The sequence below is a fragment of the Ixodes scapularis genome, unplaced genomic scaffold (assembly GCF_016920785.2).
Source record: "Ixodes scapularis isolate PalLabHiFi unplaced genomic scaffold, ASM1692078v2 PGA_scaffold8__174_contigs__length_109621045, whole genome shotgun sequence".
NCBI lineage: Eukaryota > Metazoa > Arthropoda > Arachnida > Ixodida > Ixodidae > Ixodes > Ixodes scapularis.
The window spans coordinates 10,196,419-10,340,597 of NW_024609883.1; the positions used below are offsets into that span (position 1 = coordinate 10,196,419).

Here is a 144,179-nt window from a genome sequence, read left to right on the forward strand (position 1 = left end):
ATGCACGCGTGGGATCGCTGAACCGGCTTGTTCTTTTACAAATGCCGGGTTGCTGCGTGCCGCAGTGTTCGAATCACTCGAGGAATGGGTGGAAGGTGTACGGCGTCCCAAGAAACGCCAAATGGAGTCGTCTTTGGCTCGCACAGATAAAGCGCGGCGACTGGGAGCCGAGCCGTTCGTCATCTGTGTGCAGCGTGAATAGCAACTTTGTTTCCTTGCAATCGCCGGGTCTTTTGCCGCACAGTTAAGTGCTAGAAAGTGGTATTTCAGGTCGTGATAAATTATTTCAGATAAAGGCTTCTTCGAGTTGGTTCTGCAGTAAAGCGCCGCAAATAACTTCCGCTGATCGTGGTCGAGGAGTCGCATGTTTCAGTGAGTGTTGCCACTTTTCTTGTGAAAAGTGTATGTCCGATTATTTTTTTTTTTTTAAGTTTATGTGGATTTTATAATTGTGGATTCTTATCCAGGCATCTATGTGTTCCGATTTTTTTATGGCATTGTTGTGCAGTCACAGAAAAAAAAAATTCTATTTTTTTATTACTTATTTTGGTAAGTGGTGTGTTATCACTTTCTTTCTGGAATCTGTGTTTGGTCGTGTGTGACTGATTTTTTTGGATTTAGTGTGTTTTATTTCTGGGTTTTTCTTTACAAGCGTCTGTGAGTCCTGTTTTTTGTATATATCAAGCTGCTGTGTCAAGTAAATCCTAGTGTTGTTTGACATCTCTATGTTCTCTGCCTTTTTTTATTTTCCTTTCCTTGGTCTCGGGCTTTTATCCTCAAATATTATCCATGGCTAAACAATACTCTAAATTTTAATTGCGACCCATCTCTTTGCCCTCAAAACGTCAAGTAAACAAGTGTTGTAATGAATCCTGTACTGAGTGCACCACAATAACGATCTACGTCCTCTCCACTTTAAACTTGCTTTGTAAGCCTTTTGCATGTTGTAAAATGTTCAATACAACCCTGTTGTAGGTTCTCATACACTGTGTTAAAGAATTACTTTCCATTTGAGAACAGCGGAGCATGTATGTTAATTGCAATGATTTTTCTTATTTTAGTTCTCAATACTATAAACGTATCTAATATAACGTGTTACTTACCTGAAGAGATATATGTAAACTAAACGTGCATTTATCGACTTCTGTCGGCATCACTGCATTTTAAGGAAACAGGCTAGCAAAAATAGTGTAATAGTAATAAATAAAATATTCTGATTTCTGATTCCGGAAGCTTTTTTGACAAGAAAGGCCAGCAAACAAAATTTATAGATACCTACTGCGGCCGTCTAGGGGAATGTAGGACAAAACTTGAATCTGTTGGGATTGGTGCGTGTACTTCTGTGTGCTCTGGTGCCTACAGGGCACCAGCGCACACAAAATAGGCAAGCAACTTTCCTTAATTTTTTAAAAGGTAAGTTAATAAGGTTTTTAGAACAGCTGCACCAACAGGTGAGAAATGTTTGTTTGTCAATTTACCTTTATACCCTGCACGGCGGCCGCCTGTTCAGTGCTTTTTCTAGCATCAAACGACCCATTTCAGTTTCGTAGCTCTTGGAAGCACAGCGATCCAAGTATACTCAGAATTCCAGCGATATTGGCATAGTTTCGGTTTCTAAATTTAACACCTTCCGAAAAGAACCTCAAAAGGTTTTGACGCGATGTCTCTTACTATGGAGTTCTTATTTCAGAAGCTCTGAATGCTAATCCAGAACTTATCAAGATAACAATATCGGCGAATAAAAGGCGATAGAGAACAGAACGTGTAGGCTAGCGTATCTGCGCCTCGCTCGCTGATCGCTTTCCTTTTCTTCATTCAACGCAAGGCCAAACACGGGTAGGTATTGGAGCAGATGATAACGAACATAGTCGGTGTCAAATGTACTTGCAGAGTTCAACCATCTCTAAGAACTTGACCAGAATGCCAGCGGCAACCGACGGAACTTTCGCGAGCATTGTTGATTTATATGCGGACTAAATCGTAATTTTAAATGGAAAATTAAACGCAAACTTGACTAAACACGTGACGTTCCGTGTCTTGAAGTGGTCACGCTTCATTTCAAAGGTTAGGATGCTCACTAGCTGCGTAGAGAGCTCATAAACGGCTTCATAAGCCTTGTACCACATCGACTCGACGAGCGAACAAGGCAGCAATATTGCGGCTCCGCTGCCAGACGACAGAGTTGTCTCCACTCTGGGACGGCGGCAGCCAGCAACATTGAGACACTTTAAGAAACACTATTTCCGACTGCTCGATCAAGGTCACGTGGCTTATGGCCGGCGTTTGCAATACGAGCTCCAGGTGACGAACGCATTGTTCGTCCGCGAGCGTCTCCTCCTTACCGCTAGCTTTCCTCGTAGCCACGCGATAACACCGCGCATGAGCAATTACGAGCAATCTCCGATGGAGGCGTGAGCCATTAAACTGTAAACGCTTCCCATGGTTTCAGTATGACCTTTTCTACAATCTAGGCTTTCCACGAACAATAGGTGATAAAGGCGACGCCGTCGGCGTGCTCCTTTCCCATACTGCTGCACGAGGACGTGTGCGTTCTCGCAAGTAGTTTTGACAGTGCTGCCAAAACTACGCTGACCTTGAAAACGTAGCACCAACAATGTTTAAAGGGATACTGAATCGAAACTTGAAATATACAGGAAACACCTAAAGATAAGTCAAATGGAATCAGATAAACCTGTAATTGATAATCGCATGGCCATATTTCAAGCGGATGGCTGTGTTTTTCGTTGTAAATGCCTGGATTTCGGCGAGCGCTTCAAAATCAGCCGTCGAAGAGCGCGATGCATCTCGGGAGATCCGGCGCGGTCTTGACGGCATCAAGCCTCGGAGGGCCAAGCGTACCGTAGTTATGAGTCTTGCCACTTGGTGGCTTCAGCGTGTTACAATCTCGCATAGTCGAAGTACCCGAGGGCTGTAGTAGCATATTGCGGAGCCGGCGGAGCGGCTTCAAGTGAATGGTCGCCGACCAACGCGACGAGAGCGGTGGGTAGATGACATTAATGAGGACGAAGATGCCGCCACGCCGCTACCTCACCAGGCCATGATGGCCGAGAAGCGATTCTGCCTAGAGTCGTATTTGTACGACCCATCTGTCTTGTCTTCTGTCAAGGAAGCCAAGCCAAGCAAAAGACACTGGACTGTCGAGAAAGCCAAGCCGAGCTAAAGCCACAGACGCAGAGATCCAGCCATGGCGTAGCCAGCGTAGCAACATGTAATCCGCTCACTAATCGAATCAATAAACATCGTTTTCTGACATGGTGACAGAAGCGGGATCTACCAAGAACAAGAAAGAAGAACCTCAGCAGAAACGATACAGTCACTGATTTGAGCGACGGAGCGAAGAAGACGCCGTTAAAACAAGACAAACAAGCCGACGCACGTGAGCGCCAATTCCGAAACTATGGAAGGTGGTCTAAAGACGCCGAGGCCTCTTGATCTGTCGTCGCAGTCGCCAGACGTTTGGGACGACTGGCTTCAGAGCTACAAATGGTACGCAACAGCGATCCAGTTACAGAAGAAACCTCCCGAAGTTCAAGTAGCGAACTTCATGACTGTCATCGGCCCAGACGCACAGAACGTGTTCCGAACGCTCCCACTGAGCGAAGACGACAAGAAAAACCTGGACATCGTAAAGCAACGGTTCAAAGAGCACTTCCACCCGAAGGTCAACCATGCCTACGAACGGTACAGGTTCAATCAAATGAAGCAGAAAAAGGGCGAGACTTTCAACGAGTTTCTGACGGCCGCAAGACTACAAGCAATGAAATGCAAGTTCGGTGAGCTGACTGACGAACTACTACGCGATCGCATTATCGTTGGCATCACCAACGACGATGTCAGAGAAAGACTGCTAAGCGACCCGACTGTCGACCTGCAGAAAGCCGTGAATCTCTGCAAAGCGAGCGAACAGGCGTCACAGCAGCTCAAAGAAATCGCAAACAAAGAAACGAAGACCGTCGACGCCGTCACGAAGAAGACAAAGCAGCTACCGAGAAAGAAGACTGTCGCGGAGACAAAAGAGCAAGCGCCGGCGAATTCGGGAATGGCAAGAAAAGCATGCAGCTTCTGTGGAGGATTTCACAGACCAAAAGAATGTCCAGCGTATGGCAAGACGTGTAACAAGTGCCAAAAGAAAGGACACTTTGCTGCAGTGTGCCGATCAAGCAGAAGTATGGTGCAACACAAGGTCCATGCCATCGACAACCACGAAGACCCTGAAGAAGAAATGTATGTGTCGGAGCTGAGAACCAAGACAAGCAAGACAGTGTGTCAAGAAGAAATCCAATTCAAGTGTGGAACTAAAGTTGTCATGAAACTGGACACAGGAGCGCAATGCAACGTCCTTCCAAACAAGAACGTCCAAGCCATGAGACTACAAGTGTTTCCTTCGCCGGTCAAAAGAATCGCAACATACAGCAATCACAAGATGCAAGTGATCGGTGAGGTGAGAGAAGCATGCACTGTCCGTGATCAGCCAGCGAAACTGAAATCCCTCGTCGTGAACTCTGACGTGACACCAGTTCTGGGTCAGAACGCATGCGAGCTCCTAAACCTCGTGAAGAGAGTGCACACAGTCCAAGCAACGCAAGAAGATGACGAAATATTTCAAGGCATCGGTTGCATCAAGAACTTTGTTTATGATGCCGATGTCAAAGAGGAAGCAAGCAAGAAGCTGGAAAACAAGCCACCAAGAAGGGTCCCATATGCACTTATGGATGAAGTCAAGCAAGAGCTCACGAGCATGGAACAGAAAGGAATCGTCGAAAAAATCACAGAACCAACTCCATTCTGCAGTGAAATGGTTGTTGTGAAGCAGCGAGGAAAGATCAGGATCTGCATCGATCCAGTGGAACTGAACAAAACTCTCATAAGACGAAACTATCCTCTCAAGACTTTGGAAGAAATTGTTGCGCATGTCAGAGGATCCAAGCGGTTCACTCTGCTAGACCTCAAGAAAGGATTTTGGCAAATGCAAGTGTCAGAGCGCACCAAAAAGTATCTAGCCTTCAGCACTCCGTGGGGCAGGTACTGCTTTAAGAGAGTTCCATTTGGCATAGCCACAGCACCGGAAGTGTTTCAACAAGTCATCAGCAGAATCCTGGAAGGGATTCCGAACGCCGTCAAGTGCATGGACCCCAGGTAGCACACTTGCTTGGTTTAGCTGGGGCCAGGGTTGGCACTTAGTTGTGATAGCTAGGCCACGACTGCCCAGCAATTTACGTCTGTATGCCTGCCTGGCGTTTCATAGTCTTTCCTTGCTCCAGAAAGCCACGGAACTGCCAGGGAACGCTTTCCCTGGTTGACCAATCAATTTCCTTGGTCATTGATGGCCAGTGTAAACAGGCCGCTGCCCGTATTTGATGTACCCTGGCTGTCTATTGATTTTCCTCGGTCAGAGATGGCCAGGGTAGCAATGCCTCTGCCAAGCTTTGGGGTTCCATGGTAGTTCGCAGGAATTCCCTGGTCCGCGCAACGCAAGCAACAGCCAATATTCGGGCATGTTGCCAGATCAAAAATAGGGTGAGCCAAGGAATGTCAGGGAATTGCCGCTATGCAACGTTCCGTGGCTCAAGCTCATATTTTATCGGACCCAGAATGCCCACTGAAAGCCACTGTTACTCATAGTTCGTTTAACTTTTTCCATTTTTTTTTAAAATTCGTATGAGCGTTCTCTTAACATATTTTTGGTGCTTTGTGGCAAGAGCCCTCGCACTAGAAAGTGACGTTTGAGTGCAAGAAGTCTGTTTTAGCTTAAGAAATAAAGAAGAACACGCTTTCCCCATTGAAAAAAAAAATCTTTTTGGAAACAGTTTGGATATGAACAGGCCAAACCCGAAATTAACTGGTTGTAGTGAAATTGCACCGGAGAAATTGGAAATAAAACTATCGAAATTGGTCCCACTCGAACTTTATCATTTCCCCGCTTTTTACCGCGGCCTTTATCTACCCTGGCTTGCACGGAGAAGCCGCTTCAAGCGCAAGTGCCCGAGGCGGGGTGCCTGGAAAAGCGCGGGAAAGATCCCGCACCCTCCAGATGAATCATGCGCCTGGAATGCGCCAGTCCCCCGGGACCAGGGATGATGCAGTCTCCCTGCGCGCAGCGCGGGAAAGAAGAGCTGCTCACGTGCAAGGACAGGGAGCGCGCGGGCCAATCAGCGCGGCTCTCGCGTCCGCTGGAAGCGCCAGTTTTGAGACGGCGGCCGGCGAAGTTCCGAAAACCAAAAAAAGAAAGAAAAAAAACCGGATCTGGCGTTAGTAACGCGAACTTGGGTCTTTGTTCGCGCTGCTGTTCTGCTCGGGGAGGTTGCAAGATAGTTTGCCGGTGCCTTGAGTGCTGCCTCTGCCGATGGTTCCTGTGGCTGATGACGTCCTCCGCCTGACTTCGCCTGAGTTCCGCTCACTCGCGGGCGAAATGGCTGCATCCCAGAACGGCGTGTTCGGAATTCGCTGCGTCCTCATTGCAGCGCGGGCACTGGCTGTCTCTGTCTCGGCGCCAGCGAGCCAGGTAAGCAGGCTCGACCATTTATATTCATTTTCATAATCAGGGTCAAGTGAATCCGAACGTTTTTGCAACCCCATTTGGAACAGCCATGCTAGTAATACAACCGCCAGTGTATACATGCAGCTTCAGAGATCCTCTACCGGAGTGGTTAACCAATGTGGTAGAGGATCCTGCTGTTGTTGCTCCTTCCTGCCTTCCTAGTCTGTCGTCCGCTATGCAACGTAAAGGCTGAACCGCATGTAAGCGATTAAGCGAGCGACCAGAGTCGGCGACGAGCGGCGGAGATATCCCACGGTCGCTTGTCGCATCGCTCGGTTTTTGGATTTCTAGAAATCGTCGCTCATCGCCTTGGTCGCTTGCTCCCGTCACTTTCATGCGGTTTGCCGCGTCGCGCGAGTGACCGAACGACAGTGAAGCGGATTGTCGTCGCTTGTCTCGTGGCTCGTCAAATCTCTTACATGCGATTTCTACTTAATTGCCGCGAGACTGGCACCACATGTACGATTGGCACAAGCTTCCATATTCCCTCTCATACTGTTTATGATAGTGCATATTTTTTTATTAGTGGCATTAGTTATTAACCATTTTAGAAGAGACGGGTGCAAATAAATCTGCCTTGATTCTAATTACTGATGTTTATTCTTTTTTCAGATGCCTTGCGGTACTATGTTAGCCACCACCGGAACCCCGACACTCCAGAAGGTGTGGAGAATCTCGCCAACCGCCTGGGACACATGAATAATATAATGCCAATCTTTTTGCATTGTACATATGTTTTTATGTTTATTTTTGCAGCCTGTAGTATGTATTTTAGTGGAAATAAATTGAATTTTATTAATTTACGACGTGTGTTGTCAATATGACCAGTTAAACTGGTTTAACTGCATGGTGAATTTCTATTGTCTAGCCAAGCTTGGCTGACCACCCGGCCACTAACCTGGCCCATGCTGTATATACAATAAAGAGCCAAGCTTGGGGTACCACTGAGCTTCCCGCCTGGCCCTGGCCATAATTCCAGTGGTGAGCCAGTCCATGGTTACACAGGGAACTGCCGGTGGTCGCCAGACTGGCATACCAGGATGGGGCTGCCTAGCGCCATGGTGCAAAACAATCTAGGCCCAGTGAAACTTCCCTGGCTACCCAGTCTGGCTCAAGCTTGAGCCGGTCGTAATGTGCTGCTTGGGGACGACATCCTGGTGTATGCCGAAACAAGCGAACAGCTGCAAGAAACTACAAAGAAGGTCATGGATGCTCTGAAAGAAGGTGGCACTAAACTGAACAAAGACAAGTGTGTCTCTGACAAGCCTGCAGTCAAGTTTCTTGGTCACGAAATCACTGCAGAAGGACTCAAGATCGACCAAGAAAAGGTAGCCGCCATCGAACAGTTAAATGAGCCAAAGAACAAGACCGAGCTACAGAGACTGCAAGGGATGATCCAGTATCTCCAGAAGTTTGTTCCCAACCTTGCGGACAAGACTGCACCACTGAGAAAGCTCATCACCAAGGACACTGAGTACCTGTGGACAGAGGAACAGAGCAAGGCACTGACCGAGATCAAGCAAGCGCTGAAGAGTGCACCAACACTCGCATACTACAACGTTAATGGTGCTATGACCCTTTCAGTGGACGCAAGCTCAAAAGCCCTAGGAGCTGTTCTCCTACAAGAAAGAAAGCCTGTTGCCTACGCCTCAGCAGCAATGACGGAAGCACAACAGAACTACCCTCAGATCGAGAAGGAGGCACTAGCGATCCGATACGGCTGCCGGAAATTTCACCAATATATCTATGGAAGACCTCTAACCATCGAGACTGACCACAAGCCGATCGAGAGCATCGCAAAGAAGCCGCTGAGCAAAGCCCCTCCTCGACTACAAAGACTTCTCTTTGACGTACAGCAGTACGCACCAACAATCGTCTACAAGAAAGGAACAGAACTCGTGATCGCAGATCTACTGAGCAGAGACTGCATCAAGAACGAGTCGGCAGGTGCATATACAGATGACATACAAATGATGGCAATTGTACCCATGTTACCTGAAACAATGGAAGAACTAAAGAGGGACATTGCCCAAGACAAAGAAATCCAAGAAGTGATCCAAGCCACGAAAGAAGGATGGCCAAACACCACAAGAGGGCTCAGTGACCCAATGAAGCTGTATTGGTCATTTAGGGATGAACTCGCTGTGTATGAAGACATGTTGTTCAGAAGCGATCGGATAGTCATTCCGAAGACTTGGAGAAACAGACTGCTTGTCCAGATCCACGCGGGACATCTAGGCATAAACAGTTGTCTAAAGAGAGCCCGCGAGACTGTATACTGGCCAGGGCTAACGGCAGACATTAAATGCTACGTGGAAAGATGTGCCACGTGCCAAGCAACTGACAAGAAACCAGCGAGAGAGCCACTTCATCTCAAAGAAATACCAGACCTCCCGTAGGAAAGAGTAGCATCAGATCTCTTCAACTTCAAAGGAAAGTCCTACGTTGTCATTGTCGACAGCTACTCTGGATACCTAGACTTCAAGAAGCTCTCAGGAGAATCGTCAAAAGAAGTTGTAAACGTCATGAAAGTGTGGCTAGCAACTCATGGCGTCCCCAAAGTGATTGAAACAGATAACGGTTCCTGCTACGCAGCTCAAGAATTCGAGAACTTTAGCAGATACTGGAGGTTCCAACACGTGACTTCAAGTCCGAGGTATGCGTAGTCAAACGGTCTTGCTGAACGAGCCGTTCAGACTGCAAAAGGGATTCTCCGAAAATGCTCTCTGGATGGAAGCGACATACAAATGGCCCTCCCTAGTTTCAGAAACACGCCAAGGAGTGAAGAACTGGGTTCACCTGCACAAAGACTGTACAGCAGGAGGACAAGAACTCCAGTTCCCACACACAACAAGCTACTAAAGCCCGAAATAATCCAAAGCGTGCCGGCCAAGCTGCGTCACGAGCGCAACCAGCAGAAGACTTACGCTGACCAGCACTCCAAACGAGCCCCTGCCATGGCCCCAGGCGATAAAGTCAAAGTTTGGGAAGAAAACAGGAGATAGGTTCCTGGAACAGTCGTACGCCTTTCGGAAGAACCTCGGTCTGTGATAGTACAGACGCCAAAGGGACAGTACCGTCGCAATACGTCCTTTGTTCGTCCGAATAAGGCTGAGCTACACCACGCTGCAAAAACTCATACTACCAGCATCGAGCCATATGCGCCACAGCCTGTGACCGACAGCCGAGTGTGTCCCAGCCCCCAGCGAGAGAACCCAGCAGACTCAACCACCGTTACCAAATCAGGTCGCATAATCAAACCAGTCGTCAGGCTTGATCTCTAAAGAAAAAAAGGGGGATGTCAAGGAAGCCAAGCCAAGCAAAAGACACTGAACTGTCGAGAAAGCCAAGCCGAGCTAAAGCCACAGACGCAGAGATCCAGCCATGGCGTAGCCAGCGTAGCAACATGTAATCCGCTCACTAATCGAATCAATAAACATCGTTTTGTGACATCTTCATCGTCCGCAACAGGTAACAGAGCTTATTCACAAAACGATATTACAGCAAAACCTAAGAAAAGTACCGTATTCACGAAGCAAAATTATCGCAACATGGATAAGTACACTTTTGTTTAGAAGTCCATTTTATTTCGACATGATACACCAACACATGTCGAGTTAGAGCAGTTTTTGGAAGCGACTCAATGCCGGTCCAATCTTTCTCTGCCGAGCGTCGCGCCAGCATCGAGTTGCGATTGTCTAGAGGCCTAGCGGTTCATAAAATCGGTTGTAAAAGACCGTTCCCGAAGCGGCTATTAAGAACGCTGACACTCTTTTACTCCAAACGTATCATCTTGGACGTTGGCTCCCTCCCGCATCCCCGAAAAGCGCCGCAGGGATTTGTTTACATGCGCTCCGCTTTGCAGAGCCGTACGGGCCGTCTCCTTTTAGCAACGATGGTAGTTGTGATGACTTCTTAGCGATCGAGTTCGTTATCAGTTGCGGTCGACGAAGGCAGCTATCTCGTAATCAGGAAGGTGGGCATGCGGGCCCGTTTTAAACAGACATTTCGTAGCGTGAATATTAAATCGCACGTACACAATCTCCAAACCAGCCCAAAGAACCGTTGCCGGAAAGACCACCCGATACTAAAACGAACGGAGGCCAACTCTGCTGTTGCTTTCTTCACCAAAGCGCCTCGGTACTACGTTCAGGCCTAAGTAATGCCTATGAGTGACCGTACTTCCCGTTGTGGCGCTGCTCTTACGGGCATGTTGTCGTCACGACATTCCATCGAAGCTTCACAGACATCCACGAGGTGGTTTTTGGTTATCATTTTATTGAGTTTAAAACTTATTTTCTCGCGTTATCCTACGGAATATTGGTATTGTTGAAGTCCTATTTTAACCCTCTTTATGTTCAAGCAAAGAGATGGGCTCTAGAATTTGGTTTCCGTACCCCTTTAAGGTTGTTTGTCTTGACGACATGAAGCGACTGCGATGAAGCAATGACAGAAGACTAGGTCGTGCTGTAGGTTTTAGCTGTACTATTTGACTCAATTTAACTGCAAAAAAAGAATCCAGATCTGGTAGTTCTTGTGTTACGCTTTGCTATTTTTTGTCAAATTTTCGTGGATGTCAACGCAAGCAAAGAGGGACCAAAACAGGTCGCTTAATGTAGGTTAGGTAACAAGTTAACTGCCCAATCCTAAAGTGTCTCGTCCCGATTCTCAGCGCATTTTTCTAAGCTGCTTTCGCTCCGAGTTGTTAATCACTCTGTTCAATGACCCATTCACATGCCTCTCGTACCAAAGAGCGGTTCACGTTCTGCAACTTTCACGAGCAAAGATAGAGCCCCTGAAACGAGGAAAGGGCACATTCGATGTGGAGTTCATAACTTTTTGCGCGGGTGTACCTGAGCTAACGTTGTTTTTGTACGGCCGCCCGACATTTTTTTCCGATCTGGTTTACCAGGTACGGCCACCGAATAACCGAAGACTGGCGGTTAATTGGCCACCTTCCGGGACTCTTTCGCTCGCGCGCTGCAGATACGAAACTGTTCATACTATTGTGATCATCCTGGATTCCCATATGACAGGTGTTGAAATCGGACTTCGGCGCCCAAATCGAACTCCTCATTTATGGCTATCACAAAAGACGAGGTGCGCTCCGGTTGACGTACTCAAGTTACGCTGCGTCGAAACCCTGCTGCCGTGACCGTTGTTAAACTTTGTTGATAAGGAGTTGGAAGGCAGTGTTCGAACGGTGTTTAGGAGTGCAGAAATACGTGTTAGTCAACCTTTAAACCCGTGTCATAATAAGCATGTTTGATGAGGTTCCGTAGAGTTCACGTAGTTTATTTAAACTTCAGCGAGTTATGTGTAAGAACACAACAATTTATGAGGAACGAATGATAAAACAAGTGGGCATCAAACGGCATTAAGTCAGCACGTTTTCATTACGAAGAGAAAACTTGTCTTTTCTCAGTTCTACTTTTGCTACCCACAAGAATGAAAACGTCTGGAACATGTTTTTTAATTTCAAATATGCATCCCTTAATGAACCGAATGAATTGATAGAAGTTATAATAAAAACTGCGTTACTTAACAAAATAGAGTTTATTGAAACGTTTCGCCTCCCAGGTGGCAGGCATGATCCGTACACAAAAAAGCAATGCGAGTGTACGAGCAATAGGAGGTGCAACTCATGGCTCCTTACTGTACTAACGGTGCCTCCCACAAAGGAAGCGAAACGTTTAATTAAACTGTTAATTTTGGTAAGCCAAGCCGTTTTAAATTTTACTTTCACCACATGTTCGCGCGGTTTCTAAAGTATTGTTTGCATCCGCCGAACTAATTACCTATTGATTCGGACATTGTGAACTACGCGTGCATAAAAGAGGGTAAAAGCTGGATTACAAGCATTTAACAAAAAAAAAAAAATCACGATTTCGGAAATAATTCATTCTCAACGTGTTTTGTGTTCAGTATTCCTTTTTATTTGGCAAGTTTTAACCTAAACATTTACTTGTATCTAATGTACTGGCAAATATTGCTGTCGTCTAGGCGGTGCAAGGCCATGAATTATTCAAGGTGTGTTATTCGAGCTGAACAACCTTCGACGTAAAAGAGCGAAGCGTTAATTCCACTCTCCCGCCTTTGAACGGGTGAGGTCATCTCTGAGGGGTGTTGTGTCGAGAGCACGCGCCCTTGAGCGGAACCGGTTGGAGTTGCTATCATCACCAAAACGCTTAACGGCGTTCGTTTCGTGTTGCGCCAAGGCAAAGTGCTACGATGCCGGTCAGGGAAACAGCGGTTGCCGCTGCGGTGTTAGTAACCCTAACTACGCTATTTCATGAGGCGGCTTCCGGACCCTCGTGTCAGGACAGGGATTACCTGTCTGCCTGTAGCGAAGACTGCTACAAATACAAATTCTACACCTGCGTTAACTTCAACAAAGTGGGCGACCTCTACCACTACGTGCAGCGTGCCCTCAAGTATCCCAACCTGTGGTTCATCTTGGAGGACAGCCAGCTGGACTACTACCCAGGCGGCACCTTCGCGGACGGCAGCGTGAGCGTCATTGAGCTGCGAAACGTGCGGGCGCACAGCTTCGCCCAGTTCGAGACCGGGCCCAACCCGTTCCTGGGGATTGAGGACTCGCTCCAGTTCATTGTGTTCAGGGACGGCAGCACGCTGCCGGACTCCTGGACAATGCTCGGCCGGCTCAGGAAGCTTGAAAAGCTCGAATTCTGGAACATGAAGCACCTCGAGCTCACTCGCGATTTCAACGACCTTCCGCAGAGTATGACTCGAGTCTATATCTACAACTCGACCATCGGCTACATCGACGAAAACTGGCTGTCCTCGCTGAAGAATCTCGAACGCGTAATCGTGCAGAAATGCAACCTAAAGAAATTTTTGAGATCGATGCTGCCGTTGCCTGCTCTGAAGCTGCATTTCCTGGACCTTGAGTAAGTACTTCGAGTAAATACTCAGAAGATTTCAAAATTTCTAGTGGGGAGGTGACAATGCGTCCGGTTTTGTTAATGAGAAGACATCTGACATAAGATTACTTGCGGGCGCTTTTTCTTTTGTGCTAAGTCCAGTACGCTAGTAGATAGTTTTAAAAAAATCGCCTTATTTTATAATTAATGCAATCGAGGCTGTGCCCTACCACTGCAAAGCCTGCTCTGATGCACCTGTCAGGAGCAGCGTATGGGTTACAACACGATACTGTAAACACACACAGTTCAGCCTCCTGATGATTTCAGTAGTTAATTTCGATTTTGTGTTAAGAATTGCCGGTCTCCAATTTGGTCCCATAAAAATACTTTTTCTTAATTTCACAGCTATATTTCTTCTGTCAAACTGCCTTGTTGGCTACTTAAACAAAAAAAAAAAAAAAGAAATGACTCCCCAAAACACAGAAAACGTACCCATTGAAAAGCTGGATTACTTTCCCACAACCTTCCTGGGTTGGATTTCCACCCGCTTGTTTTGATCTCGTGTCCAGCATTGGACAGGTGTGCGGTCGTGTAATTACACTACAAAAACGTTTGAGTTCATCTCCCTGCAGAACAAGTCGACAGCCAATCAGGGCGAAGAAATATGTTAATGTAGAAATTCAGCACACGATTGGATATGAAAACTCTGATGCATGCAGGAAGAATCAGCAAGTGAAACGCTGTCCTTGTACACATCGCACCTTTTCATATCGTAGCGACCTTCACCATTGGCTGGGATCCTTCTGTGATTCGCCCTGATTTGCTGTCTACGTGTTCTGCAGGAACGTACTTTCTTGTAGCGCACTTCGTAATGCAGGTGAAAGATCCCAAGTTAGCAATCGGACAACACTGGCCACATTTGCCATCTACAAGCAAAGGCGTCAGACACCATTTTGGGACAAACAGATTTGAGTCGCTGAAAGTTCATTACGGTCGGCCTGAATTTTCGTAACTCTGAAAAATGTTAAGGACAAAAAGACAATGATCTCATTCACCCGGTGTGTCGACCGCGCGAGCCACGATCAGGTGTCGGGATGATACTTAATGTGCAATTCCGTTCGTCGTGTTCGCACGGCTATTATATGTTTAAAAAAGAAGACATTTTCCAAGAAATGTTTACCGCATGCGCTCGCTTTCATTAAACAGCTGCGAAAGTTCTAATTATGTTCGGCTGGCGAAAGTGGCTGTAGCTTTGTGGAAAGATGTGTTACATTTTCTGCCTACCCCGCGTCTTACGTGTTGCCATAATCTTTTTTTTTAAATGAGGTTCTACGTGGTTACGGGTTACGCAGTCTTCTTAGAAAAGAAGGCTGGTCTTTGCTAGGTTTTAGTAGATAACCTTAGGAGCAAATCCGATACAATCACTATACAGTGCGGTGTTATTACCAACCTACGTGCCGACATATCTTTCTCGCTTGCGTCGCTTCGGTCGCAAAAATTGCACTTCTGCATGGATGATATTGTTTTCTTTATAAAATTTAAGGTGAAATAAAGAAGAGACTGCTGGCACGTATAGTTGTTGCCTTGCTCTGGCGGAGCCAGTCGTTGGTGCAAATCGCCGCCGGATTCAAACGGCTGAGTCGTTTGCGTTCATTTATTTATTCAATGTGACCCAACTAAGCGTAAAGTGTGCGCCAGCTGCTAGGTGCAAAAATGCAAACAGTAGGAACAGGCCCATTTTTTTTTTGTCTTGAGATGGCGCCGGGTAAATTACAAAATCTTGAAGTCGGAAGGAACTAAAAAGCTGATGTTCGTTCACAGCTGCTCGGCAGCGTACCGCTCCACACCAGCATGGAGCAGGTTCACGCGACTGTAACATTGAAATATTTCTCTCTAAGGAACTCTGCGTTAGCTAACATGCAGTGTACTAGTCTTTATGCATATTTTATGTTCACGAAATTACTAGAGCGCGTAGCTTTGTGGCACATTAATATAATTTATTGTACAATTTATGGCGTTAAACGATTCTTGTTTATTTTATCCTTATTATTCGGAGGGGCAGGGCAATAAACTAAATTGCATAATAATAACGAAGAGCCAGGGAGCACGGACAAGGGAAGAAGACGACAGCAGTAATCCATGTATCCTCTCGCCTTCTTTTCTGTTGGTGTTTTCATCTCCCTTAACGCACGGTTTTGGGGTCAAAAGTTTAGTTTCTACCAAAAAAATAACAATTATGTTCTGAGAGCATTCTTGAAATGAAAGACGGCGGAGACGGCAAGCTTGGCGTATTTTTCCCGCGTTATTCACCATTGAAATAGCCGAGGCGGACATTGAGGTTTCTCCCGCAGGTCGGGAATTGCTTCCTTGTCCGTTCGCTATTTTCTCATTTTTAAAATAAAAAAAAACTAACACTCTTTTCTGGTATTTTCAAATAGATTTTCTTAGGTTTGAGGAATTAAATAAAATCGTTTATTTTTCAATAATTAAAATAAACAAGTGTCGAACTTTGATGATTTTTTGCAAAGCTTGGCAAGTTTTTACTTGTGACGTATCTCGAATATTTGAAATACCTTGACATCACCAGAAAGCTCAAATCTAGCTATTTACAACGAATACAAATTGAATATTATCTATACGAAATAAAATTGTTACATAAATTTGAATGAGCGAACGTTTCAGAAATCTAGCAAATTGAAACTCGATTTCCCAAAAACATACCTTTATTTTCCTCTTTTTTATTAGTCGCAAGGTATAATAGTGGTTTAGTAAAATGTAAATATAATAAATAGTAATAATTGTTTATATGAGCGCAATTGAAGCTTTCACCTTGTCCGATGTGCGTTGGGAAGTTGCAAGCTTTATTTCGCAGTAAATACTTTCTAATACGCATCCCTTACTGTTTCACTTTTTTAATGTTACGAATTAATTAAAGTGTATTTATTAGGTAATTATCTGTACCACGTCACCATATTGACCAAAATACTACCAGGCGAGGACGCCTTTACAACGAACAAGTGACATGATTCAAGCTTGAATTGCGGACGTACAAACGAAACAGAATATCTTTTTTGCTTTGTTGATATTTGCTAATAAACTTACGATTCTACTTCGTTTTCATTAAAACTCAAAGCAAATTAAAAAAAAGTTTCTTTAATTAGTTCCAAATTTGCTGATTTTTGTTAACCATTCGTTCCTTCAAATGTATGTAACATACTTTTTAAACATATATGACAGATTTGTATTCAATAAAAATAGCTAAAATTGGCATTTCCGAAGATGTCAAAATCATTATAAAATCTTCAATAAATCTCATTAAAAATGACAAACAAGGCCACATCATAATTAAAGGGTCACAACGCGTTTTCTTCCACCTGTCGCAATCGCATGTCTGACCTCTTGCTGCTTCGTAACTTCTCAAAATACTGTGCTAGGAGACACTCTTAAAATGTATTTCTTACGCATTATGAATAAAACAAAATTGTAATCTTTTAAAGTAGTTTCTTTCAGAACGGTCAAACTATGTTCCTTCGATAATTTTCGGTATAGTCTGGAAACTTTTCAAGTTTGAACTATTTAAAATATTTTAATTCCCTTGATATCATCGGTAACCTAAAGATTTCCCTTTTTATTGAATGCAATTTCAATATGAGATGTTAAAAATGAAAGGTTATATACATTTGAATAAAGGAATGTTTCAAAAACCCAACAAATTAAAAGCGATTTCTAAAATTAAAAAGCTTTTATTTCCTTTAGGTCTCATTGGCAGCATTGTATAACTGTGGTTTGTCAACAAAGAAAAACTGAAAACTTAGTATTTTGCTTGTATGCCCTGTTTGACCTTGAATCCTGTCAGTTGTTCCTTGTGACTACGTCCTGAAAAGGTGCTCTTCTAGCCAACATTGAGGCGTAGTACACTTAATTACATATCATTGATAGTTTAATTAAGACGTTACTTCAAACAATAGTGGAGTTGTGCTTAATGCAGAATAAAAAAATGTTTTATTACGCAACAAAGCTTGCCTTTTACAACGTACATCTGACAAGATTCAAGCTTTAATGGCGGTCAAATAAACAAAATACTATATAATATACTTGTAGTTTCCAATAAACCAAAATTGTAACTTGCTACTAATAAATAAATCAAATAAAAAGTTAAGTTTTTGAGCAAATCGAGTTTGAATATGCTCGATTTCCGAAACGCTCGTACATTCAAGTGAATGCTAAAGAGTTTATTATGTAACGAAAAAAATATTAAATCTGTATTAACTGAATAAAAACAGAAAAAATAAACATAGGGATGGACAGAACAGCACCGAAAGAGGTGCTGTTCTTTCCGTCCGTATGTTATTATTTCTGTTTTTATTTAACTTCACCAACGCGCTCCCGTCGAACTATGCATTAATCGAAAAGAGTTGAATTTGAACTTTGCTGCGTTGTCACGATTAATACAATATCCGAAATAGGTGACACGTAAAAGCTCGCCAAACTTTACTGAAAATGATCAGGGGAGCACAGTTAAACATTTCTTTAAAAACTATTTCAAACTTTTTTTTTTATAAAAAAATCTATTTTCAGAGTGTCACAACAAAATTTTTTATTTTGAAAAATGAAACAAAAAAGAAAGAAAAAAGATAACGAGTAGTCAAACTCGCAATTTCCGACCTGTGGGAGAAATATAAGTTTTCGCCTCGACCATTTAAATGGGCAACTACACACACAAAAAAAAAAAAGATTAATCAAGCTTGCCGCTTGCGCCGTCTTTCATATCAAGAGTACCTGCAGCTTTTTTTTTATTCTGCCGAAATGTTTACTTTTCAAGAATGCTCCCAGCAGCGATAATTTTTTTCGTCAAAATTAAGGAGTGAACCTGAAAAGTGTGTTTGAATTGAGATAAAAAGATACGGCCAGCAAGTGTTCCAAAATGCGCCTTTGGCGCTTTAGAACCCAAGGAGGAACACGCCAATCATAGGTCAACACAGAGAAGGGACAGGGAACACGCGATGGCGATGCAGCCAAGCGCGCTCCGTCATTGCTAGAGCTCGGGGGAACAAAACGCACTAGGTGCACATTGAGCAGACAAACTTGGACGCTCTACGGTGTTCGAGTCAAAATCGTTCGGCGGCGTCGTATTGCTTTGCTGTGTTTCACTCTGCCCTGAGAACCTCCTTTCGGAATAACGAGCATAAGGCTCGGGGTTTCTTGAAAATGTCCCTGTTTGTATATTTGCTGTTATATCACGGAAAGAGAACGCCGTCAACGTGCCTCGTGTTTTTGGAAGGCACGCGGAAGCAGCTGACGGCGGCAGAGCGGCAGCCGTGCTACGCGTCCCACAAGCGTGCTCGTGCGGCAGCTGTAGAGGCTGGTCGTTGCCGTCGCGGTGACGCAGGCATGACCAACGCACATCGCGGAAATGTCCGAACAACTAATAACCGAGCAGAACAAGACACGGAACGAGAACCATTACGGCTTGCAAGTTCGTCTGCTTTTTGCGGATTCCAGGTCAAAATGTCCATCGAGTCAAAATGCCATATACTGGACGTTTTGGCTCTATGGACATTTCGGCTGTACGTGCCCAGTGTTTGGAGCTAGATGCCAAAAGGGGGGGGGGGGGGGGGGGGGGGGGCTCAGAAAAGAGTGATAAACGTCTTAAAATGTGTGAGCGATTTCAAAGAACAAAAAATTTAGCTATACAAAGATGATCACGAACATCTGGTCCCACGAATCACTCACCCCACGCTAATGAATTCGCAGTATGCAATTCTAAATTACGAAAATTCGTTGTAGATATGCGGCAAATTTATTGCTCTTAAAGATCTAATTCGGAGTATGCCCATGTCTCTGTTTGTCGCTAGGTTGAGATTGAAGGGACCATGAAATGATTTTTAAACTTCTTCCTCCTTAGCTCGAATCGTCAACTCAAAAGCGAAATGAGAAATCACGTGATCGTGACGAGCTTGGACACCGGAGGCGATGTCTCCAAGCTTCCACCGTGCTTTTTAAGCACACCATCAAACTTGTCATTTTCAAATGAATAACAAATGTAGTCACGGCACTCCTTGGCCACGAACGCGAATTCCAATATTTGTCGACGGGTGGATTGTTGACGAGCGCATTCGTCCGAGTGACGCAAGGCTCGTGTCCAATGCGTGAGCTGGGTTCGGATAACGTTTTTGGGCCTGCCCATGCATCACAGTGAAAAGGCGGAAAGATTTTGAACTAAAGGAAGCACAAAATAGTCCGCTATATTTTAACAGTTTCGTACCGAAAAGCAGGCTTTTGGTTTTATATGCTCGTGTACTAGTTTTATTTTGGCGCACTAAACGATATCCGATTAGTAAAGATCCTAATTTATGCCAACCGAAAATTCATTTCATGGTTCTGTCAAGATAAAGCGCTCTCTTCTGAAAATTTCAACTCCGGTATCGAACTGCTGGAGTTACGTTCTGGCAAATATTAATTATGTTAGCGCTAAAAAAAAAAGGTTTTTATCCACTCCCAATAGCATAGGTATTTGGAGTACCATTGGTTTAATATGACTAAAAAATGCTACACGATAACTACGTTTTGTTAGTTAGTTAAGATAATGTAAAGAAGTGAAGACGAAGATAAAAAAAAATTAAACTCGAGAATAGTTTTTTGGCTCCAAAAGACGAGCAACAAGTTTCTCACCCCTGTACTAATTTTGAAATTTGGAACATTAATGCGCTCGCTCAGGCGAAAAGTGAACGAGCTGCGCATGATGACGTTTGTAGCAGAAACCTTAAAATAGATCGTTATAGCAAATGACACATTGTGGCCTGAAGCAACGCTGCACTTGACGACACCACATGGTCCCCGGACACAACAGAGTACAATAAACTTAAACTTGAACCTCCTGAGTACTGTAGTGGGCGGGTTCGAGCCGAGGCGGCCGAGGTGACGGCCAGAGCCGAGGGCCGCGGAGGAAAGAGTGACACAGCTGACGCTCCGAGCACTCGGACGGAAAAAGCCCCCGTTTATTCATGCACACCCTTTTTACGTACACCCTAGAGGGCGCCCCGAAACTCATTGCGAATACACGCCCTCTACAATACTTGGCGCAGCGGAGGAGGCGGGGCGTTCGTTGACAGACAATTGGTAAAAGCGCAACTTGTAGCAGCACTATTGGTCCCATAGTGGAATTCGTTATTGGGCACTTTGTCACTGGGTCAACGGGTCAAACTGCGAGTGAAGGGTGGCACGGAACCTGTATATTAAGAAAATAAAATTTCAAAGACCACTTTATTTTTCGCACACATTCTGGTTTCAGAGCTCTCAGTCGTTTTTGTTTTCTGGGTCCCGAGGTCAACCCTGTTTCAGAACATATTTTAATGAGTTTTCAGACCTTGAAAATAAAAAAAAAGGACCCGAGGGACATTTTGATTCCGTGGAAACTTCGACCCGATGGACGTTTTGACTCAGTGAGCATTTTGACCCTATTGGATATTTTCATCGACCGTAAATCGACGTTTTGACTCTGTGTATATTTCGACCTGATTGGACATTTCGTCTCGATAGACATTTTGATGCGCGTCTCCCATAACCTGTTGGACATTTTGACCCAATAAACATTTTGCCTCGATGGACGTTTTGACCAGAAGCCCTTTTGGCACACCCTGCGCATTTCTTCACCCTCCAGACGCGCCCACTTGCTTTAGGTTCTCTTCCGATTTCACCCAGTGAGGGGCGTACTTGGCGGGTAAAATACCGGTTGTTCTGGGATTGGTGTGCTCCTTTCTGCGTCTCGATACGCCAGAGATGCTTTTTGGAACAGTTTCTCTCTGTATACTTGGGGATACTCTTCAGTGAAACCAAGAGCGGAATGTTAGTTTCACTCAAGGTGCGTTTCATGTCTCCGCTTTAGGTGAACAATTAGGCAAGTGCAGTACGACCGCTAATCTAGGGCCTCTAATGGGGCAGGGAAGAGAAATTCCAGCACTGATTTTCAAGCTTGAATGTGTTGCTTGTTGCACCCTAACCTCAAAAACACCAGTCTTCCGTTCAAAGGCACGGCAAAACTATTTTTAAAGCTAAATAAACGATCTTTCAATGTGCACCTGATGGATGCATGTGGAGCCTATTTGGGAGGTAATCTAGCAACGTTGGGTAACTTGCTACGTAGTCGTGACGTAGCAGATTCCTTCGGAGCAGCGCCGCCCTTTGAAATTTCAACCATTTTCTTTCTTAGCTTTCCTCCTAGCTCAACTCAAGCGCCTTTCACACTCTTGCGACCGAGCAAGACCGAGAGAGACCAGACCGTTTTTTAAGCCTTTTGCGACTTTTTAGGACCGGATGAGCTGCAGCGGAGCAGGTCCTAAGAGATCGCAAGAGGCTTAAAAACCGGTCTGGTCTCTCTCGGTCTTGCTCGGTCGCAAGAGTGTGAACGGGCCTTCACAAATCGCGCATTGTACCAAACGGTCCAAGAAGACGGAAAGGAAGGACTCCCCACTTTCTCGGATCCCCGTTCGTGAAACAGGAAACAGCCACTCTCCCCGTAGAAGATTAGCCCGTCGCTCAAAACTCGAACAAAAGTTGCTTTCCTCACCCCGTTCATTCCTAAGCTGGCAGTGTTGTCGAAGCTACGTGCTCCTTGGGCCAGCCACAGGCTCGTCACCCCACGGGTACTCGAACGGCTCGGTTGTAATGCGCTGACCATAGAGTAATGTACACAAGGTAAAGAGCGGACACTACTATAGGCCCCATCGGCCCAGATAGACCAGTGACAGGTAGCGCTCCTAGCGGGCGGTATTACGCATAATCTGATTCCGTTTCCGGGCAAGTTAGTTTCGGTTTGGGCGTTTCTGCTCCGGTTCTCCGGTACCCCTCTCTCTTTCCTCCCCGCTCGCTCGGCTCTCGGGACTTCCGAAGCCGCTGTTTTTTTCTTTAATACTGACGCACTTTTGCTTTATTTTTTACGATAGAGTCCGTGCAAAATGTGTTAAACAATAGTTCAACTTACTTCACAAAGCAGAAGTATATATATTTCTTGTTCGTTTTCTATTGTAAAGCATCGAAGTTACGCAATCGCCGTATTGACTCTTGGCTGGTGGAGCATTTTGGGGTCAACAACAGTAAGTGGTTCGAACACATTTTATTGGACCACATCCATGTATACATGATTTTCTTCAGAAGCTCTGTATGTTTTATACGAAAGAGATCGATACTCACAAAAATAAATGAATATGAAGGACGTCAGCATATCGTACACTTCGTAATAGATTCTTAGCGGAACCAATTGGTTCCGCTAAGAAAGTTTGTTAACTTAAGTTAACAAAACCTTTCCACGGAGAACATGCTGTATTATACATTCACTTTCACGCCGACTCGGATACGGGAAGTAAGTGCAAAAATAAATAAGACATCGCTATCATCACTAGTCATAAAAGTATAATAACAGTGCGAAGCACACGTCAGATAGTACGAATTCCCATTTCCTGCAAATATAAAAGAAACACCAATTCGCATAGCCTCAAACTCACTGCGGGCGAGCCATTACCAAACAATGAGAACTCTATTCGAAATCTGACAAGATTCAACGTCCCTAAACATGCCCCGAAATTGTTCAGAAAAGAAATATGGCTTCAGAAAAAAGCGGCTAAAAAACTATGGACAGTGGATACAAAAATGGATACATTTTCTTTCAATATTAAAAAATTCGAACACCAACCAAGCCCTTCTGTAGGGACCCAACGTTTCAAGGCCAATTCGGCCTCTTCTTCAGGGGCGACTACGGCTATGGCCGTTGAGGAGCAGTGTCCTTTTCTTTTTCTTCTACGGCGTGTGTCTGGTCTTCTTCTTCTACGGCTCTGCCTTTTTCAATAATGTGACGAAGCCCATTCACATAGGCGGATGGTAAAGCCCCTAGAGATCTGTTGATGTTCTGTGGCGTTGTTTGAATGTGCCACGATTCTAGGAACAGTCTTTTTCGAGGATTTGTCTCAACGTCAACGATGCATGCGTTGTCGAAGTCAATGCGATGGTCCTTGACGTCGCAGTGCTCAGCAACCGCGCTACGCTCGTGATCGAATTTGCGCACGTCATTTTTATGTTGACGGATTCTCTCTCTAAAGTTCTTCGTTTCTCCGATGTATGAGGCCGCGCAAACCCCGCACGGAATCTTATATACAACGCCTTGGGCCCTTTCTTTACCAGGGCGATCTTTTGGGCGTGGCATAAGTCGTCCAAGGGTAGACACAGGTTTGTGCGCTAGTTGGATACCTTCTTTCGCAAGCACACGTGCCAGTGCCTCGCTTGTTCCGTTGATGTAGGGAACGCTGATGCGGGAGGTTGGGCGGAAATTCGCACTTAACTGTTGCTGCACGTGTCGTTGGTTTCGGCCTACACGGCGGGCAACGCGATGGATGAAGCTGCTCGTGTAGCCGTTTTTCTTAAGGTCAGCAATGACGGTTCGTTCCTCCTTTCTTTTGTCCTCTTCTGATGAGCAGATGGTCTTTGCCCTGGTTAAGAGTGTCCTGACCACCGACGCCTTATGATTGGCTGGGTGGTTGGATTGAAACTGGAGGTAGCGTCCAGTGTGCGTCGGTTTTCGGTATACAGAGAATTTTAGCTGTTCCTTTTGCCGTTTTACTAGCACGTCCAGGAAAGGTAAGGTGCCGTCCTTTTCGCGCTCCACAGTGAACTGGATGGCAGGCTCGATGGTGTTGAGATGCGCCAGGAATTTGTCCACCTCAGATTTTGCCAGGACGCAGAAGCAGTCATCTACATACCGCAAGAAAATCTTGGGTGGTGTAGATAATGACTGCAGTGCCTTCTGTTCAATAGCTTCCATGCAGAGGTTTGCCGTGGTGACAGAGATGGAAGCACCCATCGCGGTTCCACTGGTCTGCTTGAAGAACTCCCCCCTAAAGCTGAAATATGTACTGTCGAGGCAGAGCTCAAGGAGGCGGCACAGTTCATCCACGCTGAGGTTCGTTCTGTCGCTGAGGTTTTTGTCTTTTTCTAAAGCGTTCCTAGCCGTGGCGACTGCCAGGGGAACAGGAACACTTGTAAAAAGCGAGGTGACGTCGAACGATACCATGGTGTCCTCAGCGCTCAACTTTAATAGTGCAACCTTCTCTACGAAATCGCTGGAATTGCGCACATAGGTCGTCGTATTTCCCACAAGAGGAGAAAAGGTGCGATGAAGATAGTTGGAAAGAGCACGAAGTGGCGAGGTGGTAAAATCTACAATAGGCCGAAGAGGAACGCTAGGCTTGTGAATCTTCGGAAGACCATACAAGCCTGGAGCAGATCCATTCCTACAGAGAAGTCGCAGGTGGAGGCTTCTTGAATCAGGGTGCTTCTTGAAGATGTCCGCTAGAACTTTGTTCATTCTTGCCTGGACTTGTGATGTAGGGTCCTTTGGCAGCTTTTTATAAGCGGAAGTATCAAGAAGATCTTGAACCTTTTTCTCGTAGTCGTCACGGTCCAAGACGACAGTCGAGTTGCCCTTGTCGGCTGGAAGGAGCACAATCTTGTCATCTTCTCGAAGCGCTCGAAGTGCTTTTACTTCTTCTTTTGGTAGGTTGTGTCGCTGATATTGCGGTATCTTAGACAAGATGCCGATCACCTTTTGTCGGGTTCGTTCGCGAGAGCTTGGATTCATGTGCGCGATGCCGTCTTCAAGAGCTGCGACCATTTTTGGCAAAGGCGGCCTCGTTGTGGTCATATTAAACCCATGGCCCTTGGCTAATACATTAATCTCACAAGGGGAGAGTAACCTGGACGAGAGGTTCGTGACAAAACTAGCGGTGTTGGTGCTGCGTTGTGTTGTTTGTCCGCTTTGCAGTCTCGAAAACTTTTTGCCTTGAGATACTTGCTGTTTTTCAGCAGCAGTGGAGGCGACACTTTCGGCGAAAGACTGTAGAGATGGGAATACGTCTGGAATGCAGTATTCTAGCTGCCGTCGAGTGAAAAAAAGGTCCAGTTTCTTTTTCTTTAAAGTGGCGTGGCATTCGTGGATGCGGGCTTTAATGAGACGGCGCTCAGCCTGTTCGAGGATCTTGTGTCCTTCCGGCGTATGAACGAGGCGCTTAATGCGAAGGCTTTGGGGAACCACATGGGAGTCCCGGCAGGCAACCGTAAAGTCCAGGTGAGTCTTGAAAATAGAGATGCTCCGAGCAATATTCACATACCGTTTAGCGAGCTGCGCTGTCTCCTCTCCGAAGTCAATGCGTAAAGATTTAAAAGTAAACATTTGACAGAGATCTGTCAAATGTTTACTTTACCATCCGCCTATGTGAATGGGCTTCGTCACATTATTGAAAAAGGCAGAGCCGTAGAAGAAGAAGACCAGACACACGCCGTAGAAGAAAAAGAAAAGGACACTGCTCCTCAACGGCCATAGCCGTAGTCGCCCCTGAAGAAGAGGCCGAATTGGCCTTGAAACGTTGGGTCCCTACAGAAGGGCTTGGTTGGTGTTCGAATTTTTTAATATTAATTACTCCCAACCAGACAGATCTCTGTCAAATGTTTACTTTTAAATCTTTACGCATTGACTTCGGAGAGGAGACAGCGCAGCTCGCTAAACGGTATGTGAATATTGCTCGGAGCATCTCTATTTTCAAGACTCACCTGGACTTTACGGTTGCCTGCCGGGACTCCCATGTGGTTCCCCAAAGCCTTCGCATTAAGCGCCTCGTTCATACGCCGGAAGGACACAAGATCCTCGAACAGGCTGAGCGCCGTCTCATTAAAGCCCGCATCCACGAATGCCACGCCACTTTAAAGAAAAAGAAACTGGACCTTTTTTTCACTCGACGGCAGCTAGAATACTGCATTCCAGACGTATTCCCATCTCTACAGTCTTTCGCCGAAAGTGTCGCCTCCACTGCTGCTGAAAAACAGCAAGTATCTCAAGGCAAAAAGTTTTCGAGACTGCAAAGCGGACAAACAACACAACGCAGCACCAACACCGCTAGTTTTGTCACGAACCTCTCGTCCAGGTTACTCTCCCCTTGTGAGATTAATGTATTAGCCAAGGGCCATGGGTTTAATATGACCACAACGAGGCCGCCTTTGCCAAAAATGGTCGCAGCTCTTGAAGACGGCATCGCGCACATGAATCCAAGCTCTCGCGAACGAACCCGACAAAAGGTGATCGGCATCTTGTCTAAGATACCGCAATATCAGCGACACAACCTACCAAAAGAAGAAGTAAAAGCACTTCGAGCGCTTCGAGAAGATGACAAGATTGTGCTCCTTCCAGCCGACAAGGGCAACTCGACTGTCGTCTTGGACCGTGACGACTACGAGAAAAAGGTTCAAGATCTTCTTGATACTTCCGCTTATAAAAAGCTGCCAAAGGACCCTACATCACAAGTCCAGGCAAGAATGAACAAAGTTCTAGCGGACATCTTCAAGAAGCACCCTGATTCAAGAAGCCTCCACCTGCGACTTCTCTGTAGGAATGGATCTGCTCCAGGCTTGTATGGTCTTCCGAAGATTCACAAGCCTAGCGTTCCTCTTCGGCCTATTGTAGATTTTACCACCTCGCCACTTCGTGCTCTTTCCAACTATCTTCATCGCACCTTTTCTCCTCTTGTGGGAAATACGACGACCTATGTGCGCAATTCCAGCGATTTCGTAGAGAAGGTTGCACTATTAAAGTTGAGCGCTGAGGACACCATGGTATCGTTCGACGTCACCTCGCTTTTTACAAGTGTTCCTGTTCCCCTGGCAGTCGCCACGGCTAGGAACGCTTTAGAAAAAGACAAAAACCTCAGCGACAGAACGAACCTCAGCGTGGATGAACTGTGCCGCCTCCTTGAGCTCTGCCTCGACAGTACATATTTCAGCTTTAGGGGGGAGTTCTTCAAGCAGACCAGTGGAACCGCGATGGGTGCTTCCATCTCTGTCACCACGGCAAACCTCTGCATGGAAGCTATTGAACAGAAGGCACTGCAGTCATTATCTACACCACCCAAGATTTTCTTGCGGTATGTAGATGACTGCTTCTGCGTCCTGGCAAAATCTGAGGTGGACAAATTCCTGGCGCATCTCAACACCATCGAGCCTGCCATCCAGTTCACTGTGGAGCGCGAAAAGGACGGCACCTTACCTTTCCTGGACGTGCTAGTAAAACGGCAAAAGGAACAGCTAAAATTCTCTGTATACCGAAAACCGACGCACACTGGACGCTACCTCCAGTTTCAATCCAACCACCCAGCCAATCATAAGGCGTCGGTGGTCAGGACACTCTTAACCAGGGCAAAGACCATCTGCTCATCAGAAGAGGACAAAAGAAAGGAGGAACGAACCGTCATTGCTGACCTTAAGAAAAACGGCTACACGAGCAGCTTCATCCATCGCGTTGCCCGCCGTGTAGGCCGAAACCAACGACACGTGCAGCAACAGTTAAGTGCGAATTTCCGCCCAACCTCCCGCATCAGCGTTCCCTACATCAACGGAACAAGCGAGGCACTGGCACGTGTGCTTGCGAAAGAAGGTATCCAACTAGCGCACAAACCTGTGTCTACCCTTGGACGACTTATGCCACGCCCAAAAGATCGCCCTGGTAAAGAAAGGGCCCAAGGCGTTGTATATAAGATTCCGTGCGGGGTTTGCGCGGCCTCATACATCGGAGAAACGAAGAACTTTAGAGAGAGAATCCGTCAACATAAAAATGACGTGCGCAAATTCGATCACGAGCGTAGCGCGGTTGCTGAGCACTGCGACGTCAAGGACCATCGCATTGACTTCGACAACGCATGCATCGTTGACGTTGAGACAAATCCTCGAAAAAGACTGTTCCTAGAATCGTGGCACATTCAAACAACGCCACAGAACATCAACAGATCTCTAGGGGCTTTACCATCCGCCTATGTGAATGGGCTTCGTCACATTATTGAAAAAGGCAGAGCCGTAGAAGAAGAAGACCAGACACACGCCGTAGAAGAAAAAGAAAAGGACACTGCTCCTCAACGGCCATAGCCGTAGTCGCCCCTGAAGAAGAGGCCGAATTGGCCTTGAAACGTTGGGTCCCTACAGAAGGGCTTGGTTGGTGTTCGAATTTTTTAATATTAATTACTCCCAACCAGACAGATCTCTGTCAAATGTTTACTTTTAAATTTTCTTTCAAATATTTTTAGCCTTTATACACAATTTTCTGTCGAAATTTTGTAGAAATTGGACAAATATTTTTGTTAGGGAGCCGTGATACACATTCCCTGGAAAAAGAAGAAACAAATGTTTGGAGAGCCAGCTGCACCGCCCACTTAATAAGCACTTTTTGTTTTTGGTTTGGCAACCGCCTCTGTTAATACACTACTAACAGTTAAACCTGTCTCGTTGCTTACTAGCCACTAAAGAGTGCAACCGAACTTTGTCCAAATTCCGGTTAAGAAATCAAACATGTCAACACAAGCCTATTCTGCAAAATAATTTTAAAAACCTTTTGTGGTACTCCTCTGGGCAAAGGCTCATACCACCCAGATCTCAAAGTGTGCTATACAAGGCGGCACACACTCCTCGAACATGTGTCACACTCTCTATTATGGGAAGAAAGTGATTTTCTAGTTGCTGAATTAAATGAAGGGCAGCTTGTGATGGTACTACTAAGTTCCCGACGAATTTTCGAGGCACGTGGTATGCTTTAGGAGCAAGACAGTACTGGTGAGGCCTGGTCAAGTTATTAGACTCATCCGATAGCAGCTGAAAAGAGCCATAGCTGTAAGTTGTCTGTTCAAGCAAAAGCATGATCGAATAGCCCCAAACGTAATAAAAAAGTGGACGAGTCATCGATTATGTTAGACCTGATGTCTGATGCCAGCTCAGAGATATCCTCTAGTGGCGGGAAGTTATCAATTGGAAGACATTCTACAATATCTGAAATTAAACTTTCATGGTGCGGAGATATTTGCAACTTCTTTAGGAGGTCAGCCTTGTCATCCTCTACGTTTTCATTGTCCGACAGTTTGAACAGTTTCTTTATCGAGAGGTGTTTTAGTTCTGAGGTGAACGGATGCACATTTGGGTTTGTGTTGCAGCCCAGCATTTGTCGTATATAGCTCCAAAAACGTTCTCAAGTGTGTCCTGCTGCAGGCGTCGTAAGTCATGGCTGCTTGCAAGCAGTAGTGTAAGTCATGGCTGCTTGAAAGCTCATCCCAGAGCATGAGGACACTTTTTATAGTAACTTGCCACCCAATGATGGCTTATGGCTGCCTCTTACTTTGCAACCGCCATGCTGAAATCCATCCGAGTTACTGGTGGAGAAAATCTAGTATTTCAGATTCTCCCTTCAGAATGGCACGAGGCAACTTCTGCCCGGTATTCTTGAATTTTTTAGCTATTTAGACAATCAAAAAGTATGCACCTCCTATCACAGAAATAGGCTGTAGCCATGGCTGCCTCAGGAAGTTCCTTGGCATAAACAAGGGATATGATTGCAAGAAAGAGTGAGGCACTCAGTACCTGTGGGGCACAATTTTCTTCCATGTTACAGAAAGGTTCTTGAAAAAATGTGTCTCTCAGTAAGTTTCGGAGCCAATTCCAAGCTCATCTCATGAATAGAACAATAAAGTTCAACAATAGAAGACCACTCAATGACCTCATTTCCAATGCAAAGTTTGTGGGCTTGGAGATTGCTCTTGGTTTTTTTGGGAAGGTGCGGAACATCAAAGACAAAGTAACGTGTTCGTTTTTTAACTTCAAAAAATGGCTTATCAACACACACACCAAGTAGAGCACTGCACGGGCCCGGGCCAGCCCGAAAGCCCGAGCCCGGCCCGGCCCGCGGGCCGGGCTCGGGCCGGGTAGCACGTATTTTCTCGGGCCCGGGCCGGGCTCGGGCTTGAACAAAAAAGTTCTCGGGCCGTGCCGGCCCGGGCCGGCCCGAGCCGTGCCTGGGCAATTTTGTGCCGTCAATCATAAATTGTTGTTGATAGCAAGAAGTTTGCTCATTAATCTTTTCGTTTCATTGAATACAAAAAAGCGAAGTGCAAATTCACTACAGCGTCGTTAAAAATAGTAACTAAAAGACATCTTGAAGCTAGAAAGCCTTCAAGCTTTTTCCGTGTGAGCGAGGGTTGTGTTAAAAGTTGTAAACAAAATAAAGTCCCAGTCATATGCTTGTCAACCTGTCTGATTCATCGCTCTCAAAAATATCTAGTTCACTATTAGGAAGATTTAGAAAAACGTACGCAAGCGCTTTGGGTACCGTAAAAATAGCGTTGCGATGTAAAACCTATGGCGATGCTAATTTTAGCTTGCCCAAAGTGCTTGAGTACGTTATTCTAAGACTCCCTTATTGCACAGAGCGCGACACTATATTAGTGCGAACAAGCGATCGTCGTGTTTTTATGCTTATCTCATAGAATCAAAACGCTGTTTTCAAAAGTATTAGTGTCTTTAGAAGTGCTCATCTGGGCCACATACCTAAGCGGTATACTTTGGTGCCTACTAAAACCATTTCGAAGTAAAATTCGAAAAAAGAGCCAACGTCGTGTTCGCGGTATCAGTGTCGCGCAGTGTACATAGTCCGTTCCGCGCTTGCACGTTTTGGGAACCATCTTGAAAAAAACGTTTTAAGGGGTTAACTAGGAATATATTAAACTTAAGCTTGCCTGAAAGGGTTGTATATTTTAAGAACGCGTTGACATGTAAAGCTACTTCAGAACATATTCTTAAACAGAAAAGGTGCGCAGACCAGGCTTAAGACGATGGAGACTTTTTGCGAAGAGGTTGCGATGTGCAGGGCCTTATAAAAGTAGGTTGAAACGGGACGCGTTCAAACGCAAAGGGTGTTTCGGAAACTGGTTCAAATAAGAAGGGCGTTTAGGGAATGGGTCGAAACAGGACAAATTCAAACGAGAAGGGTGTTTAGGGAACTGGTCGAAACGGGACGGGTTCATATGGGAAGGGTGTTTAAAGAATGGGTCGAAACAGGACGGGTTCAAATGGGGAGCTCGTTTCGGGAGCGGGTCGAAACAGGACGGGTTCAAACGGATATGGGTTGTTTCGGGCTACAGCCATCGGGCCGGGTCGGGCGGGGCCTTGAAATTAACAATTCTGTCGGGCTCGGGCCGGGCCCGGGCCGGGTCGGGCCGGGCCTAGAAATTTAAAATTCTGTCGGGCTCGGGCCGGGCCCGGGCCGTGTCTCTACCGGGCCGGGTCGGGCCGGGCCTAGAAATTCCGGCCCGTGCAGTGCTCTAACACCAAGCCTACGTTTGAAGCCTTATTAACCACAGACCACAGCCTTCACTGTGAAGCCAACAATCTTAACCTCCCGAATGAGAGAAATGAGGAGACTGCGTTAAACAGAAGACGTTGTTGGAGTGTGCACAACAGTGTATGCAAGGGGCTAAACGCACCTCCTGGAAATTTCAGACAGCATAACAACCAAGGCTCTATCTGCAATGTTAGAGGTTCGTTCAACACCGTCATCAGTAAACCCATGGACAATGTCGTGTGCAGGGTCGTTAGTTCAATTCTTTTTTTTTAAACAATCTCGTCGAAAATCAACACGCATACACGTTCAAGTGCAGCCAGACAGCCCGGCAGAAACAACAGCGCGAGAAGCTCGAACCGATCGGCTCCACGAATTCACGCCGAGCATGCGAGCACGCGGGCGGTCATGCGTCACCTTGATTGATGCTAAGTCGATCGAACATGATTCAGCAGAAAGCACAGATGGACGGCACGCACGGCACAGACGAACGACGCAGGGACGAGCAGAGGCCATGCAGAATGATGCAGAGGCGACGGCGTGCAGACAGGCAGGCCGTGGCAGGCGCCATTCATCACGTGGTTTTTGTGACGTATTTGATTTAAACTATTTAGTCGTTTTAAGTACATTAAACAATTTTAAAGCATTGCCATTTAAAAAATAAATACTTTTCACAGAAAGAGTTTTAATTAATTTTAACCAAATTGCAGAAAAGCGCCACGTAGTGGAGGGTATTAAACGCACTATCTGGGCCGCGAATCGGCTCCTCTGTCCTCTCTTTACGTTTACTATATTACTCTATGCGCTGACGCTATGACACCCACACAACGCCGACAACGCCACAAAGCGCAAAGCTCACAACCACGCCAACCTTGCTACGTCACGAATGCGGGGAATCCTTTCTTTCTGTTTTTGTGTGCGCCGGCTATCCCATGACGCATCGCGCGTGCTGGCTCGAGTGCACCGTTTGGAACAAAAAATATAGCCAGTCGTTCAAAATACAAACGTGCGATTATCATTTACGGTTATTATCCGTCATGCTTGACTCATTTCCAAACGAAATTTGGATATTTAAATTTTTTTTTCCGTACCCCTTTAACGTACGTCCGGCACTGAACGCACGCCGGTACGATGCTCATCCAGATCGAAACGGTCCGGAGTGGGAACTGACAGAAAACTACCGCGACCGTGACTAGAATTCGCTTGATTGCACAAAATACGGATTTATTCAGATTAAAAAAAAAAAAAAAAAAACATTTATAGTAAATACATCGGGTTGCTGCAGTGGATACACGTGAAAAGGAGAAAAATCCTGCCGTAAATGTTATCCACACATAAAAGAGAAAAGAGTAGCACGGGCAGAGGGGAGGGCAATGAGAGACATCGAGAGGTAATAGGAAGGAGGTTTAGATCGTGTCGGCATACCACAGACATTTGAATGTCGAAACTATGTGACAAAAGTAGTGTTTATTTTTTTTTGTTGTTGTTTTTTTGTTTTTCCAGGTCGAACGCTTTGACGTTTCTTCCACGAGATATCGGCCAGGGCTTCCCCGCCCTCTACTTTTTCAGCGTTGGCGAAAACAACATCACCACCTTAAGCCAAGAAAGCCTAGCTCCGCTGAAGAGCGCCGGATACGTGCACCTGTATGGTAAGGATGTAGCACGGGACGATCTGCCACACTTTCGAATGGTAGCGATAGCGTCAATGCCGTAAATGTTGGAAGTATATATTCATATGCTTTAAACATATAAAGCTGATGGCAATTACGGTCGCAACAAGAAATTTATGCGAGGGACAGAGAGGTGACCGCGCAATCCATACCGAAGCGCACTTTTCACACCGTTCCTTTTTTGAGATCTCAAAACAAGGGGTGCCCGTTCGGCTAAGGTAAAACTAATACGACCCTAAGTTTGCTGGTTCTAAGTTGCTGGGCGAGCTCTAATGACACTATTTGCTAAATAGGTCGAGCTGAACATCACCTATCGAGGATGGGGCAACCATACCAGCACCCTCCAGTGCTGACCTCTGGTGCTCACCATTGTGGCACCCGATGCAGATAGATAGCTTAATGGGTTAGTCGCGATTTTCGAATGGCCGGTGTAGGCCATTTCAATCCCTGAAAAAGAAAACACATGTAAAACGCTTAGTAATTGCTGAAGGGCTTGCAAATTCTGCTCAGAGTAGTGGACGCGTGGGTTTTCGCTAGGATTTCTTAGGACCAGCTCCGCTTCAGCGCATCCGGTCCTAAGACGTCGCAAGAGGCTTAAAAGCCGGTCTGGTCTTTCTCGGTCGTACTCGGTCGCAAGTATGTGAACGGGCTTTTAAGTTGTGTAAAAAAAGAAAAGGAAAAAGGATAAATATTGGCATATCTGGCACCCCTCAACTCACTCCCATTCTTCAGGGTCACACCTGGTCCCCCTCCTAGTGACGTAATTAGGGGTGGCGTGTAGGTCCCCGTATGCTCTCTCGGAGGATGCTTCCTGTCCCTCTCTCCGCTGACATTAGAGGGCGTAGAGCCGAGCGAGGTCACCTAATATTCTCGACGACGTAGTTCCTATGGCTGCCACTCGAAGCTGGAGTGGGGGGGCAGGGGGCGTCAAAAGTCCGAAGACGTCAATCCTGACTTTTGTTTTTCCTTCAGTTTTTCTTTGTCCGGGTACCCGCCTTGTGTGGGTCAGCGTCAGCCTCACTCGAAATACGCCCCAATAACCCGTTTTTTTTTTCAGTTTCAATTATTTACTCGTCGATGTCAGCACTGCAGAACGGGAGCTGACGGCATGCCTTCAGGGTTGTTTTATTTTTGCATGCACTATTTCATGGGACGCGGTTTGACGCTGAGGCTAAAGAGCCGAATGAATTATGTTTACTATACACGCATCGCCAAGATGGAGCAGGACGGAATGCGCTCACCAAAAATGGCAGAGCGTGCCCACGAAGCGGACTAAGTAGGAGCGCGCGTTGCACGATCGAGGGCAGCCGGTACCGCACAGTAAGCTTTAATGTGTTTTCCATCGAACGATAAAAGGGACTTTTAGCGAGCTGTCGCTGTGTTCCGCAAAGCGCACTACTGGAGCCTGGAGCGATACCGTGATCGCGGGGCGCGCGCTTAAGAAAGCATGCTTCAATGGCTCCGGTAGGGCTCCGGTAGTGGGGTACGCGAAACACGGTCACGGTTTGCTAAAACATCCCGATTAAGTGAGCGCCGATTCAGCTTGCGAAGGTGATTCGTTGGGCGTACACCGCGCTGCGCCTGGAGTGGCAAGCGCCGATTGGCCGATAAAATGGAGTTCGATGGAAATCACCTTATACTTTACCGTGCGGCTGAGGTATTACCGCAGTGTTTTATATGAGGCAAATCGTCAAATGCGATCAGGGGGCAGCCATTTTCTTTTGCTGGAAGTAGTTTGCCTTAGCTTACATGTAGCGTAATTATTTTCACGAAATGTTTATTTAGCCCTCCAATCGCTACAATTGAGAACTGTCGAAATTTTGTAATGAATATTTATATTTTGCATCAATGACTTTTTTATAGTCTGCTAAAATTAGCATTGTCTAAACAAAAACCGAGATTGTGGACGCATGTGGCATTTATATAAGTACCAAGAAACATTTCTAATAAAGAAAGATAATATTCCCTTTCTTTCTGACAAGCTTTGTTCACTGAAATGATTTTCAAGGTCGCTCATAATGTAAATAATAATCCCTGGAGAAGGAGGACAAGAGGGACAAAGGACAAACACAAGTCTCCAAACACAGCTATGGGTGACTATAATCACCTATAGCTGTGTTTGGAGACTTGTGTTTGTCCTTTGTCGCCTTTGTACCCTTTCTCCAGGCATGAGTGTTGTCATTCTAGTCCAGCTCGCTTCCACCTTTGCATTAATTGCATCTAACTCATAATGTCATTTCTTGTTTTGGCGATATTCAGCTTGTGGACGTTGCCTAATTGAGAAATTTTGTTTCTCTCTATTACCTTTTAATTAATTATCTTTCAATTTAAATAATGTCATGTTCCCAAATTTTCGCCGATCTGTCCTAACCGCTAGCGTCCAATTGTCACGAAGCTTGAGATTTCTGCAATGTGTAATTTATTTTAAGTAAAGCAAAAAACGCGGTTCTCTTTTCTCATGAACGCCCGGTATTGGCAAGTTAGCCGCGTTGGATTTTACAGTGAACGAAGAGCCACAGTTATTTGGCACTAACGTATGTTCAAAGTTTGTTTTTTGTGACTGGAAAAGTATCGAAACTTGGAACATGTGTTTTCAGCACCTTGGAGGCGTTTTCTGCCTTTTCAGTGTAGCTGAATTAAAACTGCAGAAAGACAGCAAGGTCTCTTCAGATAAGATCATGCACGCGTGTCCAGTCGACATTTTGTTTTCTTTTTATTATGTGTATTGTTATATGTTATATCCCAATGTATAAAAAACAATCAAAATTCGCCTTAAAGATATTATATATATATATATATATATATTTATTTATTTTTCTTATTTCTTCATAAAAAAAGTAAAAAAAAAACAACAACTGAGACTATCAGAGCGGCACACCTTTTTGGAATTTTATCCATTTTCACGATTTTGACGGCCCATGATAGAGAAAGCGCCAATGATAGAAAATTATATGTTTTTTATAAAGATAGGGGTCGAGCCTGATATTCACATAAATTTTTATAATTCTAGGAAATATATATCTCGCGTCAATTATGCACAAACCTGGATAGTTTGACATTTTTACTTAATATCTGTGATTTATTATCTGGTAGTGGTTTTTTGTTATAGCATCGCAACTTTTCTAAACCTATTTTTCGTATAAAGGTTTATCGTCTAGATATAATTTGTTACTCTAGTTTTCTTTTTTAATATCTACAGTGCTGCAACCATGTCCCAAGTTAAAAACGTTCTGCAACTTTAATGTGCAATTGAAAAATAGATCATTGACATATATATATATATATATATATATATATATATATATATATATATATATATATATATATATATATATATATATATTGTGACGTGTATACTTCACGATGTCCCCTTCATCGTCTTTCAGCATGTTGGCCGAGGAAGACGAGGCCCGCGTGCGCTTGAACTGGATGCGCGGGCAGAGGCGCGCTGAATGTTTAAACAGTGCGGACATAAAAACGGTCGTCGACTTTTGCTCTTCGTCACATATTGGTGGAGGTGCAGTTTTAGCCCATACCCGTCCTATCTTGGGAGCGCTGGTCCTCAATCCTGGAGTTGAGGAACCGCAGACTGCCAACCACTATGACATCAGAGACAACATCCAGCGGCACCAGCCAGAATCACCACTCCATCGCCACAGAAGCACCAAGGCAAGGCAATAACCAAACGCCGATTGCCGCAGGAACTCCAAGTCAGGTCAGTCCTGCCGGCTGCTATATTACGTCCCGCCAGAGAGATCCTAAATTCTTCACCGGCCTCGGCGAAGACGAAGTAGACGAGTGGCTTGATTTATACAACCGCATAGGGCTACACAACCGCTGGGACGACGCAACAAAGCTTAGCAATATTATATTTTATTTTACCGATGTCGCGAGAACGTGGTTTTTAAATCACGAAGCTGAGTTTTCGACCTGGGAACGATTTACCAGCCGAGTAAAAGAAGTATTTGGCAACCCTGAAAACCGACGAGCCACCGCGGAAAGACGCCTCAACGCCCGTTTTCAGCTGCCAAATGAAAGCTTTACGGCCTACATCGAGGATGTGTTGACTCTATGCCGCCGTTCCAACCCGAATATGCCAGAGGCTGAAAGAATCCGCCACCTCCTCAAGGGAATTGCCGAAGAGGCTTTTACCTTGTTCATCCTCCAGCCTCCGACCACCGTCACCGCAATTGTCGACGCCTGCACTCGACTACAGGAGGCCAGACAGCAGCGTCTTCTCTTCCCTTACCACACAGGGCTAGTGAGAGGACAACCGATCTCAGCATCACCCTCCTTTACACTGACACAGGAGTCACTGCGTCTGTTGATAAAGGATATTGTTAAAAAAGAACTCGAGATCTATTTTTCTCTACCATCAACGTTGCAAAGGCCGCTTACTGATATCCAGGAGATGATCCGCGATGAACTTCATCAGAACGGCATTCCCAGTTTGCCTGGTCCAAGCGCACGAATTGACCCAAGACCTAGCTATTCCGAAGTATTGGCAACCCCTAGCACCCAGCAGCCAGCGAACGTGCTTCCCTACCCTTCACGTCCAGCTGCACCAAGCTCTGAAGAACCACAGAGGTCTTTCGTCTTCAACCCCGCAGTGGCATCTCTCACAACCGCCCAAGCACCACCTTTGGCCCCATGGCGCCAGGACCAAAGTTATCAACAACCTTACCGTCAGCGACCAGTCTGCTATTACTGCGGCATCATGGGCCATGTCGCTCGCCTTTGTCGGCGCCGACGTCAAGATAACGAGGCTCGGTACCACTACGTGAGTTACCAGCATTCTTCTAGAAGGGGACATCGTGAAGTATACACGTCACAATTATGCGCAGTTTTCGGAGGGGCAACTGCGGTACGTAATACCACCGGACACCCTCCGATTGGACCACCGAATGTTGTAGAAGTTGTTGTTGAAGGACTCCATTTACACGCGTTGGTCGATACGGGCGCCGCAATTTCTGTCATACGGGAAACTACATGCACTCAGCTTCGTAAGGTTAGAACACCTCCATTCGTTCATACACTACGTGGTGCTGCATCTGAACTCATTCGCCCCAGTGGACTTTGCACAGCTCGTGTTTGTATTCAGGGTTTTCGTTATCACATTCCGTTGACAGTATTGCCGTCATGTAGCTACGATTTAATACTTGGTTGGGATTTTCTGCGGTCGGCTGATGCTATAGTCCACTGCGACCCTCCACAACTCTCACTGGGAAACGCGACACATAGTTTGGCTTCTCTAACAATCCCTAATACAAAATTGCGTATTTCAGAAGATGTGGTTGTACCTGGCTTGTCATCGTCCGTAGTCACAGTAGTTTCTCAGACTCCACTATCGGGAAGTGTATTCGTAACGCCCCTCTCACGCGTCTTGTTGCCTCGTGGTGTAATACTTCCGCACTGCGTCTCCATGCCTCACAAAGGAAGGATACTCATTGCAGCTTTTAACGTCACATCTCAACCCATACTACTTCCTACCGGGATGGCAATTGCAGAAGCAGAGCCTCATAACTCACTTGATATAGCCTCCATTCAGTGCGCAACAACGTTGCCTCCCGCGGAACCCTCTACATTATCTGAGAATTTATTAGAGACTATTGACAAGCATTTAACTTCACACCAAAGGTCGCGTCTTTCTGAAGTCCTTTCCACATTCAGATCCTCCTTTGACGTTCAGACGTCAACCTTAGGCAGAACCCCGTGTGTCTCACACGCCATCCAAACAGCCGAAGGACAAATCATACGTCAGCGTCCTTATCGTGTGTCTTTATCCGAACGACGCACTATTGATGGAGAGGTAACAGCCATGTTGGACAAAGGCATCATTAGACCGTCATCCAGTCCTTTTTCCTCTCCTGTGATTCTGGTTAAGAAAAAGGATGGTAGCATTCGCTTTTGCGTTGATTATCGGCGTCTTAACGCTATCACAAAGAAAGACGTGTACCCCCTTCCCCGAATTGATGATGCACTTGACACGTTGCAGGGTGCAGAATTTTTCTCGTCTCTTGATCTACGATTTGGGTATTAGCAAATTCCTCTCAACGAAGAAGATAAAAAGAAAACGGCTTTCGTTACACCTGACGGTCTATTTGAATTTAATGTCATGCCGTTTGGCCTGTGTAATGCACCTGCTACGTTCGAGCGTATGATCGAGAACGTGCTACGGGGACTGAAATGGCGAACTTGTCTTTGTTATTTGGATGACATTATTGTCTTCTCTCGTACTTTTGAGGAACACTTAGACCGTCTCGTCGAGGTTCTTACATGTCTGAAAACGGCAGGATTGCAGCTTAACACAAAGAAATGCCATTTTGCTGCTCGTCAAATTAAGATTCTGGGTCACCTGGTTAGCAAAGAGGGCATCAGACCTGACCCAGACAAGGTACTCGCTGTTACGGCATTTCCGACACCGCGCAATGTCAAACAGGTCAGGAGCTTTCTTGGGTTGTGTTCCTATTTCCGTCGTTTTATTCCCCAGTTTGCTCACATAGCTGCCCCTCTTACTCGTATTCTTCAAAGTCATGCCTCATTTGTGTGGTCTCCAGAATGTGAACGCGCGTTTAGTGCCCTGAAGACAGCCCTTAAGTCTGACCCAATACTTGGCCACTTTAATGAGGCAGCACAAACAGAGCTCCATACAGACGCCAGTGGCTATGGGCTCGGCGTCGTTTTAGTTCAGCGTCACCCCGAAACGTCGCACGAGTACGTTGTCGCCTACGCCAGCCGTTCCCTCTCCAAAGCAGAGAATAACTATACAATAACAGAAAAAAAGTGCCTGGCCGTCGTTTGGGGCATTAACAAATTTCGACCTTACTTATATGGACGCCATTTCACAATAGTCACCGATCATCATGCCCTTTGTTATCTCTCTTCACTTAAGAACGTAACGGGACGTCTCGGTCGATGGATACTGGCATTACAAGAATACACATTCACAGTGGCTTACAAATCTGGTAAGAAGCATACGGACGCAGACGGACTCTCACGCTGTCCTGTCGAGGGTCCAGACGAACGCCTAGATCATATAGATGACGCTTTTGACTTAGCTTCAATTACTACAAGCTCATTCTCAACCGAACAACAGAAAGATCCTTGGATTAGGGGCATTGCTGGGTATTTAGAACGACCAACCAATCTCTTAAATAAGACACTTCGAAAACAAATGCAGTCCTTTTCATTGCGCGATGGAATCATTTATCGCCACAATTTTTGTCCAGATGGCAATCGATGGCTTCTCGTTGTTCCAACGCACCTCCGGCCTAGCCTTCTTCGCGCTTTCCATGACGACCCTACGGCTGGCCATATGGGATTTGCAAAAACATACGCACGTATCAAACATCATTATTTTTGGCCGAAACTTTATGACACTGTCTTTAGATACGTACAGTCATGTCTCCAATGTTAGCAACGCAAGCGCCCCACAAGCGGTCCCACAGGATTACTCCGACCCTTAGTTTGCCCAGATCGTCCGTTTGACCGCGTTGGCATTGACCTCTTCGGACCATTCCCAGTCTCTTCCCAAGGGAATCGTTGGATAGTCACCGCGGTCGACTACTTTACCAGGTACGCTGAAACGGCTGCACTCCCAAATGCGTCCGCTGAAGCTGTTGCCAGTTTTTTTTATTACCAACATCCTGCTACGCCACGGTGCACCGAAATTTCTTTTAAGCGACAGAGGCCGTCAGTTTTTATCCCAAACCGTAGAGGCCATCCTAAAGGCTTGCAACGTCGTACATCACACCACCTCTCCCTACCACCCTCAAACTAACGGACTGACTGAACGCTTCCATAGGATCCTCGCGGATATGATAGCAATGTACATCGCTTCTGATCATAGCAATTGGGACACTATATTGCCCTTCGTCACATTCGCATACAATACCGGACAGCAAGACACGACTGGTTTTTCTCCTTTCTTCCTTCTTTATGGACGAGAAGCATCGTGCAACATGGACACTATCTTCCCTTATTCATGCAGCGAGCGATCAGGACGCCCTTCTCATGCAACTGACATGCCGTGCCGAGGAGTGCCGCCAACTGGCCCAACTTCGAACTGCTCAGCAGCAGCATACCGCAAAAACTCGCTATAATTTACGGCATACAGCCGCTACTTACGCACCAGGAGACCTCGTCATGGTGTGGACACCCATCAAACGACAAGGCTTAGCAGACAAGTTCCTACGCAAGTATGTCGGGCCATATCGCGTCATCAAACAAACGACACCAGTCACATGCCATGTCGAACCGCTCTCACCACCAGCCGATGCCCGCTTCCGAAACGACGACATTATTCATGTAAATCGGCTAAAGAAATACGCTCAGCCCCAGCCAACCCCTCCCAAGCACTAATCTCCGAGATGCTCCTCACCATACAACTGCAAAACACCCTTACCGCCTTCCTGTGTATAAAGACGCTCGCTGCGTCCTACTTCACCCAGACACCGCCCCCAACCACCTCTCCCTTCCCCCCTCCCCCGGAAGGGGGGGGGGGGGTTAGTGACGTGTATACTTCACGATGTCCCCTTCATCGTCTTTCAGCATGTTGGCCGAGGAAGACGAGGCCCGCGTGCGCTTGAACTGGATGCGCGGGCAGAGGCGCGCTGAATGTTTAAACAGTGCGGACATAAAAACGGTCGTCGACTCTTGCTCTTCGTCACAATATATATATATATATATATATATATATATATATATATATATATATATATATATATATATATATATATATATATGTTAATGGTTTTTTTGATAAGCTTCATGACGCGCTCTCTTTCATCTTCAACCAATCCCGAAACGCATCATGCATTCTCTTAGGCGACTTCAATTGTCCTGACATCATTTGGGATACTCTTTCGTTCTCGACTCATATTTCAGGAGAACTCGTAGACACATGTCTCACATTTAATCTATCGCAGCTGATTACTCAACCTACCAGATCAACCCAAAGAACAAGTCATATTTTAGATCTATGCCTCACTACTGACACTACCCTGTTGGAAAATATCGATGATGGAAAGATGATGGAAAAGGCTCATACAAGCGTAACCGTAATATGGGACATCCTATACAGGCGAAAAGGCAGCTCCAGTATAGTGGATTACGGCGGAATGATACAGGTAGGCGGAACCATACAAGCGTGTCGTATTATGGGACATCCTATACCGGCGTAGTGGATTATGGCGGAACCATGTAGGCGTACGGAACCATACATGGATAACGTAATATGGGACATCCTATACCAGCAAAAAGGCGATACCGGCATGTTGGAGCAATATGGCTCCAACGTGGTGGTTTCGCCTTTTCACTGTTGTACACGGCAATTTAGTTTTAAGCTTTACATATATGTTTAGAAAGGTCGTGAAAGCTAAATTAATGCGATTTGTGCAGGCAAGTTATATGGCCAGGCGTACGTAGTATAGGGACCTAGTCGTAACGATCAGTCAGATAATTAAATACAATTTGTTAATTAACTTTTTAATTAGTGAAAATGAAACTGGTTTCTATTGGAAACTTGCTGAGTCACTGAAAACCACAAAATCAACTCTTTTTAGAAGGATATAATGCAGGGGTAGCATTTTACGCGTTCTGTAAAAATGCTTTATTTGGACGAGTTTCTAGGTTTCAGTTTCTTATCAGAGCTCATCTTTGCGCCCACGGTCCTGTTCCCCAGGGGCTTAGACGCGCAACACACGTGCGCCTTGCTTCCCTCCATCCTACGAGGGAGGCGAGGGGGCGGCTTCGCACTGCGGCCACCGGGCAGCAGGACCGTAGGTGCAAAGATGCGCTCTGGTAAGAAACCGAAGTCTGGAAACGCGTCCAAATTGACCATTTTTTTAGAACACCATAAAATGCTGCTCTTGTCTTATATCTTCACAAAGAAAATTGATTTAGTGTGTTTTGATGATGCTTAGAAGTTTCTAATTGGAACCATGGGTCTATTTTCACTGATTAAAAATTTCAGGAACATACTATACTTAGAGAGAGGCTGAAGCGGTTTTGTATTTGAGAAAACACTTTTAAATCTTCTTCATTTGACCTCCAGAATCTCAAATATCAAAATTATTTGCTAATTTAATTAATCAAGGCTGCATAGAGTCATTTTTAAAGCGCTTTGAAAGCACTTCCCTAGAGAGCGACGTCACAAGAGCAGCTTTCAAAATCTTTGTTCACGCATCTTCAGTGCCTATGAAAGCTATGCACGCACATGCTATTTTTTAAAGGGGCAGAAAAATGTGTCACGACTGGTGCGAATGCGGGAGAATATACCTAGAAAACTTGCGACTGGACGCGCGGCCCTTAAGCGACACACACTTGGCGGCTGAAAGGTCTTCTTACGATGTCACTATTGGTAGGATGTTTTTTTTGTGTTTTCTCACGTTCAGTTATATCTTTGTGGAAAACGAACGGGATATTCAGATTCGCGGGATAAAACCACGCGAGAATGAACCTCCATCTAGTTTTCTGAAAGAAGTCTGGCACATCTCTGTAATAAGCCGACTGATCATTACAAATTAGCCTTTTATACTATGCCGCCCTGGCCAAATAACTCACGTGTACAGACTGCGTAAATGTAGCTTTTACGGCTTTTTTAAAAAAAATCTGTAAAATATACAAAAAAACACTCTGTAGAATGTCCCCCAATACAATGATTGTATGGTTCCTTTCCCGCTTGCATTGTTCAAGAAAGACTTGTGGATATCCAGCGTTTCATTGGAATGCTGGATGTCAATGAATCTCTACATCAGTGAGTGGTTTCAAACAATTATGATGTTTGCACGCAAGTAAGCTCTTATCCGAGGCTCACCAGGAGCACTAAGAGCAGAGGCAAAATGTCGTGACCTGGTAAATTTGGTTGCAGGTATTTATTTTTAGAAGAACTGCATGCAGCAAAGCTTAACTTTGCTCAAAAGAAGATAATTAAAAATTCAATACTGAACAATGGTGTCCCTTGAGCTGTCAGACCAAACTCCCACTCTTGTCACTCAGGAGTTCCTAACTTGTGCGTAGAGGATCAGCACAACCCAGATTTGTGCTGCAAGCGCACCTGCAATATAAAAGTTGAAAAAACATGAGATGAAATATGAGACGTTTACAATTCTCTGTAATGAGAAAATACAGTACAGCTCTCGAAGAGGAAGATGGGAGGGTGTGCACCTCCTCCCCCCCCCCCCCCCTCCTCCTCTTCTGCTCCCTCCCATTTAGGGGGAAATTTCCCCACTAAATTTAGCGGGTTAAGTTTCCCAATAAATTTAGCGCGGAAATTGATGTCACATGACCTCAACACAAATGCAGTTTTTCCGCTAAAAGTAGCGGGGAAAATGACGTCGCATGACCGTGTCACGTCATCCATAAAAACATTCAGTTTCTCAGCTAGACTTAGCGGAAATATTAACGTCACATGACCACAACATTAATTCAATTTCCTGCCAAGCTTAGTTGGGCGGTTACGCCGACAGTGATGCCGCGAAACGCGGAAACGGGTGCTAACAGCTGCGCTAAAAACTAAATGCATCAGATGAAATAAAGTGAACATTAGATATACTCTAAGAAAAAGAAGAGAATCTAAGATACCGTTCTCAGATCCTTCCTTTTGTCCGTTCTCAAATGTTTTGATATCAAAAAATGTTTATCTCTTTATTCATACCCAGAGAACCCCTCCCAGTTTCAGCATGAATGCAATAAATCAATGCAGACTAGACCTAGTAAATTATAATGCACATGAAAATGAATGTTTGCCACATAGTCATGTATCAGTCAGTGGCTCAGATCTCAAAATACATTTGTATTGAGGAACATTCTTGAATAAAACTTCTGGGCTTCGAATTCAACAGTTTGTACTTCCATAAGGAACACTGTATGGCACTGATTTTTTTTGTTTTTTGTGACACATCAGAAACAGCACAACACTGTCATCCTTGCATACCTAACAAGAATTTGTATTTTTTTTTTTTTAGCATGGCATGTGCTATTCTAATGCCCATACAGCCTCCTTTAACAAAATTTCTTTTGTAGAGCTTTTTATTGGTTCTTATTTAACTCGCACGACAGATTCGGTACCTTGAATTCTCACTCGGCATCAACAGTTTTATATATTAATGTAATAGCGAAAGACAAGATGTATGGACTTGAGTACGGTTCAACAAGCACAGATGTTGAGAAAAGTACTGAGGAAAACTCAAATGTCAAAATAAAAATAAGCTGGAATGTGGATACAATTATGGACATGGTCATGAATACAGTTAGCAGATTCAATATAAAGAATATGTGTTAGACGCATGCTCAAAGAAACCTGTTGCATCATTATTCATTCAAATTACTTTGCAGAACCCGGCGCTGCAGTCTCAGGTGGGAGTTCGCTGGATGAGTCTACTGAAAATGAGTGTAGACGGAAAAAGCAGTTTGATCTGCGATAATGAGCATTACATAAGTGACATGTCATTACTACTGTTACAGTGCCGAATGTTCCAAACTGTCAGTCGCATCATTCTGTGAATTCCCTCCGTACATTACAGGGTTTGGCTCTTTCGAATGCTTTGCGAGAAAAATGATGAACTGGAAATATCTCGTAGTTCTAGAAAAACTATTTCCAGAATCTTATCTCAGCATCGCAAAGAATATAAAAAGTTTCTAAAGACAAGGTTAGTGCAGGAGTTGAATAAACTAAATACTTTGTTTTTTGAAACCATCTTGCCGTAGTAAACGTATGAAGTTCCCCTAGGTAGAGCTAGTCATTACGGATGATTGTGCCCATTGCATACCATAAAAATTTAATTTGCGACCTACAATATTTACAAACTCAATTAACTCTGAATAAGTGGACCACTTGGCATTAAAGATTGGTCTCACCATGACTGTCTGCCAACATCTACATAATAATTTTCATGAACCTATGTATTTCAAGAAAATATTTGGTGCGAGCTGCTTAAAACACAATAGCACTTTTTAACAAGTGCTGATTGTTGGGCAAGTTGGTACGGTACGTTAGAAAACATAATTGCGCTTTGAAGACGGGAACATAGGAAGGACAGACACCACCGAGTGCTAACTTTCAACTGATTTAATTCAAGAACCTCAGCGTAAAAACACACTGCGTCACCGCACCACATCTCAACCAATCCGTGGCCCTGCCACAGATTGCAAGTACGCCAACTCCTTATCCACCAAGTCAATTGACGCCACACTGACACAACACGTGCCAGAACTATTTATAGCATCAGCCTCCATAATCTCTCTAACAGTTATATCTTTGTGCCTAGCAAGAACAGTAGACAAAGCAAATAATGGTTTGCACTCGCAGTGATGATCTGTCGTGTCACTGTCATGACTGCGGGTGCAAACAATTATTTGCTTCGTCTACTGTTCTTGAGAGGCACAAAGATAGGACTGTCAGCGAGATTATGGAGGCTGACACTATAAATAGTTCCGGCACAAGTTGTGTCAGTATGGCGTCAATTGACTTGGCGGATAAGGAGTTGGCGTACTTGTGGTCCGTGGCAGAACGGATTGGTTGAGATGTGGTGCGGTGACAAAGTCCGTTTCTATGCTGAGGTTCTTGAATTAAATCAGTTGAATGTTAGTGCTCTGTTGTGTCTGTCCTTCCTATGTCCCCATCTTCCAAGCGCAATCATGTTTTCTACCACACTTTTTAACACTAATAGAAAGCCTGTAGTGGGCCACAACTTAAGCAGTTTTCACTTCATTATGAAGAGCAATTACACATATGTGAACCATGAATATAGGCCTGCACTGAATTTTTTTTTTAAGCTGAACGTGCTAGGCTCTGTTTACTATATCAATCTTTGCAGAGCTGACAATGTGCAAGTTCCTGTTTTTTTTATATTTCACATGTCCCGACTGCTGGGTGTGGTAGGGACATAAGATTGATGACACCAACGAAACACAATGATTATTTTAAGAATTTGTTTGGGTAAAGCACGAACAAGGCGATCTGCGGGAAGTTATTTCTGTGACACCGTCGAACCTACATCCGCGGGCTTCAAGTTCACATGTTAATCATGTCTGCAGACTCCTTTTGTAATTGGAACTCCATCCAACCCAAGATTTGAATATGTTTTTTTGCATTTTAGGCTTAGTAGTGCTTTCGCTGTTCTAGTAATAGGTAAGAAAAATGCTTATTTCAAGAGGCATACCTAACACTTGGTGGCACGAGGACTCCCCTGTCGTGACGCTGATCGAAAGTCATAGGCAGGGAGATACTGCGATGCTCTTGTTGCTGGGATTATCTCCTCCATGGTCCTGGCCAGACCACAGAAAAAGATTTTGTCCAAGCTTGTGGCCACTAGGATCTCCAGATCTTGAGGCACCCAAGTAGCTGAAAATAAAAACAAATCACAATCAAGTACTTGGCAGAGCTACATTAGAATGGCTAGCATATTCTTTCGTGATCAGCACATAGATCCTCTTATTTTAGTCATAGTCACCCCCCAGGACAAGGCCACGTAGGCGTTAAAATGATGGGTACCGAATTTAGGCGAATGATCAAATGCATTCATTTAACCCTCTTTCGCCCCAACCTGAGAGACTTCTGTCAAATATTCACATTCAACTGTAAAGACTACAAATAAAACTACTACTGCAATGCAGAGCCGTATAGTCTGTTCTCAAATGTTTTGATTTTAAGAAATGTTTATATCTTTATTCATACCCAGAGAACCCCTCCCAGTTTCAGCATGAATGCAATAAATCAATGCAGACTAGACCTTGTAAACTATAACGCACATGAAAATGAATGTTCGCCACATAGTCATGTATGAGTCAGTGGCTCAGATCTCTAAATACATTTGTATTGAGGAACATTCTTGAATAAAACTTCTGGGCTTTGAATTCGACAGTTTGTACTTCCATAAGGAACACTGTATGGCACTGATTTTTTTTGTGACACATCAGAAACAGCACAGCAGTGTCATCCTTGCATACCTAACAAGAATTTGTATTTTTTTCTTAGCATGGCATGTGCTATTCTAATGCTTATACAGCCTCCTTTAACAAAATTTCCTTTGTAGAGCTTTTTATTGGTTCTTATTTAACTCGCACGACAGATTCGGTACCTTGAATTCTCACTCGGAATCAACAGTTTTATATATTGATGTAATAGTGAAAGACAAGATGTATGGTCTTGAGTACGGCCCAACAAGGACAGATGTTGAGAAAAGTACTGAAGAAAACTCAAATGTCAAAATAAAAATAAGCTGGAATGTGGATACAATTAAGGACATGGTCATGAATACAGTAGCAGATTCAATATGAAGAATATGTGTTAGACGCACGCTCAAAGAAACCTGTTGCATCTATATTCATGCAAATTACTTCGCAGAACCCAGCGCTGCAGTCTCGGGTGCGAGTTCGCTGAATGAGTCCACTGAAAATGAGTGCAGACGGAAAAAGCAGTTTGATCTGCGACAATGAGCATTACATAGGCAAGTGACATGTCATTGTTACTGTTACAGTGCCGAATGTTTCAAACTGCCAGTCGCATCATTCTGGAATTCCATCCGTATATTACAGGGTTTGGCTCTCTCGAATGCTTTGCGAGAAAAATTATCAACTGGAAATGTCTAGCGTAGTTCTAGAAAAACTACTTCCAGAATCCTAACTCAGTATCGTAAAGAATATAAAAAGTTTCTAGAGATAAGGTTAGTGCAGGAGTTGAATAAACTAAATACTTAGTTTTGCGAAACCATCTTGCCGTAGTAAACATATAAAGTTCCCCTAGGTAGAGCTAGTCATTACGGATGATTGTGCCCATTGCATACCATAAAAATTTAATTTGCAACCTACAATATTTACAGACTCAACCAACTCTGAATAAGTGGAACACTTGGCACTAAAGATTGGTCTCACCATGACTGTCTGCAAACATCCACATAATAATTTCCATAAACCTATGCATTTCAAGAAAATATTTGGAGCGAGCTGTTTAAACTGCCATAACACTTTTTAACACTAATAGAAAGCCTGTAGTGGGCCACAACTTAAGCAGTTTTTACTTCATTATGAAGGGCAATAACAAATATGTGAAGCTTAAAACTAGGCCTGCACTGAATTGCTTTCTTAAGTTGAACGTGCTATGCTCGGTTCAATATATTATCTTTGCAGAGCTGACAATGTGCAAGTTCCCATTTTTTTATATTTCACATCTCCCGACTGCTGGGTGGGGTAGGTACATAAGATTGATGACACCAACATAACACAATGATTATTTTAAGAATTTGTTTGTGTATAGCACTAGCGAAGCCATCTGCGGGAAGTTATTTCTGTGACTCTGTCGAACCTACATCCGTGGGCTTTAAGTTCACATGTGAATCATGTCTGCAGACGCCTTTTTGTAATTGGAACTCCATCCAACCCGAGATTTGAATGTTTTTTGCATTTTAGGCTTAGTAGTGCTTTTGCTGTTTCACTTCAAGAAGAGGTAAGAATGCTTATTTCGAGTAGCATACCTAACACTTGGTGGCATGAGGACTCCCTTGTCGTGATGCTAATCGAAAGTCACGGGCAGGGAGATACTTTGATGCTCTTGTTGCTGGGATTACCTCCCCCATGGTCCTGGCCGGACCACAGAAGAAGATTGAGTCCAAGCTTGTGGCCACTAGGATCTCCAGATCTTGAGGCAACCAAGTAGCTGGAAATAAAAACAAATCACAATCAAGTACTCGGCAGAGCTACATTAAAATGGCTAGCATATTCTTTCGTGATCAGCACATAGATCCTTTTGTTTTTATACTTTGTACGTGCACCTATTAAAAAACTGCTCCTTCACAGCCACAGTCATAGACACACCCCAGGACAAGGCCACACAGGCCTTGAAATGATGGGTACCGAATTAAGGCGAATGATCAAATGCATTCATTTAACCCTCTTTCACCCCAACCTGGGAGATTTCTGTCAAATATTCACATTTAACTCTAAAGACTATAAAAAAAAACTACTACTGCAATGCAGAGCCGTATAGTGGGAGAGTTTAACCAGTGGGTGTGGTGACAAAGGTGCCGGAGAGGAGGAAAGGGAGGAGAGCGCCGAAGGAGGGAGAGAGCAGGCAGCAAAAAGGAGACGACCGCTATTTTGACGCAACGCTGTTGGCGCGGAGCACTGTTGAGGCTATGTGTCGTCTGCTACTGGCTTAATTGATTTTTGCCTTTATAAAACTTTGCGTTTAAACATGAAGAAACTTCTTTCTTTAGGTTTTTAAGCCACCGAGGAATAACACTATATTATTTTATTGCCAAAGCCTGCCAAATAAAAGCAAAGGGCAGGTGTCTGGATAGAAAGAGTTTAGTTGGCGCACCAAGAGGCTAACCAATAAAAATGGGTACCACTCTGCGCAAAGTGCCTAAAAAGCGTGCATCTCTACTTGACACTAACAGCGGCACACACTATCTATTTTACTGACTAAAGGGTACTAGATCATTATTTTCAGCTAACTAGTCAAACTAGATATTCTTGCCGACTTGCTTTTTAGGAAAATTTTTAAATTTACAAGAACTATTAAGACAACGGCTAAAACAAAAAGCAATGGCAAAACCAACAATCGAACTCGCCTGCTCTCTAATAGCACGACATCTATAGAAGGCAGACCTGCAGAATGAGCAACCAGTCTAAAAAAGAGTATGTCCCATGTATAATTTGTTTCCATGCTGCAAAGCAAGTGCTGGAAAGAGGTTTCACGACATTAACAAAATTTCTTGCAATCAGTTGAGAAGAAGTTAGAGCAGTGAACTTGGCCTTGCCCTTGGCATAACGTTTTAGTGTTGCCCATGGAAACTCAAATAAATTTGTAAATAAAAACAAAAAAGACTAACCTTTATAAAAAAATCTAACTTTCGCAAAGAAAAGTTAACTTGAACAAAATATGCGGGATACAGTTGTACAGCATCCATTTGTGTGCTGAACCAATTTTGAGGCAAATCTGCGACAGTGAAAAGAAAACGCCCGAGTACATTAGGGAAAGACAGAAAGGATGCATACCTACAAGAAAAAAAATTTAGAACGACCACGGGCAGGAACCTCTGGTGAGCCTCTCGGAGTGACTCCCTGCAATGGGCCTGCGCAGACCAGAGAACAAGATCGGTCAGAGCTTGCAGCCATAAGGTGCTTCATACCATGAAGTTCCAGAAGTAGCTGCAATTGGAAGCAAAGTGCATTTCATTTCTCTGCAGAATGGAGAGTTTAATAGATAGTATGCATTCATAAGGTGATACAGTCACGAATGCAGATTTTTCAATGCAGCACTATATCGCCAAATTGTTAACCGTGCCGGGCAACACTACAAACCGAGAGCATTATTCCAAACTATCTCAGTTTAAAATTAACCACGGCAGAAGCTGCAAGCCATGTGACCTTCTAGTTGGATGCCATGGTACGTCGAGCTTATAATCATGTGTCACACTGTTTTTGCTGCAATGGCTTGTAGTGTCAAAAGTGGTCCAGCTTAAAGAGATGCAAAGTATAGACGTTTGTGAGTGGGGCCCTGACCTAGTCTTGAGCTACATTGCGAGGAAGGACGTTTCAACCGGGATGTTTGCTGCCTGTATCCACACGACCAGCTTGTGCACAGCGATTGCTTGAGCAGAGTACATGTCCTCGACAGTGCCATTATTTGACAAGCAGTTTTATGAATGTTAAACATGACTGACTTACAGAGAGACTGCATCTCAACGACTAATGACTTGGGGTACCTAACTGAATACTGATACATTAACTGAATGCAAAACAAATTACCTGGCAGGCATTAAATTTATCAACAGGGTGGGTCGACTCCGTATTAAGTTGGAGTCGATGCGTCAGGCACGTAGCCAGGATTTTGTTTCAGGGGGGACCCACTCATAACAAAATGCTGTATGAGGGGGAGGGGGGAGAGGAGGACCCATGCAAAATGGAAGATATCGGGGGGGGGGGGGGGCCTCATAAGCCTCCCCCTGGCTACGTGCCTGCGATGCGTAATAGGACAATACAAACAAAGATATGCCTTACATTTCCTTTTGCACCCCCAAAATGATGTTTTTTTGAAGGTAAGATACACAATGTTCTTGATTCAGAAAGTGCCTCAGCTGTACAAATGCATATGCAGTAAGGGCACTCGCCAGGCCTATTCTCTTCAGCTCTGTGCAGGTTAAGCTAAGTTAGTGTGTACACGCTCACTGACAGCATGAGAAAGGCAGGGAGAAGTCTCCGTTGTTCTACTACCAGCCCGTCTGCTACCTTCGATGACGTTTCAGCGCCTCATGAGCCTGGAGCAAGCACATCTGTCCAAAGCGGGGTGAAAAGCACAAGCACGTGCTGGAGGACGCCCAGCCATTCTCTTTTTGTCATCGGCTATTTTACATATTTTAGTATGACATATTTTTAAGTGAGAAAAAGTATTGCAAATATGCAGTCCAACTTTGACCATAATACAGAAGTCTGATAAAGATAACAGTTGCCATTCACCATTTTCCAAATAAGTGGTCCCACCTATCGGAACATCTACACATGTGGTGCGTGAGTGGGTTCAGGACTGAGACGCTAGAAAATGAAGCGCTCACAAGGCTTGTGTGGCCCTTCCAACCATGCGGGTACATTCATTGCAAATCCCAGATTTTTAGACAGAATGATTTAGGATAAGCAAATCTTGTCTACGCCCAAGTAGAACATTGAATTGTGATTCCCCCATATTGTGCCAACCATCCTTCAACCTGCGGTACCACCTGCAAATGAACTATGTTGCACTGCGGCACGCGTCCATGCTGCCTGCTTCAGGGAAAACCACTGCTCGTGTTGAAGACGACATCCCACAGTGTACAGGCAACAATGTTTAACGAACTAAAACAAGATTGATATCATTCAATAGACACAGGCTCACAAAGTGTCGACACCATGATTGTTGTTGTTGGTTTTACTCTTGCATACAAACAAAAGTGACTTCCTCTTTCCTCCGATGTACAGTAAAACCCCCTTATCTTCGTGGCCCCTATTTCTTCTCGAATCGGTCACAGAGCACATAATCGCAGCCACTGAATTCTGCAAAATTAAAGGCCGCGAAAATTAAAGGTTCGCCAACATTAAAGAGTTTACTGTTCTTCCATGTGTCCCATGATGTTAACATTTCAAGGAGGCTGAAGGTATTGATTTAAGAAAAAATTGACCTACAAAAAAAATGCCCTTCTCCAGGTTAGGCACGCGAGGTTCTTTTGCACTACCTATAAGGCGGCAAGTTTGTTTCGGCAGAGCTTTTGGTTAAACGGAGTCACAAAAGTAGCTATACTTGGAGTCAACTATTTTGTGCTGCATTATAAAGCTAGAGTAAATTCCACTGTGCTTCTGCACAGCACTGTTTGTTGCGAGAGCATATGTGGTTTAGTGTGGCATCCCATTTGCATGATCTAGAGAAACTAGCGCTAGCAGAGTTGGAGCACTCAAAAAAAAAAAAAAAAACACAGCCGACTGTGGAAACATTGAGAGATGCACACATGCGAACTGAGTATTTCTTAAAAGTGGATTCGAGCAAAGGTAAAGACAATAAGTATACTTACGGCGGCCATACTTGCCGTTCCCAAGCATGACCACTTTTCCCTCGGTAGCACCATCCAGTAAGCAACAGCAACACGCCCATGAGACGCCGCCGACTCATGGATTGAATGACGACCCGCCTGAGGTCTTGGAAGGAGATCCGGAACACTGCTAGGCCAGATGTGGTATCTGGAGGGGGCAGGGACTAAAAGTAAAAATTAACAAATTTATCTGAAGCGCTACATTCCTATAGCATAAACTCTAGGATAGCAGTATCTTTTTTTTTTTTGAGGTCAGTGATGCATTTTAATTAAACACAAATGGTTGGTTTATATGAGGAACCAGCAGCCCCTATTTTCCTTAAGTGTAACGGAGTGTCTAACGTTACGTCCGACGGAACCCGAAATAAAAATTAAAGTTACGCCCAACGTAACTGTCAAGCATTCGAGTTGCGTCCGACGTAAACCAAAATAAAAATTAAAGTTACCGTATTTACTCGAAAATAGGTCGAACCCTATTTACTGGGTCCATAGAGAATAAAAAAAAAAATAATTCAAATATAGGTCGACTTTTTTTTTTTTTTTTTTTAAGAACAGGGGAAATTTTGGGCAAAAGAAAGAAACAAACCTTTATTTACATCACTCTCAGCTAAATCACGGGGCGATGCCAAAAACTTCATCACCGTCAGAACTTCTGGACATGTCATCGTCGTCCGAAGCTTCTTCAGCTGGGTAGACATCCTCGCATATTCGCAGCAATACTTCACTGACACCGTTGTAAAATGACGACAGGAAACGAAAGGTGCGAAGCGGCGGAAGACAAACTACAAAGACGCAAGCAAAGCCGCCGTGTCGCCATGAGCAACACGCGAGCCGAGCCGCCTCAAACAACTAACAAAAGTAACTTTTCCTTTTTTTTCTTTTTTTGTGCGCGTTTACAAGGATGGAGGGTAAAGTGCGTGGCGCATCGCGTTCCTCTCCTTCCCCGTTGCCCAGCAAGGGGAACGCTAGAGGCGCTATGTCGAAATCCGACGCCCGAGGAGCGGCACGGGCCACCGCGGGCGGCGAGCCATTTCGGTTACCAAAAGCTTTTTGAAACAAGAAGCGGCGCGGCTCTACGGCAACGCCGGCTCGGTGACTCGATAGCTTCATGCTTCCGGTAGGGTTGCAAAATTTGGTCGCGAATGCAGGTGTCGAAATTCTTTAGTCACAATTTCCGAAAAAAAAAAAAAAAAAAGGTCGACTTATATTCGAATAAACACGGCCGCGCGACGATACACACATTATGAAAGCGATTGGTGCGAGCGACCAAGGCGATGAGCGACGTTTTCTAGAAGCCCAAGAACCGAGCGGCGCAAGCAGCGGGAGTGAGAAATCTTCGTCGCTCGGCGCCGGCACTCGTAGCTTCTCGCCGTCGCTCGTCTCGTTGATCGCTATATTGCTTACATGCCGTTCAGAAAGGCGCTCTAAGTGCTTAACATTGCATTGGGACCAGCCTCGCATCCAACCGTAACCAGTCTTGACTTCCTTTAAAGCCGCACAGGTAGAAGTTAACGTCGTACATACATCGTTTTCAAGCATGGCTCCTCGTTCATTGCTCGATTTACTCCTCGTTCATTGCTCGATTTACATTTGCGGTAAATGACAAACCGCAATGAAGCACAATTATTCTAGTTCAAAATTGTCACGAACACTTGGCACGCATGCTTACACTGTAGCGCACAAAACGTAATTTAAAAGTAGAACGAAAACGGGACGAGATTCGCTTACCGTTTCACGGAGACAAACGCCTTCGGATCCCAGGCCTAAAGAACTGGGAAGTCGCCGGCGGTCCGGAGATCGGACGAGGCGAGCCGACCGCGCTGACCCAGGCCCACCACACCTGGTTGAACTATGAGAGGCGCCGTCGAGTTTAGAACCAGAGACGCAGTAGAAACGGACCGCAAAACATCTGTCCCGTAACCGTAAACGAGCCAACGAACCACATCGCGCTATCTTCACCATTGTTCGCCATCTCCGCGACGACCGGAAGTGGAAGCCGCGAAGTTAGAAAAGCCGCGGCAGCGGAAGCACCGAAGCCACTGGGCGGAAGCCTTAAGTTTCGGTTTCGTTTTCTCCAACGCCGGCTACGGTAGCCACGGTTGCGGGCTGGTGAGTTTGTGGCTGGTTGCGAGGACGCGAGGGGCCACGAAAAGACGCCGAGTTTGCCGAGTACGAGCAACGGGCCGTTTGCCGCTGTCGACCGGCGATGCGGTATCCGCGGCTTGGTGTTACGATCGGTTTCTTGCCGTGCACGTTAACTCAAAGCTCGAAGTTCCGCAGTTCCGTTCCGGCACCAGCCGCACCACGTTTTCCGGTGCATCGCACGTGGAGTCCTTTCGACGCATTGAGTGAAAGTAAAGATCGTGTCCGCTGTCTTCGGTGCTGTGGAAGAAGTTGCGAGACGGAAGAAGCATCAAAACCAAGGCGTTTAGGACTCCAGGCCGGGCCGCCGGTTCACTCTGAACGAGAGGCGACGTGTGTGCGCACGCTTCGAGGAAGCCTCCGCGTTTCGCCGCGCCAGACCTCGCCGATCGCGACCGGACCAACCGGACCCCGAGTCCGAGAGGCTCTTGCGCAGCCAGGAACGGCACCGAAGTAGGAGCTGCTCGTTCTGCGCTACCATGCAGTGCTCTACAGTGCTCGGAGCTCTCGGTGTCATTCGTGCTTGCACTGAAGTCATTGTGACCCCTTCGGAAGCGCAAGTCGTACTTCGCAAAGGTTTGGACGGGGCCGCCCTCACCGAGCAGCTCCGCTATATTCCGCTTACTTATGATCGCAACAAAAGCTTGCGTTTGTTCTCGGGAAAAAAAATTGCGGGACCGCTCTCCGCGCCGCCGACGAGGTTGGCCGCCGCCATGTTCTCAGCTGTTCACTCGCTCCCGCAGCGAGCGCCTTGCGATTATCCTTCCCGTTCCAAAATGCGATGCGCTTTGCGCATTATGCCGTTTACATGACCATATATTGAATGCGGCAACTGGATTCAATGCGACTAAGTCGCATTCATGTAAACGCGGCTTATGTTCTTTTTCGACATACATGGTGTATGTACGATACCGGTGGTGAACGATGGACGTTTTTGTTGGAAGATGGCGGTCGTCTTTCTGCATGTATGATTTAGTTATAACGGTGGTCCTGTGGTGTAAGTGTTTTGTTGGAAAGAAGGCGGTCGCCTACGTCATCGGACGCAAAATCATACCAGCCACACGGAATCATATCGGCAAGCAAACTGGCTGCCAGCATAGACAGACCCGGAGCGATAGCGGTGCCGGTATCTCCAGTTATGCATAACGACGAACCAAACTAGCTGCATACATAATACCAAGAAATTATGGTGGTGTCATACCAGAATTGTAAAAGCGGCAGGTTTGTTTCTTGTACGTTTTTCCAATAGGGTACACTTGTTAAAAGTATAACATACCACCCACCCATTAGTGACCATGACGTAATTCATTTCAACATTGAATTTGAAACTCAGCGGAAATCAACATATTTTAAAACCATTAAAGACTATAATAAAGCTAATTACACCGCAATTAACAATGAGCTTGAAATATTTTTCGATAGTTTTCAGCATGGCTGTATGAGCAGGACAGTTGATGAAAACTGGATTCTCTTCAGAAATAAACTTGCATACCTTGCCGACACTTACATCCCATCAATAAACATAACTTGCGACAAATCAAATCCCTGGTTCACAAAAACGCTTAACCAACTAAACAGAAAAAAGAAACGACTATTTAGCCGCGCCAAACAACTGACTACCGATCTCGCTTGGAAACAGTACAATGATATTGCTAAAATTTATAAGAAATCTATTACAGAGGCGAAGGCAAAATTCTTTAACAATGACTTAGTAAACATTCTTCGCAATAAACCTAAAAAGTTCTGGGAGGTAATTAATCCGAAAACGTCTAGACCTGTACAACTAATGAGCGATGATCGGTTGCCATTATCGGATGAAGAAAGCGCTAACTGTCTTAACGACTATTTCACCTCAGTCTTCACCACAGATGACCACAGTAGCATGCCTCATCTTAACAACGCATATCACACTCCCATGGCTGCCATTGAAATAACGTATGCAGGTATCATAAGCTCTATAGAAAGGTTACAGTTGTCGTCGAGTTCTGGGGACGACAAAATTAATTCCAAATTACTGAAAAACACTAAACTACACTCAGCTCGTTTTTTGTTAATAATCTTCCAACAATCTTTGTCTTCCGGCGAGCTTCCTACAGATTGGAAAATTGGCAGAGTGGTCCCCATACACAAATCGGGGGATCGAACTTCACCATCAAATTATCGTCCTATTTCTCTAACCAGTGTCCCCTGCAAGCTACTTGAGCACATAATATATTCAAATGTCATGAAGCATTTCGAAAATAACCTCATCCTCTTTCCAAACCAACACGGGTTCAGACAATCATATTCTTGCGAAACGCAACTTGTACAACTTGTTCATGAAATACACAGTAACATCGATAATAACATACAGACCGACGCCATATTCGTTGATTTTTCTAAAGCATTCGATAAGGTATCCCACAGTTTACTCATGCTCAAGATAAACCAACTTCACATTCATCCACTCGTAACATCATGGATGGGACAATTTTTAACCAATCGTACTCAGCATACTGTTATTAACAACCAGACGTCAGCTTATTCTCCTGTGTCATCCGGAGTCCCCCAGGGGAGTGTTCTCGGACCTCTGCTTTTTTTAACATTTGTAAATAACCTACCAGATCGCATAACATCCTGTATTCGACTTTTTGCTGATGACTGCGTAATTTACCGATCTGTATCTAACCTGAACGATAACATAACCCTACAAGCTGACCTTAACCTAATAGCCGACTGGTGTAAACAGTGGAAAATGACAATTAACTTTTCTAAAACAAATCTCGTTTCCTTCACGCGTGCTCATAGTCCTCTCTCTTTCACTTACACCATGTGCAGCCAGGTAATTACCAAGTGTCCATCTTACAAATATCTGGGTGTTCACTTATCTGACGATCTCTCATGGAACACGCATATAGCACACGTCCTGTCTAATGCTAACCGCTCTCTTGGGTATCTTCGACGGAATCTGAAACTAGCACCATCATCAGTTAAACAACTAGCCTACACTACACTCGTAAGATCGCAACTTGAATACGCGTCACCCATCTGGTCCCCTTGGCAACATTCATTGATAACAAAGATAGAGGCACTTCAAAATCGCGCAATCAGATTCATTTTTTCAGATTACTCACGAGACACCAGCATCACTTCTTTACGAATGAAAGCTAACCTTGATCTCCTCTCAACCAGAAGGAAATTATCACGCCTTTCTCTTTTTCACAAGATTTACTATCATAACCATGACATCAGGACTTCACTATTATCCCCAGCCACTCGTATATTTCCTCGCACTGATAACGTCTGTAAAGTTCGTCCAATTTTCGCATCGTCAGTTTCGTTTCTTTACTCCACCTTGCCATTCACAATAACGGACTGGAATAGCCTGCCTAACAGTATCATGACCCAGACAGATTATAATACTTTCATATCCCAACTGACCATCCATCTGCATTTACACTAATAGCAAAGTCAACTCGTGTTTATAGAAATGTTTTATTTGGGTATTTTTCTGTTTCATCAGCTGTTTTTCCCTAAAAATGTTTTAAGTGTTTTTTTTTCTTCTGTTTTTGCTGCTTTATATAACAATGTTTTCCAGCATGTAACCCACTTTTTTGTTTGTTCCTTTATATGTTTCTTCAGCAGTTACACCCACCTTGTGTAATGCCAGCAATGGCCTTCAAGGTTTTAATAGATGATGATGATGATGATATATATATATGTGTGTGTGTGTGTGTGTGTGTGTGTGTGTGTGTGTGTGTGTGTGTGTGTGTGTGTGTGTGTATATTAAATCAAGGTGGAGCATTTTATAGTTGCAGTGTGCTGTTCCATTAAAGAAATGTCGCACTGTTTTCTCTCTGTCTAAAACACAGCGCTTCGAAACTCACGCCATTTGGCTACTTAGATATTTTTTTCTATATTTGTGATCTATTATTTTGTAGTGTTTCTAAGATATAGCGTTGTATTTTTTTAAATATATCAGTTGTATAAGCGTCTATCCTCCCCATGTAGGGTGTTTTATTTTAATTCGAACAGGTGAAAAGAAAATAAAGGGTGAAATTCACGTGATCGCCGTCTTCACCATTTTTTTTTTCATCGACCTCGGCGGTCGTTAGATGGAGGGTAACCGTCATAATAAGTTGACTAATTAACTAAAATCTGTTAATTAACTTTTCAATCATTGGTCTTAAGGGTCCTTTCTCAATTGCAGTATTTACGGCAATTACAATTAGAGGCCAGACCGGTTGAGATAATATAAAAAATTGTAATGGTTTTTGAGGAATTAATTGATAAATATGCATGTTTCTTAGCACGATTCAAAAATCGCACGCAAAAGGCGCGCTGCACGCCCTGCCCGCAATGACGCTTAGAAGGGTGACGTTGTCGATTGAGTCATTCGTGTCGTTTGCTTGCCCACTATGCTCCGTCGAGCTCTAAGCCGACAGTGCGGTGGAAGGTACGTGCTCTCTGAACCAATCAACGCTCTCCCCTTCACCTCCTGACCCCGCTCCCCCTGCGTTTGGGTAGGGGTGCGAAGCGTGATCACGTGGCCCAAATAGCGACGTACGATTGACCCAAGGAGCACGCAACTTGCCCCAACCTGTCAGCTTATAAGGCCACGCTGCGAGGTAGTGACCACGTGATTGAAACGACTACGTCACTTTTCTGAGCGCCATTGTGGACAGAGCTGGCGGCGTGGTTTTCGCGCGCATTTCTAAATCGCGTGAAAAACATAAATATTTATTCAAATATTTGCGAATTCTTTTATCTGGCCTGACCTCTGCTACTAATTGCCTCGAATACTGCAATTGCAACACGACCCCTTGCAGTAGCCCTAAGGGGGTTTCTGAGATCGCTTAAATTTGGCGATAACTCACACTGTTGGCTCTAAGTATCCTAGAAATTTCTAAATCATGAAGATACGCGGCCGATTTTCCTATTAATTAAAAAGCGATCAAAGATCGCAACACACAAATTTTATCTCCCGCAATGGGAGGAGCATGTTGCGAAACCGGGACAACTGTCAGCCAACAGAGAGCGAAGGGTCCTCGCGCCTCCCACCGGTGCAACCGCGGAGGGATATCGGAGGAGTGCAACTTCCTATAGCGCCCATGGAACGCGAACTGGTAAACCCTGGGAGTCCGCAGCGCCATTCGAATCCCCTGCTATCCGGAGGCTGTACGAAAATCAACATGGTGGCACAGCGAAACCAAAGCCGAAACTGCACGGTAGCGCCATTGTGCTTGGATGGATGGGCGGTAGCTTGCGCCACCTGGACTAAAAAGAATTATTGTAGCCTTTTTTTTTTTTTTTCTTGGTATCCGAGTTTCTTTGTTAGTTTTCTGCCGCTTTGCGGCTGGTTTTCGCGTTTGCCAGCTGGTTAATGTAGGTTGAAACGCACACAAGCCAGCATTTAAACGCGAGACCAGCAGCAAACCTAGCAAAACGACAAAAGTGACACATACACAAAACATATGCAATGCTTGTTCTTTTGGGTTAATTTTTATCAACAGGCAGTGAAAAGTACAGAAGCAATTTCTAACTGTTTTGCACACAATAATTAAAAAAATGAGTGACAAAACAGGATAAAATATTACGGTTACGTGCGACGAAGGTGATGATATGCGTCCTTGTAGAGACACTTCGCCAAATTTACATAAAAACCTCTGAAGTTTCGTGATCCTTCTCGAGCTGCTGGGCGTATACTCACAAGACTTGCGCGGTCCAGCCACAGGCATGGAGCCTAGAAAAAAAGGTTGAATTACTCGCTTGATTGGCCTTTACGTGCCTCACATGGTCATATGAAAAAGCAAGCGTATTCTGTACCTTCTTTCGAAAAACGGTACTTCAAGTTCAACAGTGCGATGCTAAATACTCTTATCTTCTCTCTGTTTGTCTTTTCCTTGAGTTAGATGCCTCCACGCTAAATTGACAATCATTTCGAATGTGATTATATAAGTAAGCGTAAGTAAAGGCCGACAACGGTGTCTTGCAGCTAAAAGAAATTAAGCGATGACGTTAAGAAAAACAGAAGCTCAGCGCATTGGTATCGAGTCTTCATCGTGAACCTGTATTAGTTTTTAATATTGTCACTTAAATTTAGGGGCGTGTCACTGCTAAACGAAACGAGCGACCAGTACGGATCGCTTCATCGCTCCTCCTCAGTTAATCGAAAAATATTTAGGTTCATTTTCACTCCCCGCGAAGTCACCTGAGTCGCTGACACCAATCCCGAATAAACAGCTCACCGCATATAGTTCACCATCTTTTGAAGTGAGCATATGCTCGATCTTCATATTACATGGAGGTCGCCAATTAATTGACACTGACATATTTCTGGCGGCGAGTGAAATAGGGAAATCGTAAACAATGATAGGATTTGCTTTTGTGATTTGAAATCATCGGAGTTAGTTTTTGTTGCAAACATTTAACCAGAAACTTAAGCAAGAGGAGAAGGCCAAAAGAGCGTCCCGCACGTCCATTGGAACTCGAAACCATTGGTTTCGAGTTTCGGCAGTAATTATTTCCCTACTTGGCACAGCAGGGGCTGAGGTGATGACGAAAATCCATGCTTGACGGCATTACAAAAACATAGTTTCCACAAAAAAAAAGAAAAGAGAAAAAAAGTTGCGCCCGATATTCGTGGCACAAATATCGCGCCGCGACGCACTGCTGACTCCCAGGAGCGAAACGGCTCGCCGGCTCGCGCCTCTCGCTCGTCCTAACGGTCCGCCAACTTCCCGACGCCAGCGGCCAGCGCATCTCGAGGCGCGAGTTAGGAGAGAGAGAAAGCGCGCCCAGACACGTTGAAAGAGTGAAAGAGAAAATTACGACAGCAACTGTTAATTACTTCGAAACAACTACACGTGTATTTGACGTTATACGAATAATAATTGTTTAAAACAAAATAACGTCTGCCAACGGCCGCTGGGAGAACGGCAATCGAAAGCAGTTTTCCGGACCGGACGTACGTCATAAATACAGCTTCATTCCCCTGGTGATATCTCGAATGCGCGCGGCTCGTTGTCCATACCGTAGAGTTATTACAATAAACTCTAGAGGTTCAGGTGGCGCTAGTGTGCGGTTGCATTTTGAAGCAGACAGCAACCAGTCAAAATTTGCCTTCCGCTAATGCGTTCCTACGAAAAAACGCGAATGCGTTTTCTCTTTGCGCTCGATTATAAGTGCAAATATTGCTTAGTGTTGTGAGAGAATAAAAAGTTGGGAACATTTACCGTATAATGTACAAAAACGAGTGCCAGGTACAGCGTTGCAGACTGCTATTACAGTTCACGTATGAAGCACACAGAGTGAATCACCGTTACAAAACACCAAAACGGTGATAATACGTGCCAAATCGAACAATCAAAACAAACGACAAGAACGAAACATGGAGTTATGGAACGGAGAACACGCACTGGATTAGTACGTGTTCTATTACAACTTGAATGCTATTACAGCTAGAATAACACCTTCGCACTTTTTAATTGTTCTTTTTGATTGAATTGATAGATTGTATTGACAGTTCATGCTCTACAACATAGACCTGGTCCTCAGTTTCTGCTAAATTAAACATCGCTCAGCAATTAAAAAAAAAAAACATTAACTGAATTAATTGCACTTCTATAATGTGAATCATGCTACAAAGTACCTGTTACTAGTAAAAAAAACTGCGCTGATTTCTATTATTCCCTGGCGAAGAGAAAAGTATCAAGTACATTTTCCCATAGGAATGCGCAGGAAGACTGTAAAGGTAGACCGCTCGCTGTCTGCTTCAATTTGCAACCGGAAGTCGCGTGGACACTAGCGCCAGCTGAGCCTCTAGCGTTTATTGTAATAACTCTATGGTCCATACAGCCCGGTCTATGATTTAACCCAGAGAGCGCACGAGCTCGAGAGCTCATGACCGGACGCAACACCTTTTCCGGTCGTCGAAAAGAACAAACAAAAACAGTTTGTTGTTTTCGATGCGATTGTGGCAGTATTACTCTCCCTCTTCGAGAAAAATTAACTTTTTTCGACTGCTCATACTTGCTTCTATCATCTACAAAATCATACGTATTTTCTAATAGCAGCGTTTGCAATCTCAACGAAATGTTGCGATTTCATTGGTTGCATGCCGTCCTGGGTGCCGGCGCACTGCTCCTCCCATCGCCGGAGATAGTTTCGACCTTTGCTTACTTTTTAAATACGGAAATCAAGTGCGCATCGTCATGGTTTACGCATTTCTAGGATGTTTAGAGCCCGCAGTGGGAGTTATCGCCATATTTAGGCCGTCTCAGAAACCCTCTTAGGATACCTTTAATCCGAGAATTAAAAACGTAATGAACGTGTTTCAGTTTATTAGTGATTATCCCCTCATCTAATGTCCGCCGAGGTTGATAATTGCATGGTGAAAACGACACTCGTTTAACTCCCACATCTTATCTTTAGACTTTTCAAATTAAAATCTAACGCCCTGTATAATCGTTGCTTTAGTCTAGTTTATCAAGAAAAAATATTCACCGCGGTTCACAAATGTCTCAAGGAAAAAAAGTGCCGGAACTCAAAGTGCAACCAAAAAAAAAAACATCCGATATTTTTTTTTTATTTGTGTCAAGCATTTTGCAGCATATTGCCGTGTTATTTCATTAAAAACATGCATCATTTTGTCTTCGTCTAAAATATAGTGCTTCGAAACGCACACGTATTTGCTACTTTGACATTTTACCCAAAATTGTTGCGCTGTTATATCCTTACGTTTTTAACCTTTACTACTAGTCTTCTTTACGTATACTCTTCTCGGAAGGGTCTATTTTCTGGATATAAGTTGTTGCTCTAGTTCATAGATGCAACTAATGACAGCGCTTCCAAAATGTTTGAAAGTAAAAGGTTCCGCAAATTCAACTTTCTATTGACAGAACTTAGCAAGTGTATTGTTTTTCAAATTAAGTGAAGTTTTCCACACCACATCGCCGTGATTTCCCATTAAAAATACATATATTTTGTCTCGTCCATAGTACTGCTCTTCGAAATGTACAGTGCTAATCACACTTGTCTATAACGCGCGAGCGTGCGGCTTTCTCCGGGGAGCGCTAGACTGGTGGCATTCGCGGAAACTAAGCTATAGTCACGTGGCGCAACATGGAACGGCCCGCTCGAGGGGTGTCCTGCCCACTCTATCAGCTGGCGGCGAACGCGGAAGGCTGCTCGCACGCTTTTTACAAACATAAAAAAAAACAATAAACAAACTAAAGCACGAATGCCTATAAACGATGTCGTCGTCAAAAAACAAAAATATCTCATAAAGCACTTTACTATTATCACTTATCAAGCTGATAGAGTGGGCAGGACACCCCTCGAGTGGGCCGTTCCATGTTGCGCCACGTGACTAGATTAGTTTCCACGAATGCCACTAGTCTAGCGCTCCCCGGAGAAAGCCGCACCCTGGCGCGTTATAGACGAGTGTGATTAGCACTGTACCCTCCAGACCAACATGTCTGTCGCAGTCCGCAGCCTCAATTGCATTAAAAAAAAGTTATCGTGAAGTTATCGTTGTTGTTTTTTTTTTAATTTGTAAGCGATGCGTTTAGACAGCGACAGCTGTGCTGCTAATTCGACGCGATGACGATCGATTGAGATTGCGCCGATCGTGCGTCAGACGGTAATATGATATTCAAATGACGTTGCATTCATTGCATTGCATTGCATTCATTCACGTTGTTGGTGAATAAATGATTTCAAGGTCGTGATGTGTTTTTCCGACAAATTTAGTGAGGAATCTTAATTGGTGCATGGTTCACGTGACGTCAATTTTTACGCTACATTTAGCGGGGAAACTGGCGGCGTTCAGCTCACGCTGTTACCAAATCGGGGCTGTTGGAACCAACAGCTGTCGACGTAAAAAAGGTCTCGCGATATTATCTTCCTTTTTTAAAAAAAATTCGTGCCCAACTCAAATTCTCGATATCTGATACTAGAAGCAGATTCACTAAGTGCTCCTACGCGGAGTGCAAGTTCGTCTGCTTCTTGCTCAGGGGTTGCGATGATGTCAGAACGCCGACCCCTTATTGGCTGATTGAAAGAAAGAGTGGAGAGACCCGAAGGCGTCTAGCATCGAGATTTCCCCACTCTCCTTTCAGCCAATCGGAGCTCGGCGTCTTTTCGACGTCACCGCAACTCCTGCGCAAGCAGAAGACGACTTGCTCCCCGCTCCCGGCAGGAGTTGGAAGCATCAACGTGAGCGCATCCTGTGTGATAAGCCGGACTCCGTGCTTGTTCCATGGGTCGATGCTTGGCACGCGCGCAAACGTGTAAGAAACACTCAAGTGCTAATTGTCGGTTCCACTGAGATGCTGAGGTCGGTTCTTACCCCGAGAGACCGCGAACGGAGTTGTCCTGTTCGCTTCTTCCTCGGGATTTGTGTTTCAGTTTTCGCGTGTACCGAGCAGCGACCAATGGAACAAGCACGAAGGCAGGCTCATCACAGGGGGATGCATGTCCAACTGCCGCCGGGAATCTGTACGTGCACTCAACAAATGTGTTTATAGTGTCAGGTATCTAATATTTGCAATTGTACAAACATTGAATATATATATATATATTTCGATAACGTTTTATAAATCCTAGGAGTATTTCATTAAAAACCGAGCGTGTTGGTTAGGTTCAATTTCGCACACAAAATAATAAACACATAGAACGCAACAAAGAAACATGGCATGTTCTGTGCTCCGTATTATTTGTTTACTATTGGTGAATTCGTGTGGTCGCCTCTTTCCTCTGACCTTGATTCAGCAGAGCTCCCCTCCTCGCCTCCAGAGCTACTCGGGATCCTTTTCAGCCGATCACAACTGCTGGCTTTAGAGCGCTCTGACATTTTCCTAACGGAAGTAAACGTCTTGGGATTAGTAACGCATTAAAAACAACACGATCTTACAGCGTACTGTGGACAATTAAGGAAAATTTACGCTCGCAACGTGATGAAATAACTGCTGTGACGTAAATTGTTTTACGCGTCGGCATGTAAAAAAAGAAAACAGCATTATGCGAATTGATTTTCGGAGAACGGAACGAAAGCCAACGCTTGGAAAGAGTTGTCAACTCATCGCGTTTTCGTCAGTGAACGTGCTGCAATAGCGATCGTGCGTACGACAGAATAGGCCAATATAAAATGGTTAATAAACCGCATTTTTCTCACGGCGAAATATCGTGCAAGCATCGCCATGTGACATAAATCACAGTGAATTATATTCGGCTCTCCCTTCATTTTACAACACAAACCTTCGAACGCACTTTTACCAAACCTGATAATCTCTTGAAGCGACCTCAAAACCCGGTAAAACAGCGGCGAGCTCTGCGAGCTGTTTCTTCGTACCACAGACCACTGCCGGCCATCGTCAACAAAACCACGTGATCCCCGTCCAAGTACCACGTGACGCCTGCGCCGCTCCGCACTCCGACGGCTACAGACGGAGTGCCAGGGAGCGCTCTGAGAGGGAGAGGCGCCCTCAGAATAAACCTCCCGATCAAGCTACAGCACTCTCTTTCAACCCCCCCCCCCCCCCCCCCTCACGTGTCTCTGGAAAGAGCACTTGAGCGCGCGGAGAGAGCCACGCGAATTCGCCATATTTCTTGCGTGAAACAAGGAGTAAAAGCCGCATGCTCAACAAAAATGTTGGTTTGGAAGGTATATTTCGGAGCGCACTATTTTTGATGAAGCATAATATTGCTCCTTTGTTTAATGGGAAAACACGGCCATGTGGAGCAGAATATTTTACTTGAATTTGAAGAAGAATATATGTGAATTACTTTTTTTAATTTTACGCGAAATTGGCGGGGCTTTTTATCTCGAGACAGCTTTGAAGTGCCGTGAATGGTTTTATTTACAAAATAGAGAAACAATTTATATCTAGATGATGGATACTTTTGACAAGAATACATAGTAAAGCTTAAAAACGTTGCGAGATATTCCAAAATGCATAGGCACAAATATTAAAGGGGCGATGCAACGATTTTTGTACAATGCGCAAAGGCCACTTAGAACGGATTTCTGACATTATTGACCTTTGAAACTCCCATTCGTTTTTCATCACACACCAATCGAAGTCAGAGAAAAAAAGGAAAAACGAGCAGCGTTCACCCTGTCAACTCGCAGCCAGAACAAGCGGCCACGTGATCTGGAGCCAATTATATGCCGCCAATTTTGATCATATCCACGCGCTAAGGTTGGCAAGGCACAGGACACGATCTGAGTTCCAGACATTGTTATGGTTCGGCTAGGGTCGCCGTTGCAGCGATTGGATACGAACCGCTACCCGAATGCATCTCGAGCTATATGGATTATCACGAGTCCAAATCGAGTGCCCCAACAATGCTCGGGTCCAATCTATGAGCCGCATTCAAATATCGTCACTGGAGGGTGCTGCGATACCCCAGTTACGTCATCAGGTTTTGCGAAGGAGAAATTGAATGAAAACGTTCGCTTTTGTCCTTGAAATTACACCGCAACAAAGGATTTTCTTAGCAAGTGGCGTTGCGGATGTACACGGGTACTCCGCTTGTCCCATGCGTAACACATCTCAAAACTACATTTCGTCGTTCTGTTCACTGACGTCGAGCTGGCAATACCAACTTTTACGAGCTGCTTGATAGCCGAGCAATACGACTTATTAAAATAGCTAATGTTCTCATTAAAGGCTACATGAAGGCAATCAAGATTTTTTTTGGCCCAGCAGCAAAACCTCAGTAATTTTTTTTTATAGTCTTTGATACGCACATTTGCTTTTAGTATGTTATATCCAGACTTGTACCGTACGCATTACAAGCATTCAAATTACTTGTAATCGATTACTTTTTGGAGTAATTTTGTAATCAGTTGATTACTTTTATTAGGCAGTAATCACAAGAGTAATTTGATTACTTTTTGAAGTAATGAAATTACTTGTAACCGTTACAATTTGTCCACGGGACCCCCCCCCCCCCCCCCCGGCACAGGCCTTTTTTTTTATAAAATTACAAAAATAATTTTTTTTGTTTCTTTCGAACGCAAAAAAAGAAAGATTTTTGCGGAGCTGTAGGAAAGGAGGTCAATCTCTTTGATTGACCTCGTTTTTGTGGAATGTCCGTTTTTCTTTTTTCCAGCTGGGACTGGGGGTGGGAAGCCACAGTGCGTGACAAAGGCCATTCAGGACGAAATTTGAGGAAGCAGAATGTAGGTTTGTGAGTCCGTCGTTCAAACTAGCCCCCTCGCGCACACACACACAGAAATAAAAGAAATCCTTCTTAGGGTACCTACTCGCAGCCCGTAGGAGAACCAGAACCGAAGAATGCCTAAAGCGGATGCAAAATATAACAAAGGCAGTTAAACAAAGGCGGTCCTTGATTGTTACATGCTCTGAGTGCTGGGGTGTGCTTTTGTTGCTTCTACAACTTAGTGGGGATGTGGAGTTAAACCCAGGTCCGACTGAAGAAATGTTGAGACAAATTCTTGACAACCAACAAACAATGAGCGTCACTCTTAACAATATTCAGTCTAAACAAGTGCTACTCGAGAACTCTCTAGGAGCAGTCCAAACACGGCTTTCCCTTATCGAGACTAACTTTGAAAGTTTAAACAAGAACAAAGAAAGAATTGACGAGAACGAAACTTAGATACGTAATCTACTAAGCCACGTCGTTAAGCTCGATGGGAAAATAGATTACTTGGAGAATGCTAGCCGTAGAAACAACATCGTAATATATGGTTTGCATGAGGATGAGAAAGAAGACCCGAGGGAATTGCAGCAAACAGTAACGGAAGGTATCTTTAGTGCTAAACTACAGGTGGAGGTAAAAACTATCGAACGCATTCATAGGATCGGTAGAAAGATTGGCAGTCGCCCTAGACCAGTGATATTACGCGTCAACGACTTTAACGAGAAAATGCGAGCTCTGAGAAACTGCTTCAAATTGAAAGGTTCGGTAATATCAATTTCCGAAGATTTTTCACATAATGTGCGCGCGATTCGCAAAAACCTTTGGCAAAGCGCTGCTGTTAATAAAGCGAATGGAGATAAGGTTACGCTTATTTTTGATAAATTGAAGATTAACAATGACTTGTACAGTTGGGACCCTGTGAAATGTGAACGCGTGAAATGTGGCCTGAAGCAAGATAACACCCCTTACAGACCGTTTCCGCAAGAGCAAGATTGACCACTATCGAAAGAAAAACGATTGTGTCTGGTGTCGCTCAACGCGCGAAGCATCGTGAACAAGGTTGATAGACTGGAAGAGTGTTTACTCACGTATAATCCCCACATCGTAGTACTAACGGAGACATGGCTCCATCCAGGGGTTCATGATTCAGAAATAGTCCCACCGGGATACCTATTAATTCGTCAAGATCGAGAGGCAAGGGGCGGGGGTGTGGCAATGGTAATAAAAAATGGAATATCCTTTGTACAACTTGATGGAATACCAAATCACGAGAGCATCTGGTGCAAAGTAAATATGTTTGGAACGAGCATTTTGGTTGGCGGAATTTATAGACAGCCTAAGGCTCCTCTTCAGTACTTAATTGATTTACATGAGTACCTTTGTGCAGAAGTTAACGATAGAACTAAACTGATATTGACAGGTGATTTTAACTTACCCGGCATCAAATGGACCACGTTAACAAATGATAAGATAGATGAAGAAAGCTCGGAACAGCTATTGCAAAGCGCACTCAGCTTTTGTCTAGACCAATTGGTGCTGGAAGCAACCCGCATATCCGGAACAGCGAGTTCTACTCTAGATCTGCTGTTTGTGAGCAATTGCCTAAAAGAGTTCAAGGTTACGGTCGAAGATGGAATTTCCGATCACAAATTACTAGTCTGTACTTATCCATTGTGTAATACTAAACCAAACAAGCGTGTTACTGTTACGGTAAAAAATAATGCGATGGCCAATGATGTATGTATCCTTGATTATCTAGAAACCCAATTCGACCAATTCAGCCATATGTGCGACGTTGATGAAATGTGGTGCAAGTTTAAAGATATAATAACATACTGTGAAACGAACTTCGTTCCTAACAGAAAGAAAACGATAAACCGCATGAACCCGTGGATAACGCGAAATATTATACACATGAAACGCCGTCTGAAGCGGAGACGTAGAAACAAGCTCGAGGTACAAGAACTATCACGAGAATTGACATTAGAAATCAACTCGGCTAGCGCAAGGTACTTCAATATTACCCTACCAAATTTTCTTATACATGACCCCCAAAAGTTTTGGCGATATCTGTCGAGACGAGAAAGCCATGTTTCACAGTTCGAAATTGATGGCGCTATCACAGTTGACCCAGAAACCATATCTTCAGGCTTCAATTATTTTTTTCAGTCTGTATTTTCTAGAGCCCTCGAAGATGAATGTGAACCAGAAAATATTGAAGTGCCTGTAATGCCAAACTTGGAGATTACTCAGCCCGGAATCCTATCGTTACTACTGAATCTAAACGTAAAAAAGTCTGCTGGACCTGATGGAATCTCTGGCACAATTTTAAGAAGATATGCAGAGTGGCTCTCGCATTATCTATGTCTAATTTTTGTTGAATCACTGCGATCCTCACGGCTACCGGATGATTGGCGTTGTGCTAAGATTGTCCCGATTCACAAGACAGGAAATAAACACTTAATCACTAACTGCAGACCCATTTCACTGACAAGTACGACATGCAAGTTAATTGAACACATAATATGCAAGGCGATAACTAAACACATAGAAGAAAACAATGTTCTTTATTCACATCAACACGGGTTCCGGGCAAGATTGTCTACGGTAACGCAACTCCTAGAGGTTACCCACGATTTTGCGCTTACTATTAACGATAGACAACAAACTGATGCCATTTTTATGGACCTATCAAAAGCCTTTGACCGTGTGCCCCATCAGAAATTAATAAGTAAGTTGCAGTCAGTTGGAATTAGTCATGTTTTGATTTCCTGGATTTATGGTTACCTTTTCAAACGCAAACAGTATGTTACACTGAACGGTAGTACCTCTGGGATGCTGGATGTGTTTTCCGGAGTGCCACAGGGGTCAGTGCTTGGCCCATTGCTATTTTTGATTTATGTAAATGATTTGCCGGCTTGTGTTGATCCAACTGTGAAAGTGAGACTCTTCGCCGACGATTGCGTCATATATACAACCATAGCTGGACCTGAGAGTCTGATAATTCTTAACAAATCATTGCAAAACATAAGCCTTTGGTGTAAGAGATGGGGTATGAAAATCAATCACGACAAAACTGCTGTTATCACTATCACTAACAAGAAAAACCCGTTAGACTTCTCATATATGTTAGATAATAAAACTATTAATAAAGTAAATGAAATAAAGCACCTGGGAGTTACAATATCCAGTAACCTTAAGTGGGAGACACATGTCAGAAACGTATGCAGTAATGCATTTAAGAAGTTGGGCTTCTTGAGAAGAAAATTAAAAAAACTCTACGTCTGCAACTAAACTGTCAGCATACAAGGCACTGGTCAGACCAGTTTTGGAATATGCCAGTATTATCTGGAGTCCGTATCAAGATTACCTTGATAATAAGCTGGAAAAAGTTCAAAGGATCGCAGTAAGGTTCATCTATTCTAATTACTCATGGAGGGCTAGCGTTACCGCTATGCTTGCGAACGCAAAGTTGGACACCCTAAAAGATCGAAGAAAAATTGCTAGCCTAAAGTTTTTGTACGCACTGTACCAACAACAAATAAGTATAGAACAAGAAAAATACCTCAAGGCCCCCTTTGTGCACTCAAAGCGAACCAACCATAACAAGACGATCAGGCCGTATTCAGCCAAAAACAACACGTTTAAATATTCCTTTTTCCCCCGCGTTATTGATGATTGGAATAAGTTACCAGAAGAAATCGTAAATAGTACATCAGCGCAGTCTTTTGCCGAGACTCTCACTTCTATGCTCTAGCATAACATTCCGCCTATACGTTTTTCTTTTTGTGTCTTTTTTTTTATCGAATGTCTTATACCGCTGTAGTGCTTCTTGTTTGTACTAATGTCCACTTCTCTATGGGTCTTCAATGACCTACAGTATTGATAAATAAAAAAAAATAAAAAAAAATATTTCCCCATTTCCCCTACGTGGTCTTTGTGACAAGCAATGTTCCGAGTTGAGAGGTGGTCGGGGCGATCTCTTTCGCTAATGGATACTAAACTTGATCCGTTTTAAACCCTGGAGCTGCTGCTCTTTTGTATAACATGCGAGCTCATCCACATGTGAATAATAAAATGAGCGACGCAAACTTTGAGCGACAACCCTTGCTCAAGCTTAACAAGATCCGGAACCCCCTCCGCTCCCCCCCCCCCCCCCCCCCCCACACACACACACGCACACACACTGGCGAACGCCCAAATCATTAAACGTCTTCAAACGAATTCTATGCTTTTGTCCGCATTGTGAAGGTGCAACGACCACGAAGAGGGAGCCAGTTTTTCTTCTTCAATACTTGTGCCAATGTGAAATATAGGTTGGAAGTAGTTCATTGTTATGAGCGCTAAAGATGTGTCTTCACACAATAAAGTAATCGAAAAAGTAACGATTACTTCTTTAAGTAATATCCGATTACTTTTGCCGTCGAGTAATCAAGTAATCTAATCGAATACTTTTTAGCCAAGAGTAATAGTAATTGTAATCGATTCTTTGTTTTTGTAACGTGTACAAGACTGATTATATCCGACAGCTATCAAGCCGCTTGTAAAAGTTGGTATCGCCAGCTCGACATCAGTGTACAGAACGACGAAATGCAGTTTTGGGGAGTTACACATGGGACAAGGGGAGTACCTCTGTACACCGCCTCCTTCTTAGAGCATCTCCGAGTTCCACTAGTGCCAGTAAGCTCGCGGAAAGTGAAATACATTCCATTTGAACATCGTTGCACCGCCCCTTAAAGGAAAATATCAAAGTAGGCATGGCGATATCGTGTAAAATGCTTCACCTAAATCAAAAAAGACGTTTAGTTATTTCATTTGTACAACAATGCCGCACACTTGAACCAAAACACACATCACGATTGGAAGGGGACGCTAGTACCACCCCGTGTTTTTCCTGCTCCCAGGAAACCCGCTGCACTGCGACTGCCGGCTCCGGTTCCTGCTGGAATATAGTGACGACTGGACATACGCTCACTGTGCATCACCGGCGGCGGTCAAGGGAAGCTACCTGAAGATCCTGTCCGCAGAACAGATGACTTGCGGCAATGAATCTAAAGTCATCAGCTGATCCTTCTTATCCTCTCTGAATCGGTTTCCACAAACCGCTGTTTCCCAGTTGCTATCTATTACCGAATATCATGCCAGTTTTTATGGGCAGTTGGATGACGGAGATGAAATGTAAGCAGTTGAAGCGGCACCCTTTTTTATGGGCATAAGCTTAGATTTTAGTGACTCGTGTCTGAGATACAGATAAAATTGCTTAGGAAGCAGTCATTTGTCAGGAATCGCTGGTCGGTTTCCCCGCGTTTCCCTCCCACTCTACTGAGTGTTCCATTATGCGCAGTTTCGAGGTATTAGCTGAGAAGCTTTCTGTTCTTTTTGTTTCACTCTGGTTCTTATGCAAACGGAGATAGTAAGCAGCTCTATGTGAAATATCTGGTCAAGAGCGCAACACAGATTGCACGAAAAAGCGACTGCCCATCTCTTCTTGTTTATTTTACAACTGAAAAAGTTATATTACAAGCAGGTAGAAGGTTTGCAAATACGGGTCTTCAGATTAGGCGGTCAAAATCGAGTTTGGTGTTTATGTACGCAATGAGTAAAATACGAAACAAGACCGCCGATATCGTGTTAGCACTAACCGTGTCGCGCGGTGTATATCAGGTTCATATTTATTAATACATCTACCGTGTGAAAATATTTTCTTTCTCACAACCTAAACAAATGAAATTTTCTGCATCACGGTCTGATCTTAGGCGAACATCTCTGGTCAAGAGGGAAGAATGCGAAGTGTTTTGAAAGAGGCTGTGTGCTCGCTCTGTTTTATCAGAATATTATATATTGTCCGCCGATATTGACAGTATAAACCACAGACATTGTTCGAAAGTTGACCAATCCTCTCGACTGTGTGGTTCGCCGCACTAGAATTTTTTCACTGGTACAAGTGAATTGACTTTGCCATGTCTACCGGCCCAACTTTGCTGCACTCGAACCAGCACGCTTCCGCCTATCACTGCAACGTGCCTTCTTCCAAATGTGACATTTAAATCGCCGAATCAGGAAACTCAACCATGAACCAGACTGAGGACATCACTCCAGGTCAGCTATTCGCCACATCACCATCGCGGTGGATCATTAAGCCATCCAGTGACATGGAACACTCTGCTCTTGACAGCAGAGAGTGAAGCGACCCTAAGTCAAGTAAAAAGCGAAATAAATATGCCCAGTGTGGCTAACCTTAGCACGCGAACTATGGCCGCTTGCGTACAACAAGTTCCAGAATACGCCCTGAAACACTCGGAACACCGGGAAAGACCCGATCGAATATCGTCGAGGTGCAAGTCGCTTTCGGCGTTTGCAATCGGGCGAAACCACTCACGCACATTGAATGCTCCATGATCCTGCGCTATGTGCAATTGGCTTAGCCGCTCGTAAAGTACAAGAACGAGGTGCGATAATGCGCTGCTTGATTGGTCCGATTAGCTCGTAGCAACGGGCTGTAGTTGAGGTTGTTGGTGCATAATACTCCAATAGGGTCAGCTGTACTTAGGAAAATAGAATATAGAGAGAAAAAGAGACAGACATACCTCTGGACTACCAACTGTGGTTTAATACTTCCTCCGCTTTGTGAACCTTGACTTTGTGTTTTTCTTTTGTTTTTGTTTTAAAACTCTCATAAAAAATCTGAAAGCCGTTTACAATTCCCTGTAACGCCGGTTAGAGCGCAGCTCTTGAGGAGGATGGTGGAAGCGTACTGAAGGATAGGTGACTCATTGCGGTCACGTGACCTCAGGAGGGGGTCATGTGACGTCAGGGGGTCACGTGACCTTAGGGGGGCCACGTGACCTAAGGGGAATTGCGTGACCTCAGGCGGTCACGTGACCTCAGGAGGGTCATGTGACTTCAGGGGTCACGTGATCTCAGGGGGTCATGTGATCTCAGGGGGTCACGTAACCTCAGGGGGTCACGTGACCTCAGGGGGTCACGTGACCTTGGTGGGGGCGTCACGTGACCTAGCGGGTCACGTTACCTTGGGGGGTCTGGGGGAGGGTCACGTGACCTCGGGAGGGGTCACGTGACCCCCTTCCCCGACGTCACCGAAGGTACCCGAGGTCCTCCAGAGGTCCTCCCGAAGGAACCCGAGGTTCTCCCGAGGTCCTCCCGAAAGAACCCGAGGTCCTTCGGGAGGACCTCATGTTCCTTCGCAAAATTTACTCATAGTGCACCGCGCGGGTACGCCGACGGCGACGGCGACGCCGACGCCGTTCAAGCCCGAAACGGGCGCCTATGAGCTCCTCTCTAAAATGAAAGACGTTTACGACTTCCCGTAACGCCGAATTTGAGCGCAGTTCATGAGGAGGCGGAGGAGGAGGAGGAGGAGGAGGAGGGGAGGGTATGCCCCTCCTGGTTATCCGTACTCTCCTCCTCATCTGTGACGTCACGTGACCCTGGTGAGGTAACTTGACCCCCAAGATGTCACGTGATCCTCGTGAGGTCACGTGACCCCCGTGACGTCACGAGTCCCGCGCGTTGCATTATGGGACGTTTCCCATAATGCACCGCCCGGTTACGCCAACGGCGACGGTGACGCCGACGCCGCTCAAGCCGGAACTGGGCGCCTAAGAGCTGCACTCTAAAAAATGAAAGGTGTTACAACTCCCTATAATGCCGAATTAGAGCGCAGCTTTTGAGGAGGAGGAGGGGAGGGTACGGAGGGGTCGGTATGCCTCTCCTCCTCCCTCCTCATCTACTCCTCCCCTGCTCCTCACCTCCTCTCCCTCTTCTCTTCCTCCTCCCTCTTCCTACTCCCTCTTCCCCTCCCTCTTTCTCCTCCTTCCTCCTCCATCCTGCTCCCCCCTCCCCCCTCCCCCTCGTCTCGCCCGCGCGGTGCATTATGGAAAATGTCCCATAATGAAACGCGCGCGTCACCGCGGCGCATAATGTGGCGTTTCCCATAATGCACCGCGCGGTTACACCGACGGCAACGCCGACGCGTCACGAAAAAGCGTTCCGTCGCCGCGTTACGGTTACGCCGACAGCGTCGGCGACGCCGACGCCGCTCAAGCTGGAAACGGGCGCCAAAGAGCTGCGCTTTAAAACAACCTCAATTCCAGTCTTAGTGGTGAAACAATCTGCACCAGTACACTAATGCTTGAAGGGCTTACTGTCATATTCACACCGGCCGAGCCGAACAGAATGCTTACATCGCTAAGCAGCCTAAAGGGGTCCCTCCACTGAGGTATATGTGCCCGGAATGTATCCGTGAGATCACATATAACAGACGTCTCAATCTCATTGCCATCGGCACAAAAAATTGCAAGACAACGCGAGCCCTTCCAGGCTGCACTGAGTTCTATATAGCGAAGATCCGATCTTACGAACCCCTTCGAAGACATTACGGCACTGGAGTAGTCAGGGACGTGGACATCACGCTCACTGATGCACAGATCGCCGATAACTTAAGGTCTCCAGAAAACAGAGTTTTGCGACTTCGAAGACTAGGCAAAAGCTGAGCGGTAAAGATTTCTTTTTTTGAATCGACGCTGCCATGCTTCGTAAGGAGCATAATGCGACGTACAGTGCCGGGAGTGCTGCCGCTATGGACATGGAGAAGCAGCCTGCAAGCAGAATCCAGTATGTGGCCGCTGCAGGGGCACCCATGAAAACACAGACAGCTGTTCTGCGCAAGAAAAGTGTATGAACCGCGGAGCCGCTCACATGGCTAGATCACCAACATGTTTTAGACAACAAAAGGAGACAGAAACCAGGAATTACGCCAGTCAACACGCTGTCGATTTCCGCACGGATAGAACCGCGGTTCATCAAACCGAATGGCCAAAGCTAGCCAGAAAAGGTGAAAGCGCTCTCGAACTCTACAAATAAACTTGAGAAGCACGCTCGAGAACCAACCTTCGAAGAGAGCTTCGTACATTGCAGTCACGTTCAAAGGAAACAAAACAAACTCACGCCCGACTAACGCGGTGCCAACTTCCGCTCAGTTACTAAATGACGCACTCCCCAAAGTGATAGAGCCTGCTCCGAGCCTACTCCGAATGAGTGGAATGACCATTCGTCGAACGGTCATTTCACTCATTAGATTATTCTAAAAACTACTGTCCCTGCACACAACCGTCAATAGCGCCCCGCCACACACAGCATCGAGGCGCCAAAACCAGCTTTCTCATCTGGCACTGAAATTGTCGAACCAGGGGTCTCAAGTGCATGAAAAACACACTCATTCAAAACATGCGCAGCACCGACAGATATCCCGACGTTATAGCCCTGCAAGAGACGCACAACCACTTTGCTAACCCGGGGTATGAAAAGTTCCCGCACCCGAGTATTGTCCACGAGCCCCGAGGTACGACCATCGCAACGTCCCCACTCTACCATGGTGACTACGCACCTCAAAAGACACATAGCCACCATCTAAGAGGATTCAACGCACATCAGCTCCCCCTACCAGGGTAGCTAAACTCGTGGAGCAACACATTCTTCGTTTTTTGACGTAGCGGTGGGAGTGACCAAAAGAACGCCGCCAAGTTTCCTCCTCCCTGCGCGCGCTCAACTTCGCAACTTTTGACGAAAAATCCCCCGCGATCCCTAGGCGGTGCACGAGAGCACGAGACGGCGCGGGGAGGCGAGCGTTCACGCCGCTCGCTGTGTGTTGTCTTTGAGCTCTCTAGTACCGACAGTCCCGTCATGCCTCGCTCAGGCAAGGAGCGAGAGCAGACGACGAGAGTTCTTCTGCTACGATGCGGCATTCGCACAGCGGAACTGAAAGAAAAAGTTGGTTTTCTGCTCGAAATCGCGTTCCGCGGGCCACAAACTCAAACGCGAGCTTGAATTGTAAGCGTCTGATATTTCACGAAGGGAGTAATCGACGGCCCGTGTTTTATTTGCAAAATTCGAGTCATTTTGTAGCCGTCCAGACGCTGAAACCTACCAATGTGTAATGAAAGGGTCAGGACAACCACAGAGGCCGCGAGATCTAGCATAATTTGTGTATGGGTGAAAAGTGGAACATTTTTCGACAAAAGCTCCCACAGCAGAAACCTGTGACGCATTCACTCAGCGTCCGGGAAGGCTAAACATGGAGACGTTGCCTGAGACTCAAACAAAGTCATATTTGAACGGCAGCTATCTTGCCCCGTCATATTTTGTTTTGAGAAAGCTCTGGTTCTCAATGCCCTCACCAGGGAAATAAAAAGTCTTGCGAAACGTATTGCTAGATGTTCCAAAGAACTAGATTTAAGCCATATCCTTTCAGTGGTTCACTCATAATACTATGCTTAAAACGAAGCAAGCTCTTGCGCGTACAGAGCCATCAATTTTCTTAAGTGTAGGCTGTTTTGTAGTCAGCTGGTTTCGGAAACTTACGCCGTCTGTAGATATCTCTGACAGCCGCGTTGCTTAATTGGAAGTCATCGCAAATGTAAGTTCCGCGTTGCAGCAACCAACGTTTATAGATAAACGATGGCAGCGACTAGGCACTCTCGCATTCCCACCTATCACGTCGAACAAAAAGGCGCTAGTTTCGGTTTGAGGTCAGTACTTTTCTACAACATCTATGGCGACAGCATCAGTCGGCACTCTGTGCATTCGGCAAGTTCGTTCGGGGCCTGTTCTCCGTGCAGCACTCCGCGGGTGTAATGCATTAGAACTCTCACAGTGCAAGTCTGGATCGCCAATCGCGAGCCCGTCACTGGCCTCACCGGGCGGCCATTGCTTGACAACAGGCAATAAGCCGCGTCTTGTCTAGTTCTCCCTTCGTTTTCGTCCTTGTTGTTTTGGCCTATTGCACCATGAGGCAATACACGCAAGTCTAAGGGAGAAACACGCAAAAATTGGAAGCTTGTATGCGGTGCTCGAGGGCGAGCATTTTATGACGTTCTGCGATGATTATGTCGGGTTCTTGGAGATCCAATAGACATTCGTCAAGCGTTTGAACATCGATTAAAAAAAAAAAATCGGCCGGAGCACCATTGACTTTACCGACGTCGCTTGCTTCGGTTGCAAAATAAATGACACGTTCAGCGACTGAATGGCACTCTCCAAGTTTCAGTTTGTCACGAAAGCCCTCACAGCAGTTCAAAGAAAAAGCTTTCACCATGAAGTACTATGTACAAGCGGTTAAAACGATGCGAATGTCCCCAGTAAAGGCCTTCTAACTTATCGTTTGCTGAGCTTTGATGACTCCGGAATCACGGAGGACTCCACAATAACTCTCGGTAGCCCTTGTCTCATTAAACACATCACAGTTAACGCCCAACAAAGTCGCCCTCGACCCTCAACCACACAACAATTAGTTAAACAATATTGGTATTCTAACGCGTTTAATATTCTTTCCCACTATATTAACTGTTATTTGCGGAAACACGATAGAAGTTTCATGGTGGAGAACAACCTACTAACGTAATGAAATTGAGTTTTTCCTTTTCTCCTATAGCATGCATTAGATCGTGTCAAGCGATGACTGCCGGTGGTGCCGCTCGACCCCAGCAATACAGGCCTCTATCCGCGATCTAGCCTCCTAAGAAATCAGTGGTGCCAGTGGTATTAGACATAAATCGTTTATTTGCATCGGTACACCCATACCTGCCGGATATCGGGAAGAGGCGCAAAACCGTACATCCGGCCAATATTGAAGCCGGTTTTCGGCCGAAATTGCCTCGACCCTCACCAAGAAGCAAAGTGCTGTTTCGGTGACTTGTTTATGTAATTTATTTGTTCAGTCATTTTATTGGGTCCCGGGCCACTGTGTACACCCCAAAAAAGAAAGGTACTGTGGTAATTACACCTTGACGAGAAGCAGGCGCGATTTTGTTTCAGAAAGGGGGGGGGGGGGGGGGGGGGAGGGAGAGGAGAGGAGAGGAGGCCTCAGCAAATGGAAAATTTCAAGGGGGGGGGGGGGCGCGTCTTATCCCTCCCCCCCCCCCCCCCCCTTCCTAGCTACGTGCCTGAGGAGAAGGGGTATTGTAGTTTTACATCTTTATAAAAAGGTGTAGTGCATTATCACACGTTCTAAGAGACGTGTTTAAAAAATCACGCATTTTTAAAGGTGTGAGGTTTACATTGTTTTTATAACGTCTATTGCTACACTTATTAGGGTGTTAGTTATGGGACTCCCCACTTAAATGTATAGCCTGACGAGAAGGGGTATTGCAGTTTTACATCTTTATAAAACGGTGTAGTGCATTAGCACACGTTTTAAGAAACGTGTTTATAAATCACACATTTTTAAAGGTGTGAGGTTTACATTTCTTTTATAAGGTCCATCGCTACACCTATTAGGGTGTTAGTTATGGGACACACCACTTACATGTATAAAGGTTCGAAAATGTTTAATGTGTATATACCTCTAACGGAAGAAAATCTGTGCCGTTGAAACGATCCGTCGATGAAACGTCGTTCAATGAACTGATTTGACCGCCAATGAGTGACGACTGCAAGTAGAATTTCGGGGAAATAATTCTGCCGGCTGCCGGGAGACTCGACCCTACCCAAGAATTACCCCGGTTCTTGTTTGTTTCCCAACATTCTGAATTGTATACCAGCTTATTAGTACTTCTTCGGATATTACAGAAAAAAAAACGAAAAAAAAACGATAGCAGCCGCAAAAACTCTGACAGCCCGGCTCACAGTTATGTGGGAGACTGACAGGTGCTCGTCAGTCGCCACCATGCCTTGAAAGCTACCGGCTCCGAAGAACCGGAGCGCGTAGAGAACTTGTTGTTCCACTGTCATGATAGACGCGATTTTCCGCCGCCTCGAAGTCCGGGCGCCGAACGAAGCTCGTCGCAGTGTCAACGCACAACGGCTTTCGATAGCCGGTACTATCGCCGAAAGTCGTCGTCGGGGAGTTGAAAGGCGTCCCCGGTGGTTTCAGTAGCGACGCCGACGGTGGCGGAAGATAAGCTCGGCCGCAGCGTACGGCACCGCCATGTTGACAAAGTGTAACTTCGCCTCGATCGGAAGCGAAGATCTCGAGCTCAAAGCACGGCTCTCGCAAAGTTCGGAAACGTCACTTTGACGTCAGCGACAACTTCGACAAACGAGGTTTCTTTTTTACACGAACTTCGGAGGGACTTTGAGCGTCAGCAGGTCGCCTAGGGACAATCTGCGAAGCATTAATTTTAGCTTGGCGTAGGGATGTAGGGATGAACGGGCGCTGCGTCATCGGCGAAGCCGTTCAATCAGCGGGCTCCTCGCGCCCATCACGCGCCGCACACGCGCCCGGATGAACTTTGCTACATTCTGTTTCTCTCAAAGAAATGAGCGTTCGAATGATTTACACCTCGCTCGGCGCGACGTCAGCGTCGCGAGAGTCCAAATTGCGCGTCCCGCAAACTTCGGGCACAAAGTTGTGCTTGACGAGTTTAGCGACCCAGGAGCACGTCGTCACCCACACCCAAGTGGACGGAGAGCGCATAACACTAGTAAACAACTACTTGACACCGCAGTATCTTCAACCGCACGTCTCCCCCCCCCCCCTCCACAGCACACTGGAAGCCCCGAAGGGTCACAACACCATCCTTCTTCTCGGCGACTTCAATTGTCTCAATCGCAGCCCGGGATGCAATCGAACCAGAGCCCTATGGGACCCAAATTGGAAGCCATTTTCAACACCCACACTCTAAGAAAAAATGGAGGAAAAAGGTAGCAACGGCGCGTCTTCCTCTCTTCTACTGAAGCGCCCCCAACCGGACACGAGAAGAAGGAAGGAACGAGACTTTTTCCTCCTTCTCCAGGCAGACGGGAGGAAGCTTTCGCCCCCCGACTCATCTCCTTTCGGTTTCGTTTTTCGAGCACGTCGCGCACGTTGTTAAATAAATGTTGAGCTGATTGAGCTTCAGCGGCAGCGAAGGCCGCCCGTAATTCCGTCTTCTAGTCCAAACGTGCAGAACACTTCGGTTGCATTGACGTTTTTACCACTAATTTTATCAAACGAGCAAACGAAGCCGCTAAAAACAGTGAAGTTCCGGAGCAGTGCCAGCAGCGCCACGTCCACTGGGCAAGATGGCCGTCCCTGGATTGCGGCGGGACCCACGCGGAACTTCGTCGACGTTTTCGATGTTATGGAAATCGCAGGAACTACGTCCTAGACAGGCAGGTTTTCCTGCCGGCTGCCTGGGTGCCTTCCGTGCCGAGTTCGGTTCTGTTTTTTCGTGCCGAGTGCCAACCGGCGTTTAACGTGGTTCTGTATTTCTGCCTGTCAGCAACACAGCAGCAACATCGTGATGGCAGTGTTGTGCGTAGTGAACAGAAGACTGGAAATATCGCCGATGTGACTGTGTGTTCGCGTATCAGTGGTGTAACAACAAGATGAGATTACGTTAACTGTCGGGCATTGATGCCGCTGGTTGGGCCTGATCGGAGGGGGCGGTGTGTCGCAGGTTGACATTCCGCTTTACATTAAAGAGTTTAAGACCACTTGAGGAATTAGGTGCAGTCGATCGACGTGCGGATAGTCATGTTGGAACGCTGGTTTGAACGGTAAGCTCCTATCGTACAGCGGCCAGTGTGACCGTCGGTCCCCGAGAGCGATTGCGCTCTGGGGACAAGATTGAACAGTACGAAATTATGACGGAAAGTGAGTATATTTACAATGGAATTTTAGCATTAAAAAAAGTAAAAAACAGGTAAAGTCGAAAAAAAAAAAGAGCTAGCCTTTATTTCACTGTTTAAATATACTACGGTTCCTGGAGAAACTGCCCTCCAAGTGGCGCGCTGGGATGAGCGCAAGAAGTTTTCGAGTTCGCTACGGCGTAGCTCCGTACACTTAACACCTGCCGTAAGTCGCGGCTTTGACGGCATTCAAGTTGATCAAAAAGCGATTTATCTGCCCCTGAAGCATCACTGGCATCACTTCCAGCTGAGTGAATATGCGCTCTACATAGATTAGTTCAAGACGGCAAATGCAGCCGTGCGCGAACAGCACAAATAGAGAAACAAACACCACAATAGAAATACTGGCTACGAAGTGCCGTGCGGGGAAACAAACTCATTGCTTGGAACCACATTGGAGCGGCTGGATTTATTAGCTTTCAAATAATTACTGCATGATCGAGCGTTTTCTTTTTAATATGAGATTCATTCCCTGAGCCACTAAAAATACTCTCAGATGTATGACATTGCTGGCAAAAAATCAACATGCTGGGAATATTTTTTATTGCTTAGGGAGTCACCGAAAAAATCCGTACGTTCAAACCGACCGGTATAAAATACGGAAACGCAGAGCTCGGGAATAGTGATCGGGTTAGTGTGCCGTTGAATTGTTGTTTGTATGTGCAGCGAATGTGTATGCGCTAAATGTATGTTCATCTGGTGCTTGTAGTATGCGTAATGTGTCTACATATGTGTATAATAGAGATTCCCGAAGGTGACAAAAGGCAGTAGTGGTGTGAGAAAATAAAAATATTTTTGTAGCACAATGAATTGGGCGGTACCTAGGGCCACCTGGCCTAGCTACTTGCTATTACTCTGCTTTACCCTGTCACCTGGTCGCAAGCGATTTAGCATCCTTTTACGCTACGCGGCTACGCCATAATTTCGAGTTTCCGTGCTGAGTTAAGCCGAGAGGTTGCTTCGGATTTGCTTTTTTTTTTGGAGAGTGCGGCTTTTGTTTTTGCGGGCGAATGGTTTACCACTCCTCCGTGATGTGCGGTTGAGGCAAAAGTTGACGAAGGAATTGTGGCTCGAGGAATAGCGAAGGTAAGACATAAAGTGCGCGAACAGGGTGCCGGTTGTCTCCGTTTAACATCGCAGTGTTGACGATGGGAAGACTGAGTGACTGCATGCTTTCGAAACGAAAGTTTCTTTACCTGCAGGGGGAAGTCAGCTTCGGAAAAAAATACAGTTAGCGGAAGGCTGCGTTACGTTTTTATTTGCTGCTCCTCTCGCTCCGTGCCATAGACAGTGTTGTCGTTAAGCCTTATTGAGCTCGATTTGCTCGATTCGTGGCCGCCATAATGAGATTCAGGCGACGGAGGAACTTCTGCCCCCTGCTTTAGGGACGAAAGTTCGTCCCTTTCTGAAGAAACATATCTGCCAAGAGCGTTCCTCCCTTTAGGGAAGACTATACTGACCCTTTTTTCTAAAAGTGTAAGCTCCATTTCCAACTTCCAAGCAAACGCTTCCCAATTTCCTCCCCTCCTTCCCCCCCCCCCCCAAGTTTACAAAGCCCCCCTCATACAAGCAAAAACTCTTTCATCCGATCACTGATAACCAAAGACGTTTGGCTTACACAATTCCTCCGCTCGCGAATGCACAGTCTCCTTGAAGGGACACTGACACCCCTCAAGTTTTTTTTGTTTTTTTTTGCCAGGCTATTTATTATGGTTGTCGGAATACTAACCAATCAATATTTTTCTACAGAGTCACGTATTTATAATAAAGCCAAAAAACGAAACTGCTCGAAACTGAAACCGAAACCCCCACACCGCACGGAAAAGTGGAGAGGAGAGAGTGAGTGGGGGAAGTCACGTGGCTACACCCGACCATGCGATTTTTTTCTTTCTTCCGGGTGTAGCAGACGGTATACGTTCGGGATCCGTTCACCGTGCGCTTCCTTTGCAGTTATATTTGTTCCGCTCGCTGTTCCGTACTTTAAGATGAGTTGTTTTGTACATTTAAGTGTTGGCAATTATTTGTTGGTGCCCGTAGGGAATTTTCATGATCGGCTGCGAAAAGAATATTCCTTAGATGTTGCGTGAAGATCTGCCTCACATCTGGAAGCGGCATTGTGCGGCAGAGGTGTCCAAATAGGAATCTCATACAATTTAGTTCAGCGACCATATCGTCCACAACAATTTCTTTTTTCAGTGATAATTGTAAAAAAAAAAGTAAAAAGCACGCCCACACTAGGGATCGAACCCATGCCCGCCGTGTGTAAAGCGGACGTCTTTCCACTGAGCTACTGAAGGAACTCTTTCGTTCGTAGTAATGCATCCGGTCGACTGTATGTCGGAAAGTTTGCTGCCGATTTCCCTCCAGCACATGCACTTCCGGCTTGAAGTCGGGCAGCACCACGCATTGGCCACATTCGCATCAAGTAAAGAAACCGTACGCGTGCGTATTCAACTCGGTGTACGCACTTCGCGCTGGACGTTTGAGCGAGCGATGTCTTCAGCCACGAGAAGGGACGACGGCTCGGCGACGTCTTCGTGTTATCGGCTTGCAGGTCGGGCGTGTCGTATACGGTATGATTATCAATTCTTTTGATCGGTCCAAAATTTCTCTTTCGAAGGAAGACAGAATTCGCCGGTACCGTGAACAACAGTTCGGAAGTAGAGGTCCCACGCCCGTCGTCCGCTGCCGCACGCGAGTCCCACGAAACGCGAAACGACGCCATTTTGAGAATTATGCAGTGAACGCTCAGAATGCTTCCGGTTCTCTGTGCAACCTTTTTTTTTTTTTTTCAATCATTGTATTTGCAGCATTTTGGAAGCCACAAAAAAATAGGTTTCATATTTCTTTTTTTTTAGTATTGACTGTGCGCCTTCCACCCATGACTTTGAGTAAATTTGGTGGTCGCGTCAAAACCATAGAAAACGGCCCGTGACCACGGAAAAGAGAGTGAGCGCGACTCAAACCGGCCAGTTCTCGATCGGCGGTTTTCGGGCGGAAGGAAACCGAATTTTGAGCCGCTGATTCTGTTCTGGGTAGTTGGGCTCTCATATGTGACGTACAACTAAAAACCTCGGCGAGCATAAATACCCTGTCAGTGTCCCTTTAATTAGCCTTCTAAACAATTCTTTTTTCGTCACACAGAACGGAAGTTTTACCCCAAAATGGAGAACAAAGATTACACGAACCGACGTGATTTGCCAACTCAGAACTCTGGGCCTTATTCTTTACACTCCCTTTGTGTTCCGTAAGACGGTCATTCAAACAATGCCCTGTCTGACCAACATATACACAATTCGCAGTCAGAGGGGATTTTGTAGACTACCTCTGTGACACTGGAGACAGAGGGATGTCTGTGTTTTTTCCCGCAACATCCCTCACGTCTGAAGGTAAACGGGGTGAGCTTGTCTCAACGAAAGTCCGTCTTAAGAACCACATTAACGTTAAATTTTGCACCCAAAGCTTTTAGGCTATGAGAAATTCCATTAAAATAAGGAACCAAAGGTTCCAACTTGAACCCTCTCAGCGGTCCCGGATGCGCGTACAAGCTGTCTAGGTGCCCTAGAAACGATAAACTCTGAACTAAAACGCGCCGACAGTTGACGTTAGATCAGAAACGCCGAAAGCGTTCCCGACACAATGAAAACAACATTTCTTCAATCCACTGCCAATAAGTGATGTTACCACTCCGCCTTTAACGAGTTTAGAATGAGCACTAAATATAGACAGAACCCTCTTCGCGGTTTTCTTCCCATGAGACCAACAAAGCACCTTTTTAGTCAATAGTTGCAAGTCTAAAAGCTGCAACTTTCCATCTTTCGCTGACGCAGAGGTGAATTTCAATTCCGGTGCAGTGGTCAAAATAAAGTTATGGATCTCAGTAGCGGAATGGTGATTCGGAGCACAAACCAATATGTCATCAACAACACTTCGAACCAAAACCCCATCAACAGCCAAAGAGCCACACAAATATGTTAATTTCCCGTCAAGAGTGTTAAAATAAAACTCCGTCAACACTGCAGCCACCGCCGAAAGCACGCAGCTGTCTGCTGTATATAAAAGTCACCATTAAAGTTAAGTACAGTCGCCTTCAGATAGCTCGTCATAAGTTCTAGTACCGCATCTACAGAGGTACCCGCTTTGGCCTGAATTGAGACAAAATTTTTTCTAAAAGCTCCACAACCCTTTCGAGCAACAACGCCCTATCCATAGAATAACATAATATTTTGATGTCCAAGGACATCAACGTGCATGTGCTCCGATGTAGAGGAGAAATACCCTCTATTAGTTCTTCCGAGTTCCTAAGGGCAATACTCCCTTCCAGATTGACATGACCCAAACATCCCTGAATGAATACCGCAAGCGACTTTTGCCATGACCCAATTTCGTTGATTACCACCCGAAAGGGGAACTTTGCTTTGTGATCTTTTACTAAAAACTTTAAACCAAAAGAGGAGCATGAAACGCCTTTTACTTTGTTCAACGTGCCCGTGATCTCCTCCTCCGGCAAAACCTTACAAATATCCCGATTTAAAACCGCAATATTTTCTTCGCTTTTTACAAATAACTCGGAGACAGACACAAAGGATTTCTCATTGAAAATAACCATCCGGGAGCACTGCAAACAAGCCACTCTTAATAATCTAGAGCAGGGTCAAAGAATTATCTCTCCAAGCCGACACTCTCCTGAAATTTCTTTGCTCAACCGGGAAAGACGAATCTACCAGAGCGCTCAGCTTGCTCAAGGGCTGACTTACAAAAGTCCTTCTATCCTCCGCGGTAGGAATTTTGGTACTAATAGCATACACATTTGAGCACAAATCAAACCGTGAAGGTTTCATATTCAGGCAAAATTTTGAAACTTCATTTTAAATTGCTTGAGAAATCTGAGACAGAACAACACTTTCAGGATTGAAAGAACGTTCCACAGAACCCGATAAAGCTGACCTTTTCTTCATCAAGTCTTGTTTTTTCAAGACCTCTCTTCTCTTGGAAGCCCACAAGGAAAAAAAAAACTTGCGAGCCGACAACAGTTCCAGCTGTCGAACTCCACAGAACTGCGGAAGCCCTCCCCCAACGAACCTTTCCACAACACATCAGCGAGCTCAAAGAGCTCGCGAAGTTGCTCACCTGCCCCATTCCGAGAGGCCTTTAACATTCCGCGTCTTGTGCCGCCAAGGGAGATTCCGCTGAGTCAGATACCCAAAAAGGATGGGATCCACAAACTTCGTCCTTAGGCAGAGCCCAAAGTAGCTCACATCCGCCTGGAGTTCACTCAGTCGCTGACCAATCTTGCACAGCGTTAAGAACGCCAAAGCTCGTTGAGAAGGTGGTGGAAGGTTTGACACAAAAGAAGGGAAGACGCTTGGCGTTTTTAACGCTGTGCAAGACTCCCCTCTTTGGGATAAAACTTCCGTTCTGTGTAACGAAAAACAATTGTTTTTCGTTACACAACTTTGCGCATTTGCGAGCGGGGAAATTGTGTAAGCCAGTTGTCTTTGGTTATCAGTGATCGGATGAAAGAGTGTTTACTTGTGTGAGGGGGCTTTGTAAACTTGGGGGAGGGGGGGGGATTGGGAAGCGTTTGCTTGGAAGTAGGAAATGGAGCTTAGGTTTTAGCGGTTTGGAGGTCGCCTCGCCAACAACTACCTTGGGGTAGTTGTTGTTCGGGTGGTCGGCTCGCTTTCCAAAACTGTCCAAGCCAGGGAGTGGCTCATGCTGTCTGGGGTGAACTTGTTGATCGTCTTGTTTATGCGGTTGAGTTCTTGTATTCCTTTCTCTTTTTTATTTGTTTGAAAGTCTATTTATTAGTGTGGTCATATCAATAAATTTCAGCTGCGTTTGAGATTTTGTTGCGTTCGTCAGTTTTTTATCGTTCCCCATCTCAGGGTCTAAAAGATGTTCATTAATTACCTGCCCGCCTGCAGTCTATAACTGCTTACAATTCTTATTTTTATTGCGCACATCGTAACTAATGAAGTTCGGTCGCGAAGCTGCTCCGCTTAGCTGTTAGCAAACTAGGAAAGACGATGCCAATCATATTCTGCTTAAATCCTGATGGAAGCACCTGTAGACAGAATGACCAGCTCAATTTACGACCAGTGTTTTTGGGCAGCAACATATTTTGGATGCTTTCTTGGGGCCAAAGCGAAATATGCCGCAAACGTCTCAGATCAATCACGAACACAAACCGACACAGTCAGAAAAAAATGTTGACATCCCTTAAAGGGGTTATGAACGAAAATTAAACGGATAGTTTATTCTTGAAATGGAATGCTCGTATGCTACTTAGTATATTCACCAAGTTACGCGATTTTAAGAGCCCTGATAATTGCAATATTCAATTTACATATATTTGTCATTTTTATCAGGCGACCTGGCAGCACTGCCCAAGTTAGTCACACAGAGGAGAGGGTTTGGGAGGGTAGGAGGAAGCCTCGCAGGAATAGTAAAATAAACAGCTTAACACAGGGTTCATAAATATGCAGGGGGACAGGAACAGAACAAAAAGGGAGGAGATCGAGGAACAATTAGAAAGCAAAAACGTTGCAGTCTATGGATTAGCAGAAACACAGCAGAGGAGTATGGAAGAACCATCATACATACCGGGATATCAATTAATAGGATGTAACCGGGCCAGTGGGGAACGCAAGGGAGGGGATTAGGGGTGGTATTGAAGAGTCCGCAATGTTAGAGGGAACGAGAGAGCTGCAGGAAACACATGTGGGTCAAGGGCAGTATTGGGGGTTTGGGCACAATCCAGGTTTTGTGTATCTATGAACAGGGAGTGATGCAGGAGAGGAAAACACCGAGCACTTAAAATGTAAATCAGGAGACGTTAAGGAAATTGGCACTAACAGGGAAATAATTATCTTTGGGGACATGAATGCGCATTAGGAAGACTTTGAAGTTTGATAGGCATACAGATACAACAGGCAAGATGTTAGAGGAGTTCTGAATTGCTCTTGATCTGGTATTGGTTAATGCTCAGATAAAATTGATGGAAAAATAACGTGGGAAAGAAAGATCTTGCACTCGACTACTGACTACTGTTTAATGTCGCGGAAGATTAGTCGGTATGGAAACAGATGAAGGAAGGCACAAAACGCCTGGGGAGCCACCATAAGAGAACTAAGAACAGATTTGGCACAATAAAACGAGAAATGCAAAATCAACAACAAGAGGGTAGAAATAACTTAAATGTTAAACAAGTACAGAAGGTATTTAAGCGAATCGAGAACATAGTATCCAACCAACCGGAAAGGAAATAGACATATGAAGACTTAGTGTTTTCAAAAGCGAGTTAGACAAATATCGAATCAAACAAGAAGAAAGAAAACTAAAACGCAAGCTTAAAAGGTGGTCCGATATAGAGATTAAGGCAGCGATATCGAGACATCAAGCGGCGTCTAGGGAGCCCATATAGGCAAAGAAAAAGGGGGGCCGCACTAGCCGAAGTAGCATCGAAATGGGGGAAATTTCAGGAAAGAAAAGCGGGAGGCATCAGCATTAATACAGGCCAAAAGTGGGAGGGCAGGGGTCCAGTGGATGATAAAGATAAACCAGTAGAATAGGAATGCGGCAAAAAGGTTCAGGGAACACATCAGTGCACAGGGAAAAAATACTGAAAGGTTCCAGCAGACACTAACCTGACAGGAAGGAACACAGGTAGAGGGGGAAGAGGCAGACGAATACATGAGACATACAATCGAAATAGAATTTTCAGAGTTAGAACCAGATCAGGCCGTAGGGAATGGTAGCGTCTACACAATACAAGAGGAGGATCATACAAAAAAGTGGAAATGAACACAGGGGAATGGGAAAAAGCAGAATGATAGGTTCTGGCTGGAAGTGCGACAGGTCCAGACGGCATACCAATGAGACTGATAAATGTCCTAGGCCAAACAAGCAAATTGAAATTAAGGCAAGTGATTGACCAGATAATTATGGGAGGGGAGGTACCCAGTGACTGGAAATTGAGCAGGATGAGATTATTATATAAGGGCAAGGGAGACAAAGACACTATTAAATCATACCAACCAATCACAATAACTTCAGTAATATTGTCACGAATGACTAGTCATGAGGCGGCGAATGACTGAGTAAACTGAACATTTAATGGGGCGAACTTGTGCCCAAAAATAAAAGGAAAAAGAAAGATAACAGCAAAGCGTCGAAGGCGGCGAAGCAGCGGGATCGAACGCTGGGGCGAACTGGCTCCGGTTCGCCACGCGGAGCCCCTTATGAACACTCGTGGGCTTCTGGAATAATCGGCGCAGAAAGTTCGACGCGTAGAACATTCGGACCTCGACAAGCCCACCAGATCCTCGAATTTACCAGAACACTAAATTGCAGGGACAAACAAAAGACACTTCGTCCCCAAGAATCGAACTCTGGCTTTTCGCGTGGGAGGCAGGCACGATAACCGATAGGCCACGCGCGCCCTGCCTACTTGGCCAGCTGCGCGCGCGGCAATATACAAACTAGCTATGCAAATTGTAAAAAGAAGAATGGAAGAACGGGCAGATAGAAAGCAGATTCTGGGGGAGCTTCAAAACGGTTTCAAGAAAGATAGACGACTAGATGATAACTTATTCGTTATCACTCAGTGCACAGAGATTCAATCTGTTCCAAAGACATAGCAAAAAAGACGCTCTAGTGTTGGGCGACAGATGCTGCAGAGAAGTAGAAAGTCGAGCCGTTGGTTCATGGTTCTTAAAATAATTAAAAGAGCCAAAAAAAGTGTCGTTCCACTTCTTTGTCCTTGTCTTTTTTGGCGCTTTTAATTATTTAAAGAATGCTGCAGAGGTTTTCATGGTGTGGTTTGAGGAACCCTCCGCGACGGGGGCTGAGTTTAATTCAACCTTCAGTAATAGCATCGTGGAATCGTGCTCTGAAAAGTTTACGTCATTTATTTGCGTTAACCCGCTGTAATTGTTTAAAAATTCACTAGCAGAACTGACCGACGGCGCGAAAACTGACTAAAAATACAGACCAAAGCTTTCAACCTTGCTTTCCACATCCGTGTCATTATTGACACCATCTAGTGTATCAGGTGTAAGAGCTACAACACTAAGCTCTTTTATTTCTCAAGATTTTTCTGTAGTGTAAAAATAGAAGTAACCAAGTGGCTAGAACCCAATTTACTGCTGTTGACGACTGCCCAGGTATCCGCATCAACAGATGGAAATGCAAAGGATGTAAACCATGTCGTTGGTATGTTAAAAAGGCACGCATAAAACGCCTAGGTGACTTGAAAGTAAACATCTTAGACAGAAATCTGTCTGGTTGGGTGAAATGACTAAACTAAAAAATAATTCTCCAATAAGAACACCGTAAAAAGTAAACAATGGAGATATAACGAGGAATAAAGCTGTCATTCACCGCACCGTATTATGTGGTAGCAAACGGCCTCGCAGAAAGACCCCACGCGAAACAGAGTAGTTGTATCTGCATTCTGAATTTGTCAGCGGCTCGAAATGCGGCCCCAGCGGCAGCTGTAGTCCCAACTTCGCGGTCTTTAGGCAACGCCTTGCTTAGCAACGGATGTCAGCGGGTATTCTATAGCTGGTGAAAGATTATGAACCCAGTGGATGATTGACATCGAGCTGGAATTTTCTTCCCGAGACAGACTTCATTGCAAGCGCAATCAAATCCCGGCGGAAGACAACCAGCGCGTGCAGGAGGCGGTGGTTCTACTGAATTCAAAGCTTGTCCGCCGACTGTTGATGAATAAAAAAAAAAGCGTCCCTTAAATGCTGGAGTAGCTAAAAGGAAAACGATGACATTTTGGTAAGTTGATCTTGATCCACACAATACATTTAAGTAGGTGAATTGGGTTGTGTGGATATTTATACAGCGTGTAGTTGGTCAGCCATTTCAAATTTGCGACGAGTCATTCGCTGTCGGTGAGCAATTTAGCCAGTGCAGTACAACCGCTAGCCTGGGGTCTTTAACGTGGACCACGCAGTAGTGATACACGACCGCACACCGGTCCAATGCTCATCCAGATCGAAACGGGAAGGGTGGGGATTGAACCCAGGTTCCCTGGGTTCTGCAGAGCGAGCTTTCGCTCCACGTGCTCCGAGCGGGTGTGCGCTAGCCGACTCGGCCACCGATCCCCCCTTTAAGTGGGTGAACATATTTTATCAATCGAAGAAGTACTCTCGGTACAGGCACAAAGATCTCCGGCCCATACCAGGCGACCAAATCACCTTTCGCACAAAACCTGAAAACTATTTGGTATATTACAGCAAGAAACGTCAATGATTATGTCTCTAGAGGGAATGCATTTAATATACACCGTTCCAAGTAGGTCGATGCAGAAAGTGAAAACCACTCTCGAACCAGAGCGCTGCGCTAACGCTCCGCTTACCCTTTGCCTCGAAAGCTCGTCTGCTTCACGAAATGGACTGTTAGAAAGCACGTGCGCAGTGTACGGAGGTAAGTTATTTCGACGATGTTAAGCGCCGATTTTATATTATAGAGTGTTTTCGCGCGTGACATGGCCTAAGCAACAAAAGAATCAACCGGGCAGCACTGTGCTGTAATTTATAACTTATACCCCTCTCCCCCCAAAAACCAAAAAAAAAAAAAAACGTAGAATAAACGCCGGTTCAGTGTGCGAGACTCACGCTGTCAAACAGGACAAATGTGGATGCGGCATGTTTATGCTGCACCGGTTCCCCGCTGCTCCGGATCTACGGCGCCGCTGGCTGGCGAATTTAAACAGGAAAGACTTCTTGCCATCGAAGAGCAGTCGTGTTTGCTCCGACCATTTCTTGGATGGCCAGCGAACTGCGGAGAACCCCGTGCCGCTTCTTCGCCTGGGCTACGACCGAAAAGTAAGCGGAGGGCGGCTTAGACATTGAAAAAAGAAAACAGTTGCGTGACTCCTGGTCAACTGATTTAATAGTACACGCCGCGACACAGTTTGCGCACAAATAATTCTCACGCGAGGCGATCAAGGAAAGTGCCTATCCTTGATAAATAAATAAATTAAATAAATTGATAAATAAATTCCAAAATCAGAAAAAAAAGAAAACGGATCCGCCGCACTTGCTATCTGTACTCGGTATTTATATATCGATTTATATTTAAATTTGAGGTTTCTACTATTTCAATTAAAGCGGACGTGGCAGCGCAGGCCTGAGCCGCTAACCGCGCAATTAGTTCAAATGTTCCCGGCGCCTCCAAGCTGCAACAACTCGAGTTCAGCGCAAATTCACATGCCGTAATTCGTGCCATGCTGGCTTCGTTTAATCCACAATTTCACTAGCGATCCTCAATTTCACTAGCGATCCCCAATTTCGCTAGCGATCGAAACGCCGAGTTCGGTTTGGAAGCGACGACTGCCCCAGAACCGCGCTAAACATTTCCCACAAAAAGATGCCAGGAAAAAAGGGTGCACTTTTCCCCATGCCTGACATACTAATTAAAATAGTGCTTTCCTCCATAGACGAAGACGATGACCCGAGGGCGCCGAATACGGCAGCCGTGCCGACAGAAGCAGCTGCGATCGGTGTGACATGGTGAGCAGAGTAACAGTCCAGTAATGGCGGTCGGTCTTTCGGGCGGGTTCAGATTCTCCCAAATACCCGGATGAGGGTAGGCGGCGCTACACTCGATAAAATGGCGCCGGCTAGGAAGCCCAACTTGGAACGGTGTTAGAGAGCAGAGCGCACAGGTCGAATCGTCTTTTTTTTTTTTGGCCTCCCCGACGGGGGAAGGGAAACATGGGCACAATAAAAAAAAAAAAGCTGTTCTGGACGTATGTCGCGAGAAATTAGGTATCCAACTTTCAGCATCAGCTATTGAACGAGCACATTGTCTCTGCAGGTTCAGTCACCAAAAGCATCGTCCCATTATTGTAAAAATGGTCTATAAAGTAAAGGAGACGGTGCTTTCAAGCTTAAAGGCACCCCTTTTTCCATCAGTCAAGATTATATGCCGTCCGTCCGCCTTGGTAGGTGGAAGCTGATAAAGTTCGCCAGGTCGCAATTAAAGCCCATCAAGCTACGTTTCTACAAACTACCCCTTGACAACAAAGGTTACATCTACGCGCCTGGCACAGACTCCGTTCGCGAACTAAACCCACCTGAGAGGAACTTAGAGCCAGAGAGGATTCCTTCCGGACTACATGGCCCCATCATGGTACTCAAAAACACCGACAGTTCTAGCCCAGTACCTACTCCGTAATAGCGTTCGGAGTGCATTAGTGAGTCACCCCTTGTAAAGTAAGTCACCCCTTTACTAACATTAGAGGCGTTATGCATAACCACGATGACTTGTTGTCAATTGTGAACTCATCAGACGCGGATGTTGTTGTTCTAACCGAGACCTGGTTGCCAATCAAAATACGCAACGGTGAAATTTTTAACTGTCATAAACGTTTCAATTTACACCGTCATGACAGAGAAGAAAAAAAAAAGGCGGTGGCGTTCTGGTCACGGTGACGGAAAACGTATCATTTCAAATCATTATTGTTTCTGAACTGGAGCTTCTATGAGTTTGTCTTCACTTAAAATCATTATTGTTTCTGAGCTGGAGCTTCTATGCGTTTGTCTTCACTTAAAAAAAAAAATATATTTTATGTGTGTGTTATTGCCCTACCTTTAAAAGTGCTACCTTTGTTAGAAGCCTACACGACGCGATTAACGGAGTCATGGTACGTTTTCCCAATACGCCAATAATGCTGGTGGATGATTTTAACTACCCCACCATAGCTTGGTCAGATAAGGGTGTTAGCCTCAGTCCCCTTTCTTCAGAGCAGTGAATTTTTGAGTTTGTGTTTGGATTTTAGCTTTTCACAAATTGCTACGCAACCGACGCGTATTACCACTACAACTGCTTCTGTTTTATAACTTATATTAACAACATCGCCCGAGCTTATCGCTTCGGTGACTTACATGCCTGGCATTAGTGATCATTCCTTGCTGCATTTCATATTGAACATTTCCAGTTCCCACAAATCAAAACAAATAAAGCAAATACACGATGACGATAGAGCGGACTTTGAACAATGAAATGAGTCTCTTTTTAGATCGGTATATGCACTGCTTTGGCGAGCGCTCAGTTGCAGACAACTGGCGTTTATTCAAAGATAAGGCGTAATCACTGATGAAGGCTGTGAGAGGGAGAGTCTGCCACCACGGCCAGAGGCCGCTGCCGGCCGCCCAAACTGGAGAACATCTGAGGCGCGCAACAGCGCACGTGGGACAGGCGCAGAAGCCTACAAAAGAGGGCACACGCCCACAGAAGTGAGGAGACCGACCGTGGTCACGGAAGCGTGCAGTTCGAACGCTCCGGCAATGTTTTACGTTGATACGAACGACCCATTCCTGTTACTCTAATAAATGTAGTTTCTCGCTATGGAAACCCCGGCTTCGTATTGTTCCTCCCGGATGGGCATGCAGCAAGGCCACCCTACCACAAGGCACACGTACCTCTTCGAAACATAACGTCGTCACCTGAATCGCCATAGTATACCATGAATTTGAAAAAGGCTCTCAAATAAAAAGAAGCGGTTGTTTCGTGCTGCTAAGCTGAAGGATGACGTACAGCGTTGGCAGGCGTACCATCTAGCTGCTGGCGTGCACAAAAATGCTGTTGAAGAGGCAAAGAGCTCATTTTTTAATATTCTGTTACCATCTATGCTAATGAACAACCCCGTCAATTTTGGAAAGTCGTTAACCCCCCTGAAAGCTCAGATGTTGCGCTAAGAAAAGCTGACGTAGAAGATGTACCAAACGAACAGTGTTCTTTTGTTTTAAATGATGTTTTCGTCAAAGCGTTTTCGTGCCTTGTTACCTCCAACTGCCCCTCAGCTCCAGTATGTAACTTTTTGCCAATGTAACCTGTCGTTATAGAATCTGAAGGGATTCCTAACATAAATGAAAATCTTCAAACGCCTTCTGCAGCCGGCATCGACAGTGTAACTGCTACGTTTCTAAACAACACTAAAACGTATTCAAGCATTATTCTATCTTATCTTTTTCCCAAGTCTCTCGAACAAGGAATGTTACCCTCGAACCATCCCTTGCAAAATTCTTGAGCACGTAATATATTCACATCTTGTTAACTTTCTCGACTCCAACCCTTTTTTAAACACAGCTCAACATGGTTTTCGAAAGTTTTATTCCAGTGACACCCAACTACTAACATCAACTCATCATCTTCACCTCACTTTAGACCGGGGTTCTTCGACTGACTGCATATTCCTGGATTTATCAAAAGCATTTGAGAAGGTTTCTCACCAGCTACTTCTTTATTAACTTAGAAACCTTAACAAAGATTCCAATGTCCTCATCTGGATAAAATCATTCCTAACGAATCACTTCCACTTTGTTCGTACTAATGGCACTAATTATTCGCCCTCACTTGTCAATTACGGTGTCCCTCAGGGCTCTGTACTCGGACGACTCTTATTTCTTATTTGTATCAATGACCTTCCTGTGCATGTTTCTTCCTATATTAGTCTATTCGCTAACGAATGTGTAATTGATAAAGAGATAGTTAACGACTCTGACATTTCCGCCCCTTAGGTTGGTATTAACAACATCTGCAAATGTTGCAAGGAATCGCTCATGGAGCTTAACATCACTAAATGTACATATATGATCGTATCTCGTCATAACAACACTTGTCTTTTCTACTCTATCAACAATTCTACTCTAGTTTTTGTGTCCTCCTATAAATATCTCGGCATTCACATAACCAACGACCTCTCTTGAAATATCCACGTCCAATATGTCACTAACAACGCAAATCGACTTTTGGGCTATCTCAAACGTAACTTTTAGCTTGCTCCCCTTTGGTTAAAACTTCTCTATAAAACCCTAGTTCGTCCTAAACATGAATATGCAGCTTCTATTTGGAACCCCGGTATCTACCTTGCATCAGCTGTCGAATCTGTTCAAAATCGTTCTGCCCGCTTCCTACTTTCGGACTACCATCGCACAGCCAGCGTAACTTCCATGAAATCGTCCTTCTCCTTGCCTGATCTCTCTTTCCGAAGAAAAATATCTCGTCTGTGTTTATTTCACAACATTTATAAGTCTGACAGCGCTCTCCGTCAAGCATTGTTTTTAGAACCATCGTACATATCATCACGTGTAAACCATGACCTAAAGGTAGGGATTTCCCACTGCAGCACCTCCACTTTTAATGCCTCTTTTCTTCTCCAGACCTCCATTGATTGGAATCGCCTTTTCCGCACATGTATCTCAATAACTAACACTGTTGACTTTAAAAATGTTACTAACTTTTTAACAAATGTCGCGCAGCGCGTTTTTTTTTTCCCTCACTAACTATGCTACGTTTATGTATTTTGAGTAACCGCCCACTTCTCTCTGTAATGCTTTCGGGCCCTGAGGGAATAATAAACGCAATGAAATATGGTCATCGAAGTAAAATCTATGGAAAAGACAATTTAGCGACGTGCCTGCGTGAACAGGAAGGGGTTAGCGATACATTTTGTTTAAGTTCAGTAACACTAACAAACCTAGGGTATTGAGACGTTATAAAGTGAGCGGCACAATTTTAAGTGATTCTAGGTCGGACACAAGGTATTTAAGATGGGGGTCTCAGACTGACGATGCCTATTCCAGTTTCGGACGTACCAATGTCACATATGCAAGTGGCTTCACAGACGGAGGCGCGAGACGAAACTTACGGCGCAAGAGACCAAGAGAATAGACGCGCAATCAATATTAAGATTACCAACAGAGTAGGAAGAGTGAAAATGTTGACGAGCTCGATAGGAGAGGCATTTGGACTTTGAACACCAATCGTTAATTCGGTCTAGATCAGCGTGTTGGTTAAGCAAGTTATCTGTGTTAGCTATGGCTCTGTAGATTACACGGTCATCAGCAAACAGACGAGCGTTAGAAGGCAATGAAAGAGGAATTCGTTAATATAAACAAAAAACTAGGGGTCCAAGAACAGATTCTTGCGGTATACCGGATGTTACAGGAGTGCTTCGGGAACGGCAGTTGTTAATTTGCACATGCTGGATTCGAGAGGTGAGAAAGCCTGCAATCCAGGCTAGAATGTAAGATTCAAGAGACAGTGTGGAGAGCTTTGCTGGTAGAAGTTTATGGGAAACGCGATCAAAATCTTTGAAAAAAATCGAGAGAAATGGCATCAGCTTCAACAGTTTCTAGAGAAAAATAAATATCGCGACAGAAAGTGGTAACCTGCGTTTCGCACGAACGGTGTTTCCTAGAGCCATGTTGATTGGGGAAAAATAACTTATTCTGTTTCAGGAATTGCGTAACTTGAGAATGAATGACATGTTCCATGAGCTTACAGCATACAGAAGTTAATTATATGTTCCAGTAATTTAGGGGGGAGTGCGCATCGCAGGGCTGCCAACACAGAAAGTCCGAATTTCCCTTGCGGACGCCTGAAATTTCCCTATTTCTGCCGGAATTTACCTCGCTTGCCCAAATTATTATAAATCAAGGAAGGACGTGTGTGGCAGCTGCTCCGCCAAAATCTCCGGAAAGCAGCAATTCTTAGTCTGTTCTGGCGGCTGTGGACACCGATTCCACTGCAGCTGTATCAAGGTAGGCCTTGTGGAGTACAACATGCTAATGGAATCTGGATCGAGTGCGTATAAATGCACCGGATGCGCTCGTCGGCATTGCGAAGCAACTACAGATAGGCCTACTTCGGAAGCGGCATCGGGTGACTCCGATTCGGAGGACGAAGTCGAGATAGCCAAATTAGAAAAGGCCACTGTCATTCCCAGTGATTGGGCGAGTATGTTGAACAAGATCGTTGTCAAGTTGGACGTGCTAACCGCCGAAGTGAAGTGCCTTATAGGGCCGATAACAACAGTCTTTGGTCTGAGCTATCGGCCGTTCGAAAACAACTTGCTGCACGACTGCCTAATCCTGCACAGCAACATCAAAGCTATGCAAATGCTGCTTTGTCACTCAATCCACCGTTGATTTCATCAACTTCTGGGTCTCTGCAAGCTGCGTCCGGCATGACTGGACCTGGTACTACCCTCCCCGTTCACACGGCTGACAGCAACGCTGACAACCGTCAACCGCAAGGCGCTGCTCAACCAATCTCCCTTGGAGGACAGGGCGACGACCCAAGCCTTGTCAGAGACGAGAACGACGGATTTACCATGGTGGGCCCGCGACGGCGAAGCAAGTTATCGGTAGGAAGAGCGAAAGCTTCGAAGGTGTCAGTTGTTTTTCGTGAGCCTCAGCGTAAGGCCCTTTTTGTATCGCGTCTTGACCCTATCACTGCTGTTAGTGACGTGTGCTCTTAGGTCGAGCCCTTTCTTAACGGAAAGCCGCTGTGATGCACTAAACTGATTACCAAGTTTCCATCCTACTCGTCTTTTCACGTGTCTGTAGAGCTCGACTCTCTTGAAGCGATCAACAGGCCCGAGGTTTGGCCTGAAGGTTGCATTTTCACCCATTTGTTGGAAAACTTGACAGGTCGCGCACACACGTGCTAGAAAGTTCCCCAGTGTTGCAAGATGGCTAGATCGCTGAGGAGCTATTATCAGAATACTCGAGGTTTGCGAGCGAAGGCAGACGAATGTTTACGTAATATATGTTCCTCCGCGTTCAACATTTTTTGTTTAACGTAGACGTGGCTTTTGGACGAAATTTCAAGCAATTTCAAGCTCGCTTGCACCTTTGCATTTAATTGCATTATAATATAGTTATTTTCCTTTTCGCTATACAGTTCATCGAAGGGACAGAAATTACACGGTGACTGGTCAAACGTTTGGCGGTGGTGTGATAGTTGCAGTGGACAGTTATACATCTAACTGTAAGCGATACGACCTTGAAACGTATGCGGAATGTGTTTCGGTAGAACTTGTTGCTGCCGATGGGTTTAACTATTTAATAGGCAATTATTATGTTCCTCCTCTTTCGGATGCAACTGCTTTCGTCGATCATTTTGAAAGACTTGAGAAGCAGACTGACTTTTCAAAGTTTTGCGTTCACCTGTACGGGGATTTCAATCTCCCCGGTGTAGGTTGGGAATCTGGACAAATTAACTCAGGTAATTCCGAAAATATCGAAAAAGTATCTTTTCGATGTACTTCGTTCGTTTTAATGGGCCTACTCAATTCAACGGGCTAGAAAATTTTGCCGGAAATGCTCTAGATCTATTCTTTTAAAATTGTCCTATTGACAATTTGAGTTTAGTAAGTGATACTCTTGTTAGCCCTGATGTTTTTCACCCATCTTTTAGTGTGTCATTTTCTTTTTTCCGAAGACCGCGTGTCTGTTAAAGTTTCTTCAGCTACTCGCACTCCACTGGCGATTACCTAAGCCTATATAATTTTTTCCAGGGATGTAACTGGTCGACAATTCTAAAAGAAAAATGTATTGATACTGCTGTCGAAATTTTTACAGCTATAGTGCGAAAGGGCATTGATGTGTTTGTACCGAAGCGTGTCATAAGGCCTCCCAAGTATCCCGCTTGGTTTTTCAAGGAACCTCGGTATTATATGCAGAAAAAAAGCGCATTGTCATAAACTATATAAGTCAAGTGGCGTGGAGTTGTGGGATGTCAAGTTCAAGATCAATAGAGCGCTCGTTAAAAAAAACTGTTTGCGCACGACAAACGCGCTCACCAGGTCCGAGTAGAAAATAGCGTGTTCCGCAAGCCGCATGAGTTCTGGTAATTTGTCAAACAAAACACAAAGGACACAACAGCATTTTTCTACGGAGTGGGTCTGGAATATACGTGTCTTCTCCGCAAAAAGTAGCTAATGGTTTCGAGAGTGCTACTCTTCAGATATATTCCTTGGTGCCACCTCGTCTAAAAATTTTGTTTGCGATGACGCTTTGAATATCACTCGCGTGGATACGATTGAAATCTTGGAAGCGATAAAGAAACGGAAGCCAAAGTTTTCAGTGGGCGTTGACCAGTTATTTGCGCCGGTTTTGGAGCACATTTTTAACCTTTCTTTGCGACTGTGTATATTCCCGTCCCTGTGGAAAAGTTCGATTGTCGTACCAGTCCACAAAAGCAGTGACGCTTCTGAGGTAAACAACTGCAGACCGGTTTCTTTACTGTTGGCGAATTCGCGTAGTTCTTTCTGCGCGCTCTCGAGCGCTCTTTCCAGAGCGCGCGAAATCGGGTGGTTGAAAGAGAGTGCTGTGGCCTGATCGGGTGGTTCATTCCGAGGTCGCCTCTACCTCTCAGAGCGCTCTCTGGCCCTCCGTCTGTAGCCGTCTGAGTGCGGAGCGACGCAGGCGTCACGTGGTAGCTGGACGGTGATCACGTGGTTTCGTTGACGATGGCCGGCAGTGGTCTGTGGTGGTGTGCGGGGTCCGGCATGGCGGTGATTGATGTGTGGTTCTACAAAGTGCTTGTGCATTCGACGGTGCGAGGATTACAACGGACGGTGACGACATTGGTTTCCGACCGTAACAGGAAAAGCCGACGTGTGAACTGTTACCAGTGCTTTCACAAGATCGTTCATCTCACGGCGCTGAATCCGCTAAGCCTAACCGACGACGAAACAGCTCGCAGAGCTCGCCGCTGTTTTACCGGATTTTGTAGTCGCTTCAAGAAATTTTTGAAGTTAGGTAAAAGAGCGTTCAAAGGTTTGTGTTGTAAAATAAAGGGAGAACCGAATATAATGCACTGTGATTTGTGTCACATTGCGATGCTTGCACAATATTTCGCCGTGAGAAAAATGCGGTTTATTAACCATTTTATAGTCGCCTGCTCAGTCGTACGCATGACCGCTATCGCAGCGCGTTCACTGTCGAAAACGGGATGAGTTGACAACTGTTTCCAAGCGTTGGCTTTCGTTCCGTTCTGCAAAAATCAATTGGCATACTGTTGTTTTCTTTTTTTTACATTCCAATAAGTAAAACAATTTACATCAAAACCGTTATTTCATCACGTTGCGAGCGTAAATTTTGCTCAATCGTCCGCCGTACGCTGTAAGGTCGTGTTGTTTTTAATGCCAATGTCCAGAAATTTTAATTTCGTGACTGGTCTCAGAATCTCGGAGCGCTCTGAAGCCAGCAGTTGTGATCGGCTGAAAAGGATCCCGAGTAGCTCTGGCGGTGAGGAGGGGGCGCTCTGCTGAATCGAGGTCAGAGGAGAGAGGCGACCACCCGAATTCACCATAAGTGCCTTTTCTAAAGTTTTTGAGATAGTTATCCATGCCCGACTGTCTTACTACTTTCGGCATAAGCTAAGCGCTCTGCAGAATGGTTTCTCGAAGGGTCGTTCGGTGGAAACGAACCTCTATTCGTTCCTTCAATATTATGTTCCTTCTGTTCTCACTCGCCGTCAAGTTGATATCCTCTACTTCGACATGTCCAAAGCTTTTGACAGAGTAAATCATAAATTACTTTTGCATAAGCTCTCTCTGTATGGCGTATGTCCCGTACTTACCGAGTGGTTTCAGTATTATCTTACTGATCGTAAAAGCAGTGTGCGAATTCGTGACAGTTTTTCTGACACGTTTGTTCCTTCGTCCGGCGTCCTACAGGGGGCTAACCTGGGGCCACTTCTGTTTCTTATATTCATTAATGATGTTGTATTGTGCGTAAAGAACTCGCAGTTGTTGCTATTTGCAGATGATCTAAAGTTATCTTTGAATGTCCGACAGTCGCTGACTGAACTTCTCCAGGACGATGTGTCACGAGTGCAGGAATGGTGTTCGTCTAACTTTTTGTTGATTAATCCCAATAAAACGAAAGTGCTATCAATGTGTAGAAGACGGGAGGCGATTTCTAACGACTGTTTTATTGATTCCATTGTTATATTACATGTGTCAGTGGTTCGTGACCTCGGTGTTTATTCCGACAGTCATCTCTCTTTTTCTCATCATGTCTCTCAAATTGTGGGTTCAGGTTGCTGGGCATGATCTCGCGACCAACCCGAGAGTTTTCAAACCAAATATGTATTATTCGATTATTTTCTAGCCTTATTCGTTCGCGGCTTGAGTTTGCAAGTGTTGTGTGGAATTCTATTACAATGACGGATGCTTTACAGATTGAAAATGTTCAGAAGAGGTTTATTAGAATTGTTTACGACCGATACTTTCAACGTAGGTGCTACTACGACTATGCCTACATACTGGGGAATCTCGGCTTACAAAAGTTATCAAGTCAAAGAAATGCGAGAGATTTACTACTGATGCACAAGATAATTCATGGCCAGATAGATAGCAGCTCGGTATGTTCTTTTAATTTTCATGTTCCGGTACGCTTCAGCCGACACGCAGGCTTGTTTTATCCTGATTCATAGGAGAAGCTCTGTCCGACCAATCCCGTATGCAGCTCTGTTTTGATGACATTTCATCGAAATCTTCTTTAGATGCTTTTACAGATTACATCTCTTTTAAACGTGAACTAGAAATTTCACTCTACGATTTATAGTCATGTAGCATTCCCGCATGTGTTTTGTTCACTGTACGCATGTGCCTCATACCAAGACTGACTTCAGTCGTTCTGAGGCACGGAATAATAATAGATCAATAAATAAATAAATAATACAACATATTCGTCGTTTTCTCCGTCACTTCCATTTTTACTATGAGAGATATACTGTGTTGCCTTTACGCCTCGCGTATGTTTCGCAAAAATGAGTTTATTGGGCCTAAACAGTGGTCAAAGCAAATCTGGCGAGGGGAAGTGTTACCGGGAGATTCAAAGTGACGAATGAAACCCTATCTTCACCTTAGATGTCATGCACGTCATCAGAACATGGTACTGGTTTAACAGTGTCTTTAGTGCCTTCTATAATAGTCGGTCCAAAAGAAAAGCTGTAACACAAGCTAGAGTTCTCAAACTCGAACACCGTTTCGTGCACGGCACTTCGCGAAATATTATTACTCATGGTAAGTCTGTATCTTGGACATGGTGTCTATCTCCAGACATCTCAGTATTTCTTGTTGTACTCAAGCTTTCTTTTCCGAGAAGGCACAGCGGCGCCCTCAGAAGCTTCGAGTTGACTGGTCTCTTCCCTCATTCGAAAAAAGTTGTTCGAGTGCTCCTCAGTGTTGCCAGATGGTCTCACAATAAACCGCCGAACGGATGGAGAGAATAACCCAAATGTAGCCAAAACAACTCAAATTCGATGTCATCTTGAAAAAACAAAAATCACAATTGAACTATAAACTTCCAGGTATATACGGTGCCCAAAATTTCCTCAAACTAGCTATGCAAGTGGCAAAAAGAAGAATAGAAGAATGGGCAGAGAAAAAGCAGATTCTGGGGGAGCTCCAAAACGGTTTCAGGAGGGATAGACGACTAGATGATAACTTATTCGTAATCACTCAGTGCATAGAGATAGTAGTGACAAGTCAAAGGCCATTATGGGTAGCATTTTTAGACATCGAAGCGGCATATGACAATGTGAATCAGGAAAAACTCTGGAACCAACTGAAGGGATATGGGCTAGGGGGAACCATGGTTAAGTTTCTAGAACGGGCTTATACGGAGAATAGGGCGGTCATAACATAGGAAGCCGAAAATGGAAGACCAGCTGCAATAAAAAGAGGACTTAGACAGGGTTGCCCATTGCCTCCCATGTTCTTTATGATATAACTCAGTGAGATGAAAAAAAAAAAGGTTAGAGCAGTGCAACCTAGGTTTTGACCTGACTTACATGAAGGAAGGACAAAATAAATAAAGTATTGCCAGGGTTAATGTATGCAGACAATATTGTACTCATATCCGAAAGTCGTGAGACAATACAGGAACTGATTAGGATTTGCAGCAGGGGAGGGGACAGTTTAGGACTAAAATTTAGTACTGACAAGTCGGGTATAATAGTTTTCAACGACGAGAAAAGGGAGCCCCTGAAGATACAGGACACATTGATAGAACACGTAGAAAGGTACAATTATCTGGGAGTATGGTTAAGTGAAGAAAGACTGTATCTAAAAGGCCATGAAGGTATTGTAATGAAGACGGGGAAACGAGATTCAGCTATTATGAAACACAGGACACTATGAAACTATAATAGATATGAAGTCGTTAGGGGTCGATGGCATGGCGCCAGGACTGTCGTGTGGCTGGACGGTTGCCTTTTTCAGCCTCTTTTGGACGGCTCAGGCTCGATGACAACGGAAGTGCTGGGAACACCGCACTTAGCCAGAGCCCCGACCGGAGTCGCCCTTTAGACTGATGAATATTATTGCGAGAAGTGTCATCAACGAACCGGAAGAGCTTGAAAGTGTACTTCGGATTTACGACCCCGATATAATAATAATTACTAAAACTTGGTTGAACAAAGAAATACGGAATAGTGAAGTTTTTATAGATGGGTTTAATGTGTTTAGCGAGATCGTAACTCATGGGGGAGGGGGAAAGGGTCGCACTCCTTGTTAACGACAATTTTGAGTGTTAACTTATCGAACAGAACTCTGATTGTGAAATGGTCTGGGTGCCCGTCCGTTGGGGTTGTCACTCAATGCTTATAGAGGCACTGTATAGGTGCCCGCAAGCTGGTATAAAGGTGCTCACAAAATTATCTGAATTTTTGTCAATCAACCTAATTAATTTTTCGCATGTTAAACTGGCTGGATATTTCAACTTGCCAGATATTGACTGAGACAACACGATTCCTATAGGAAGCTGTGCACACTCAAGTCTACTTGTAGGTATTGCTCTTAGAAATATTTACAAGTAGTGAGATGCCCTACGCGCGCGTTGCCAGAAAGATGAATATATCAAATGTAAATGGCATATCTGACCATGCAGTAGTCTGTGATTTATCTTTCCGGCAAAATACGAGCGGTACTATAGTAGGTTACAAGTTAAGAAGGTAGCGGCAAATGCCCTTCAAAGGGGATCATATATCCCTCCGCCACCTCAGCATCCAATAGCGTCCCATCTTTTCCGTGACGTCGCGGCCAACGCGCGAGGAGGGTCTTGCCTGTCTGTACATATTTGCTCTATCTTTCGAGTTTGACTTAGCATTGTGGAAGCCACGAGAGGGAGATTAGAGTTTTACCACCCTCTTCGATGGAAAAAATAAGACCTTCAGGGATTAGGTTCCCCCTCTGATGGATACAAAGGTCGCTTTCTTAAAAAGTGGGATTGGAGACAAGTTGGCATTGCTCTGTAGCGGAACAAGGAGCGTTTCCAGTGAACTCTTTTTTCGACTGCGGAGGGATTTGAAACCGACGCATCACGCTTGTGGAAGGAGCTTCTCCTACCTTCTTAACTTATAACTGACTATAAAGAGTTGAAACGGTTCCGCGATTTCACTAGGGCGGATGATGTTGGCATCCTCGATATGTTGGAAGCGGCATGTGAAGAATTTTCTGAGATAAGCAGTCAGAATGGTGTATGTGTCGGTAAGTTATGGCTTTTTTTAAAGCATGTTGTCTTTTGTGTATTGCCAGATTTGTTCCGGAACGTTCAAGAAATAAGAAGCAGAGTCCTCGGATTACACGAGATATTTTACACTTGAAACGTAGGACACACCGTATTGAAAGGTAACAACCAATTTTAAAAAGTACGCTTCCTTCCCTACGCCAACGACTACGGGTACTCGTGCTAACATCTAGGTATTATTTTTACAACGTCAAAATGGCAAACTTTCTCAGGGAAAACCCCAGAAAATTTTACGCACCTTTGACTGAAACAAATTTAGCTTTCAAGGAACTTGGTCACAACGGAAACACACTCACCGATGAACCGAATATAGCAAGCGAGATTAGTCGTTCTTTTTCTACTGTTTATGCCACGGATAATTCCCGATTTCCAGCATTTCCCACGACCGTCGTAAAGTTGGCGACTTAGTAGTGTTAGTAAGTGGTATTTTTGACTGCCTTCTCCGACTGGACGTCAAAGAGTCATGCTGCCCGGACCGGATTGCTCACGCATTCCTTCACAGGTAGGCTGAATGGAGTGCGAAGTTTCTTTACAAAATACACTTTTGCAGCTTAACAATTGGCGAAGTGCCAAAAGACTGCAAAGTAGCTAAAGTTGTGCCAATTAAAAAGAAGGGGAGATAAAAAGTGCGTTTCAAATGAGAGACCCGTCTCGCTGCTCAACACATGCAGCAAAGTTCTAGAACATTTTCTCTTTAAAGGCATTGGAACTTTTTTTAGAATACGCAGAATTTTTGGTAAAAGATCAACATGGGTTCCGACGTGGCTATTCAACAGTTACTCAGCTTCTCCCCACATTCCATGAATTTGCTGCTACAGTGAATAACGATGGCCAAGTGGATTCTATCTTAGATTTCGCGAGAGCCTTCGACTGGGTATCGCCTCGCAAACTACTGTTCGAACTTAAAGGAGCTGTGCAACGATTTTAAAGCTGAAAGATTTTGGCATCTTCTACTTTTGACATTGTTCACATTGTCACAAAGGACAGAAAGCACACCTCTTTCCTTCGAAATGTTGCGATTCTGTCACGTAATCGCGAGGCAAATATTAGAATATTCCCCGACCTTCAGCCGCGAGAGGCGGCCATAAGAAACACGTCGCGTGGCGTCAATATAGCAAGTTGTGCGAATACCTGCTTGATAAAAGGTAACTTTTCTATAAATCTTTTCATTCCAACATAAATATAAATGCGTCAAAAACCTGGGTATCATCGACAAATCTTTTATTATACGGAGTTTTAGTGGCGCCATCTATCCGAGGTCCACGAAACCGACAGCTCTATCTGCTACCGCGAACAGCCGCCAGAAGCCGGAGGGGGAGGGGGACAAAGCTGAACGGGTATGGCCGGACCCGGATGAGACTTTCCACCTTTCACCATATTGTTCGCGCTGCGCCCGCCAGCACGCGGTCACGCGGTCGCGAGCGCATGAGTTCTCGCTGCTCACTGATGGCTCTAGAAAGAGAGCTTCACCCGAACTCCGCGCAACCCCCATTGACGTCACAGCGCAAGTGACTCGGAAGATGGTGAAGGAGTGAGAGGTGCCGTAAACCTCAATATTTGTCAATTTTTAAAATAAAAACTGGGACATGCAGGCAGAAGCGGGTTTTCGTTCTTTACTCCAGAAAGGTCGAGACACTAAATCCCAAATTATTTAAGCAAAGCACTGAAAGTGTTGCACAGCTCCTTTAAGCAGATATTCGATAACGATTACCTTTTACGTTGGGTTGATTCCTATTTTACGAACCGTCAACAGTACGTGACTGTTGGGAAAGCGGAGTCCCTGGATATGCCAGCTCTTTCACGAGTATACCCCAGAGCTCGGTACTCGGTCCTTTTTTTTTTGTGTTTATAAATGATCTGAGTGTAGATAAGCCCGGGATTCAGTGTCGTCTTTTCGCCGACGACTATGTTTTGTTTGCCACCGGTCATGCGCTTTCGATCAATTCTGTTTGGACAGTATCCTACGTAGAGGGTTGAGCGTGTTGGTTATTTATTTACGATAAGGAAAGAGGTGCATTTAAGACAAACAGACCAAACGGGCTTCGACAGCCTGTCTTGTCGGTTTGTCTTAAATGTCCCTCTTTCCTTATCGTGAAGTATCCTACAATCTGTCTTTTCTTGGTGTGAAGCATGGCAGATGGATTTGAGCGTAAAAAAATGCGTGCAAATGACAGTAACACTAAAGAAGACTCCCATTTTGTTTTGCTATTTTATCAAGTCAGTACATTTAGAAAGTGTCACTTCTTATAAATATTTTGGTATTACTATCACATCTACTTTATAGCAAAAACGTCTCGTAAACTGTGGAGCCTTCGAAGGACTATACGACATTGTACTCCGAAAGCCAAGCTTGTTGTGTACACCACTTTGATTCGTCCATTATTGGAAAACGCAGACATTTCATGGTACCCGTATTCGCAGTCATTGATACAAAAACTTCAGGGAGTACAAAAAAAGGCACTGCGATTTATATATGATGCATACGGCATGCATACGTCTGTGTCATTCCTTTATGCGTTATTCGGATTAACCCCGTTATCGACCCGCCGAAAAATGAAGCGTCTGAATTTTTTGTATAAATTAATACACGCTAAGATTGGAATGAAGTTAGAAGACAATTTGGTGTACAATCTCAGTCGAGTCACACGGCAGAAACATGAAAATCTTCGAGAGTTTCAATGCAGAAAATAAATTTTTAACTACTCGTTTTTTCCTAGAATTAACTATCCGAGACTAGGAATGGCGTGCCTCACAACATTACAGGCAGTGCTACTTTCGACTCGTTTGTCAGCCCCTAGATGGAGTTTTGAACCCATATGACTAATGATTGCCAAGTGTTACCTCTGTTTGTTGGAAAGCGTCTGTTATATATGCCTTCTACTTTTTCTCAACTATGTTTTTTGAAGCCATGTATAACTTGAGCTATGCTGTTGTATATATGACATATGTACTCACATGCCTTGACCCACAAAAGTAAACCGGCAATATTATTCAGATAAACAAAATTGGCAATGCGGCATAATGTATGAGGTCAGAAATCCAGGCAGGTTTAGAGATACAGCAAAGGAGTGTGTGTATGTTGGCACTGGGGGCACATGGGAATACACGACATGAGGGAGTACAGGGGGATATGGGTTGGGCATCTTTCGAGAGTAGAGAAGCGTTCAGTAAAGTAAACTTTGAACAAAGAGTAGCTGAAATTGAGGATACGCGGTGGGCAGCAAAAGTGTACAAGTATCTATATATGAAAAGTCTAAACACTAAGTGGACAAACCGAACCCGAAAGCTGAGATCTAATACATTCAACGAGATGGGGCCGATCAAAGTATACCAGTAGAAAAGGAAGTAAAGGAAACAGAGAGGAAATTGTGGGAACAGGGAATGCAGAAAAAATCAGCTTTAACAATATACAGGGCACAAAAACAAGAAATAAAGAAAGAACAGTTGGATGATAATTCATGGGGGGCTCATTACTGATTGAAGCTATAACGGGGGTGCTAAGAACGAAAACATATAGGGCGAAATTCCAGGAAATTGACACTCTATGCAACATATGCAGCCATGAAAGGGAAACTAGAACACATAATCTTAAGGTGCACGGGGCTTCGTCCCACACTCTTGGGGGTGATGACTACGGATTTGGAGGGGGCACTGTGATTTACACACATGGATGGACGAAGGGATAGGGGAAGAATTGCGGTAACTAAAAGGAGATTGTAAGATTGGTGGAAAATATCTCCGGAGGGGTACAAAATACAGATAAAAAAGCAATGGAAGCACTTTAAAAAGGGGGGGGGGTTGTGTTATAACAAAATTTATACAAATTAAAAAAATAAGGGGTGACGAAATGTTAGGCTAGGTGGCGCAAGCTGCCGCCCATTACAAAGGGTATAGCCATTGCCATTCATCCATCCGTGAATCATTGGATAAGATGCAAAAGGGCCAATGGGGAGCGCAAGGAAGGGGGATAAGGGGTGTTAGTGAAGGGTCAGGAATGGGAAAGGGAACGAAAGGGTTGCAGGGAAAAGGCATTATTGGGGGTTTGGACACAATCCTGAGTTTTAAGTGTCTAAAAACAAGGAGTGATGCAGGGGTTTGAAAACACAGAACATTTAACATTTATATCAGACGTTAGGGAAATCGGCACTAACAGGGAAATAACTATCTTGGGTGCATGAATGCACATTTGTAAGACTTTGATGGACATACGCGGATACAACTGGGAGGATGTTAGAGGAGTTCCGCAAAGCTCTTGATCTGGTACTGGTTAACGCTCAGGTAAAATGTGATGGAAAAATAACGTGGGAAAGAAAGAACTCGCACTCGATTATTGACTACTGCTTAATGCCGCGAAGCTGTACAACAAATTAGGGGTTATGAAAATAGATGAAAAAGGCTCAAAATGTCTGGAGAGCAACCATAAGATAATGAAGATCACATTTGGCACAGTAAAACCATAAATGCAAAACCAAAAACATAAGGGTAGAAATAACTTAGATTATAAACAATTACAGGAGGTATCTAAGCGAATTGAGAGCATAATATTTGAGCAACCAGAAATAAAATGGACATATGAAGACTTGGTGTTTTCAAAAGAGAGTTAGAGAAATATCGAATCAAACAAGGAGGAAAAAAACTAAAACGCAAGCTCAAAAGCTTGTGGTATAAAGAGGTTGAGGCAGCAGTATCGAGACGCCAAGCGGCATCAAGAGAACACAGATGGGCAAAGAAAAAGGGGGCCACACCATGACGTAGCATCAAAATGGAAGGACTTTCGGCAAAGAAAGCGGGAGGTATCAGCAAAAAAACTCGTCCCGTGAACCGTGCAGGGGTCCGACTTATATACCAACCTTTCCACAAAAACGGTTCAATATAACGGCTGTGCGTTTTATACAAATACAAGGGTGCGACTTGCAGCCCGGAAATTATGGTATAATTTATTTTTACAACTACAAATCAAATACTGTTTAATTTAATTTGTTAGTAACTAACTTTGCCAGCAATTTCGGTGGTGCTCACGAGTTTTTCCCTAGTTTTCCCTAGTGCCACACGAATTGCTCGGATCGCGTCTGGCTGGAAATGTACGAGCAGCTCGGAGAACTCGGAAACCACCAACGCCGATCTACCGCGGCGATCCCGTGAATTGTTCTCATGGATACAGGTGCAGACACAGACGTCAAAAGGTTATTTTAAATCCTAGAACCCAGGCAATAATGTAAGAAAACTAGTTTCTCGTCCGACGTAAAGACATATCACATTTGTTCAGTTTGTTTGGTGGTACAGACCAAAATCGGCAGGGCAGGGGTCCAGTGGATGATAAAGATAAACCAGAAGGACAGTAATGCGGCAAAAAGGTTCTGGGAATGCCAGCCCGCCCGCCCGCCCACCCGTTGTGAACCGGAACGACCTTACCTTCTTTCCAGTCATCGGGAACATCAACGGTATCTAAGATTGTTGAAATGATGATGTTAGAAAAACAGTTGACAGCGGTTTAGTTATTTACAATATTTACTGTTTATGTCTTCAGCTCCTTGTGACGGTGACGTTTTGAGCGCGTCTACTAATTTGCTAATGCCGTTTTCCGAGGAAGTAATTGGATGCATAGGTGGCACGGACAGGGATGAAGTATCTGGCGGCCGACGTGATGATCGTACTAATAAACACGGCAGAAAATACGTCAAAGAACGTCTCAACAGCGTCATCACCAGTAAGAGAATTTCCATTGTCATTTACTAAAGAAGCTAGTTTAAAAAAATGGGAAAAAATATTACCCAAAATTGCGCAGGGTTACTTTTGAGGGTAGCAGCAGGATCGTGCTGGTAGAATTGTGCTTTGGCTTTCTCGACGGCTGGCTTGTACAGTGCGAAAGCAACAGAAAAGCAGGACCAGGCCAGATCGATGTTAAGAAGTCGTGCACGTCGGTACAATTGTTTCTTCCGGTTACAGTACGACTTAAACTCTCGAGTGTACCATGGAGCTGACTGGTTCCCACGAAACTGTATTAGCAGTACGTGACGATCAACGAGGGCAATACGCAAATTTCTACCGAACGCTGTCGAGTAAGCGCATCGGAAATCGTTCCTCAATGTTGAGACATGTATACGTAAATGAGTATTTACCGATCACACCGCTGAACTTGCACCGTGCGAAGAACTTCTTCGTTTCTTCGTTTTCTGCGTCCGTCAGCGGGAAGCTTACCCAGCTCGGGCCGAGGCGATCAACGATCACATTAGTCACCTCGTGCAGAACGCGGCTTACAGTGCACTGATTGTCGTGTCCCAGCGAGGGACAACGGCAGGGACGTCGTGACTGAACAACCGTCATCAGGCCAATGATGTTTATTCAGGGCGCAAGGACCCAGCTCGAGAAAGAGAGAAAGACGAAGTGGCATCTAGTGGCCGAGAATTATAGATGTGGCAAAGAAGTGGCAATGAAAGAAGAAGTGAGAATACAACATTTCCCCCCCCCCCCCTTAAGAAAAGAAGAGAAAGAGAAAGAGGAAAGAAGAAGACACAAAACAAATGCAACACAAATTACATAGGACTCAATGCAATATACAAAGTACGATAGACAAGAATACATAAATGTACAATAACCACAATAGGAATCAGCACGGTTTGTACATAATAATATACACGGAGTAATTACAAGCTTTGTACAAAAATTGACAGACAGAAAAGATACGAAACGTTATAAACATTAGGCATTTGTAAATCATACTATCAAAAATAAATTCCGGGCCCGGTTCTAAGAATCTATTGGATACGCGAGTGACCAATAGCAATACATAATCGCACACAGTGATACAAAACATTAACATGCCTAACATTTATAACGTTTCGTATCTTTTGAGTGTGTCAATTTTTGTACAAAGCTTGTAATTACTCCGTGTATATTATTATTTACAAACCGTGCTGATTCCTATTGTGGTTATTGTACATTTATTTATTCTTGTCTATCGTATTTTGTATATTGCATTGAGTCAGTCAGTCAGAAAACGTTTAATGCCATAAAAGAAAAGAAGTAAAAGAAAAGAAAAAAAAAAAAAAAGGGAAGAAAAGAGGGAAGGGGGTATGAGGGAGTGCGCCGGTGATATCAAGATCTGGACGCTGGCACTAAGGGAAGGTAACTAAATCTAAATGAATATGTCCAGCTTGGCCTCATAGATAAAATCCAGGAGACCTTTCAAGACTCTTCGTCTGTCACTCTCGGAGCCTGGTGGATGTGTCCACCCCTCCATAGATGCGATGTCTGTTGGTCGATGTCTTGCCCTTATGTCTTTGTACTCTGGACACTCCCACACCAAGTGAAAAATGTCTGCCTTCACGCCCATATTGCACTTGGAGCAAGTTCCGGATCGTTTTCCTTGGCTCCAAGATGCGATGCGCGCTGGTGTTAGTGCGGTGTCCGTCCTCACTCGAGTCAGGAGAACTCTCGCCCGTCTTCCAAAACCCGTGCAAGGGAGCGGATCTGGGTTTTCGGGAAGCTTCTCTTCGAGTTTTGCTAGATAGTCTTCTCTGATCTTGGCCCGAACCTCGCCTGGATCATATTCTTGTGGTTCCCAGTTGGCCTGTGCCCGATCGCGAGCGTGGCCGTACCCGTGGTCATGTTGTGATGCAGGTATGTCGTCTGAACCGCGGGGAAGAATAAGCGACGCGCGGGCCAGGCGATGTACCTGTTCGTTGCCGGGTATGCCCGCGTGACCGGGAACCCATGCAATTCTTGTGGAGGTGCCTCTTGAAGCTAGTTGAGAAGCAAGTTTTTTTATCGAGCGGACTATCCGGCTTGGACTGTTCCTTATTCTACATTCCTTCACCGCCTCTTGCGAATCTGTAAATATCCGGAGATTCGTTGTTAGCGGGTCGGGGAGTGCGAGGACCGTCTCGAGGGCGAGGCGGATTGCTGTGAGTTCTCCTCCTTTGGTCGAGGCGCCTTCGGGAAGCTGCTTGGTAGCGCTGATTTGTAGGGCAGGTCCTATGTAATTTGTGTTGCATTTGTTTTGTGTCTTCTTCTTTCCTCTTTCTCTTTCTCTCCTTTCCTTAACGGGGGGGGGGGGGGGAATGTTGTATTCTCACTTCTTCTTTCATTGCCACTTCTTTGCCACATCTATAATTCTCGGCCACTAGATGCCACTTCGTCTTTCTCTCTTTCTCGAGCTGGGTCCTTGCGTCCTGAATAAACATCATTGGCCTGATGACGGTTGTTCAGTCACGACGTCCCTGCCGTTGTCCCTCGCTGGGACACGACATCCTTTTTCTTGCTTGACTGTTGCCGATGGCACACTCGTTCTCGTAGACGTTTCATCTCCTTTACTGGGTTGCGAAGAAATTCCCGAGGTGACAGACCCAGGATATGGAGACGCGTCTTCGGTTTCCTTCCGTGGAGAAGGAGCGCTGGCGACAGGCCTGTTGTGGCATGTGGGGTACACCGGTACACCCCTAGGTAGTCGGTGACTGCTTCTTGTAACCGACGCTTTTCAGCGGTAGCGAGCTGAATGAAGCTCTTCAGTACTCGATTGAACCTTTCGACGAGCCCATTGGCTTGCGGATAGCACACCGACGAGTAGACGTGGTTTATGCCTCGGTCTTTTAGGAAGTCGTTAAACTGTAAGGACGTGAACTGTGGCCCGTTGTCTGACACGAGACAACCTGGATAACCTTCCCGAGCGAAGACTGATGACAGAAATGTCATCACTCGAGAGGTTGTCACGTCGTGGCAAAACTGAACCTCTGGCCATTTAGAAAAATAATCAACAAGAGTGATGGCATACCGGCATGCTGGCTCTGCTCGTTTAAATGGACCGACAATGTCGATGGCGACTTTGGCCCATGGCCGCTCCGGAAGTGGAACTGGCTGCAAGGGCGTTGGTGAAGCTTTGACAGGCTTGTCTGTCGCTTGGCACACCGGGCAGCTTCTGATCACACTTTCGGTTTGACGATCCATGGAAGGCCACCAGTAGAGGTCTCGGAGCCGACTCTTGGTCCTGACGATTCCTGGATGGCCTTCGTGAGCAATCTCAATCAGTGTATTTCTCAGTGTCGTAGGAATTACAACATTTTCTCCTCTCATCAGCATGTCATCTACGACTTGTTTGAGAGGAGCAATTCCCTGGCTGCTAACTTGGTGACCCAAGAAAGAGAGTTCTCTGACATCAAAGACGCACTTGTCATTCAAGCGTAGCCCCGCACTGGAGATGCGCTGAAGAACGGCTCGGAGGTTAGCAAGATGCTCCTCGCTGGATCTGCCAAAGACATTTGCCTTTTGGCGACGAGGATGCTTGACGGTCCCTGCTAGCCTCCAAGTTCGTCGGGGGACTGCGCGTCCTCGCCTACCTTGGTCCGCCGATCTGCGATCCTGCCGCAGCTCAATTCTGGACTCAGCGCAGTTAGGCCTTACCGCAGCGTTCGGACATAGGCCTCACTCCGAGAACGTTGACGCAGCCTCCTGCTAGATCGGACCAGGACGTCAGATTGCCGCAAGCTGATCCGCTCTTACCCGAAGATGGCTTTTTCAAACATCGCGCCACCAAAGCCATTTCTGGATGCGCCTGGACGACCTCCGGTACCTTGGGACGAATGGTACAAGCGGTTCCAGCGCTACATGGATGCAGCTGGTGCTGCCGAGTTTTCTGCCGTTCGCCGTCAATCCCATCCTCGTCGCCAAAAGGATGTCGTGTCCCAGCGAGGGACAACGGCAGGGACGTCGTGACTGAACAACCGTCATCAGGCCAATGATGTTTATTCAGGGCGCAAGGACCCAGCTCGAGAAAGAGAGAAAGACGAAGTGGCATCTAGTGGCCGAGAATTATAGATGTGGCAAAGAAGTGGCAATGAAAGAAGAAGTGAGAATACAACATTGATGCACCGCAATATTTTTGTCACTGGCCACTGTGCCCTGGAACCCGCCAGCGGCATAGAAGCGTAGAGCAAGGAGCACTTGCTGCTCTACAGTCAAAACATGACGCCCCTCGTGACGCCGCTAGAGCTTCCCACGAAGCTCATCGCATAGCCAGCGAGCGGCGCCCTTCGTGAGGCGGTATTTCCCGACAAATCTTGCCTCGGAGACGTTGAATGCGTCGCGGTGGTTCCGGAAAACCCGGTTCGTGGGCGAACGTTACAGGAGAGCCCCGTACGTAAGCGTCGCCATTTTGACTGATGAAGAACAACTTTTGCTCCCGTCCTACTACGAAGTTAACTTCTCGGCGAACTCAATCGTGACGACATTTTGACGTCACATTTCACGAGCTTAACTCAAAATTTCTAGGGACAAACTTCGTTGAAACGTCACGTAAGGTGACCAGAGAGGCCAGCCAATCAGCGACCGATTGAGTTATCTTCATCGTTGAGTTTGCGATCTAGCATAGACAGACTGGTCTCCGTCACCACGACATCCAGCTTTGCCAATGCACTGACCCCGTCGTGAGAGCCTGTCGCCCTTGTCTCACCGGGAAAACTAAGCGTGGCAATTCCCACAGGTGAAGTAGCCATGAACGGACGATGTAAAGAGCCTCCACGAACGCCGAAGCACTCCCACGTTTCCAACACCACGCATCGCAACAACGCTCCGGCAACGGTGTCCAAGAACCTAAACGTTATCGACGGCCACGATGCATCGGCCCTCCTGGGCACCGGAGCAGGCTTCTCAGTCTCGAGTGGGAAGTTCTCTTGTCGCCTCCGAAAAGTGACGCCGCTGTGGGATGGGTGGCAGATACAAACTGCTGGAGTAAACCTCATCACCTGTTGGAAGGTGCACTGCTCCAGTCGAAATCCACAGGGAGGCGTGCCCTGTCAAGTTCGTCGTTCTGCAAGACTGTGCGAGGGATGTTATCCTCGGAATGGACTGTCTCTACGAGTAGGGGCTGTCATCGACCTCGGAGCAAACTGACTGATGCTACGAAAACCTGCTCCACCACCGGAAGAACCCAAAGCGACATCATCCTCAGTCCGAGTCCTCACAAACCACGTGAACTTACCACTGCAGTCGACTGTTTTCGTACCCATCGGGATCGATGAAGCTTTTTGTGGTGAAGTTCTGCTCGAGGGAATCCTGCAGTTGCTTCTAGAAAGAGGAATTGGTGTCGTACGAGAAGTAACAGAACTTCAAGACGGGCATGCCATAGTCCTGGTTACAACAGCGGAACGCTCCCACTCTCCTGTCGCCACGCATCCCAACGATGCCCCTGCAACGGTCCCCAACAACCCAAGTGTTATCGACGGCGATGAAGCATCAACACTCATGGACACCAAAGCAGCCTACTCAGTCTTGAGTGGGAGGCTCTCGACGCCTAAAAAAAGTGACAATGCCGTGGGATGGACCTCCAATACAACCTGTCGGCGGGCACCTCATCACACCACTCGGGAGATGCACTGCTCGTGTTGAGATCCACAGAGACGTGCCCTGTGAAATAAGGTGTTCCAGAAGACTGTGCCAGAGAAGTCATACTCGGCATGGACTTTGTGTGAATATGGCGCCGTCATCGACCTTGAAAGAAACAGACGCTGCACACACCTGCTCCGCGTTTAGAGAAACCCGAAACAGCGTCAGTTGCCGTCCGAGTCGCTGCTGACCACATGAACCGGCCACCGTAATCAATTGTTCTTGTACATGCCATGACCGATGCAGCTAGCTGCTGCTGCTGATGATGATGGTTGAGGGTTTAATGGTGCAAGAGCGACTTAGGCCATATTGTGCCAAATCAGAGGTTTTCATAGGGAGCTTAGAGATGCAATCTAAAATAACTGTAAGCTACACCTGGTGTAACAGGCCAGTTATATGAGGAATTTTATAACTCGATTTAACTGTACCATGGGTTGATCACCAAGTAGAAAATATGGATGAAAAGGAAGATGATCTCGGAACAGTTCTGGAAAACACAATTGGCGCTGTTGATTAAAAGATTTACAATGCCACAGGATGAGCAAGACAGTCATAGCTTTACCACAGTTGTCGCAGAGTTTAGCATCCTCATCGCAAAGCAGGTGCTGTGACAAGTATGTAGCGCCCCCTCCAGTCCGCCCGTCTGTGGCCGCCAGGCTGGGCGGGCAACGTTGGTCACTGCGCCAATAAACACCGTGGAGCGTACGCCGCCCCGGTCAGTCATCCTCCATCCTCACAACCAGGCTGCGTGTCGTCTCTTCTCGGCGGGTGCTTCGGCCCCCTTCGTCCACGTTCTAGGAGGATCGTGACACTGGAGACGAAGAACCATGGCACTGCAGGCCAACAAGGTGCACGGTTCGGCCCACGCCACCGAGAGAGTCGGAACACCGCCCTCCACTCCTGTTGTCATGCCGGTGTACGAAAGGCTCGAGCCGCTGGAGGGAGATGGGTCCGCCTGGCCAGTCTATGAAGAACAGGTCCACGTGTTCTTCCGGGCGAACGACACGCCCGAGGCGAAACAGCGGGACATTCTCTTGGCCAGCTGCGGGACCCGCGTCTTCAGCCTTCTGCTCGACCTCCTCAAGCAGGCCACACCGCACGTCAAAACACTGGGTGAGCTGCTTGGCACGCTGCGGTCGCACTTCAGCCTGGCACTGTCGACGCTTATGGAGCGGTTCCGCCTCACCAACCGGAGCCGCCGGGACGGGGAGACCCTCAAGCAGTTCGTCGCTGCGCTACGAGGGTTAGCGTGCACCTGCGCCTTCGGCGACCAGTTGGACTCGCTACTCCTGCTGCATCAACAACCGCGTCATGCAGACGCGACTCCAGGAGCTCCCCGACCCCTCCCTGGACGACGCGGTGAAGGCAGCGCTGACGATGGGAGCGGGAGCAAAGGACGCCAGCGAGATTGCGCGTGCGGCCGGCTCACCATTGACGGAAGCAGTGGTGAACAAGATGGCGGCAAGGAGCGGTGCCTGCAGCCGCTGCGGTGCTGCCCACTCCCCCTCACAGTGCCAGTTCGCCCAAGCACAATACTTCACGTGCGGGAGAACTGGGCACCTCGCACGTGTCTGCCGAGGGGGGAGGACGAGCGGAGGCCAGCAGCAGCAGTAGCCTGGTTCAAGCCCGGGTTCCAGCCAAGCCCGCGGCCAGGGTGGCCATCGCAAAAAAATGCGGTGGAAACGAGCGGCACCAGGTCCGGGTACCACTTCAGCCAAGGTCCGTGTCGTGGCCGAGGAGCTGCAGATTTTCGACGTGTGGCACACCAATAAAATTTTATCACCTGTGCCAACTTACTTGGTGTCTGTCAAAGTCTGCGGTCAACCCATCACCATGGAGCTGGACACAGGGGCCAGCGTGTCGGTCATGGCCGGGATGCTGTTCAAGCGGACCTTCCCTGGCGTGCCTATCGAGGCATCGGATGCCATGCTGCGCAGCTACTCCGGGCAGCTTTCCCAGGTCCAGGGTCGGGCCCAAGTCAGCATTCGCCTTGGCGACAGGAAGGCAATCCTTCCCCTTTATTTAACCAAGGGGTCGTCGCCGACGCTGCTGGGCCGGAACTGGATTCACTCGCTGGGTGTTTGGCTGCCGGAGTACCAGGAAGCTGCCCTGCACGTGGTAAAAGACGTCCCGAGCCTCCTGACCGACTTCCAGTCCCTGTTCCAGCCGGGGGTGGGCACCTTCGCCGGCTTGACGGTCGACATCCACGTACGCGAGGGAGCCCGGCCTCAGTTCTTCAAGGCGCGTCCGCTGCCGTTAGCCCTGAAGGACGGGGTCACCCAGGAGCTGCAACGGCTTCAGCGAGAAGGGATCCTGGTGCCCGTCAAGACTTCCGAGTGGGCCGCACCGATTGTCCCCAGGTAGCACCAAACATTGTAGTAACGTTGTTTTATTGTTGCGTATGTTTAAATAGCGTTATGTGTTATACCTGAACATTAATGTAACGTTCAAGTTGTTGTTGTTGTTTGCGGGTTTTTTGCGCAACAGCAACGGAGGCCATACTGCGCCAGACTAAATTAACTAATGAAACTCCTATGGTTACCTCATTACAAAAAGATGATCCTGAAAACAACTGGGACTAGATGTGGTGTATAAGGCCAGTACTAGTAATATATGATAAAACTCGATCAAGAGGAACGAGAGGGTGCTTTCCCAGCAAAAGAGCGGGATGAAATGGAATATAAAATCTAAAAAACTCAAGAAAATGAGCGCGACGTTCGGTGTCGAATTCTGGGCAGATCCACAAAATATGAAGTATAGTAAGATTGTCTCCACAGTCGTCACAAACTGGAGGATCCTCCCCATAAAGGAGATATCTGTGTGTAAGGAAGGAGTGCCCGATTCGAAGCCGGCACAGTACAACTTCGTGAAAGCGGTTCTTAAGTGAGGAGCTCTCCCAAGACCCAAGGACTGGTTTGCTTACATGGAGCTTGTTATTAGACTCCATGGCCCACTCTGCCTGCCATAGACGAAAAAGTGACGACTTAATTAATGACTTGATATCCTGATAGGGAAAGCTAGCTTGATATCGAGAGCAGTTACCTGAAGATGCAGCGAGCCTGTCTGCCTCCTCATTACCCTTTATTCCCACATGACTTGGAACCCAGCAGAATTTTATATTGTGACCTTTACGTGAAGCTCCATTAAGTTTACTTCGCACCTGTTCCACAAGCATATTCTTAGTGGCTTTTAGAGAGCAAACTCCAGTAATGGCACTTTGAGAGTCCACAAATATTACGGCCCGTCTAGTTTTAGTCTTCAGAATATAATCCAATGCAAAAGACACAGCATAGATTTCAGCAGTAAATATACTCGCAAATTCCTCTAGACGTGTAACTTTTACAAAACGACCTGAATGCACGGCACACCCGACAAACGATGAAGTCTTGGCACCGTCTGTGTAAAAGTGAGCATAATCTTTATATTTCTCTTCCAGGTCAAGGAATTCCTGCTGAATCACAAGAGCTGATATGCTATTCTTATTAAACTTAGTGAGAGTCCAGTCACAAAAAACACGTACCACATTCCAGGGCGCCACGCAGACTGTGTTTTGAATTAGGTTAAGTTCGTCCAGACGAAGTTGAAGTGAGGAACAAAATTGCTCTACACGAAAACTTAACGGTCTGACGATGCTTGGCTTATTTTCAAAGAGACGGTAGAATTGAGACCTTTGTATGGAATGATACGTTGGGTGATCAGGGTTTGCTAGGATCCTAGACGCGTAGGTTAGGCTGAGGTATTGACGTCTTTTGCACAGCGACATCTCATTTGATTCCGCATACAAACTAAGTACAGGCGATGTCCGAAAAGCACCTGTTGCCAAACGCAAGCCAAGATGATGTACAGGATCCAACATCTTGGGAGCAGATGGGCGAGCCGATCCGTACACCACGGTGCCATAATCAAGACGAGATCGCACAAGCGCGGTGTACAAATGCAACAGACATTTTCGGTCCGACCCCCATGATTTATGAGCTAAAACTTTCAGAAGGTTTGTGGAACGAAGGCAAATTTCTTTCAGAAATTTCAGGTGGGGAATGAAGGTAAGTTTTTTGTCAAATATGACACCAAGAAACTTGTGCTCCTTCCTAACAGGAATTAGAGTACCGTTTAGTTTCAAAACTGGGTCTAAGGAGAGCCCACGACGTAGGGAAAAAGGCACACAGACTGTCTTTGCAACAGAGAACTTGAAACCATTTTCGTCTGCCCACTTACAAAGTTTGTTTATAGCCAGTTGTAACTGCCGCTCACAACTAGAAAGATTGCAAGAAGATGAGGAGATCTGTACATCGTCAGCATAAAGAGAGTAGGAAATGGACCGAGGTAGCATTCGTGTGAGAGAATTCATTTTCAGTACAAACAAAGTGACGCTTAAAATGCCTCCCTGTGGGACTCCGTTTTCTTGAACAAAAGGTTTAGAGAGAGTGCTCCCAAGCCGGACTTGAAAGGTTCTGTTTGTTAGAAAGTTGTTAATGCATTGCAACATCCTACCACGGATATTGCAATCATACAAGTCTTTCAGGATACCATATCTCCAAGTGGTATTATACGCCTTGTCTAAGTCAAAAAACACTGCAACACAGTGCTGCTTGTTCACAAATGCCTCGCGTATAATGGTTTCCAGGCGAACCAAATTATCGAGAGTAGATCGACCTCGGCGAAACCCGCACTGATTTTTGTCAAGGACCTTTTGCCTTTCTAATATGTATACTAACCGCCTATTTATAAGCCTTTCAAATGTTTTCCCGACACAGCTCGTCAGAGCAATGGGACGGTAACTTGATGGTAGTGAAGGGTCTTTCTGCGGCTTCAGGAGCGGGATGACATGAGCATGCTTCCAGGCATGGGGAAAGCAGGCTTTTTCCCACAATAAATTGAAAAACAAGAGAAGACTTTTCAGGGACTCAGGAGAAAGGCGACGAAGCATTTCATAATGAACTGCGTCGGGCCCTGGAGCAGAAACCCTCGTTATGTCAAGTGCCATTTCAAGCTCATACTGCGTAAAAGGCTGGTTATAAGGCTCAGAGTCTCCTCCAGACATGGAGATATTTTGCCGCTCTGCACGAGATTTAAATCTACTGAACGAATCACTGTAGTTCGCCGAGCTGGATGTGTTATAAAAATGTTCACCAAGGATGTTGGCGATGTCAACTAAAGATGAAGAAGGGGCATCAAAAGTAGGAATTGCAAAGCACCTATAGTCTCCATTTATTTTCCTGTATCTATCCCAAACCTCCTTGGCTGGCACAAAGCTATTTATAGAAGAGACATACTTCATCCAGGATTTCCATTTTGACTGCTTCCTGGTCCAACGGGCTTTAGCTTTCCGCTGCCTGAACTCTGCGAGATTACATGATGTGGGGTATCTACGAAGTTTGCCCCAAGCCCTGTTTTGATTTGCTAAGGTTGTGGCACACTCCTTGTTCCACCATGGTTTGCATTTTTTTGGCACATTACCAGAGGTTCGTGGAATAGACACTTCAGCAGCATTTAGTATCTGCTCCGTAATATACAGTGTAGCATCTTCAGGTGACATAGAAGAAAGCAGAGAAGGGTCCAAGGTGGAATGTAACCCAAAAAGTGACCAGTCAGCTTTATCTAACTTCCACCTAGGGATACGTTTTAAAAGTGAGGGCAACTGAACAACACTCTCTAAAACAATCGGACAGTGATCACTGCCAAAAGGGTTGTTGAGAACATTCCATGTAAAGCAAGGAAACAATGAGGGGGATGAAATCGACAGATCTATGGATGTAAATGTGGTGTGAGCTGCACTAAAAAATGTTGACTCTCTCCCATTAAGAAGGCATAGTCCAGATGCCAATAAAAAACGTTCAACTACACCTCCACGAGAGTCCTGACGAATACTACCCCATAGGGGATGATCGGGATTAAAATCGCCTAGAATCATAAAGGGTTGTGGGAGCTGACCCACAAGACCCTGCAATTCACTAAGATGTAATGGAGTGTTAGGTGGTAAATAAAGTGATACTACAGTTATGAGGCGGTCTAAAAGAAGGCGCACTGCCACGGCTTCAAGTGGTGTGCAGAGCGGGACCTCAGAGCAGGCGACCCCACCTTGTACAACCACTGCCACGCCACCAGAGGGAGTATCACTAAGACGGTCTTTTCTAAAGACCCGGTGACGTCTTAAAATATGAGGAGAGCGATCATGAAGATGAGTTTCCTGGAGAGCAAGAGCTATCGGCCGAAGCTCATCCATGAAATGATTTATATCATCAATATTTCTTAAAAGGCCGCGACAATTCCATTGCATAAAATTCACTTTTGACATTTATAAAATGTGTTTATATCGGAAAGTGTAAATCAATAAAACTCGGTAGTAAAAAGATTAAAACTCGGGAGGGAGACCACTTGGATTACTTCGGCGCAGTAACCGGTTTTTTGTTCTTCCCTGCACGGGTCTGCGTCTGCCACTCCATGCTATCCGGGTCAGAAGCAGGAGCAGCCGAGTCGTCCAACTCCATGGACAAGTCTGCCTCTTGAGTCGTGTCGCTGGTGTTGGCCAGCGTTTTCTTCCGGCTAGGATCACGGGGAGCCAGGCCCCGGCCGCGACCAGCCGAAGAGGCAGCGGAGGTGCTGGGCAGAGTATCTTTCAACTCTGCCTGCTCCGGCCCCTTGAGTACAGGGAGAGCAGCACGAGTTGTGCCGCTCTTTGGAGGAGGCCCTCTCCAGTGAGTTGGAACGAGAGTGTCGCTCCTTTCCACCGGAGGAAGGCGTCGCGGTCAGGACGGGCATTGGCATTGCCTGCCTGTCCTGAGACTTGGGGGCTGCTGATGTGCTCCCTCCAGAAGGTGGGGGAAGCTGCTGCCCCTGCGGGGGGGTGGGGGCCCGAAAGGCCACTGCCAGGGCTTCAGGCGAGACCTGGGTGGCCTTCGATTCCGTTCGCGGCGGAGGGCCCCTGCGCACCGCGTCGGAGTATGTGCCTTTCGAAAGAAAGGAGAACCTTTGCTTTGCTTCCGGATAAGATAAGTTTTCTTTTGCTCTTAAGGTGAGGATTTCCTTTTCCTGTCGCCAGGAGGGGCAAGAACGAGAGTACGCAGGGTGAGGACCCTTGCAGTTGGCACAGAAAGCTGCCGCTTCACAGTTGTCGGTTAGATGGTCGTGGCTGCTGCACTTTGCACACGTCTCCTTCCCTCGACAGCTGCGTGATCCGTGGCCATAACGCTGGCAACGGAAGCACCGCTGGGGGTTGGGGACATATGGGCGGATGCGGCAGTTAAGGTATCCTGCCTTGATGGTTTCTGGCAGTGCGTTTCTTTCAAAAGCAAGGATTACGTGTTTCGAAGGAATTTCCTCACCATTTTTACGGAATATGATGCGCTTAACGGCAACAACGCCAACACCTTGGAGTCCCTCGAGAAGTTCTTCCTCACTAGTGTGTAAGAAGTCGTCCTCGGAGAGGACCCCACGGATGGTGTTGAGCGTGCGGTGATGGCTACCCGACACTTTAACATCAAGAAAACTAGTCAGTTTAAGTATCGCTTCACTCTGTTTTTTGTTGGTTACCTCCACTAGGAGGTCTCCGGAGTGCTGCTTTTTAGCTTTGTAGGAAAATCCGACAAGGTTTTCTAGTACCTTCGCAACAACAAAAGGTGACAGCTTTGCAACAGGCTTTTGTTCATCAAGTGAATGAACAACAAAAAACTCCGTAAATATTTCTCCTTCAGAATCTTTGTCGATGGTCTTGGGTTCAAGACAACGCCTTTTAAAGGCTTGCCCTGAACGAGGTTTGGAAGAGGGGGGCGCCATAGGAGGGCAAAGAGTGTTCAGAACCTGTGGTGTGCCGCCCACCACGGAGTCCAACGAGGGAATAGTTAACGGACCATAACAAAAAGGGCTTTCCTGGAACCGTTAGACTATTAGCACTGCCCAGGTACTATAACCAAGTGTGGTTTTGGACAAGGGGTCTGTCGCCACCCAAGGTTAGCCCTTGCCGCCAAAGGAGTTGAAAAAGGAAAGAAGAGAAATGAGAAGAGTGAAAAGAAGGAGAAGACAAAGGTAAAAGAAGGGAGGGGATAGTAGAAGTGGCGACTGACTGAATCATCCTGGTCGGGCCAAGCCAGGACACCCGTCTACGGGAAGCGGGGGCCGAAGTGGTGTATTGCCTCACCCGGGGGGCCCCGAAGGGTCCAAACCTACCCCGGGTTCGACTCAACCACCAGGATGCCCTTTTCCCCGGACACGGGAAAGCCACGCACAGCCAGACGTGGGCGGGCGAACCCGCATGGCTCGGGGTCCGTGGAGACGCCACTCTCCAAACACCTGCTTTCACAGGTGCCCCCTGCGGGGTAACGTTCAAGTTAAACATATTATGTTTTAGTTATGTTTGAAACATTAGTATAATGTTCCAGTAAAACATATAATGTTATATGTTGTGTATATAACGTTAATGTAACATTACGTATGTAACTGTCAAATAACGTTAAAAATAGAACATTCAAATAATGATTTTGTAACGATTATTACTAACGTTATTTCGGTGTTAATAATGAAACATTAATGTAATGTCAGATATGTAACTGTCAAATAACGTTAAAAATAGAACATTTAGATAATGATTTTGAAACATTTTTTATTAACGTTATTTTTGTGTTAATAATAAAACGTTAATGCAATTGTATTTGTAGAACAATAAAATAATGTTAAAAATAAAACATTCAAATAATGATTTTGTAACGATTCTTACTAACGTCATTTCTGTGTTAATAATGAAACGTTAATGTAATGTCACATATGTAACTGTCAAATAACGTTAAAAATAGAACATTCAGATAATGATTTTGGAACATTTTTTACTAACGTTATTTCTGTGTTAATAATAAAACGTTAATGCAACTGTATTTGTAGAACAATAAAATAATGTTAAAAATAAAAATGTATTTCAAACGTTAATGCCGTGTTAATATTGAAACATTAATGCAACTTTATTTGTAAAACAATAAAATAATGTTTAAAATATAACACTCTGGCAATGCTGTTCGCCGATTTCCTTACTTTTTCTTTCGCCCGATTTTTTAAAGGTTTTTCTGAAAGGTACGTACTCTACTTAAAGCCCCTCTATATGCTCGAGACAAAGATAGGCACCGCGTACCACTTTTGGGAAGAACATGGCGTCTGAAATCTTGCTCAATGCTGCGCTACGGCGCCACGATCTTCCCAGGGGCTGCACGTTGCATGTGCCTCGTGCATCGACGCACCAATTGCGCTACCTTTAGAACACGAAGGGGTTTTAACTCTACCTGCCCGGTGATAGTTGCAGAGAGGTAAAGGGAGAAGATTTAATACAGAAAAAAAACGAAAAGAAGAAAAACAATTTTTTTCTCAATTAATTTATTTAAGGCTAGGTGGCGCAAGCTACCACCCTATAAAAAGGGAACAAATATCCATCTCCATCCATCCGCGTTCCTTCCCGCGTAACGAGGTTGTTCCCGCCACTGCCGCCGCTGGTTTCGCCGGTTCGATTCGTTCGACCAAAACTGGTTTGAACTTTGAGTATACGTTTGCTTTCGGTTAACGTCCAGCAGCGTTCACAGTAGTGACCGGTGGCTCGTAACGCGGACAACTACAGAGACAACCAAACAGCTCCTGGACGGCGGGACTCGAGAACCGTAAGTAACCACATTGTTGATAACCACTTTGTTCACGTGCTTATTTTCTTGAAAACAGTTTAACTTAAGCTGGTATCCTGTCGTTCTCTTTGTTTGAAAAGTAACAAGACGGGAGAAAATGAAGAGACGTAGAAAACCATTGCATCGTCTGTGCAACCGGCAGAAAAGAAGAATTGCAGAGACCGTGCACGAACATCTTGCGGACATTTTTCCGAACTCGGCTTCTGTGGCGGCGGATAGGGATTTGATGCTCGACAGAGCAGACGATAGCGACAACGGAGCGAAAGAGGTTTTAGACACAGTGCTACCCGACGGTTTCAGTGAACTTTGCGTCGACACAGATTCAGAGTCGGGTGGTACTGAAACCCGGTCGTCCAGCTCGAGTGAAAGTTCTTTGAGCTTGGCAAGCGAGCTAGCGACATGGGCGCATGACACCCAAGTCTGTGCATCTCATCTCAGCAAACTTCTAAAAATCTTAAAGAAACACCACCCCGAGCTGCCTTGTGACGCAAGAACCCTAATGGGGAATCCGAGGTCCTGTGATGTGAAAAAGATGGGGTCATCCGGTCTATATCACTACTTTGGGATTGAACCGGCCCTAAGAGAAATGATGAGCTCGGGCAGGATCACTGGGAATACCATTTCACTGCTCTTCAACATAGATGGTCTGCCCATATCAAAAAGCTCAAGTAAGCAGTTTTGGCCTATTCTGGCATCTGTAGCCGAATGCTGCAGTCCTGAACCATTTGTGATAGCTCTATTTGAGGGAGTCAAGAAGCCAGAAAGCCTAGATGACTATCTAGCCGACCTCATTTTGGAGATGAGCACCTTACTGAGAGAGGGCATTACTGAGGGTTGTCAAAAGTGTGCAGTACATGTGCATGCATTTATTTGCGATGCACCAGCAAGGGCGTTCTTGAAGTGCATCAAAGGCCACGGAGGATACTTCAGCTGTGAAAAATGCACCCAAGAAGGAGCTTTCTCCGAAAGCTGCAGGAAAGTAATCCTTCCAGATGTCAGCACACCATTGCGAACTGACGAGGCATTCCTGAAGCAAGATCAAGAAGAGCATCACCATGGGCTGTCTCCTTTAGTCAAGCTAAAGATAGGCATGGTGAGCCAATTTCCGCTGGACTATATGCATTTAGTGTGCTTAGGGACCATGCGGAAGCTTCTCCTCCAGTACTGGATGCGAGGACGACCTCATAGATCCAAGCTTCCACAACGTACGCAAACTGACATCTCAACAATGCTCGTAAGACTGCGGAAGCACACCCGCCAGGAGATGGTTCGGAAGCCCCGAGGTCTCGACGAATTGGAGAGATGGAAGGCCACTGAGTTACGGAACTTCCTCTTATACTTTGGCCCATTTGTTCTAAAAAATCAGATGGAGAAGCGCTACTACGAACACTTCCTCAAACTTAGCATCGCAGTCTCCATTCTAGCAAGCCCAAGACTTTGCCAAGTGGAGCTGGCACTTGCAGAAAAGCTGCTCAGAGAGTTTGTCCTTGATGCCGAAGATCTGTATGGTGAGGGTATCTATGTTTATAATGTACATTCTTTGGTACACCTTCCTGCAGATGTGCAGAAGTTTGGGCACCTTGACTCTTTCTCTGCATTCCGGTTCGAAAACTTTTTGGGCCAACTAAAGCGAGAGTTGAAGTCGCCCAACCTCCCACTGCAGCAGGTCGTGAAGCGTCTGTATGAACGCACTCAGTCTGGCAAGTCCTTTACAGCACCATCAAACCAGCAGGAACCGCTACAGAACCCGCATGATTCAGGACCCACGCCTCCAGGGTTCAAGGGAAAACAATTTCGCAAACTGGTCCTCCCCAGCATGGTTGTGGAAATTAGCAAATGTGATTCAATCCTTCTAATGGAAGATGGGAATGTGGTTGTGGCAAGAAATGTTGTGTTGGATGGAGGAGAGGTCAAGATTTGTGGACAGTTCTTCAAGCAACTTGCAAACTTCTATACTAGCATTGCTCACATAGATCGACTGTGTATTTACAAAGCCTCTCGACTGTCATCTGCAAATGCTTTGTGGAATGTGAAGCAGATTAAGTCAAAGTGTTGCTGCTTTCCCTGTGGAAGTGGTTTTGTGGTTACTCCACTCTTGCATACTGGATAGCTGACGTAAGGTATGAAAACCCACCGTAGGGAGTCCTTGCAAAATTTTCAATATTTAAATGGTGTGAATAAACATAAAACATCTGTTCAAAGTGGCGTGGAGTATGATATTGCCGCGCTCTAAGTAGGCAGCGCGGCCGTAGCCTAACGGTTATCGTGCTTGCCTCCCACGCGAAGGGCCAGGGTTCGATTCCTGGCCGCGGCCACGCATTTTTGTTGACACTGTAATGTGATGTTCTGGTGAAATCGAGAACCGTCTAGCTGATTCGAGGTCAGAATGTTCTACGCGTCAAAACTTCTACGTCGAATGCTCCAGAAGCCAACGTGTGTACAAAAGCGGCTCCGCGGGCAAGCCGGAGCCAGTTTTCGCCCCAGCGTTCGACTCTGCTGCTACGCCGACTTCGACGCCCGCGACGCTCTGTTATTACCTTTCATACCCTTTTATTTTTGGCACAAGTTCGCCACATTAAACGTTTATTTATCCCTGTTTATTTCTTGTTTATTGGTCACCACTCGTGACATTTGGTGGAGGTGCTGGGTACCGCATGCCCGTACAGCGTTCCCCTCCCAGGGCCCGCAGTGCAAGTCCGATTCCCGGCTCGGTGAGAAGACCACTCAGCGCGGAACCTGAAACTCGGACAGCCGCCGCACCAAGGGAGAAGATCCGGAGTACGGTTTGCTGCTGGACAAGCCCAAGCCGAAGAAGACGCCGATGGCCAACCAGTCGCAGAGCCCCGCCGCTCCTGCCGTCGTCTACCTACCCGTCGCTCCTCGGACACCGGCTCCCTTCCACGGCGAAAGCCACGAAGACATCGACGACTGGGTGCAACAGTACGAACGAGTGGCTCGCCATAATGGGTTGACACCGGAACAGTGCCTCCAGAATGTTTACTTTGCCTTGGAAGCAACCGCGCGGAACTGGTTCGAGAACCATGAAGCATCAATCACCACCTGGGAGCAATGCAAGGCTGAGTTCGGAAGAACATTTACCAACCAACACCGAAGAGAACGCGCCGAAGACCTCCTTCAAGCGAGGGTTCAGGGCCCTAATGAGAGCGTCGTTAGCTTTGTCGAAGATGTTCTGCGACTGAGCAGCCGCGCGGATCCTGACGCCCCAGAAGAAAAGAAGCTGAAGACCCTAATGCGGGGCGTGAAAGAAAACATCTTCGGGGGCCTCGTGCGGAGCCCGCCTACCACTGTCCAAGGTTTCATCACTGAGGCCACCAACATCGAACGTGCCCTTCACGCACGGGCCTCGCACTACCAGAGACTTCCCGGCTTCGCTGCCCTCTCGACGTCCAGCTGCAGCATCCCGGACATCCGTAACATCATCCGGGACGTCGTGCGGGAGGAAATCAGGAAGCTGCTACCTGCTGCCACAAGCCCGGCTACGCCCTCAGTCGCCGAGATTGTCCGGGACGAAATTCATCAGGCGCTGCAGCCAGAAGTTCTCGTCGGCGCCACTCCCGAACCGCCCACGCTGAGTTACGCCGCAATTACCCGACGACCATCGCCCCCAGCTCACCAGTATACGGCGCCACCCCGACGTGAGCCCCCAGCGCCGGCGTATTCCCGACGCCAAGAAGATCGGGCGCACGTCCACCCAGAACAAGCTGCGCCGCGAAAGACCGACGTGTGGAGGACGGCTGATCGACGCCCGCTCTGCTACCACTGCGGGGAAGCCGACCACATCTCCCGCAGCTGCCCCTACCGTCGACTTGGGCTGCGCGGTTTCCACCCGAACGACCCACGCCCGAGGTACGGCGAACGCCCTCGCGACATCGAGGAGTACCTCCGACGCTCGCCCTCCCCAGTGTCGTCTCTCCGCCGTGGAGCTCGCTCCCCATCGCCACGACGTTCAGCGTCCCCAGTGTCACGGCCCCGCCGAGAAAGCGTGTCTCCCCTGCGTCGCCGGGAAAACTAAGTGCGGCAACGCCTGGAGGTGGCGTTGCCGAAGACGACCGTAGTAAAGAGCCTCCAAGAACGACGGAGCGCTCCCACTCTCTCGGCGCTACGGATCACAACGACGTCCCTGCATCGGTGTCGAACAACCTAAACGTTATAATCGACGGCCACGACGCATCGGCACTTGTGGACACCGGGGCAGACTACTCAGTCTTGAGTGGGAGGCTCTCCCGCCGCCGTCGAAAAGTCATGACGCCGTGGGAAGGACCCCAAATACGAACCGCCGGAGGCCATCTCATCACACCAGTCGGGAGATGCACTGCTCGCGTCGAGATCCACGGTGAAACGTGCCCTGTCAAGTTCGTCGTTCTGCAAGACTGTTCGAGGGACGTTATCCTCGGAATGGACTTTCTCTGCGAGTATGGCGCCGTCATCGACCTCGGAACAAACCGGCTAACGCTACGAAAACCTGCTCCACCAGCGGAGGAACCCCAAGCGACGTCACCCACGGTCCGAGTCCTCGCAAACCAAGTAAACCTACCACCGCGGTCGAGTGTTTTCGTACTTGTCGGGATCGATGAAGCCTCCTGTGGCGAAGTTCTTCTCGAGGGAAGCCTCCAATTGCTCCTGGGAAGAGGCATAGGCGTCGCAAGGGGAGTAGCTGAACTTCAGGATGGGCGGACTGTGGCCCTCGTGACAAACTTCCGAAACGAAACGCAACACCTCACGAAAGGTGCAGCCGTGGGCCACGTCGAGAAACTCCGAAACCCCGCCGAAATCACCGCGATTACTGACGAATCCTCGCCGCCCCAGCAAGACAGTACGTCGCCAGCGCAGCTCGACATTGACCCTAAGCTTCCGGACCCTAAACGGCGTCAGCTGGTTAACCTCCTCGCCGAATACCGCGACTGCTTTGCGACGTCGTCGAAGGTGCGCCAGACCGTGGTTGCCAAGCACCGCATCGTTACCGAGGACGACGCGCACCCTGTGCATCGATCGCCGTACAGAGTCTCCGCTAAGGAAAGGGAGGTAATCCATCAGCAAGTTCAAGAGATGCTGAATGACGACATAATTCAACCTTCAAGCAGTCCATGGGCCTCTCCAGTCGTGCTGGTTAAGAAAAAGGACGGAACTCTTCGGTTCTGCGTGGACTACCGGCAGCTCAACACGGTTACGAAGAAAGACGTCTACCCACTCCCCCGCATCGACGACACTCTAGACCGGCTGCGCCACTCTCGATACTTTTCATCGATGGACCTGAAGAGCGGCTACTGGCAAATCGAGGTCGACGAACGGGACCGAGAGAAGACAGCCTTCGTCACGCCGGATGGACTGTACGAGTTCAAGGTGATGCCCTTCGGACTATGCACGGCGCCAGCAACTTTCCAGCGTGTCATGGACACCGTACTGGCAGGGCTGAAGTGGCAGAGTTGTCTCATCTACCTTGACGACGTCGTAGTATTTTCAGCTGACTTCGACGAGCACTTGAGACGACTCCGAGCTGTTCTTCAAGCCATTCAGACCGCCGGACTCACACTCAAGCCGTCAAAGTGCCGGTTCGCCTATGACGAACTGAAGTTCCTTGGCCACGTGGTTAGTAACGAAGGCGTCCGCCCAGACCCCGAGAAGACTCGCGCCGTCGCGGCATTTCCAGCGCCGACAGATAAGAAGGCCGTGCGAAGATTCCTTGGACTTTGTGCCTATTATCGACGCTTCGTTCAGGATTTCGCAAGGATTTCCGCACCACTTACGAATCTCACGAAAGACGCCGAGAAGTTCGAATGGGCCGAGGAGCAACAGCAGGCATTCAACGAACTGAAACGACGACTCCAGGTTCCTCCTGTGCTTGGACATTTCGACCAGGATGCAGAAACAGAAATTCACACGGACGCAAGTAACGTGGGACTGGGCGCAGTACTAGTTCAAGTGCAAGAAGGCATCGAGCGAGTCATCGCCTACGCAAGTCGGACATTGTCCAAGGCGGAGAAAAATTACTCCACGACTGAGAAAGAATGCCTCGCGGTCGTCTGGGCAATAACGAAGTTTCGTCCGTACTTGTACGGGAGCCCGTTCCGTGTAGTCACGGACCACCACTCGCTCTGCTGGCTTGCGAACCTGAAGGACCCGACAGGACGCCTCGCTCGATGGAGTCTTCGACTACAAGAGTTCAACATGACAATGGTCTATAAGTCAGGCCGCAAGCACAGCGACGCCGACTGCCTGTCCAGAGCCCCCGTCGAAACCCCTTCCGGCTGCAGCGACGACAATGACGACGAGTGCTTCCTAGGAGCAGTGAACACCGACGATATGGCACGACGTCAACGGGACGATCCTGAGCTGCGCGCATTAATCGAGCACCTGGAAGGGGGCAGGAGTACCGTGCCACGTGTCTTCTCACGAGTACTGCCGACCTTCGCCATCCGACAAGGTGTACTCTACAAAGAACATCGGCGACAACTACACACCGTGGTTGCTGGTAAACCCGAGTGACCTTCGAGAGGAGATCTTCCAAGCCTGCCACGACGACCCGGCATCCGGACACCTTGGTTACAGTCGGACACTGGCCCGTATTCGTGAAAAGTATTACTGGCCGAAGCTCCCCAAGACCGTCCACCTATGCACACGATCATGCCACGAGTGCCAGCGACGGAAGACACCGCCGACGAGGCCGGCCGGACTTCTGCAGCCCATTTCTCCTCCAACTACACCCTTCCAGCAGATCGGAATGGATCTACTTGGTCCTTTTCCGCCTTCGACGTCGGGAAACCGCTGGATCATCGTCGCCACAGATTATCTCACGCGGTACGCCGAAACGAAAGCTCTTCCTTCAGGGACTGCTGTGGAAGTCGCCAAGTTTTTCATCGAGTCCATCGTCCTCCGGCACGGCGCTCCCGAAGTTCTGATTACAGATCGCGGATCTTCGTTCATGGCCCAGCTGACGCAAGAGATCCTTCGTCTCAGTGGCACCGGCCATCGCCGAACCACTGCATACCACCCGCAGACCAACGGGCTGACCGAGCGACTCAACAAGACAATCGCCGATATGATCTCTATGTACGTCGACGTAGAGCACAAGACGTGGGACGAGGTGTTGCCCTACGTCACGTTTGCCTACAATACGGCGGTTCAGGAGACCACTGGATTCACCCCTTTCCAGCTGGTACATGGTCGGAAGGTAACGACCATGCTGGACGCAATGCTGCCCCATGAGCCATCTGACAATGAGAGCGACGACGCCCAGGCGGTCGCTCAACGCGCCGAAGAAGTCCGCCAGCTCGCCCGGCTCATGATTCAAGACCAGCAACGCGTCGACGCGGGCCGCTACAACCTTCGTCGCAGGGACGTTCACTTCCAGCCCGGAGACAGGGTGTGGGTGTGGACGCCCATCCGTCGCCGCGGCCTCAGTGAGAAACTCCTGAAGCGGTAGTTTGGACCATACAAGGTACTTCGTCGCCTCGGCGAGCTGAACTACGAGGTGATGCCCGACGGAACAAGAACATCATCACGCCGCCCACCAAGACCTGAAGTCGTCCACGTCGTGCGCCTGAAGCCGTACTACGCTCGATAGGACTGTGGATCTTATGTGTTTCAAGTGACTCTTTAGTTTGCCGTTCTTTTTATGTGCTTTGTTTTGTTTTGTGTTGCATCGGGGCGATGCACTTTTTAAGGGGGAGCAATGCCGCGCGCCAAGTTGGCAGCGCGGCCGTAGCCTAACGGTTATCGCGCTTGCCTCCCACGCGAAGGGCCAGGGTTCGATTCCTGGCCGCGGCCACGCATTTTTGTTGACACTGTAATGTGATGTTCTGGTGAAATCGAGAACCGTCTAGCTGATTCGAGGTCAGAATGTTCTACGCGTCGAACCTTCTACGTCGAATGCTCCAGAAGCCAACGTGTGTACAAAAGCGGCTCCGCGGGCAAGCCGGAGCCAGTTTTCGCCCCAGCGTTCGACTGTGCTGCTACGCCGACTTCGACGCCCGCGACGCTCTGTTATTACCTTTCATACCCTTTTATTTTTGGCACAAGTTCGCCACATTAAACGTTTATTTATCCCTGTTTATTTCTTGTTTATTGGTCACCACTCGTGACAATATCTGCTGTGTGCCAACTTCTAAATGGTGCCCAAGAACTTTTTTGTGGCTGGAAAGTTGAGATGAATAAGTTTGTACCAACCTGAAAATCCTTGAATTGTCAGATTTTGGATTATCTGGAAAAGTCTTCGACTATAGCAATGACAAGTGCAAGTAACAGCGGTATGCATTGAAGCCGACGGTCACGAGATGCTGAATGGTAGTGCTTGAAATGTGCCTAGGCAGTTGAAGCCACCACTCGATTAAACGGGAAGTGCCGCATGTAACGGCATTCTAGCATGACAAGCATAGTGACTATTGGCTCGTCGGAGCAATCGCTGCTCCGGGGAGTACCCTTTCGGTAGAAGGACCGGCCAAAGAATTTTATCAAGAGCGGGAGAAAACCTGGAAAAGTCAGTGAATATCAAAGAATTTCGGTAGACACCCCGTGGATAAGGAGTGATGGTAACAGTACAATTATGGACATCAGGTGTGAAATTTGAAGAAAAAAAAAACGCTGAGAAGCTAGAGCAGTTCTATACTGTAAAAGGTCACAGTGTCTGCAGAATTACTAAAGTGATATTGGGATTTTCAATTAGAATGTGGTTGGACTTTACTGTTTACTCGTATATGAGGAATGCTTTAGTTTTCCCAAATCCTATTTACGCATTTGTGCATACTATACGCAACTTTATTTTTGCGTGCTCAAAATTTCACGAATTTCGTCAAGCACCATTTTCAGGAATATTTTGCCAGAATAAAATTCTGCGACAGGGGGTGCCTGGAATGGCATTCTATATACTGTAAATTACTTCATTTTTGTGGGCACAAAAGTTTGCGAATTGTCAAATTCAGGGTTATTTCGCGGGAACAACATTTTGTGAATAGGTGTGATGACGTGTATTCGCACCTGTGGGGTAACCTATTCCCACAATCGATTTCTTGCAATGGAGCCCGATCGCGGAATTTGCGAAAATTAAGGTGTTTACATTATTTATTTATACGGGGTGAGTTATTCACCGGAGGTTAACTTTTTGCGATTTTCATCAAATTTATAAATCAGCAAAAAAATAGGTCCCTTAGTTTTATATTTTCTATTCTACAAAAAAAGTAGGTATGCTCGTCACTAATGGTCTTAATTTTAATTTTTAGGTGATGTTCTCAGTGGCCCACTTCATGGTGTCTGACGACATATCTGTAATCGCATCAGACTGGGTTCAGGATGGGAAGACTTTCTGGCCCCCTTTCAAGAGCTCAACAAGAGTTACCGCTGCAATAAAAGGCCGAATGAAGCCTGACCACGACTGGGAATAATTCACCTGCAGAGTGTTGTCATCCACAGGTAAGCTGCTCTGAGCTTCATGCTATTGTCTTTTTTGATTCTACAGTACATGTCAATTTGGAGGTTCACACGCCTAACCAAAATGGGTACCCCAGCGATGGACTGAAGACTAGTTTAGACCACCTGGGAATCTTTTGACATGTTTCCCAATTCTGAGTGCCTTTCTCCACTCGAAATTATAGTCTGCAATCTTTCATAACATAGAAGTTTTCTGTTGGTTGTTGATTAGTATCTAAGGTGCTTGTGATTCTACTTTTTATTATCGTGGCATCAGCACTGCAGCGATACCACTGCCCATTTGTGTGGTACTGCAGTAGTAGACACTTGGTACATAAATAGAGTTCCGTATTTTTAGTATTTATTTTCAAATTTCAGGGCGATTTTTCTGTGTTTATTTTTTTTCTCCCGAATTCGGTGTGTTTCTGTGCTTTTTTGTCGACTAGAAATCGGGGTCAATTGGGCGTAATGCCATAAAATCGAATGCAAATCAGTGCCGTTCCTAGCCGTTATCTGTTTTATTTAGTAAATGGTGCACATAGAAGCAATTCCCGGAGAAAGAAGCAGCCTCGTGGACACGTTGAGTATGATAGGCGTCCAGGTTAAACACAGATAAAGTTGTTTATGCTGTGAAACTGGGATTTTTGTCCCTCAAGGCTAGCCTCAATTTGGGGTTTTTCAGTTTTTACCGAAAACCCCCAAATTGGGGCTAGCCTCGAGGGTTATTTTTGGTGTTTATAGTGGGCGTTATTTTTCGGTGTTTGTCAGTATATACCAAAAACACAGAACTCGTTATAACAATACAACAGCATATGCTTGGCTACATGACATCTCATTAAATGTATGGCAATGCACTGATAATGCTCCACCTCTTGCAGACAGTTATGAAGTTGCCCGTAAGAGAGCAATACGGGCTGAAGAGAGATCTGACGTCACATCAGAACCTGAGGCAAATATAAAACGTACCCGGCGACCTCCAAGGCCGCTGGATGACTATTTGACAGAAAGCAGCAGTGACGAAGACCCAACGACTGAAGAATCAACTCCGAGTGATCACATGGAATTTCTTGATGAGCCCCCACAGGCACCTCTCCCAAGAAACAGTGGATCCCAGTCTATCGGAGCCCGAGAGAAAGACTGTGGCAAGTATACATGCTGATGTAGATGCATGTTCCATTGTGCTCTAAATGCTGACCTTTTTGCTTGAAACCACAATCCCAAAAATAAACTGCATGCTTTCATCCAGGTTTATCGGATCAAACCAAAAACGCTAAACCGTAATGTCAGTGACAGGCTAATTGAACATAGAGCAAAGAAAACAAAGGATGGGTAGAAGAAAGCAGACAATGCTGTAGGGGAGAAGAGGCTTTCTCCTCCTCCTCCAGCAATATCTGCTTTCTTCCCATCCTTTCGTTTTCTCTGTATTACCCTTCATTGACTACTGTATAGTCTATGCTGCAGTTCTTTTGCAACATGTCGGCTTCCACTATGGGGCTTCAGGGCATCCTTTCAAGTCCCTCTTAAGGGGCCTTTTTTTGCGAATGTTTAAGCCATATACCAGCTGCCTAGTGATTGTTTTGATAACTCACGACACGGCCGGACTGGATTTCCACCTTTCGTGCGGCCTTCTAAGAAAAAATGCTTGCTGTTTTGCATGGGGAGCATAGAAGGGCATAAGGGCAACCTTATGCCCTTCTACAGTTCCACCTGTGCAGGCTCACAAGCTGTATGTTTCTAGTTGTGACATCACAATCTTGAGAGTGCCCTTCTGAGTAAGCATCCAGAAGATCACAGTGACCTGTCAGTGCGTTGAAAGCATTCCTTATCGGTATTAGCATCTTTGGGCTTGCACATGCACTTCCTCTTAACTTTGCTTATATTCGCAAATCTCTCAAACTACGAGTATATCAATCTTCGTGCCTTTTTATTCACAACTATATTATTTTGCAATGCCGCCTAAGCCATCGCTCACCCGCTCGCTCGGGCTGGTGGGATATTATATTCAAGGGGCCGAACTGGCCACCTTTTCGTTAATTTCTCAGGATACAGTGACTTTACGTTTGTCTCGGAGTTAGTGATTGTGACTACTGGTTACCTCTAGTGAACTCCAAGTTTGATTGTGCATATTAAAGCATGGTTGAAGCTTGTAATTATCAACTGTTCAACAAAACACGGTCCAATTTGAGGAGCGGGCATTGTACTTATTTCCGTTGATCAAATCCTACTAACCACGTCACCGCGCTGCGGCACTTCCACACCATTCCATCCTGTGACTCCAGAGGTACTCGTAGGTGGCTTTATGCCGCATTGCATAGGCCGTAAGAGAGAAAACGTACCCAGTCCGGCCATGCCCATGATTAATGCTACAATGTGACTGCATCCGACAGCTAAAGGAAATATTCATCATGACTTAAGAGTACTACGGATTGCTGATTATGCTGCGCAAGCGTGCCACATCGCTTGGCGGACATCCGTCTGTTACTGCGGCACATGCCCAAGCAACTCAAGAAAAGACCCATTGCTAGTATGATGCTATTGCTTTTATTATTGCTGAGTCATTGATATATCATTGAAAGAAAAATTTGCTGGCACTTTAGCAACAATAATGGAATTTTACACATGAAATATAACTGATAAAAGTACAGGTATCAGTGTGACTGGCCTGCTTACTGCCTTGTTTGTATTGTTTACAACAGCAGGGATGAATAAAAACTAAGTGCATGGGCTAATAAAAACGAAAGGAGCCCTTTCTAAATATTTGGGTTTTTTCTTGTATGATTATTTTGCTTGAGTGAAATAAATCTTATATTTATGCTCAGTCATAGGATTGAGCATAGATGAAAAAAAAATGAGATGATACAGATCAGTGCAGCACATTTCCAGCATAACTGCTCATCCTTAAAATAGCTAAAACTTTGCTTGTGGGCCATGGTTTTTTAGATGGCAACGTGGTGTGTAAAACCGGAAGAGCAGAAACCACATCTTCAAACTGCACTCCTCAACCTTGCAAAAATGGTAAGGAATTTTTGCCTGTTGTTCAGGAACATAAAAGGCAGCTTGGTGAAATGTGATGATCCTGAAACACAGAGATGGGAAAAGGTGAGGGAGACATTTGTTTTAAACGGGACACCCACAATTTGGCCTCAAAACAGATGTCGCTCTTTTATGTTCCTGCCTTCTCTCATCTCAGAAATTTGTTTTTTATCTATAAAAGAGTTAATGTAAATATTCTACATATTGATGACCTCATTAGCATTTTTTTTAAAAGGGGCACAAAAGAGGTTTCTTGTGTCGCCTGTATGATAACTCATTTTCTGGGCTCGAGGCATATTAAGAATTCACAAACTACAGTCGTGCGCCGTCTGTTTCTCTACTAAAATGTGTTTGAAGCTTGCAACACACCCCTTTCTGAGTGGAAAAGTCTGCTCATATAATTCAGCCGAGGTGCCGGCTGGGTTATAAAAAGGTGCTCGTCAGCCAATTGTAAGCTGTTCTCAGAGAGGGCTGCCGATGCCGCGTCTGCTCTTTAGAAAAGGTGGATTGCGATTGGTTGACGAGCGCCTTTCGTTGCCCCGCCGGCATGTAGGCTGAATGACATGAGCAATAAATTAGGTTCTGTCCGTTTTTAGTGTCGAGGAACCATTTTGTTGCCAATAATCTGTATTGGTTGTCATCATTGCTATGAAATTTTTTAGGAGCTCATTCTCGGCAATGCTCTAATCTGGTGTACTTTTTTTATTATTAGTCTTGCTTACAGTTCTTAGGGAACTCAAACATATTAAGGTACAGCTGACAAGCCAGGCTCTGATTTTGAGTAGAATAGAGAGGAAGGTGAATGGTGATGCTCCTGCTGCCATGACTGAACCGGCCCGGCCACAAGACATGTCAGTCTACCCGGTGGGGACAGATGGGGAGCTTGCTCGTTTGGAGGCCAGTTTGAAGAATGAGGCCATTTTTGCAATGCTTGTAAGTTCAACTGTTGTGCACTGTGGTTTTATAGCTCATGTGTGTGATAATACAATCCACATTATTACATCTTTTAGATTAAAAAAACAACAGAAGCTTCGATATATGTTTGTAACATGTGGATAATTTCTCATATCCAGGTGAGGAACTTGGGCCAAATGGGAGGAGAAAATGTAGCCCTCGCAACAAAGGCAGTTTTTAAGAAGCTCGTGAATGATGAGGTTGCCACCTTGTGCAACTGGACTGGGCGAAAAGGGAAGAAAAAAGCTTGGAAACTGAACATCACTCCTCTTATTTTTGGTAAGGGCATAAGAGCATTTGTGTTTCTTAGCTTGCAATCTTTGAAGCTCCATGCAGTTCCTATGACAACTATACACATTGATTCCAGCTGCTGTGCGTGTTAACTTCGGCCGTGCCACTGATGACGAGATGGGCCATGCCATTGGCGAATGGCTACGTTTTGCTAATGTACGACTCACAAATGCCAAGGTAAGCCACAACCTTATTAACACAAAATGTGTTTTATCAGCCGAATTTCATTGAAATAACTCCTGACCATCACATTTGTTACACATGGTCACATGACCACAGAGAGTCACATCTACTGGCTTGTGAAATAAAGCACGAGCAAAATTAGGCCTCCATAGCATTCGGATTATAGAAAGAAATATCAGATGCCATTGAGTGGGATTGAACCAAGATCCTTATGTTCCGAAAATTAGCACTGAGGTGTGCAAATTTCAGGTACGAGCCCTTAGAACAGTGGTGAGCAAACTTTTCAGGCCTGCAACCCCCAACAGTTATGAATGCCGTACGGCAACTTCGTTAACTCCCACCCCCTTCTCGGCACACTGAATGGTGAGCACAGGTCACTCTCTGGCGTATTTTTAATGCAGTAGCATTAGTACCCACACTACATGGAAAACGTGATAGGTTTCATCTGTCACCAAAAGAGTAGAAAGGCCAAGCGGTGGCGGGGTGCGAGATATTAGGGCGAGTCTGAACTTGCAGGTATGTGGAACGCGTTTTCCTTGGTTTGGAATTAGGATATGCATTAGCGTGATCCCTCAGAAACTCCACACACGACCCCCTTTGGGAAACAATAATGCCCCCGTAAGCAAGCCAAGTGAATCCCGCGACTTCCAGGGATCGCCTTGCGACCCCACCTCTGCCATAGAAGATAGTTCTGCGACTCCTCTCATTATCTTTCCTATACTCAATAATGAACACAGCTTTGTCTGGTTTGCACACTAAAAAGGACAATTTATACCGAACATGCTTCTAGGACAAAAAAATGCACAAGGTCATCAGTGCAACGATGTGCCCAACACTTTCCTTGCGATTTTGAAAATGTTTCGTGAAATTCCATGTTCTCACAAACATTTTGACAAATGTTTGTGAGAGGCCTGGTCCCACATGGAGACACGACTGTTTGTTTGTTTTGACTTTTACAAAAGCTGGAAACGTCAGTCCGCACAGGTATGCACAATGACAAGGAGGGTAGGAGAAATTTTCAAGAACCTTGTTTGACAACAGGTGCAACTCTCACTACTTTTTCAACAAAAATGTTTGCAATTAGTCGACAACTGCCCACATTATATCTCCATCGTATTTAGTAGCACACCTGCAAATCT

The 144,179-nt window shown here is 45.8% G+C and overlaps 2 protein-coding genes and 1 pseudogene across 2 annotated transcripts; all 3 read left to right on the top strand.

The window, feature by feature from the left end:
• Positions 1–3,418: 3,418 nt before the first annotated feature.
• LOC115310006 (uncharacterized protein K02A2.6-like) lies at positions 3,419–8,958 on the top strand. The gene is made up of 3 exons (XM_040207477.1): positions 3,419–4,993; positions 7,939–8,118; positions 8,416–8,958. The coding sequence occupies exons 1-3, from the start codon at positions 3,419–3,421 to the stop codon at positions 8,956–8,958; spliced, it is 2,298 nt and encodes a 765-aa protein (XP_040063411.1).
• Positions 8,959–12,790: 3,832 nt separating this feature from the next.
• Positions 12,791–74,459, top strand: LOC115310005 (protein slit). Its single transcript, XM_040207476.3, has 3 exons — positions 12,791–13,470; positions 33,131–33,276; positions 74,054–74,459. Exons 1-3 carry the CDS (start codon positions 12,791–12,793, stop codon positions 74,215–74,217), a joined length of 990 nt encoding a protein of 329 aa, XP_040063410.1. The 3' UTR covers positions 74,218–74,459.
• Positions 74,460–138,395: 63,936 nt separating this feature from the next.
• The window catches only part of LOC115332291, a 7,185-nt pseudogene continuing 1,401 nt past the window's right edge, over positions 138,396–144,179 (top strand).

What these genes read in the sequence shown, in the direction of transcription:
- LOC115310006 (XM_040207477.1), top strand. Translation starts at nt 3,419, where the DNA reads ATGGAAGGTGGTCTAAAGACGCCGAGGCCTCTTGATCTGTCGTCGCAG. An exon ending in AAGGATTTTGGCAAATGCAA is followed by an intron (nt 4,994 to 7,938) that starts GTGTCAGAGCGC and finishes ACCGAGCTACAG; the next exon opens with AGACTGCAAGGGATGATCCA. An exon ending in CAACACTCGCATACTACAAC is followed by an intron (nt 8,119 to 8,415) that starts GTTAATGGTGCT and finishes TTTGACGTACAG; the next exon opens with CAGTACGCACCAACAATCGT.
- LOC115310005 (XM_040207476.3), top strand. Translation starts at nt 12,791, where the DNA reads ATGCCGGTCAGGGAAACAGCGGTTGCCGCTGCGGTGTTAGTAACCCTA. An exon ending in CTGCATTTCCTGGACCTTGA is followed by an intron (nt 13,471 to 33,130) that starts GTAAGTACTTCG and finishes TTGTTTTTCCAG; the next exon opens with GTCGAACGCTTTGACGTTTC. An exon ending in CGGATACGTGCACCTGTATG is followed by an intron (nt 33,277 to 74,053) that starts GTAAGGATGTAG and finishes TCCTGCTCCCAG; the next exon opens with GAAACCCGCTGCACTGCGAC.